The 128648-nt window shown below is 50.6% G+C and overlaps 3 protein-coding genes and 1 long non-coding RNA gene across 13 annotated transcripts; 2 read left to right on the plus strand and 2 right to left on the minus strand.

The window, feature by feature from the left end:
• The first annotated feature begins 19448 nt into the window (after nucleotides 1–19448).
• LOC108403821 (uncharacterized) lies at nucleotides 19449–55202 on the plus strand. 6 transcript variants are annotated; one of them, XR_012133640.1, is made up of 14 exons: nucleotides 19453–19608; nucleotides 23565–23856; nucleotides 25477–26035; nucleotides 26489–26612; nucleotides 27090–27182; nucleotides 28208–28308; nucleotides 28463–28555; nucleotides 28968–29100; nucleotides 30492–30605; nucleotides 31002–31157; nucleotides 31570–31694; nucleotides 32454–32599; nucleotides 33375–33471; nucleotides 37380–38139. XR_012133640.1 is itself a non-coding variant. In XM_073241806.1 (13 exons), exons 2-13 carry the CDS (start codon nucleotides 23649–23651, stop codon nucleotides 55067–55069), a joined length of 1872 nt encoding a protein of 623 aa, XP_073097907.1. In that variant the 5' UTR covers nucleotides 19461–19608; nucleotides 23565–23648; the 3' UTR covers nucleotides 55070–55202. The 6 variants fall into 6 exon arrangements, 2 of the variants coding, with proteins under 2 accessions (XP_073097907.1, XP_017526667.3); XR_012133638.1 differs by having other exon boundaries at nucleotides 19460–19608; nucleotides 32451–32599; XR_012133639.1 differs by having other exon boundaries at nucleotides 19462–19608; nucleotides 26492–26612; nucleotides 32451–32599.
• A 71-nt stretch (nucleotides 55203–55273) lies between these two features.
• Nucleotides 55274–58215, minus strand: LOC108403822 (uncharacterized). Its single transcript, XM_036991747.2, has one exon. The coding sequence runs from the start codon at nucleotides 56957–56959 to the stop codon at nucleotides 55889–55891; it is 1071 nt and encodes a 356-aa protein (XP_036847642.1). The 5' UTR covers nucleotides 56960–58215; the 3' UTR covers nucleotides 55274–55888.
• A 9716-nt stretch (nucleotides 58216–67931) lies between these two features.
• LOC118967112 (uncharacterized) lies at nucleotides 67932–75213 on the plus strand. Of its 3 annotated transcripts, XR_012133643.1 has the most exons (4): nucleotides 67932–68084; nucleotides 71391–71489; nucleotides 73323–73466; nucleotides 73796–75211. It is a non-coding gene; the product is annotated as an uncharacterized lncRNA (long non-coding RNA). The 3 variants fall into 3 exon arrangements; XR_012133641.1 differs by having other exon boundaries at nucleotides 71391–73466; nucleotides 73796–75213; XR_012133642.1 differs by lacking the exon at nucleotides 71391–71489 and having other exon boundaries at nucleotides 73796–75210.
• Nucleotides 75214–110028: 34815 nt separating this feature from the next.
• TNFAIP2 (TNF alpha induced protein 2) lies at nucleotides 110029–123218 on the minus strand. Of its 3 annotated transcripts, none has more exons than XM_036991791.2 (13): nucleotides 123066–123218; nucleotides 120593–120760; nucleotides 119994–120348; nucleotides 119066–119705; nucleotides 116815–116929; nucleotides 116539–116661; nucleotides 116261–116361; nucleotides 115644–115742; nucleotides 115016–115130; nucleotides 113997–114119; nucleotides 113623–113778; nucleotides 113332–113453; nucleotides 110029–111653 (listed from the first exon to the last, which is right to left on the minus strand). In XM_036991791.2, the coding sequence occupies exons 3-13, from the start codon at nucleotides 120331–120333 to the stop codon at nucleotides 111617–111619; spliced, it is 1971 nt and encodes a 656-aa protein (XP_036847686.2). In that variant the 5' UTR covers nucleotides 120334–120348; nucleotides 120593–120760; nucleotides 123066–123218; the 3' UTR covers nucleotides 110029–111616. The 3 variants fall into 3 exon arrangements, with proteins under 3 accessions (XP_036847686.2, XP_036847683.2, XP_017500993.3); XM_036991788.2 differs by having other exon boundaries at nucleotides 110029–111792; XM_017645504.3 differs by lacking the exon at nucleotides 120593–120760 and having other exon boundaries at nucleotides 110029–111792; nucleotides 123066–123212.
• Between the last annotated feature and the right edge of the window lie 5430 nt (nucleotides 123219–128648).

Here is a 128648-nt window from a genome sequence, read left to right on the forward strand (position 1 = left end):
GTAGGGGACAGGCCGGCTTGTGGCAGCATGTGAGAGATTTTGTAAAGGGCCTTGTGTGCATTCTTTCTCTGTGGGCTGCAAAACTCACTATGCACTTTGTCCACCGGTTCCAGATCTAATTCCCTGCTACCTTTTGTCACTATCTGAACAGTCAATATTGGGGATATGTGGCAATCTCCCTCTAACGATGGTGGTCCTGTCAGTTCCTCTCTGCGGTGCTCTCAACATTCACTGCCTACGTTTTCAGGCACTGCCCCAGACGCAGACACATTTAAAAATTGCATTATCCTCTGGGGAATTGAACCTTTTTTCATGATTTAATGGCTACCTCTATCCCTTATAAACTTTTGTCTTCAGTCTGGTTTAGCTGATGTTAACACCTCCCTCTTGTTAACATCTGCCCGGTGTGTGGCTCCATCTCTCATTTTTTATCTTTGTAGGTCCTCAGGTTTTGGGTGTGTCTTTGGCAAACAGCATTTATCTTGGTTCTTTTTAAAACCGGTGTGTCAGTGTCGGTCCTTTTGACCCACAGGTTAAGTCCATTTTCCTTTACCGTAATTATTGATGTATTTGGGTCAGTTTCTACCATTTTAATCCATTAGATCAATTCGTCCCACTTTTTCTGTATTTCTTTTGAATCCTTTCTGTTTTCTGGATTGATGTCTGTGTGCTCCGAGCGATCAACGGGCAGGACGGGCCAGCCGCTCACACTTCGGCCTCCCTGAGCCCGGGCTCCTCGTGTGCTCTCAGGCTGCCCTGACCCTGTGTCGCTCTGCACGTGTGCATACTTTCCATGTTTCCCTGTGTAGTCGTGGCTATTTAGATTTTCTTTTCTTCTTGGCTGGTCTGTGGGTTTGGGTCTTCTCTTTGGAGCTCTGTGAGCCTTTCAATCTCAGGTCTTCTGTTTATTTATTTTTCTAAGTCCGGGACATTTCTCTCCATTATTCTTGCAGATACTTATCTCTGGCTCCTTTTGGGTCTCTTATGTTCTAGCATTAGCTATTCTATACCTACTCACCATTTCTCTCCTATCCCTCTGTCCAATCCATTTTCCTTTTAGGAAATTTCCCCCTTCTGATTTTCCCATTTGCTAATCTGCTTCTCCGTTGTATCAGTCTGTTCATTACTCCACTTATTGTGCTCTTAGTTTCAACTCTTTCTCATGCCTAATATTTCTGCTTGGGTCTTTTAAAAAATGTCTTCCTATTTCTATTTTGTGTTACTATCTTTCCTCTTACCTCATTTGCTATGTTTAGTAGCTAATTTCAAACCCATGATTCATCTTTTCTAATCTCCTGTTTCTAGTCACTACTGGTCTGGTTTCTGTCACTAAAGATTAGTTTGTATTTTCCAGTTTGTCTGGCTTCTTCCACTGAGAATAATTATTTTGAGATTCATTCATGTTACATGTATTTATGGCTCATTCCTTTGATTCTTGACTCATGTTCCATTGCATGGACATATCACAATTTGTTTATCCATTCAGCTATTGATGAATATTTGAATTGTTTACAGTTCTTGGCTATTACATATAAAGAGGCTATGAATGTTAGCATACAAATCTTTGTATGGACACATATTTCCTTTTCTCTTGGGTAATTACCTAGGAGTGGAATGGCTGGATAATATGGTAGGCGTACATTTGACTTTTAAAGAAACACCTAAGCTGGTTTCCGAAGTGGTCTATGAGTGTGTACCATTTTACACACTCACGAGCAATGTGTGAGAGTTCCAGTTACTCCACATGCTGCCAACACTTGCTATGGTCTGTCTTTTTAATTTCAGCCCGTCTAATAAGGGCAGAGCAGCATCTCACTGTGTTTTTAGTTTGCATTTCCTTGATGACTAATGATGTCATGCATTTTTTTATCTGCTTCTTTGTCACTTGTATACCTTCTTGAGTGAAGTGTCTGTTTGAATCTGTTGACTGTATTTAAAATGGTAATGCTTGTTTTCTCAATGAGTTTTAAATGTTCATATATTCTGGATAAAATTTGTTTTGTTTTGTTTTATTTCTCTCAGGATTTGGTGCGCCCTTTCAGGATGAGAAGTTAAGTATCTCTTCTATTCTGGAAAATTTTATTTTATTGTTTTTTTCTCTGTCCTGTATTTTCCTTTTTTGAGATCCTGGTAGATTAAGGTGAAATCTCTCAACTCTTCCTTTATCTGTTCTGGCTCACCCCTGTGCTGAACACAGAGCCCCTTGCTGATGCCCGGGGATGTGCCATGAGCCGAAGCAGCAGGCACCCTGCCCTCACTCCAGGGGGAAGGCAGCAGGGATGACGCAGTCAATAAGTGGGTAGATGTCTTCTGTTACAAGGTGATCATTGTGGTGGAAGAAAATGGACCAGGCTTGTGGGAGGGGAACCTGCATTGGGAGCAGGGGTTCTGGGCCCATCTCTGCAGGGAGAAGAGATAGAGGCCCGAGAGAGGAGGCATCAGTCATGCTCAGGTCTGGGAAGAGCTTGTGTGGAGAAGACAGTAGTGCAGAGTGCGGGGTGCCAGCCTGGCAGGAGCTGAGTGAGAGATGTAGAAGACTTCTGGCCAGAGAGGAGCAGGGCCAGGCCATGGGGTGGGGGTCAGCCTAGTTGCTGTTTGGAGGACAGACTGTGGGGGCAGGGGTGGGAAAGTCAGGCCAGGGTGGAATCTGCTGTGGAGGTGGGGCTGGGCAGCGGTCTCTCTGTAGATCTGGGTTCTCCTAGAAGCCGCAGGATCAAACGTTTCACATAGGAAATGCACAGGGGAGGGAAAGCGGGGAGGCAGGGCTGTGGGGCCAGAAGAGCCGGGCAGCCACGCGGTCGGAGCCCCAGGGATGGTGGGAAGGCGGGCAGCATCCTCCAGGGACACAGCTGGTGGGAGCTTGGGCACAGCTGTGAGAGGAGGCCCTGTCTCCTGGGAAGGGGCCTGCTCGTGTATCCTCACTGTTCTAGGTCATGGCTGGGACCAGCTGTGGGGAGCGTGAATTTCAGAGCTCAGCAGCTGGGACCCTGGGCAGCTATCCTCCCTGGGGCTGTGGTTTGCATCCTTACAGCTGCCTGACCGGCCACGACCTGTCCCCTCACCCTGCTTCTGTGATTACAGTTGCAAAAGTCAAGGGGAACACTGGCTCTAACTGATGCATTTGCCACTGGGTCCTCCCTATTTCCTGATGCTGGTGTCATTTGTTTTGGGGGTCAAGCCCCTATTTGATGGGTGTTGGGGCTAAAATGTAAAGTGACTCTATTGCTGCCTTGTAGGTCCCAGCAGATAGAAGAATGGAAAATCAGGTCATGAAATCTAGGAAAGAATGTAGGTTAATTAAAGTTTAAAACACAGATCTGCAGTGGTTCCATGAGTCAGCATTGAGCTTGGGGAAAGAGGTACAAGGGGCACAAACCATGGTGGGCTCCTGCCTGAGGGCCGTGGCCTCTGGATGGCATCAGCACCATTGTCCCCAGTGGAGAGGGTGGTCCAAGTTTGCTTTCAAGCTTTCATGCTTTTAAGCAACATTTAAATTCACCCCGTACATCCTTGACTGCCTGGGAGGCGTCCTAATTCAAGCTGAGAAACTGGGTCAGCTGTTTATAAGAATAGTATTTGCTGAATGAAGCTGGCAGCTCAGATAGTGGGTGGCTTCTGGGGGGGTAAGAGGAGATGGAAAGGGAAGGGGTTCGGCCATGAGCCTCATACTGCTGACATTCGCTCTGTGCTGCGCTGTTGCTTTTACTCCCTGGGTGGTGTTGAGCTGGGAGCCACAGCCTCTGCCTGCCCCACAGACAGGCAGCAGAGCATGGCTCCTGGAGGCCGCCCTGGGGATACGGGTGGGGTGCCTGCAGCCTAGCTGGTTCAGCTGTCACCTAAGCGCCGGTGGCCACCCTGCGCCCTGTCCACAGCACACGCAGGAACCAGCATAGAGGACTTGTCTGGACCCTGACCAGGGCTCCCAACCATGACTCTAGGTGCGGGAGGCCCTGTGTCTCCTCTGGGCCACAGCCTGGGCTCCTGCCTCGATGGTCCTTTCTGGTTTGAGCTCTGCCCCAGGTGGGCTCTGTTCTCATCTCAGGCTCTCAGACCTCACAGGTCCTGGGACTATGTTGTCTTTGTCTTTTTTAAGCATCAGAATCTATGTTATGGGCTGAATCGTGTCTCCCCCAAATTCACAGGTTGAAATCTCACCTTTCAGTATCTCAGAATGTGGCAGTATTTGGAGACAGGGTCTTGACAGGTATAAATGTGTGTAATCAAGTTAAGAAGAGGTTCCAGGGTGGCCCTGACCCACCATGGCTGGTGTCCCCATAAGAAGAGGAGATGGGGATGCAGACAGGCATGGGGGATGGCCGAGTGAGCACACGGGGCAGGCGGCCGTCTGCACGGAGAGGCTTTGGGACCCCAGCCTGGCGCATGCCTGGACCTCCGATCTGACTCCAGATACTGCAACAATAAACATGTGTATAAGCTGCTCAGCCTGCAGGACTTTATGACAAAACAAAGGCAGCCTGGCTCAGTGTTGGGAGCATGCAGTTACTTAATAAACACTTGTGAGATAAATAAAGGCGGAAGCAACTGCAGAAAAGTTGCAGAACTCCGGGTGCTCTTCTGTAGAGAAGGCCAGTGTGGCCCCGGAGAGGCTGCCTGCCTGGTGTGAGCTCCACGTCCGGGGCAGAGCTCAGCCCCGACCTCCCAGCACGGACAGAGCCCCCGTCCTGAAGTTTTCTCCTAGGCAAGGCAGTGAGGTGGCCAAGACCCTGCTTTCTGCACTTCCCCCAGCCCTGAGGCATAGGGCTCCCCATCCCCCACCCCCTGCAGCCTTCCAGGGGCAGGCTGCACCCGCCCCTGCCTCCCAGGAAGGCAGCGCCTCCAGGAGCCTGCTGGTGAGGGGCTGACAGGGCTGTGCCATGCGCCTGGCATGAGTCTGGTCATTGAGCTCAACTCCTCTCCACTGCTGGGACCTCCAAACACTCAGTAATACCCCTGGGGGCATACTGGGTGGTAATGGATACATTTCTTACAGTGGGTCACAGTCACATGTCTGGGAAACTTTCAGTGGGGCGCTGCCCTGGACTCCATCTGTGTGTGGGTGTGGGGTGCCTGTGAATGCGGTTCCCATCCTTAAGGCAGAGAACTTTCCAGCAGTTACCTAGAATAACAAGGGTAAGGTGGAGGGACACTGGGATGAAACACTTGGGTCATGTCTCCCTAGGTTATTTAAATAAGGGTGACACTGTAGTCTGAATATTTGTGTTCCCCCAAAGTCATATGTTGCAACCTAACCCCCAGGTCATGGCCTTAGGAGGTGGGGCCTGTAGGAGGTGATTAGTTCATGAGGGTGGAGCTCCCACAAATGGGAATAGTGTCCTTATAAAAGAACCCCACAGAACTTGCTCACCCCTCCACCATGTGAAGACACAGAGAAGTCACCACCTAGGAATCAAACAGGCCCTCACCAGACACTGAATCCGCTGGTCCCTGGATCTCAGACTTCCAGATTCCAGAATACTGAGAAATAAATTCCTATTGTTTATAAGCACCCTGTCTGTGTTTTTGCAGCAGCCTAAACTCAGGTCATTAGGCCCTAGAGTGACTGCCTGCCCCTTTTGGGTGGGACACAGGGCTTCCAGTGCTAACACTGGGACAAGCTAGTCCCACGGAGAAGCCCCCACGTGCTGGGGAGAACGTTCAGCCTAGAGAGCTGCTGTACATCTTGGGAACATTCTGGGATTGTCTGTGAAGGAAGCTGGTCCAGATTTGGCCCCCTGGCTTCCATGGGGCCCCAGTGGAAGCTGGGATTCTATGGGCTGACTCCTGGGGTCTGGGTCTCTGCAGGTGAAGTGCTGTCATTGACCCTGACCTTGGGACTTCTCTAGTGGCCTGACAGAGCAGGGGGCTTGGTGCTATCCCTGCCTCTAGGACCCACCAGAGCTGGCTTCCTGGCTCACCAGAAAAGGCCTCCTTGGCAGTCCATGACTTTGCTTTCACAGCAGTTGGGTGCCCACCAGCCTGGGTCCCACACCACCTTCTCTGCAGCCTTCGCCTGGGGAGGCAGGTGCCCTGTGAAAACAGCTGAATGATGGAGCTGGAGGAGCTTTACCCTGCAGAGCCCTGGCCATCTCGCTGGGACCCCACACTTCATTGGCTGCCACCCTGGAGAGTGAACAGCCCCTCCCAGAGGCCCTCACGGCCAGTGCCTCAGCCAGCAGGAGGGCTGGGATCCCTCCTGACATGCTCTCAATTTGCGGAGGCCACTTTACTGAGCAGTGTGGGTAAGACCCACCCCGAGTGCCCCCTAGGCCAGCGCTCCTCTCTTTCCTGACCACCACCGGCTGGGCCGGGACCTTGGGGGCTGCTGCAGGGACCAGAGCAGCCCCGCCTGGCCTCCCACTGCTCCCAGAGAAGAAATGAATGTGCTCTGTGCTGGGGCCCAACACGGGCATGTTATTTGCACTCCAAATTTGAGTGACATTCCCATTGCTGAAGCATTTTCCTGTTCTTTTTTTTAAAGAAAGCTTTTCACTGTGGAAACATCCAGCCTTCACGGGAGCAGAGCACCTGGGACCTTCGTGTTGCACCGTTAGCTTCAACAGCCACCTTCACTTTGCCCCCGCCATGCCCTTGAGTCCCTGACCCGACACCCCTGCGCCTTGCAGTATAAGCCAGTCACGGGCATCCTGTCATTGCACATCTCAGAAATACCACAAAGCTCTACAAAGTGGAAGGTCATTTTCTTAAATAACTGGGGTACAGTCAGTGCGCCACCACCGGGAACCCCTGGTGATATTGCCATGGCTCCTTGACATTTTTTTGCGTTTAGTCATTTCACAAATAACTCACAGAATTCTATAGGAATAAAAGGATGGTGTCGTTTGTGGCCAGTTAGTGACTTGTCTGCTTTCATGCCAGAATCTGGAACACATACACCTTGTAAAGTCTGATTTTGGGTTTCAAACACATCTTGAATAGTTCCTAGCCCATCATTACCTGTCATTCTTCTTTCTGCCCTGGCACCATCAAAGTGCAATATTCAGAAGACACTTTTGAAATTGTTGATACTCATAATTTTATTGAAGAGAGCTCAGCCATTTTCTTTGCTCCATAATTGGAAAATATCTTCATTTTCTGATTTATAAGCATCCATTAGAATGATCAATTTAATTAATCTACAAAATTCTACATAATCTATTTCTTTCCAATATCTTTGTGTATAAGCTTGCCTCTCACATTTATCCACTTATGAACCTCATCAAGTTGTGCTCATAAATGTTACAAAGTATGAAAGACTTCTTTCCTATGTCCATTAGGAATATGCAATGGCCCAAGTTCTTATTACAAAATATTGAGTGAAGTCTTTCCTTTTGACTGACTAGATGTGAATATATTTCCTTTTTGTCCCTGGAAATGTGAATTCGAGAAAGTTTTCATCTAAGATGGGGGTCATCTGGACCTGCTGAGAGTTCTCTCATCTGGTTGACTTCAGCACTATCTAGACAGGACACCCCTCTCGGTCCCTTGCACCCACTTCTGATGGACCAGTCACAGTGAAACGTCTCCCTTGGTCAGTTTTCTTCTCCTTGCTTGAATGGGTGGAAAATGAAAAATTCCAAATTCTCAACTGTGTTCAATAAAGATGGAAGAAAGAAACCCTTTCTCCGGAGTCTGAAGCCTCCTTGAAAGTTGATGCCGTCCCTGGACAGTCTGGTAAGGAGGGGACGGTATGACAGGCACGAGTTGTTTCCTGCTGAGGGTCCTTCTGGGCCATCCCATCATTTCTCCATTTCCTTGTTGTTTTAGTCCTTTCAACATAATTGGGTTCCTTATGAGTAATGTTGAAATAGTTCTTGGGATGATGAAATAGACAACTATTTCAAGATATAGGAAAAATAAGATCCCTAAGATTCTACATAAACCTTAAGATTTATAAAAGGCTTGAATGAACTTCTGCAGAATGGGTTTTGCCTTGTATTTTAGAACAATAAGCAACAATCAAAAATTTTTTCTTTGGGAAGTCTCTAAGATGGAGCAATGGTCATGAAGTAGCAATCCTTATTAATTGTTAGAACTGCCCAAAAAGTAAATAAAAACAGGATCCAGTGGACAATGGTGATATTGTAATATCTAATGTGGAGTCCGTATTTAAACTGCTCTGTCCAAAAAATGTTTTTTAACAGATGATTTATTTAAATCAAGATCTAAATGAAATCCACGGATTGTATGTGCTTGTGTCTCCAAGGTCTCTTAATCTGAAACTGTCCATGTCCCCATTGTCCCCCCCACTTTCCTGCCGCCGACTCATTTAAGAAGCTGGGTCAGTTGTCCACAGGGTGTCTTTTGCCTGGATCTGGATCTGACTGGTTGCTTCCTCCGGGGGCCATGGGCTTGCCCCAGTTTTCCTGGAGACCGGTGTGGACCCAGGTTCAGTTTCTGCCTTTTGGGCTGCTGGTACTTAGGATTCCAACCCAGTGGCCAGGGGCTTGGCCCTCATCCCTCCTTTCCATCGAGCGCGCATGGTTCGAGCGCAGGTGTTTTCTCTGACTGGGTGGAGTTGTGCCTGATCAGCCTGGCCGGGGCCTGACCTCTCCCATCTCCAGCTGTGGGGCTGAGAGTCAGGAGCTCGGGACCCAGCCCTGTTGTTACTTTTCACCAGTTTGGGTTGGTTCCAGTGGCCTTATGCGTAGATGGGGATAATGCAGCTGCCCAGTTTCCCCCTCAGAGTTCTTGTAGGGGTGCAATGAGAAACCTGCCTTGAAAGGGCTTTGGAAGCTGTGAAGTGCCATTTAGGTGATGATTACCTCCCTGCTGCCCATAGTTTAGGCTTCCCCTCCCACCTCCACGCTCTCTGGGGACAGCTCACCCCCGAATCCCACAATCTACCTTGCCCTGCTCACCACTCCCACCTGCAGCAGCCCAACCTGGCCCCACTGGGCACACTGCTCTGGGCTCCAACCAAGGCTGAACTTAGCCTTGCACCCTGTGCACAGTAGGGGACCCACAAGAGGGTCCAAGCCTGGGGCGACGCCTGGCAGAAGGGTTGCAGGATGACCAGAATACCAGAGTGGCCCATTGATGTTGTGGGTGCTTGCTGCTGAGATAGATTCATACTTTGGGGTAAAACTCTTGGAACCTCATTGAATCGAAGTTTACTTGTGCCTGCAGAGAAATGAACTTTTGGCTTATGAGTTTGGTATCTGGAGGAAGAAAGGCTTAACTGACTTCTTAAGCAATATTTTGTAACTTTTTATTGAAGTGCAAAAATGCAGAGAAGTTCACATATCTGAGGATACTGCGTGATGGATGTTCAGTCCCTGCAGGGACCAGCACTCAGAGCAGGAAACAGTCCTTGAAACTGCAGGAGCAAGCCTCCCTCACCCCCCTGCCAGTCACCTTGAACAGGGACCACCATCCCGATAGTCCTGAGGCATTTGAAAGGCTGATTTTCTCCAACTGCGAAGACAGTCGAACTGTGCTCACAACAGATTGGCCCCTCCCGCTTCTTCAGCTGTGAATGTGCCTCTCTGTCCTTCCTGGCCCACCGCTCCCCAAAGCACTCGTCCTCCTCAAAGGAGCAGGGCGTGCTTTATCTAGGAAGACTTAGTTTCCACTGAGAACCAAGAAGTTCAATTGTTTAAGTGGGAGCAGGAGAAACAGGCAGGTGAATGGGATGTGTGATTAGAGAGGGCACCTCCCGCCCCCACATGTGTGCACACCCAGGTGGACCAAGTGCTGGAGGCACGAGCAGTCAGGGACGAGGAGTCTCCACGGTGGGCTCCTGGAGGAGGGAGCTTGTGCCCTTAGCGTTTGGTTTGGCCCACTTGTGTGTTTGTGTGTGTGTGTGTGACTGTGGGCCTGTCTACGTGCTCCATTACCTGCATCTCCATGGTCAGCCAGTGCTTGGAAAGAAAGCACCTCTTCTGTGCTCGGACTGAAGACCCACCATATTCACAGGGCATGTTTTGTTTGTTAGTTATTCAGTTGAAGTATTTAGAGCAACTAAATGCATGGTTTTAAAGGTTTAAGTGTTTTTACTTAAACTAGTTTGTAGATGAGACTGAATAGCAATCAAAGGCTCCTTGTAAAACCTAAGTGTTAACCCTAAGTGTCCATCAATAGGTGAATGCATAAAGAAGATGTGGTATGTGTACTTAATGGAATATTACTCAGCCATAAAAAAGAATGAAATCTTGCCATTTGGGACAACATAGATGGACTTAGAGGGTATTAAGCTAAGTGAAATAAATCAGACAGAGAAAGACAAATACCATGTGATTTCACTTATATGTGGAATCTAAAAAATAAAACAAACAAACCAAGAAAGCAGAAATAGACTAAAAACCACAAGACAGACTGGTGGTTGCCACAGGGAAGAGGGCCTGGGGGATGGGTGAAATGAAGGGGATAAAGAGGAATAAACATCCAATTACAGAATAACTAAGTCACGGGGGTGGAATGTACAGCATAGGGAATACAGTCAATGATGTTAAACCAAGAATTGTTCTCATGGTATTACAATTCTGGGGGGAATAGATAATACATAAATAAAACCACATGGGGGCATGGTATTGCTATAAAGAAAAGTGAAGAGGAATTAGAGGCTGGAGGTGGCAGGGGGGTTATTGCTATAGAAATGATTCAAACATCCCTGTTCTATACCCTGTGGAAATCCATACCTTTTCTATTGTCTTTGTCTGTTGTGAGGGGCCTATGCTGCACCCCTCTGTGGCTGTCGGTGGCTTCCACTGAATGCATTGCATTTAAGGATTATTTTTGTCATTTTGTTTGTCTCTGCTCTATCTTGCATTATCTGAGTTAATTAAATTAGTGTCTCTCACACACAGAAATTGATTGAATTTATAGACAACATTTTTAAGTTGACTGTCAGCACTTAAGGAAAAACTGCGCTTTAAAATGTAGTACTTTAATCAACTGAATATTTATTTAAAAAGCAAAGTAACTGCCACTAGTGATTTATGTGCACTTAAGTGATCTTTAAAAAATCCTAGAACCTTTCACTGCAGCATGCACAGGCCACTGTGCCGGGAGGTGGCCCATCTGGAGCTGAAGATAGGGTGGTTCTCAGCAGGGTGTGTGTGTGTGACTGTCCATTCAAATCCAAATTTCTCCACTGACCTTGGTTTCCCCTGTGGAAGGAAGTGCTCATGGCCTTGTCATCTGAGGCAGTGTCTTCAAACTAGGGCCTGTGACTCATCAGCAGGCTGTAATACTGGGTTGGAGGATTGACACAGCATTTAAAAAGATGGAGAATTAAGGTTGCTAGCTAAAACAGGATATCCAGTTAGATTAGAATTTCAGATACAGAACAAAAATTTTTAGTATAAGTATATTCCAAACATTGTATGGACGTTCACATACTAAAAAAAGCTCCTCATCATTCTTTGTTGTTGTTGTTTGTTTTTTGTTTTTATTAAGGTATTACTGACATACACTCTTATGAAGGTTTCACATCAAAAACTTCTGGTAACTACATTCACCCATATTATCAAGTCTCCACTTCACACCCCATTACAGTTACTGTCCATCAGTGTAGTAAAATGCCACAGAGTCACTACTTGTCTTCTCTGTGCTGTACTGCCTTCCCCGTGACCCCCCTACATTATGTGTGCCAATCATAATATGCATTTCCCTGATATTTAGGGATGTAGAGCATCTTTCCATGTGCCTGTTGGCCATCTGAATTTCTTCTTTGGAGAAGTGTCTGAACAGATCCTCTGCCCATTTGTTAATCTAGTTATTTGCTATTTGGGTGTTAAGGCGTGAGAGTTCTTTATATATTTTGAATGTTAACCCCTTGTCAGATATGTCACTTTTGAATACGTTCTCCCACACTGTAGGATGCCTTTTTGTTCTGCTGATGGTGTCCTTTGCTCTACAGAAGCTTTTTAGTTTGATGTAGCCCCATTTTTTCATTTTAGCTTTTGTTTCCCTTGCCTAAGGAGACGTGTTCAGGAAAAAGTTGCTCATGTTTATATTCAAGAGATTTTTTCCTGTGTTTTGTTCTAAGAGTTTTATGGTTTCATGACTTACATTCAGGTCTTTGATCCATTTCGAGTTTACTCTTGTGTATGGGGTTAGACAGTGATCCAGTTTCATTCTCTTACATGTAGCTGTCCAGTTTTGCCAACACCACTTGTTGAAGAGGCTGTTATTTGCCCATTGTATGTCCATGGCTCCTTTGTCATATATTAATTGACCATATATGCTTGGGTTAATATCTGGACTCTCTAGTCTGTTACATTGGTCTGTGGCTCTGTTTTTGTGTCAGTACCAAGTTGTCTTGATTACTGTGGTTTTGTAGTAGAGCTTAAAGTTGGGGAGCATAATCCCCCCAGCTTTACTCTTCCTTCCAGGATTGCTTTGGCTATTCGGGGTCTTTTGCAGTTCCATGTGAATTTTAGAACTATTTATTCCAGTTCATTGAAGAATGCTGTTAGTATTTTGATAGGAATTGTATTGAATCTGTAGATTGCTTTAGGCAGAATGGCCATTTTGACAATATTAATTCTTCCTATCCATGACTATGGGATTTATTTCCATTTATTGGTGTCTTCTTTAATTTCTCTCATGAGTATCTTGTAGTTTTGAGGGTATAGGTCTTTCACCTCCTTGGTTAGGTTTATTCCTAGGTATTTTATTCTTTTTGATGCAATTGTGCATGGAATTGTTTTCCTGAATTCTCTTTCTGCTCGTTTGTCGTTAGTGTATAGGAATGCAACAGATTTCTGTGTGTTGATTTTGTATCCTGCAACTTTGCTGAATTCTGTTTTAGGTCTAGTAGTTTTGGGGTAGATTCTTTAGGGTTTTCTATGTACAATACCATGTCATCTGCAGATAGTGACAGTTTAACTTCTTCCTTAACAATCTGGATGCCTTTTATTTATTTGTGTTGTCTGATTGCTGTGGCTAGGACCTCCAGAACTATGTTAAATAACAGTGGGGAGAGTGGGCATCCTGTCAGCTTTTCGCTGTTAAGTAAAATGTTGGCTGTGGGTTTATCATATACGGCCTTTATTATGTTGAGGTACTTGCCCTCTATACCCATTTTGTTAAGAGTTTTTATCATGAATGGATGTTGAATTTTGTTGAATGCTTTTTCAGCATCTGTGGAGATAATCATAATTTTTGTCCTTCTTTTTGTTGATGTGGTGTATGATGTTGATGGATTTTCTAATATTGTACTATCCTTGCATCCCTGGAATAAATCCTATTTGATCATGATGGATGCTATTTTTGAATTCAGTTTGCTAGTATTTTGTTAAGTATTTTTGCATGTATGTTCATCAGGGATATTGGTCTGTAATTTTCTTTTTTTGTGGTATCTTTTGCTGGTTTTGGTATTAGAGTGATACTGGCCTCATAGAATGAGTTTGGGGGTATTCCCTCCTCTTCTCCTTTTTGTACAACTTTAAGGAGGATTGGTATTAGGTCTTCACTAAATATTTGATAAAATTCAGCATTGAAGCCATCTGGACCAGAGGTTTTGTTCTTAGGTAGTTTTTTTTATTACCAATTCAATTTCGTTGCTGGTAATTGGTCTGTTCAGATTTTCTGTTTTTTCCTTGGTCAGCCTTGGAAGGTTGTATTTTTCAAGAAAGTTGTCCATTTCCTCTAGGTTATCCAGTTTGTTAACATATAATTTTTCATAGTATTCTCTAATAATTCTTTGTATTTCTGTGGTGTCCATATTGATTTTTCCTTTCTCCTTTCTGATTCCATTTATGTGTGTAGACTCTCTTTTTTTTCTTCATAAGACTGGTTAGGGGTTTATCTATTTTGTTTATTTTCTCAAAGAACCAGCTCTTGCTTTCATTGATACTTTCAATTGTTTTTATTCATCTCGATTTTATTTATTTCTGCTCTGATCTTTATTATATCCCTCCTTCTACTGATTTTGGGCCTCATTTATTCTTCTTTTTCTAGTTTCATTAATTGTGAGTTTAGACTGCTCATATGGGATTGTTTTTCTTTCCTGAGGCAAGCTTGTATTGCAATATACTTTTGTCTTAGCATGGCCTTCGCTGTATCCCACAGATTTTGTAGTATTGAGTTATTGTTTTCTTTCGTCTCCATAAATTGCTTGATCTCTGTTTTTATTTGGTCTTTGATCCATTGATTATTTAGGAGCATTGTGAAGCCTCCAAGTGTTTGTAGGCTTTTTTGTTTTCTTTGCATATTTATTTCTAGTTTCATACCTTTGTGATCTGAGAAGTTGGTTGGTACAATTTCAATCCTTTTGAATTTACTGAGGCTCTTTTTGTGGCCTAGAATATGATCTATTCTTGAAAATGTTCCATGTGCACTTGAGAAGAATGTGTATCCTGCTGCTTTTGGGTGGAGTTTTCTGTAGATGTCAGTTAGGTCCATCTGTTCTAGTGTGTTGTTCAGTGCCCCTGTGTCCTTACTTATTTTCTGTCTGCTTGATCTGTCCTGTGGAGTGACTGGTGTGTTGAAGTCTCCTAAAATGAATGCATTGCATTCTATTTCCCCCTTTAATTCTGTTAGTATTTATTTCACACATGTAGCTGCTCCTGTGTTGGGTGCATATATATTTATAATGGTTATATCCTCTTGTTGGATTGACCCCTTTATCATTATGTAATGTCCTTCTTTGTCTCTTGTTACTTTCTGTGTTTTGAAGTCTATTTTGTCTGATACAAGTACTGTAACTCCTGCTTTTTTCTCCTTATTAGTTGCATGAAATATGTTTTTCTATCCCTTCACTTTTAGTCTGTGTATGTCTTTGGGTTTAAAGTGAGTGTCTTGAAGGCAGCATGTAGATGGGTCTTGTTTTTTTATCCATTCAGTAACTCTATATCTTTTGATTGGTGCATTCAGCCCATTTACATTTAGGGTGATTATCGATAGATATGTGCTTATTGCCATTGCAGGCTTTAGATTTGTGGTTACCAAAGGTTCAAGGATAGGTTCTTTACTATCTAAGAGTCTAACTTAACTCACTTAGTGTGCTATTTCAAACACAATCTAAAAGTTCTTTTTTTTCCTCCCTTCCTTTTCTTTCTCCTCCATTCTTTATATATTAGGTATCATTTTCTGTACTCTTTGTGTATCACTTGATTAACTTTCTGGATAGTTGATTTAATTTTGCATTTGCTTAGAATTAATTGGTCTACTTTCCTTTACTGTGGTTTTATTTTCTCTGGTGACAGCTATTTAGCCTTAGAAGCACTTCCATCTATAGCAGTCCCTCCAAGATACGCTGCAGAGATGGTTTGTGGGAGGTAAATTTTTCCAACTTTTGCTAACTTGGAAATTGTTTACTGCTTCCTTCAAATTTAAATGATAATCTTGCCAGGTAGAGTATTCTTGGTTTGAGGCCCTTCTGTTTCATTGCATTAAATATATCATGCCACTCCCTTATGGCTTGTAAGGTTTCTGCTAAGAACTCTGATAATAGCCTAAATGGGTTTTCCTTTGTATGCGATCTATTTTCTCTCTCTAGCTGTTTTTAATAATCTGTCCTTATCCTTGATTTTTGCCATTTTAATTATTATATGTCTTGGTGTTGTCTTCCTTGGGTCTCTTGTGTTGGGACATGTGTACTTCCATGGCCTGAGAGACTATCTCCTTCCCCAGACTGGGGAATTTTTCAGCAATTACCTCCTCAAAGATGCTTTCTATCCCCTTTACTCTCTTCTTCTCTTCTGGTACCCCTATAATGCAAATATTGTTCCATTTGGATTGCTCACACAGTTCTCTCAATATTCTTTCATTCCTAAAGATCCTTTTTTCTCTGTGTGCCTCAGCTTCTTTGTATTCCTGTTCTCTGATTTCCATTTCATTTACCTTGTCCTCTATTTCTTCTAATCTGCTTTTAAATTTCTCCATTGTATGTTTCATTTTGGATACTGTATTTTTCAAAGTTTCTATCTGTTTCTTGAATTCCTCCCTGAGAGCTTGAATATTTTTCTGTAGCTCCATGAGCATGTTCATGATTTTTATTTTGAAATATCTTTCAGGAATATTGGTGAGTTCAGTTTCACTAGGTCCTTTTTCTGGTGTTTGTGGCATATTGGTTTGAACCAGTTTCCTTAATATTTCATATTTGTAGGTGGCACCCTCTAGTGCCCAGAAGCTCTACTTTCTGGAGCTGCTCAGCCCCTGGAGTGATGGCGGGGGTTGCAGGCGAGTGGTGCTGGTGCTTGCCAGGAGGAAAGAGATCTTTCTTGCTTCCCAGCTGCAGTGCCTGCCTCCACTGCCAGAGCCTGTTGGCTGGGCATGCAGGAAGGAGTGTCTATGCTATGCCCTTGTAGCTGCCATAGGCGGGGCCACTCTCTGGTTGGCCTGGGGAAATGGCAGGGGAAGCAGGTTTGTGAGCCAGTACTGACTGGGAGGAAGGAGCAGCAGGCTGGGTATCATGATGTGAGGCCTTGAAGCTGTGTTGCCAGCCAGGGGGATGGAAAACCTGAAGTTCCTGAAAGTTCCCAACCTGCTGAGCAGAGTGGCCCAGGGCAATTTGTCCACCTATCCTTTCTCCTGAGCAGGAAGCTCTGTGCAATCCTTGCCCCTTTAGCAGCCCTTTCACTGTTGGGAAATTTCTCATAGTGCCTGCCTTTCTTTTGTCCCAGAGCTTCCAGTTGTGGGTGCCTGTTCTGCGTAAGTGGCTGGAATCTCAGTCTCTCCTAGTATTCCACCTGTCTTAGCTTTCCGACTCCACTAATCTCCAGTGCACCATATAATGTAGGTTTGTGCTCCCAGAGCAGATCTCCAGGGCTGGGTATTCAGCAGTTCTAGGCCTCTACCCCCTCCCCACTCCGTTTCTCTTCCTCCCGCAGGTGAGCTGGGGTGGGGCAAGGGCTTAGGTCCCTCTGGGTCCCCGCTTTGGTACTTTACCCTTTTCCATGAGTCTGCTCTGTTCCCCAGATGTAGGCAGTCTGTCACAGCAATCTTTCCTGTTGCTCTTTCAGGATTAGTTGTATTTGCTATATTTTCATAATATATGTGGTTTTGGGAGGAGGTTTTAGTCTCACAGCTCACACCGCCATCTTTAAGCCAATCAGCTCTTTGTCATTTATCTGAAAGTCAGTTGTGACTGGGAGTCTTGTATTTTTATTGCTCAATCTGTCAGCCTAAGTAGAAACTGTCAAAAGTAGCCACGCCTTGCAGGAGTTGTATTTCCTATGTGTCTGGGGGCATACCCTGTGGCATGGGCGAGTGTATTTGCCGAGGATTGGAGTGCCTCTGTCCTAGGTGACTGTGAGCATTACAAGTGAGATACCACAGAGGTGTTTAGCTGTGCCTAATGTGTGGTGAGGGCGCCCTTGGGTGCTGTGATATTCATTGTCATGCCATTCTCTGTTTCACTGTCTGGTTTTGTTTTGTGTCTGTGTTGTGTTTGTTTTGGAGAGGAAGAAATTTGTTTTGAAAAAAATTGGAGCCTTATTGAAATATAACTCAGAAAATTTCCCCTGTTGATCAGACTCTCACCTCTCTTCTGAGGGGAAGACCTTAGTTCCAAGACCTGGGTCTTATCTGGGCAAAGACAGCCACCGGGTGGGCAGAAAGCCTAACATGGACACTTCCACCCATGGCCACTAGGTGGCAACACATAGCTGGGCTCTGCAGAGAGGCCCTCGGAGCTTTCTGGAGCCTGGAGGACCTGCTTTCCATTAACCATCACTTCTGTCGCTCGGAGATACCCCAGGGCATGTTCTCCTGTCACCCCCCTCCCCCATTCTACAGCTGGGTGTAAAGAAGCCCTGAGCGGTTCTGGGGACCCTGCCAGTGAAGCATGGGCGGCAGGCCTGGGAGTCATCTGCTCCGTTTCCTGCTGTTGTCTTCCCCTTGACTGACGCCACCAGGGAGCGAGCAGGAGATAGCTGAGTCTTCCAACAGAAAAGTGACCCTCGCCAGGCTACGAGGAAGTCAAAGCTCCAGTCTAGATGGAAGACCTTGTGATTTGCCGTAACCTTTGTCTACTTCAAACATACCTTGCAGAATATAATTTATACCTTCTCTTTTTTTGATTACTCGGAGGCATAATGATAACTATTGATCATTGAGTTATCTGGTAATAAGTCTGATGTTTAGATTTTCTACTTCTTTGGAGATCACATTGTCATTTCTCCTGCCATTTAGTTGGTTTGAATAAATCCTCCTGGTGTGTGTGTGTATCATTCATTGTTGAGTTTGTATAAGCTTTTTTTTTTTTTTGGTCTTAATTTAAAGTCTGGTGAGTTGAATCTTTTCTGAGTTTCTGTTAAAATCATTTCCTGAGTTGATTTCCTTCTAACTTAGGTGACCAGATAACCAAGCTTGTCAATATGGTGTTTTATTTAAACTCTGTTAAAATAGCTGCCTGCTCTACTCAGTGTTGCTGCAAAGGGATCTTTCTTGAGATATTTGTGTGTGTTTTGCCCCGGGAGGAGGCCATCCCCCCTCCTCACTCCTGAGTCTGGGGTTCCAGCCTCCTCAAGCCACCCCTTCCTTCCTGACTCTCCTGCAGTGGCCATGGGAGTGGAGAGGGGGTGGGGTCTGTGGGCGTGCTCTCAAGCTCTGATGGGGACCGCGTGTGCACATGATAATGTGCTCGTGGAAGGGAGCGAGAGTGAGCATGGTGCCTCCCGTCAGGGCACCCGCACTGCCCAGGTCCTGGGATCAGGCTGACTGTGGAAGGGAGAGGGAACAGGCCCATTGGATAGCGTTTGGGAGGAAGGGTTCGTATGAAGAAGTGGGACGGCAGGCCTGCGGGCTGGCTGGCTGGCTTGTCTCTGTCCAGAGTTCTACAGGAGTGAGGTTCCTACCTTTGACAGCAGCTTGATCTCTGGGATTCCCTGGGCATGTGGTCTTATTTTTGGCCTCTATTAGGGCCCCTTTTTTTTTAATTTTTAATTTTTTAAAAATTAAAGTGTCATTAATATACAGTCTTATGTTGGTTTTCCAACATAAGATGTACACCACATTGGTTTAACAGTCCCTATGATCAACTTACACTGTGATTGTGAATTATTGTGCTCCCTTATGTCCCCCCACCCATCCTGCCGCTCCCCCTTGGTGACCACCAGTCACTTCTTGGTTTCTGTGAGTCTACTGCTGTTTTGCTTTTTTTTCATATTCCACAAATACTTGAAATCATATGGTATTTGTCTTTTTCTGCCTGGCTTATTTCACTGAGCATAAAATTTTTGGGCTCTTCTAACCCTAAAACCCTTACTCCACTGGTCAGGGAGCCATGCAGCATTTGCTAAAAATATCTACTCTAACTATACAATCAGGAACCGGCAAATACCCAAAGATGTGTTTGAAATTCCACTGTGCTTACCTTACAGAGGGCTCAAGACTGATTTCCTCTTATTTTGCAGCAAAGGGGAATGGCCGAGTAACCCATGGTCTGTCCTCACAAGGGGGTGCCATGCGACCGTAAGAGGGAAGGAGGGCCATCTCTATGTCCCACCACGAGCGGTTTGGGGGCACGTTCCCATGGTGGGCAGGCTAACGGCACCCCAGAGATGTTCCCACCCTACTCCCCGGACCCTGGGAATACGTTTCCTGACACAGCAAAGGGACAGTGCCTATGTGACTACAGGTGGCCCTGCTGGATCGCAGGAGTCCTTACAAGAGAGGAACCATTCCCGGATGCGGTCAGAGGGAGAGGTGACGCTGGAGGTAGGGTCAGAGAGTGGGGCACCTGGGCCTTGAAGGCCGTGCAGGTGGGCCGGCTGCGCAGCCAGGGCGGCTTCTGGAAGCCGTGCTTGCCGAGGCGCGTCCCAGGGGCTCGCCTCGTCGGTCCGGGGCTGCGGGCGTCCCTGCGTGCCGGCCACTGTAACAACTGGTCTGGCTGCTTCCTCCTGGTGGTTTCAGCCTGTGTGTGGCTTCGGCTTTTATCAAAGACACTGGGGTCCCCCTGTTTATGCAGCGAACCTGCGTCCCGTCAGAGTGCGGATCAGTAAGTTTTCGTAGTGGCATTGCTGGATCTGGGTCCACTTAAAGTCTCCGCGATCCGGAACGCTGCCCTCCCCCTGGGGTGACCCCGGCCCCCGCCCGCGGGCAGAGGGGGCCATTTCCCGTGGGCTGCGGGCCCTGGATGGGCGCCGGGACCGTCCCAAGCTGTGCCCATCTCACGTGGAAGGAAGGGTGAGCGGGAACTTTGAGACGCCCCGGGGGCGCTGAGGGGGGCTGCGCGGGCAGCGGGGAGGCTGGGGCCCCGCTGCCGGAGGCCGGCAGGCGCCAGAGAAATACGCCCGCGGCGCCGGGGCCCGGAGGCGGGGGTGGGGCGCGCCCTCCCCTGGGCCGCTCGCAAGGCAGGGCCCCTGGGCTCAGTGGGCTGACCCACAAAAATGTGTTTTGACAGAAACGACAAAAGTGAGAACCTCCACATGGTTTCCGAGAAACTCCACAGTTAGAGTAAAAGCGAAACTGAACGCCAAACCTTCCTTTAGGAGGAAACGGGGTTTTCAGGGGGATTTCCTGGGGCTCGGCCCGTCCCCAGCAGGGCAGACCCGCCCCCTCTCCCCCGGAGGCCCTGAGCGGGCATCTGCGCTGTGGTGGGGGCGGGGGTGGGGCAGTGACTTCTTGTGTGACCCCCAAGCCCAGCTGGTGGGTCTGCTGGGTCTCGGGTTCACAGCCCGCACCCGCCGTCCTCTCCTGCTGGCTCAGCAAGGTGCCAGTGCCTGTGGGTCCCCTGGACGTGGGGCTCAGGGGGCTCCGAGGCCGCCGAGGCCGCCTGCCTGTCTGTGCCGCGGGCGGGAAGACCCGGAATGGAGGGGCGCCTGCGTGCCAAAGCAGCCAGACCCAGCAGGACCCCCAGTCCTGCCCCCTCAGCCCGTTAGGGACGCCCGGCAACACTCATTTCCACTCCCAGGGAATTGTTCCCGGGGTGCTGACATCCAGAGCCACCCTGCTGATGGCACCGCAGGCGCCTACTGGATTCCAGCAGCCAGGCCCTGGCAGGACAGGCAGGGGCCGCCCAGGGCCGCCCCTTCCATCTGACCGCGTCCTGAGCACCTGCTTCCAGGCGCTTCACGGGAAAACACATCCACGTAGATGTCCCTTCAGGCCGTCGGAGCGCCTTGTTGGTTTGGGTTCTGGACACAGCATGCTTTATCCCCAAAGTCCCAAAGTCTCTGATCAGGAAAACAAGGGGTCCAGAGCACCCCCAGCCTTCCGCCTAGGAGGCTGCCTGTGGGCTTTGTGTCCCGGCTCTGGTACCTTCTAGCTGTGGGGCCGCGAGGCATCTCCTCATCTTGCTGCATCTGCAAATTGGGGCCTACCTCGCGGGACTGTGAGGAGTGAAGATCACTCGTGAGAACCCTCAGCATGGGGCGGAAACCCTATTCTGCGGCACCCCGGGGACCATCACAGTACGGGGTTGGGAGGGCAATTCCAGACCCTCGGCGAACCCGGTGTGTCCTATAAGCTCTGCGTCCCCGCGGAGCGCACACTGACCCCGTGCGCAGGTGCCTAAGGACCCAGGGAGCCGTGAGGAAGCCAGAGCAGGCCTGGGAAGCCTCGCCACTGTTCTGGAGATGGGAACGGTCCAGAATGCTGCACGGAGCCCCTGACAGTAGGCCTACGGGAATGTGCTGTGCAGCGGGACAGAGAAAGACCTGGACCCTTCAGACCAGGTCGGAGGAAGGCTGGGAAGGGTGGGCTGGCTAGTGTGGAGACGGTGCTTCCGCGGGTCATCCCACGGGGTTGAGTAGAGAGACGAGGCTGCAGCTGAGGGGTGTGCAGTAGACAGAATAATGCCCCCCACAACCCCGTGAGGCGTCACGTGTCCATGCTAGGTCCCCCAGGAAAGGGCAATAGGATGCCGGCAGAATTAACATTGCCGACCAGCCCACCTTGACCTGGAACGGAGCCTGGATTATGCGGGGGGCCCACATCTTCACAGGGTCCTTAACAGTTGGGGAGCGGAGGTTGCCGTGCAGCGCGCCAGGCCTGATAACTGGACGTGCAAACGGGGAAGGGAGCGCAGGCTCACGTAGAAGATGAGAGGGAGGAAACGGGTTCTCTCCCGCAGCCTCCAGGAGCCCCACCTGTGATTTTGGCCCCAAGAGACCCAAGTTGGACTTCTGACCTCCAGAACCATAGGATGATAAAGTTGTGTGGTTTAGGCTGCCGAGTTTGTGGTGATCTATCACAGCAGCGACAGGACCACAGGATACCGGGGGGGTCTGCGAAGGAGACCCCGAGCACGGCCCGGGGGCACTCGCTCATTGCTAAAGACCTGCAGGCTGGGCTGAGGCAGGTCTAAGTGTAAATGCTGGGCACGTTAGGCAGAGGCAGCAGGTGAGGTCAGAGTGGCACAGGAAGACAAGGCTGCCCACGGGAAAGGACGGTGTTGGGGCCCTGCCACGCACACCCAGAGTCTGCTCCAGATCGGGGTGATGCTGAGCCCCCCGGGGAGCTCGCTTCAGTTTCTTCCACATGGGCCAGTAAGAGCTTCCTGGGTGAGCGGGAAATCACAATAGTGCTAATGTTGGCAGTGCCAAAGAAACGCCGCTGAGAAAGCAGGGACTGGCACAGAGATGTGCACACTGCGTTCGGAGCAGCTAAATTAATGATGCTCTGTGAGATAAGCCAGTCACAGGACACAGCCTGTTCGATCCACTTACATGAGGCCCTTAGAGGACTCAAACTCGCAAACAGGAAGTAGCATGGTGGGTGCCAGAGGCTGGGAGGGAGACGGGAAGTTGGTGTTCATGGGGACAGAGCATCATTTTGGGAGGATGAGAACATTCTGGAGATGATGATGGGGATGTCTGCACAACAATGTGAATGTGCTTACTCCCACTAAACGTTCACTTAAAAATGGTTAAGATGGTCAATTTTATGTTACGTGTATTTTATCACAATAAAATGATTTTTAAAAAGTGAATTGGTAATAAAGTCAATTGTTTCATGTTTTTTAAAAAAGGAAGGAAATTCTGTCACATGTTACAACATGAATGAACCTTGAGGACATTATGCCAATTAAATAAACCAGGTGCAGAGGGATGAATATGGCATGATTCCTGTCAAATGGGGTCCACAGAGGAGTCAAATTCATAGACAGAAAGCAGAGTGCTTGGTGCCAGAGGCTGGGGGCAGAGGGGGGAGCTAATTTAATGGGGACAGAGTTGCAGTTTTGCAAGATGAAAAGAGATCTGGAGATGAGTGCACAGCAATGTGTTTTATTTAACAACACTGAACTGTACACTTAAGAATGGTTAAGAAGGTAAATTTTATGTTGTGTATGTATGTTCTACCACAATTTAACAAAAAGAAAGTATAGCTATGAGTAATTTCTTCTTTAATGACAGATTTAAAAAAATCCCAAACAAGAGTTCTTTGTTACTTTTTGACAGCAGCAGCAGGGGGGAGTGTGGGGTGGCGGTGCTGGTGGTCCATTCCCCATGGTCCGGCCTAACTGTGGGGGCTGTGCTCAGCAGCTGACCCAGGGAAGATGTCAGGGAAACATTCCCGGGCTGGTAAACAGTGAACCTGCCTCTCCCATTTTTGCTTGAGGAAATCCTGTGAAAGTTGGCAATTTCTAAGTGTTAACGTCCACATTTTCAGCTGCAAAGGAAATTTCTTTCGCATCACCCAGTCCCCTCCCATTTATTTTTTTTCTTTGGTAGTGACGGGATAAAGAGCCCAGCGGCTCAGAGGCCACTCACAGGAGCCTGTGGGGCCGGGAGCTATAAGGCAGTGGCTGCGTGGTGATGAACCGAATCAAAATGAGTTGCTGGGAAACGAAGAAGAAATCCAGGCTGAAAGAGGAAGTAGCCAGTGAGAGCCTGCAAATGCTGGCTGGGGAGACCCAAGAGCACACGAGAGGAGAGCGCAAAGGCAGAGGCTGGGAGCTGCCGACGCCATTTCACAGGGGAAAAAAACCTGTGAAGCACTTTCAGCTGCAAGAAACCTCCAGAGGTGCGTGCCTCTCCGCTTCTATCCAGGAGTCCTCGTTCCTTCCTCGGTCCCTTTGCTCACTTCTTCACTGCCTCATTTAGTGTTCATTGCATGCTCCCCCGACCATGAGTGTCACGCTGAGGGCCTGGAGGGGACCAGGTGGCATGATAAGACGCAGTAGCCTGTCATGGGGCTGCGGCTGGGGCCTGAGCCTCTGGGGGGCTCAGAGACACAATGCCAGGGAGCGAGTGCAGTACCAGCCAATAGTCGTCACACCGTGAGAGGCACCTCCTGTGGAGTACCATTTGAAGCTTGTTTCAAAGCTGACAAAACAGAGGCTCAGAGAAGTCAAGTCACTTGCCCAGAGATGCTCAGCAAGTTGAGGAGGTCTAAATTCAAATTCAAGTAACCAGAGCTGGGTTGTGCCCAAGGCTCTGGGGCTGCAGGACTGAGAGAAGAGCAGTGGGGTGGGTGTGGGGGTGTCTGTGTCTGATCCATGTTTGTGTCCCTGTGGCCCAACATGCTGGGGTCTGTACCCAGAGAAGCTCACTGAATGGCCTTGAGTCAGGGGCAAGGCTGGGGCTGCTCTTTCATTCGGGCTCTGTCCAGAGCTGGCTTCTGGGAAGGGTGGGTTTTCCGGGAGTGGTTGGTGTGTCTGTAATCTAGGGAATGCTTTTCTGAAGAGAAAACGCTTCAGGTTTTTCATGAGGTCTGTGGGAAGTTGCCAAATTGCAGGGAGCCCAGGATCATGCGCAGATTGGGTGCTGCCTTCTCGGATCTGGATGGTGACTGGCGTGGGGTTGTCAGCTGGTTCACAGGTGACAGCGGGGTGGGTCTGGGAGGTCGCCCCTCCTGGATGGTGTTATGGAAGATTGAGCTCTCTCTCTCTCTCTCTTGTCTCTATCATCTCTATCATTTATTGATCTGTCATTTATCTATCATCCACCTATTATCAATCAACCAATCAATCAATATGTCTATCATCCACCTATCATTTCTCTGTGTCTATCTGGTTGATTCCAAATGTGCAAGGAGGCAGAGCATGGGTGCCCTTTGACTCAGTGGTAGAGCCGCCATTCTGCACATGGGGTCCAGGACCCACACAGGCAGCACCACCCGGGAGCCTATCAGAAATGCAAATTCCTTCCTGGGCTGGAATGAGCCTTGTGGGGGCCCAGGTGTATATTCACGCTGAGCCCCGTTGTGCTGGGACATTTCCCACCAGCTCCTCTGGGCCTCCTCCCCGTGCTCCTCAGGGGGAAGCCTGCTGTCTTGGGGTCCAGGTTAAGGGTGCAGGCACAGATTGTGACTAGCCGCCTGAGCTCCTGGGCTCACCAGCTGCGTGCTGTGCCGTTCTACTCAGAAAGGGAACAGAGGGAAGCCTACCAGGGGTCGCATGGTAAGAAAAGTATGGCCTCCGGAGCCTGACTGGCCACGTAGACCCCTGCTCCCAAAGGCTCTTCTAACTGGCTGCCTTGGCTTCCTGCCGGTTCCCCTGAAGGGTGCATCCCAGACAGCTCGGCTCCCTCCCTCCCTCTTGTGAGCTGGGATTAGTGAAGAATCTGCACGGGCAGGTGCCCCCTCCCAGTCTCCGTCTTTCTAGGCCCCTCTGAGCCCGCCGTTTGGACCCCTTTCTTCCAGGCTTCCAACAGCTGGTCCAGGAGGGGCAGTTCCGGGAAGCCTGCCTGAGCATCTTGGAGTCGGCCCAGCATAAGGAGGACTGCGGCCCGCAGTATGAGCTTGTAGCCCAGAACATGTGGCAGGTTGTCCAGCAGGCCCTGGGGGACATCGGGCACAGTCAGGAGCTGGAGCCGAAGCTCCAGGCAGTGATGGCCGCCGTGGAGTGGGCCAGGGAGGATGAGAGCCAGGAGGCTGCTGTCCTCAGGGACAGTGGAGTCACTTCCTGGGGCAGGCAGCTGGAGGGGCTCCTGAGACGCGACGCTGAAGCCCGAGTGCCCACCCTGGGCCCTCAGGACAAGCTGGGCCCATACTTGGAGAAGTTGGACAAGGCCACGGCACAGGGCCTGGGGTCCCAGAGGGCAGGCCAGCTGGGCACCCACTTCTGGGCCACCTACAGGACGTGCTTCCAGAATGTCCTCCTCAGCCGTCTCTCTCAGCTGGCAAGCTCCCCCAATTGCTGCTGTGAAAGCTGTTGTAAGCTGTACACCTGGGGCAAGGTCACCCTGTTTGGGCAGCTGGGGTGAGTCCTCCTGGGGGTGCCGGGATCCTGGCCGAGGCACTGCCTGGTGGTGAGGGCCCTCAGGCCTAGGGCTGTGGCCAACATTTAGGCCTTTAGAAGGGCCCCCAGGGTGGGAGGAGCGTTTGGGGGAAGGCAGTCTCACTGGCTTTGGGGACAGCACGTGTATGCAGGTGTGGGAGGGGAGGTGGGGTGTGTAAGCGCGTTAGGGTGGGCTTGCACACGTGTATGGGGAGTTCACGGGCAATGCTTGTGTATGACCACTGAGACTTGTCTACACCAGTGGGAACTTGTGCTGCCATTTGTCATCCAGCTGCCCTCTCCAGTCCCCTGGGCCTGTGTGCAGGGGGTGTTGGGGCCCGGCCTGGAGTCTACCACCCTCAGCTCTGAGCTGTCTTCTACACACCAACACCCCCTGCCATCCCTCGCACCCCAGCTTGGCTCCTTCCGGTCCAGCAGGGAGATGCCTCTAAATGGACCATCTACCTCTCAGACACCCAGAGCAGGGAACCTGTTGGACCCAGTGGTCTTTGTTAACTGGATGTCGCAAATTCAGGAGAAGCTGGTGGGGCTCATCCAGGTAAAGGGACTCAGGAGCATCTGGCGCCCAGAAGCCTCCTTGTCTTGCGGTGGGGTGAGGGGTGAGGGGTCAGAGTGGGTCCCAGGCACCCTCTCTGCTCTGACCAGCACAGGGCTCTGCTTCCCAAGGGGTGGTAGCTACTCACTGTCCCCAGTTGAGTGTCTGGGTCATGACAAGACAAGATGCAGTGGCCCGAGAGGAGCCGAGAGGAGCCGAGAGGAGGAAGCATTAGGGAAGTGCTTACGGACACCCCCGGACAGACGGAGGGACAGAGAAAGGGGTTCCCTCAGACCGGGGTCTCCCTGGGGGCAGGGGCTTTCAGGCTGCTGGCCAGCGGGGGCCCCCAGGCTGGCTGCAGTCCTGACCCCTGTCTCCTCCAGGCGGGGTATGCCAGCCTCAGCTGCAGAAGGGCTGGACCTGTATGCACCCCGGAGAAGAGCATAGGGACAGAAACTGCTTTTATTGCCTTCTGAGCAGGAAAAGTTGGAAAGAGGACTAAAAAATATCCTGAGCCATGATCAGAAAAAGGGGGCCCACAGTCCTAGCCCAGTGTTCCTTGACATCTTCCAGGTAAGTGCTGGTCAGCACCTCCCCAGCCCATGCCAGGGTCCCTGGCCCCTTCCTGAGTACGCAGCCTGGTGAGGGAGGGGCCTGGAAAATGAGCGGTGCTGGGGGCAGGGGCTCTGTGACTGATGGGTGGCTGGGGGCATGGCCAGTGAGGAGGGGATGGGCGTGGTGGCGGGGCCTGGGCATTTGAGCAAGGACAGGTTGGGGCACCCTTAGAGGTGGAGAGTGCCAGGCAGAGCCAAGTGGGAGAGCAAACGGCACTCAGCCAGAGGCCTGGCCCCTGGGCGGTGGGACCCCAGTGCCAGGGCGCAGAGCACATCTTCCCAGAAGAGGTGTCTTCCTGGCACCTCTCGGTCATGAGACTGGCTGCCAAGGCCTCAGGGCCTGCGTGGGCACCAGGGACAGGGCATGGGCAGTGGGAGCCAAGCCTCAAGGAGACAGCTGTGTGGCCCATTAGGGTGAAGGGGTGAAGGACATGTGGCCCAGGAGGAGGAGAGGCCCCCGAGTGAGTGCGGGGGCAGTGTTTAAAGGACCTGGGGCCGGGGGTTTCTGCTGCTTGTCTTGGCCACTCAGGGTGGGATAGAGGAAAGGAGGTGGTGGAGACATGAAGCATTCAAGGCCATCGTGCCAGGATGCCCTTTTCAGAGCATCAGGTAGGGAGTTGGCAGCTCTGGAGGGGGTGTGCTGGGGTGGCCTCTGGGCCCATCAGGAGGAGCCCAGCCATTTGTGGTGACAAGGATATTGCTCAGGTTGGTGATTGCAGGGCACAGTGGGGCGTGGGAGGGAAAGAGTCCTGGCCAGGTGGCTGGGACAGGTGGGGTCATGAGGACCTGGGCCGAGGCATCTGTTCCCTGCCGTCTGCAGTGGGCAGGCACGGCAGGACGGTGTGGGGTGGCCTCTCCATGCCTGCCCTTCCCAAAGGACAACTGTGATGGGCACAAAGCTGGGGGGGCCACATTCTCCCTGTGTCTGCTGGCTGGGTGATTGGCCTGGGGTCCCCCTCAGAGCCTGCTTGCTTTGAATGACAGCTGTTGAAAGAAACCATGAATTCAGTCCAACACATTGGATCGCCCATCACTGGCAGGGTTCAAGCCATGGTTCTGGAAACATTTTCAAAGTTTCTGGAAAAGTAAGTGAAAAGGTAGGCCCTGCCCAGATAGGGAGGCCTGTGGGCGGGCCTACCTTACCCAAGTCTGCGTGCTAGGCAAGTGCCTTGGCCACCGGGAAGGGTCCCTTGTGGAACTGCGGCTGGGCGGGGGCCGCATATCTGCCACCACCTGCAGGTACCAGGCTGAGGCTGAGGTCATCCTCCAGCAGAACAAGGACACCAATACCTTCCCCCAGATGCACGTGCTGGGAAACTGCTCCATCCTCAGGTGCGTCCCAGGTGGGGGCCAACTGAGCTGGTGGGCTGGGGCGCCAGGCTCTGGGCTCTGTGCGCCGTGCTGTGTGGGTGGCAGATCTGCGTCCATCGGTGAGAAGAGGGGGGAAGCGCCCTCCGCCCCTCTAGGGCCTACAGAGCCCCACAGTTCTGTGGGGAAAAGGCCAGGTGCCAGTAGTGCTGGCTGCCACCAGGGGAGGTCTTCTCACTGTCCCCCCACATTTTAATCCACATGAATATAACACTTATTCCATAAATAAATACATTTAGAAAAAAGTGTGGGGATGAAACAGACAACAGCAAAAGCAAGGGGCGTGAGCTTGCCTGAGGTGCACAGGGGGGCCCCAGCTTGGGCAGGTCTGGGGCTGCTGGCCGGGCCCCATGGACCCCTCTGGCTGCCCCAACAGGGAAACGTGGGAGCGGCTGAGCAGGGTGCATGACACGCCGGCGGACCCGGGCACACACATGCAAAGCGTCATCAGGGCCATCGAAGAACACAGCCAGGACCACCTCCGGCTTCAAGTCAGAGCCCTGTGCCAGGTGTGACCCCCCAGCCCTCGGGCCCTGGGGTGGGACATGGCGAAGTGCCAGCAACAGAAGCCGGTCAGAGGTGTCCCCAGCCAGGCCTCCTGCCCTCCCCATGCTTAGGCCCTTTATCTTGGTGAGAGGTGGGGACAGAGAGCAGGGTCAGCTTCCTATCTGGCATGGGGGAGGGGACTGGGGTAAGCAGGCCTTGCTGGCCCTGTCCTCACTGAGGGCACCTCCCTGGGCAGGGTCCACACTCCTGTCCCCCTGTCACCTTGGCCAGACCTGCCCCTCCCTCTCTCCACCTGGGAAACTGCCCATCCTGCCAGGCCAGGAAACTGCCCATCCTGCCAGGCCAGCGGCGCCCCATCCCTTCCCTTCCTACATCCACAGGCAGGCAGAGCCCCTCCGCTGTGCCCTGGGGCCTCCATGCTGTCAGCCTTGGCCTCCCCTCAGCCGTGGCTGCCTTCAAGGCAGGTCCTCTCCCAGAGTTCTGGGGTCCCCGCAGGTGCCCAGGGCCAACCCTGGAGCTGAAGCCTTGACAGGGCAAGGTGGCCTCCCAGGAGGTGGACATCGTGGGTGGGGGTTCCAGTTCAAATTCAGGGTTTAGGCACTCTCCTCACAGGCTGCTCCCCATTTCCCACTGTGGGGCCAGCTTCTGAGGCAGCTGCCACTGGATTCCCCACCCAGATCCAAGCACCTGGCTCAGCGTGGCGGAGGGGAAGGCCCAGAAAGGCCATCCCCTTCCCAGGGGCGAAGGCGCCACACCAGCCCTGAGCACGCTGGCACTGCTGATCAGTCCTCTCTGGGTCGGGGTGTGTGTGAGGAGGAGGGGCGGGAGGCAGGGGCCGAGGGCCCCCCCCCACTGCGCTCGGGGGCCACAGCACACCACCACCCTCAGCGTCACGTTTTCCAGGTGGTGCTGGCGAGGCTGTGCGGGGCCCCCGAAGGGGCTCCAGGGGCTGTAGCGGGGGTGTGTCTTGCTTGGGGCCCCCAGCTAAATGCTGAGCAGACTGATTCTGCCTCATATGCCCACCCTCCTCTGGTGCCCACAGAGCGGCAGAAGGGCTGTATGTGGGGGGTCCCCCTGCTTGTGTCTCTGGGGCTTAGACCCCAGGAGAGTGACATCACTGGGGTCTGGAGTGGGGTGCCATGCCACGGTGCTGTGGGGACCAAGGGGAGAGGGGAGGGACCCAGGAAGGCTGGGGAGGGCTCCCAGAGGACCTCCACAGCTGCAGGTTGAATCTGGGGTGCTCCCAGGAGTTGGCAGGAGGCAAGCTTTGGGGAAGACAGAGGCCAAGCCTCTGGCCCCCTTCCTGTGGGCCCTCTGGTCCAAGAAGGGCCGCAGGGCTGGAGAGGAGTGGGCACAGCCAGCCTGCAGTGACGTTTGACCCTTCTGTCCTCAGAATGTGCTGAGGGGTCACTTCGGGGGGAAGGACGAGGATCTGGCCAGAGCTCTGCAGTCCCTGTGGCGGGGCCTTGAGGGCTGCCACCAAATACTCTCCACCTCCACGCACCAGGTAGGGGGAAGCAGAGAGCGGGCCTCTCGGGGGTTAGCTCTGCATGGCCATTTGGACCCTGACCCCACCAAATGTGGCCTAGCTTTCAAAGGGGTATGGAAATCCCCCTGCCAGTGGGGAGTTCCAGGGCCAGAGAAGGGGCCCCGTAACCACCCTGACTGGCCTCAGCCTCGTGAGGGGCTCAAGGACGCTGAGTGACTGGCGTGAGTCGCTGAAGATGCCCCTGAGAAGCTGACGTAGGGCTGCCCTTGAAACCCAGTTCTTAGGGGCTATGTCAGGCAAAGGGCTTTGTGTGACGTCCTGCCATCGCCCTTCCCTGAGGGTGGCCCTTCCCACTAAGGCCAGCTGGACCGTGTCCTTCTGACCTTTCTGTCTTCTTGTCTCTCTGTGGGGCAGAGCCTTGTGAAAAGTCTGCACGCGGCGATCTTTGGGGAGTATGTTCAGGCCCTCTCTGCCCACCTCAGGATGCTGGCACCCAGGATGTGGGGGGACCTCAGAGCTCAGGTGGAGATGGACACCTGCAAGCTGGGCAACATCCTCAGGGAACACGGGGTGAGCCCCCTTGGGTGGGTCCAGGTGTTGGGGACCTCTGTTCTCCCTTTCCGACGCTTGTCTTTCTCCTTGGCTCCTGGGCCTGGGGCTGGCCATCCCCATCCAAGCTCTTAGGCCCGCCAGTGCTGGGCCTCAAGCCCCGTACAGCAGACTGGGCCAGGGAACTGGGGCCACCTGCTTTCATGCATTGCCAGGGCTTCGAAGCTGGGGGAGGCGGGGTTGGGGCCAGGACAGCCTGTGGGGAGCAGAGATGACATCGGCGGGAGCACCAGCTCTGGCAGGCAGGACACCACTCTGGCGGCGCTGGTTGGGGACTGTGTAGTGGCCCCAGGGTGTGGCCTGGGGGTGGGCAGGGTCCTCCTGGGAGGACACAGAGCTCAGGCCTGGCTCACCCACCTGCCGCTCCCTGCAGGGCTCTGACCTGGATGACCTGCGGGAGCCCATCATGGAGATCTTCCAGCTCCAGGAGGACCGTGCTGAAGAGGCGCTGGCTGGCTGGCTGGCCTCCTTCAGTGACCGGTTCCCTGATTATATGAGGTAGGAGGCAGAGTGGGGGATGGGAGAGGGTGAGGGAGGGGCGGCCCTGCAGAGGTGGGGCACTGCCAGGGCCTGGGGCGGGGGCACGGCTGCATGGAAGTCCCATGCATGCAGGGTCTCAGTTGCTCCCAGGGACTGAACCCTTAGAGCTCAGTGTTTCCATTCCCAGATAAGGAAACTGAGGCCAGAGAGGGGCGAGATTTACTCCAGTGCCCCCAACAGGTACACAGATCCAGGGCTCGCAGGTGCACAGACCCAGGGCTCACATGTGCACAGACCCAGGGCTCACAGGTGCACAGACCCAGGGCTCACATGTGCATAGATCCAGGGCTCACAGGTGCATAGACCCAGGGCTCACATGTGCACAGACCCAGGGCTCACAGGTGCACAGACCCAGGGCTCACAGGTACACAGATCCAGGGCTCACAGGTGCACAGACCCAGGGCTCATATGTGCACAGACCCTGGGCTCACAGGTGCACAGACCCAGGGCTCACATGTGCACAGACCAGGTGCTCACAGGTGCACAGACCCAGGGCTCACATGTGCACAGACCAGGTGCTCACAGGTGCACAGACCCAGGGCTCACATGTGCACAGACCAGGTGCACACAGGTACACAGACCCAGGGCTCACAGGTGCACCGACCCAGGGCTCACAGGTACACAACCCAGGGTTCACAGGTGCACAGACCCAGGGCTCACATGTGCACAGACCAGGTGCTCACAGGTGCATGGAAACTCTCTTCCCACTCCCAGCAGCCCTAGCATGCAGGACCAGCCATGCAGCTCCATGGACTTGGAGGACATTGAAGTCAAGAGAAGCTGCTGGTGCTGCTGCTGTTTGCCCTGGCTCTTGACAATGACCAGAGGTTCAAGGCTCCAGGCCACTCCTCCAAGACATGGCGGTAAGGCAGGGTCCAGGCCTTGGTGGGGTGGCTGGGGCAGAGGCTTGGGGGTCTCTGGGGAACCAGGCTGAGAGGTATAGCCGGAACGTGAGTCCAGTTGCTGTAAGTGGACACGGTATCACCTGCCTGGAGACACTGTATCCAGGCCAGCAGTTCTCGAATATTTTGGTCTCAGGACCTCTTTACTCTTGATTATTATTGAGCCAAAAACCTAGCTTTTGTGGTGATATCTATTAATAGTTCTATTGTTGGGCAGCTGCATCTGGGGAGGGCTTTCCCTGAGCCCTAGGTAAAACCTCAACCTGGGCGGGGGAGGGTTCTTGACTTTGATGGAGAAAGAATTCTTGACCAGGTGTGATGAGTGTATCATTAAATCAGGAATGAAATCATTAAAGTGAGAGTAACAGCAAATGGCAGCAACCATGCAAGCCGCCGAAGGCAAGGAAGAGCAGAGGCGGGGGAGGGAAGCTCACTGAGTTCCTGCTCAGCACAGGGCAGGTCCCTTGCCAGTCCCTGAAGCCAGGCTCCCCTGGCATCCAGGGCCCACTTGAATCTGCACAGCATGGGAACTAAGGCCCCACCATCCCAGGATTTGGGGAAGCCACAGAGCACTGGATGTTCTGAGAACTTCCCAAAGCAAAGAAAGGAGATTTTCGGGCAGGCTGCTAAAGAGCATGATCATACAGGTGCCAACCCATCCGGGCCCCCCAGGCAATGGTAACTTGCAAGCCCAAATCAGAGTTCTCAGCAGCCCCTCCCTACTTGTCTGAAGCAGGACACAGAGTGAAGACTCGTGCTTACGTCTAGAAAATAGAATGAAATAGCAAAGTAACAATGACTCTCGCCGCTGAAGAGTGCAGAGACAAAACTCAGTAAGTTGAGCAGTAAGAAGGCTTTATTTGAGGCAAAATGCACTCAAAGAAAGGGGAGCGAGGGCAGCCTCACAGAGGAGGCGCATCTGAGGGTTTAGGATTCTGTCTTGTAAGGCTTTCAAGAATGGGGCAAAAGGCCGAGGGGCTGGGAAGGCTGGACATGTGGTCTCCTGATGTTTATCTCCAGTGAGAGACATCATGTCATTTCACATAGTCAGTCCTCTAAATATTCTGCCAGATAAACTTAACACAAGGAATTCAGTGATCCTGTTCCCCAAGATGGTGGTTACCCTCAAACAGTGGGGACCTATCATTTAGGACTGCTCACCCTGCCTTAGGATACACAGTCAGTTGTTGGCCGATTTCCGTAAAATGTGTCAGGAATCTTACCTCTTACTCCTTGGTTTTTAAAGTAGACTATTAGCCTTAAGATGGAGTCCCTCCGGTTCTTACTATACTATTTATATTTCAGCATTTTTTAATCATAGGCAGGAAAAATTAATCATGATGCTTATCCTATGTCCCTATTCTACGTCAGTTCCATATTAGAAATTAAAACTGAGAAATATTTATTAATCCCTGTGGGTGCAACGGCAATATTTCCAGCACCTCTTGCCTGGCCTTGGTCCGTCTCCTTATCGATACGTGTTTACAAGGGGCGGGGAAGCTGTTCTCCCTTAGTCCGGCCAGGACAGGGACAGACACTGGGGAGCAGGAACAGATGACTTCTTGTAAGCAATAGATGGGTTTCTCCCACTTTATTTCTCCCTTTGACTTATTTCGGCTTCACAGGTTGCCCTGATTTATTTGCCCCGGGCTGGAAACACATTTTCCCCCTGGAGTTATATCCATTTACAATATTAATTTGCTAAAAATAATAGTAATTCACCAAAATAGAAAACTAGTATTCATTAATTATAAGCAAAGTATATGATAACATATTATTAACATATGAATACATTTGTAAATGAATAGTATTTATATACAAATAATATTCATTTAGAAACATTCATTTATTTTTAAATAATGAAAATAAACCCATAACATGTTAACATTAATATTAATTTTTGAGTGAAAAAAAGTGTTTTCTGAAACAATAGACTTAATGATATGGGTGTCATTGTGTTACATGTTTGCAAATATCTTTGACTTACTATGAGAGATTCTCATATCTGCTTCTGTGTTCAGTCTGCCATGATGTATTGTTTCAGGGGAAGTATGTAAGGAATGTCCAGTCTCTCCTAGATTACAGCTGAAAAAGGATGGAGTTTGATGCCTTTTTAGCATAATTGTGGATATTCTTCTTGGATACCACACCAAAACTGGACAGGTGCTAGTTTATTTATTTATTTATGTATTATTCAGGTATCATTGATATACACTCTTATGAAGGTGTCACATGAGCAACACTGTGGTTACTACATTCGCCCATATTATCAAGTCCCCCCCACACCCCACTGCATTCACTGTCCATCAGTGTAGTAATATGCTAGTCACTACTTGTCTTCTCTGTGCTACACTGTCTTCCCCATGAACCCACACACACACCATGTGTGCCAGTCATAATACCCCTCAATCCCCTTCTCCTGCCCCTCCTCACCCATCCTCCCCCATCCCTCCCCTTTGGCAACCGCTAGTTCCTCCTTGGGTTCTGTGAGTCTGCTGCTGTTTTGTTTCTTCAGTTTTGCTTTGTTCTTATACTCCACAAATGAGGGAAATCATTTGGCACTTGTCTTTCTCCGCCTGGCTTATTTCACTGAGCATAATACCCTCTACCTCCATCCATGTTATTGCAAATGGTAGCATTTGTTTTCTTCTTATGGGTGAATAATATTCCATTGTGTATATGTACCACATCTTCTTTATCCATTCATCTACTGATGGACACTTAGGTTGCTTCCTTTCTTGGCTATTGTAAATAGTGCTGCGATAAACATAGGGGTGCATATGTCTTTTTGAATCTGAGAGGTTATTTTATTTGAGTAAATTCCTAGGAGTGGAATTCCTGGGTTAAATGGTATTAGTATTTTTAGTTTTTTGAGGAACCTCCATATTGCTTTCCACAATGGTTGAACTAATTTACATTCCCACCAGCAGTGTAGGAGGGTTCCTCTTTCTCCGCATCCTCGCCAGCATTTGTTGGTGCTTGTCTTTTGGATGTTGTCCATCCTAACTGGTATGAGGTGCTATCTCACTGTGGTTTTAATTTGCATTTCCCTGATAATTAATGATATGGAGCATCTTTTCATGTTCCTGTTGGCCATCTGAATTTCTTCTTTGGAGAAGTGTCTGTTCATATACTCTGCCCATGTTTTAATCGAGTTATTTGCTTTTTGTTTGTTGAGGCGTGTGAGCTCTTTATATATTTTGGATGTCAACCCTTTATCAGATCTGTCATTTATAAATATATTCTCCCATACTGTAGGATGCCTTTTTGTTCTACTGATGGTGTCCTTTGCTGTACAGAAGCTTTTTAGTTTGATGTAGTCCAATTTGTTCATTTTTGCTTTTGTTTCCCTTGTCCGAGGAGATGTATTCAGAAAAAAAGTTGCTCATGTTTATATTTTAGTATAATTGTGGATATTCTTCTTGGATACACACTAAAACTGAACAGGTGGTAGTTTATTAAAGATTAGTTACAGTGTGGATTTTGAAACCATCTTGATGAATTTATGAAACTCATTTGCTCTGTTAAAGTAAAATCCATTGGCCTAACTAGCACTTTGAATGTAAATGATTCTTCCAAAGTGGTTGCTCTGTTTTACATTCCCACTAGTAATGTATGAAGATTCCAGTATCTCCATATCCTCATCAACATTTTGTATTATCTGACTTTGTGATGATAGCCATCCTAGTGGTATGAAGTGATAGTTCATTGTGGTTTTGATTTGCATTTCATTGATGCCTAATGATGTTGAGCATCCTTTCATATGACTAATTAGGGTCCACCTATATATCATTTTTGAGAAATGTCTGCTCAGATCCTTTGCCCATTTTAAATTGGGTTATCTGTCTTTTTATTATTGAGTTGTAGGACTTGTTATACATTCTAGATACAAGTCCCATATTAGATACATGATTTGCAAAAATTTTATCCCATTTTATGGGCTGTCTTCATTTTCATGATAGTGTCCTTTGAAACACAGAAGTTTTAAATTTACTTTTTTCTTTTGTTGCTTGTCCTTTTGGTGTCACATCTAAGAAATCGTTGCCAAACCCATGATCATAGAGATTGACTCGTATGTTTTCTTCTAAGAGTTTTGTGGGTTTAGCTGTTAGGTGTGGGGTGTGATACACTGAGAGCTATGTGTGTGATATTTGGCAGGGCTCCAACCTCATTCTTTTGCACGCGGCTGTCAGTTATCCCAGCCACTCTAGTTGAACAGACTGTTCTTTCCCCATTGAATTGTCTTGATACTCTTGTCAAGGGATGGGCTGGGCAGAAGAGTCGGGTCCAGGAATGCTTCCCAGGGGAAGAACAAGATGTTCCAGCCCCATCAGTGTTAGAAGGTGGTTAGGAATTTGTCAGAGGACAAGGAGAGTGGGAAGGAAATGACCAAGGAGAGGGGTTCATTCCAGTAAATATTGATAAGAACATCTGAGCAATTGTGTACCTTTGGTAGAAGCAATGTCAGGTTGCTGTTCAAACACTAGCCTGACCTGACTTTAAAAAGTTTCTAGGTCTAAAGCACCCATCAGTGGTGATGAATGTGTGTTATGGCATAAACTCCAATGACCTGCAAGTTCACCCAGTGTCCATTCCTGGGACAGTCAGTGCTGAAATGCTCACGTTGAGCATGTTGTCGAGAGACTCCATCCTCTGCTGTGTGACATTAGGGGTTGCGATAGGAATTAATGAACCTGGGTGATGTCATCAACGTGGGGTTTCTTCTCCCTCACACTTACAGGTCAGATATAGAAACTTCTGGAAGGAGATGCCTGACGAGCCACCCATGACTGCAGCAGCCCCTGAGCCACTGAACCTCTAGGGAATGGACTTGGGGCACAGGCTCCCAGGAGCCCCTGCTATGATCTCTGCAGATACAGTGGACTGAGCACAGCTCCCTGCGTCTTCATCCAGAAATAAACTGCTGTACTCAAGGACACTTAATTAGCTGAGACTAAATGACCCAATGGCTTCAGCTGCATTTGTCCTGTTTGTGGTGAGCTTGTGACAAGCCTTTTTCTTAAAGTCTAATATTTGGCTCAACAGGTCCTACTTGAGAAGCTGGCATAAAACACCTCCAAATGGCTTCATGTTCCAAGTGTCACTGTTTGTCCATTTCATCTAGGCTATCCTATTTGTTTGCACATAATTGTTCCTACTTCTCCAAATAATCCTTATTTCTGTAGAATGAAGTGATGTCGCTAACGACATGTGCAAGTAACAAAATGGAGATTCTTTCCCTCAGCCTTCCAAATCGGAGCTCATATCTACCCTGTTGATTGATAGGTTTACCCTGGATTCCAGTTACTATGTGCATTGCATATAAGTTTCCATTCTTTGCTCCAAACCTTTACATTTTAACTTTATGTCTGGTAATGGCAGTAGTCTGACTTTTTAAAAATATAATCTGACAAACTTTATTTTATAAATTGAGAATTTATTCCATTTATATTGATGTAATTAAATTATAGTTGGGTTTAAATATAACATCTTATATCCTGCTTTGTATTTGTCTTGCCTATTTTTTTAAATCTCTCTTATCTTCCTGTAGTTTTTTCATTTAATTTATTCTGTTTTGATAAAATATTCTTTTCTATCTCTTACTACAACTTTAATACACTTAACTCACCAAAGTTTAGAGTTAATCAAAATGTTTCTATCTTCCCAGACATAAGGATTTTTAGAAACATTAACTTCACTTTTTTTCATTATTTTTATACTTTATTTATTTATTTTTATTTTGGTATCATTATTAGATTCCCCCATTATAAAGTCCCCACCAAATACAATATTACAGTTACTGTCCATCAGCGTAGTAAGATGCTATAGAGTAACTAGTTGTCTTCTCCATGTTGTACTGCCTTCCCTGTGCCCCCCCCACATATTATTTGTGTCAATCATAATGCCTCTTCTTCCCCTTCTCCCTCCCTTCCCACCCACCCTCCCCAGTCCCTTTCCCTTTGGTAACTGTTAGTCCATTCTTGGGTTCTGTGATTCTGCTGCTGTTTTGTTCCTTCAGTTTTTGCTTTGTTCTTATACCCCACAGATGAGCGAAATCATTTGGTACTTGTCTTTCTCTGCCTGGCTTATTTCACTGAGCATAATACCCTCTAGCTCCATCCATGTTGTTGCAAATGGTAGGATTTGTTTTCTTCTTGTGGCTGAATAATATTCCATTGTGTATATGTACCACATCTTCTTTATCCATTCATCTACTGATGGACACTTAGGTTGCTTCCATTTCTTGGCTATTGTAAATTGTGCTGCGATAAACATAGGGGTGCATCTGTCTTTTTGAAACTGGGCTGCTGCATTCTTAGGGTAAATTCCTAGGAGTGGGATTCCTGGGTCAAATGGTATTTCTATTTTGAGCTTTTTGAGGAACCTCCGTACTGCTTTCCACAATGGTTGAACTAATTTACATCCCCACCAGCAGTGTAGGAGGGTTCCCCTTTCTCCACAACCTCGCCAACATTTGTTGTTCCTTGTCTTTTGGATGTTGTCCATCCTAACTGGTGTGAGGTGATATCTCATTGTGGTTTTAATTTGCATTTCTCTGATGATTAGCAATGTGGAGCATCTTTTCATGTGTCTGTTGGCCATCTGAATTTCTTCTTTGGAGAACTGTCTGTTCATCTCCTCTGCCCATTTTTTAATTGGCTTATTTAATTTTTGTTTCTTGAGGTGTGTGAGCTCTTTATATATTTTGGATGTCAACCCCTTATCGGATCTGTCATTTATGAATATATTCTCCTATACTGTAGTATGTCTTTTTGTTCTACTGATGATGTCCTTTTCTGTACAGAAGCTTTTTAGTTTGATATAGTCCCATTTGTTCATTTTTGCTTTTGTTTCCCATGCCTGGGGAGATATGTTCATGAAGAAGTTGCTCATGTTTATATTCAAGAGAGTTTTGCCTGTGTTTCCTTCTAAGAGTTAAATAGTTTCATGACTTACACTCATGTCTTTGATCCATTTGGAGTTTACTTTTGTGTATGGGGTTAGACAGTGATCCAGTTTCATTCTCTTGCATGTAGCTGTTCCAGTTTTGCCAACACCAGCTGTTGAAGAGGCTGTCATTTCCCCATCGTATGTCCATGGCTCCTTTATCATATATTAATTGACCATATATGGTTGGGTTTATATCTGGGCTCTCTAGTCTGTTTCATTGGTCTATGGGTCTGTTCTTGTGCCAGTACCAAATTATCTTGATTACTGTGGCTTTGTACTAGAGCTTGAAGTTGAGAGCTTAATCCCCCCTGCTTTAATCTTCCTTCTAATGATTGCTTTGGCTATTCGGGGTCTTTTGTGGTTCACACGAATTTAGTACTATTTGCTCTATTCATTGAAGAATGCTGTTGGTATTTTGATAGGGATTGCATTGAATCTGTGGCCATTTTGACAATATTAATTCTTCCTATCCATGAACATGCAATGTGTTTCCATTTATTGGTATCTTCCTTAATTTCTTTCATGAGTGTCTTGTAGTTTTCAGGGTATAGGTCTTTCACTTCCTTGGTTAGGTTTATTCCTAGGTATTTTATTCTTTTTGATGCAATTGTGAATGGAATTGTTTTCCTGATTTCTCTTTCTGCTAGTTCATCATTAGTGTGTAAGAATGCAACAGATTTCTGTGTGTTAATTTTGTATCCTGCAACTTTGCTGAATTCAGATATTAGATCTAGTAGTTTCGGAGTGGATTCTTTAGTGTTTTTTATGTACAATATCATGTCATTGCAAACAATGACAGTTTAACTTCTTCTTTACCAATCTAGATGTCTTGTATTTTTTTGTGTTGTCTCATTGTTGAGGCTAGGACCTCCAGTACTATGTTGAATAAAAGTGGGGAGAGTGGGCATCCTTGTCTTGTTCCTGATCTTAAAGGAAAAGCTTCCAGCTTCTCGCTGTTAAGTATGATGCTGACTACAGGTTTTACAAATATGGCCTTCATTATGTTGAGGTACCTGCCCTCTATACCCATTAAGTTGAGAGTTTTTATCATGAATAGATGTTGAATTTTGTCAAATGCTTTTTCAGCATCTCTGGAGATGATCATGTCATTTTTATCCTTTTTGATATGGTGGATGATGTTGATGGATTTTCTAATATTGTATCATCCTTGTGTCCCTGGTATAAATCCCACTTGATCATAATGGATGATCTTTTTGATGTATTTTTGAATTCGGTTTGCTAATATTTTGTTAAGTAGTTTTGCATGTGTGTTCATCAGGGATATTGGTCTGTAATTTTCTTTTTTTTGTGGTGTCTTTGGTTTTGGTATTAGAGTGATGCCAGTCTCATAGAATGAGTTTGGAAGTATTCCCTATTCTACTACTTTCTGGAAAACTTTAAGGAGGATGGGTATTAGGTCTTCACTGAATATTTGATAAAATTCAGTGGTGAAGCCATCTAGTCCAGTGGCTTTGTTCTTAGGTAGTTTTTTGATTACCAATTCAATTTTGTTGCTGATAATTGGTCTGTTCAGATTTTCTGTTTCTTCCTGGGTCAGCCTTGGAAGGTTGTATTTTTATAGAAAGTTGTCTGTTTCTTCTAAGTTATCCAGTTTGTAAGCATATAATTTTTCATAGTATTCTCTAGTAATTCTTTGTATTTCTGTGGTGTCCGTAGTGATTTTTCCTTTTTCATTTCTGATTCTGTTTCTGTGTGTAGACTCTTTTTTTCTTGATAAGTCTAGCTAGGGGCTTATCTATTTTGTTATTTTCTCAAAGAACCACCTCTTGCTTTTATTGATTCTTTCTATTGTTTTATTCTTCTCAATTGTTTTTATTTCTGCTCTAATTTTTATTATGTCCCTCCTTCTCTGACTTTGGACCTCATTTATTCTTCTTTCTCTAGTTTTATTAATTGTGAGTTTAGACTGTTCATATGGGATTGTTCTTCTTTCCTGAGGTGGGCCTGTATTGCAATATACTTCCCGCTTAGCATGGCATTTGCTGCATCCCACAGATTTTGCAGTATTGAGTTATTGTTGTCATTTGTCTCCATATATTGCTTGATCTCTGTTTTTATGTGGTCATTGATCCATTGGTTATTTAGGAACATGTTGTGAAGCCTCCATGTGTTTGTGGGCTTTTTCATTTTCTTTGTGTAATTTATTTCTAGTTTCATACCTTTGTGATCTGAGAAGCTGGTTGGTACAATTTCAATCTTTTTGAATTTACTGCAGCTCTTTTTGTGGCCTAGTATATGATCTATTCTTGAAAATGTTCCATGTGTACTTGAGAATAAGGTGTATCCTGCTGCTTTTGAGTGGTGTGTTCTGTAGATGTCTGTTAGGTCCATCTGTTCTAATGTGTTTTTCAGTGCCTCTGTCTCCTTATTTATATTCTGTCTGGTTGATCTGTCCTTTGGAGTGAATGGAGTGTTGTAGTCTCCTAGAATGAATGCATTACATTCTATTTCCCCTTTTAATTGTTAGTATTTGTTTCACATATGTAGGTGTTTCTGTGTTGGGTACATAGAAATTTATAATGGTTATATTCTCTTGTTGGATTGACTGCTTTGTGATTATGTAATGTCCTTCTTTGTCTCTTGTTACTTTCTTTGTTTTGAAGTCTATTTTGTCTGATACAAGTACTGCAACTCCTGTATTTTTATCCCTATTAGCTGCATGAAATATGTTTTTCCGTCCCTTCACTTTTAGTCTGTGTATGTCTTTGGGTTTGAAATGAGTCTCTTGTAGGCAGCATATAGACGGGTCTTGTTTTTTAATCCATTCAGTGACTCTGTGTCTTTTGATTGGTGCATTCAGACCATTTACATTTAGGGTGATTATTGATAGGTATGTACTTATTGCCACTGGAGGCTTTAGATTCGTGGTTACCAAAGGTTCAAGGTTAACTTTCTTACTATCTAAGAGTCTAACAACTCACTTAGTATGTTATTACAAACAGAATATAAAGATTCTTTTTTTTTCTCCTCCTTTTTCTTCCTCCATTCCTTTATGTATTAGGTATCACATTCTGTACTCTATGTCTATCCCTTGACTGACTTTGGGGTAGTTGATTTAATTTTGTTTGTGCTCAGTAATTAATTGTTCTACTTTCTTTACTGTGGTTTTATTACCTCTGGTGACAGCTGTTTAGCTTTAGGAACACTTCCTTCTATAGCAGTCCCTCCAATACATACTGTAGAGACAGTTTGTGGGAGGTAAATTCTCCCAGCTTTTGCTTATCTGGAAATTGTTTAATCCCTCCTTCAAATGAAAATGAAAATCTTGCTGGGTAGAATATTCTTGGTTTGAGGCTCTTCTGTTTCATTGCATTAAATACATCATGCCACTCCCTTCTGACCTGTAAGGTTTCTGCTGCGAAGTCTGATGATAGCTGATGGGCTTTCCTTTGTATGTGATCTTATTTCTCTCTCTAGCTGCTTTTAATAGTCAGTCCTTATCCTTGATCTCTGCCATTTTAATTATTATATGTCTTGGTGTTGTCTTCCTTGGGTCCCTTGTGTTGGGAGATCTGTGCACCTCCATGGCCTGAGAGACTATCTCCTTCCCCAGATTGGGGAAGTTCTCAGCAATTACCTCCTCAAAGACACTTTCTAACCCTTTCTCTCTCTTCTTCTTCTGGCACCCCTATAATGAGAATATTGTTTCATTTGGATTGGTCACAGAGTTCTCTCAATATTCTTTCATTCTTAGAGATCCTTTTTTCTCTCTGTGCCTCATTTTCTTTGTATTCGTCTTCTCTAATTTCTCTCTCATTTTTATCTTTTTCACCATATCTAATCTGCTTTTAGAACCTTCCATTTTATTCCTTAATGATTGGGTCTCTGACTGGAATTCATCCCTGAGTTCTTGAATATTTTTCTGTACCTCCATAAGGATGTTTATGATTTTTATTTTGAAATCTCTTTCAGGAAGATTGATGAGATCCATTTCATTTGACTCTTTTTCTGGTGTTTGTACGATTTTGGTTTAAACCAGGTTTCTTTGACATTTCGTATTTGTATGTGGCGCCCTCTAGTGCCCAGAAGCTTTACTTTCTGGAGCTGCTCAGCCCCTGGAGCATTATCAGGGTTCGCAGTGGAGCGGTGTTAGGGGTCTCAGTGGAGTGGTGTTTGTGCCTAGGGGAAGGAAATCGCTGTTTCCTGCTTCCCAGCTGCTATGCCTGTTTCCACTGCCAGAACCAGTGGGCCTAACACACAGGTGTAAGCCTCTATGCTTTGTGATTGTATTTGCTGTAAGTGGGGCTTCCTTCTGGCTGGCCTGACAGCAGGGCAGGGGCTGCTGGTTTGTGAGCCAGGGGCAGGCTGGCTGGGTAGAAGGTGCAGCAGGCTGTGTGTCATGGTGGGGGGCCTTGGGGCTGTGTATCCAGCCAGAGGAATGGAGCACCTGAAGCTCCTGGAAGTTCCCAACCTGCTGGGCAGAGTGCAGTGGACAATTTTGTCCACCTGTCCTTTCTCCTGAGCTGTAAGCTCTGTGGAATCCTTGCCCCTTTAGCAGTTCTCTCGCTGTTAGGAAGTCTCTCAGACTGCCCACCTTTCTTTTGTCCCAGAGTAGCCAGATATGGATCCCTGTTTTCCACAAGCAGCTGGAATCTCAGTCTCTCCATGTATTCCGCCTGTCTTAGCTTTCCAACCCCACTAATCACCAGAGCAGCATGCAATGTAGGTTTGTGCTCCCAGATCAGATCTCCAGGGCTGGGTGTTCAGCTGTCCCAGGCCTCCACCCACTTCCCACTCCATTTCTCTTCCTTCCACCAGCGGGCTCGGGTGGGGGAAGGGCTTGGGTCCTGCCTGATCACGGCTTTGGTACGTTACCCTGTTCCGTGAGGTCTGCTCTTTTCTCCAGGTGTGTGCAGTCTGGTGCAGCCTTCTTTTGTGTTACTCTTTCAGAATTAGTTGTATTAATTATATTTTCAAATTATATGTGGTTTTAGGAGGAGGCCTCTGTCTCACCTCTCACGCCACCATCTTTAATCCTCTCTCAGTCCGTTATGTTTTTGTTTCCACTTTCCATTTTTGTTTCTCTGAAAATATTTTCATTTTATCTTCATTTTTGAATGATAGCTTAACTGGATTTAAAATGCCGTCTGCTCCTCATTCCTTGGAGCCCACCCAGATCTTGGTGAGCACATCAAGCAGTGGTGGAGGCCTCAGCAGACCTCCAAGGTCTGTGGGGAGAGAACAGGAGCACCCAGGCGAGCTTCCGCCTGCATGAAATGTGGTCCTAAATATTGACTGATAAGCTTTCTAAGATCTTGATGATGGCCTAAGAGCAACAGGTGGTTTTAAAATATATTTATGTTCTTAATTACATTCTGTACTTGTTATTAATTCCTAATTAGTGTCTTCTAAAGAAAGTAAAAATGGAGAAAAATCAAACCACTGGTTACCACTCTGCAAACGCCTCTGGGTTTGGTGCACTCACACTTTGAGAGGGTCTTCAAAAAGCGGTGTAAAAATTAATTAAGGAAACCTCCCTGACATGGCATCAGAAGGCCTGCAAGGGGAGCTCTCATGCCCACCACTTGTAAATCTCAGGCCCACAGGGAGATTGGATACTTTCCTACCTGCAGAAGGTGGAAACCTTCCTTTCTCCTTCCATCCCAGCAACAGTTCAGCCAAAGAGAGGCTACCACAACTCGGCCAATGAGAAGCCACGACGTTTCCTCCAATGGGCTTTTTGCTTAGAACAGCTCTCCTAACTCTTCCCTTTCCTCTGCAAATGAAGAGCCACCTGTTTCCCCGCTCTGGACACACTACCTTATGATCTACCAGAGCTTTCTTGTCCTGAATTGCAATTTTTCATATTCTAGAATAAACACATTTTTGCTGGTAAAATTGCTTTTTTTATTTTTAAGGTTAAAAATAAATCTACCCCAGGGAAGGGGGTATTCAATAGCCTCCAAAGTTCAGGAAGATCAAGCCTTCCTTGATAGATAGGATATCACCTGGAACATATTCTAAGAGTTACAATTTATCTTTTAACTGGACAATTTAGCTGAAGAGTAAGTAATTCTATGAGGTCCCATATTTTAAAATTTATTGCAGCTCTGAACTGCAGCTGTAGCACTTTCTAAATATAGTTATGATCTCTAGGAATGCCTTGAGAAGAAGGGGCCTGCATTCCTGGGATGTTGTGCATCCAGGCCCAGGAATTCAGCTCTGTCTGCTAGTTTTGTAATTTTTAGTTTTAGTAGACATCTGCATTGGTAAATTCAGCACAAATGAAGTGATATTACATTTGTATGAATTTTATTTTAAAGTTGTGCTAATTGTTTTCCTTGTGTTTGCACAATTCTCTGGAACTACTTTCCTAGGAATTCTGTTCAGACTAAGGGCAGAAACAGTAAAAGAACAAAACAACACTGAGTTTTGTAAATGTATTTTAAAAGCAATCTCACAGATCATGCTATTGAGTCTGAACTGAGTATTTTAAAAGTAGTGTCAGCATTAGGATGGAAACATAACCTGTAAAACAGTACTTTTTTATATCCTGTTTTTGATAGTGGCACAGGGGAACTCTTTCCTGAAACTTTTTACCTTTTATAACTTGAGGATGGATTTCTTTTTAGCTCGTTTAAAAAAGTTTCACTTTGTGTTGATTCTACTGCACAAGCCACATGCTCCCAAGTAAAATAAACCCCAACAAACCTCACAACTGTATTTTGATCTGCAACTACTAAACAATTTTGTCAAGAAAAGCTCAATTATTTTATGTAACATCTAAGGAAGGGGACAGCTTTTACCTTTCTACTGTCTCAAAAGCAACAGCAAAATCAGAGATCTCCGTTCTCAAGCTGAGGAAGCACAGCTCTGAGCCCTGGCAGAGAAGCGCTCCCTCCCGCGGGCTGTACAATTTTTGAAGCCCAGGAATTCAAAAGACTCACCCCCTCCTCCCATGCCGGATGGGCTCCGGCTCCCCAGGCGGTGTCACCTTGCACCTGGAGTAGGACCCTCCAAAGCCCGCTGCCCTTAGGGTGGTGCGGGGGCGCCTCCTTCCCTGCCTCCCTAGTGCAACTCGGTCTCAAAGCTGTCCCCTCCCCGCCCAAGCACAAACACGCAAGGGGACATGTCCTGGGCTCCTGCTGGCCCGGCCCTGGCCCTGCCTCTCCGCAGGCCTGTGCCCCCGCATCCCGGCCTCTCCGAATAGCAGACCTCGGTCCCGGAAAATGCACATTTCCAAATAAGCTGTTCCTGCGCGTCGCACGCCTATCCGGCTCGGCTGGGCACGTGTGCGCGAGGGTCAGTCAGGCTGGCTGCGGGACAAGCCGCTCTGTCTGCAGGAGTGCACCTCCCGCCCCGCCAGCACGCCCCGCTCGGCCCTGGCCCTGGCCCCGGCCCTCCCTGAGGGCTCCTTGCATCCCCCAGCTGCCCGCAGCAGCCCCCGGGAAGGGGGACGGGCCTGACTAATTATATAAGTCACTTCACAAGGTACAAAAGTGACAGCATGTTGGAGAGGCCCATTTCAGGTGTCTCCACCCGGGAAGCCCTAGACTTTCTGGGTAGAGTTTCTGGGAAAGTGCCAAAGGCCCCTCTGGGAGGCTGGTCAGGGACCCAGGGGTGCACTCCCTGCAGGGTGGCTCTGCGGAGGGCAATACCCACGGCCTTCCTCAGCACCCCCATTGCTCTGCTCCCCAAGACACCCTCAAACAGCTCGGGGGGCCTTTATGCCTTAGGGACTGAGTATCTGCCCCCATTTCCTGAAGCTGCCCTTTCACTAGCGGCTCCCACACTGCCCACCCCAGGCAGCCCTGGACAGGCCCGCCTTTCCTGGGGGACCCCAGGAGCTCATTTCTGTCTCAGCTGATGGCTGGGCTCATACCTTGGGGCCCCAGTCTGAATCCCAGACCTCTGGCCCCAGTGTGACAGGTGTGATGAGTGTGAGAGAAACCACAGACTTGCTCAGGGCCCCCAGGGAGGAGGAAGGGCCCCCCACTCCCACAGGGCTCCCCGAGACTGCACCCAGGGAGGCCGCTGCCTGGTGGCCTTGGCTGGGGAGAGCCCCTGGGCCCAGGTTTAGGAGAGGGGCTGGAGAAGAAACCCTGGGGAAAGGAAGCCGCCAAGGTCAGGGAGAGGGCAAGCTGAAGCAAGTTCCATGGCCGCCCTTCCCTGCGCCAGTCAATTCAGATCCAGGCTGGTTAAATACAGAAGTTTGTTTTTAAAAAAAGAGAGGGAAAAAGAAGAAAGAAAGAAATCTGCAAGTGTGCAGGGTAGCTGCTCACGGCCGTCTTCTAGGACTTGCTGACATCAGCCTGTCCCCTACTGCCTGCATCTCAGGTCTGGGCAGTGACTTGATTCTGCCAAGTGCTCGGTCTTCCAAAAAGATCTGGAAGTGAGAAAGGGTGGAGGCCATGCCCCTTGCTGCTGTTTGCCCTTTTCTGCTGACAGGCAGGGTCATGCACGTGTGGGGACTTTCTGAGCAGGTTGCAGCGTCTTGTCCCAGCTACCTGGGTACTAGGAGGCAGGGACGGTAGTGACAGTAACAGCAGAACCATCTCTTTGTTGGCTGCCAGAACCTGGGTGGCAACTCAGGCAGTTCTAAATACTCATGACCCCAGAGGCAGGACACCTCCCTGGCCCCCAGGCAGTTTTTATTATCTGGAAGCCATTCTGAGGCCAGCCCAGAGCCTGCTCCTCCCTACTCTTCCAGAAGTTTTGTAAGTACTGGATTATATCTGTTAAATCAACCCCTGCTTAGATTCTCATGAGGCCCTGTGCCTGGCTGCCAGGTGCTTTGCAGCTTGGTCTTTACACCACATATGGCTTGGGCGGTGGTGCTGCCCTCCAGTGAAAGACCCAGGAACACACCTGGTGCTGGACCATCTACCTGTACCAGTCATGGCAGCACGCACTGCAGGAGCCACAGGTGTGTCTCAGTGGGAGGTGTCAGGAAGCAATGGGGTTTGGGCTTGTAGGAGAGGATTTTGGTGAAAGTTCAAGGAAGCAGGGCTTTGCTCTGGATTGGGTGCTGTCAGGAAGTTGGGGAGATTACATGATTTACTATCACCATAATACTGTCTGGGAGGAGGGAAGGCTGTAATCGGTAAAGAAGCAGCTGTCACTCAGAGTAACCAAGAGAGAGGGAGTGTTTCGTCATTTTTTGTGGTTTTGAAATAATTCATATTTTCATCTGAGTTTAGATGTGATTACAGAGTGCTCTGTTTTCATCTTGATTCATTAGTCATAGAGTGGCCCTGTTTGGTGTTGATGTTCTGTGAAATTATTTATGTTCACCAGGAGAATGCCACCTGTGAGGGCCACCAGCTCCCAGAGGTCATGGGCGGCTTGCTTTCTCTCAACAGCAAGTACCCCAATGTAGACTGGGAAGCTGGTGAGTCCTGCAGCACCGCAGCGAAACACTTGACAGAACTGTTCTCTTCAGTGCCCTTGAGGTAGACTGTGAAGTGAATAAGTCTGTCAAAATGTGCTGATGGGCTGTGCCTCTCACCTATTCCTAGTGCACTGTCTCCTCACCCACAGTTCAATCCTGCACTCGCAGGGAGATCTTTATGAGTAGTCCTTTGAGGAAAACCATCACTTCTGGCTTACAGGTGGCCCAGCAGTGGGTGGCGATGGCACTATGGTCCCAATCAGGTTTGCCCTACAGGACAGGGATGAAGGACAATCCTCCCGGTATCATTACTTCAAGCACTACCTTTGATTGTTGGCCGCTTTGCATAGACTGGAAATGGCCAGAATGAGGGTTCTACCTTGATTCACGGACAGATGCTAATGGCCTGGCTGGGTCATCAGAAACTTGGAAAAAACGAGATTGAAAGAGATATGAGGATGGCCCTCTCTGGACAGGCTTAGACTGTGAAGGATACTTTGCCACATACTTTGATGCCCCGTGAGGAGGCATCAAATACAGAGGAGGCCATCAATGGTCAACAGTCAGTTGGACAGGACAGTCCATTTTGTGCATAGCAGTCAGCTGAGTGCTTGCGCAACAGATCCATGTCCAAGTGGCCGAGCAGGCCGAGATGGAGGCTCTGTGTGGACTCAACATCACGGACTTTGCCTCACCCGGTCTGACTGGCCATCATCACTGTCGAGAATCCTACCTGCCCGCAGCAGAGACCAATGTTGAGCTCCTGACGAAGTGCCATTCTTCAGGGGAACAGCTGGTTCCTTGTGGGAGACTGGTTATATTAGAGCTCTTCCATCATGGAAGAGCCAACAATTTGGAATTGTTGCTGAAATAGACATTTTTTCTGGATATGTGTTTGCTTTCCCAGCTGGTAATGCTTCTGCCAGAACCACCATCCACACATGTACAGTATGCCTTATGGATCTTCACGGTAGCCCACAGAACATTTCTTTGATCAACGGATTAACTTTATAATAAACAAGTGAAGCATAAGCTGTGCCCATGAAATTCAAGGGTCCTACTTTTATTCACTCATCCAGAAGTAGCTGGCCTGATAGAAAGGTTGAATGGCCTATTGAAATTCATTTTAGCACCAATTGGAAGACAACAGTCTAAGTGGATAGGGTGCTGCCTATAGGTTGTGACATAATCTTTACTCAGTGAATAATATATGGTGCTGTTTCCCCCATAAACAGAATACAGGAGTTTGGGGGTTGGCGATGGTAGAGAAATTGGTTCCTCTCACTATTATAACCAGGGACCAAAGGGCTCTTGGAGGTGCCTCTTGGTACTTGCATTCCATTAGTAAAATCCATTCCAGTAGTGAAAGCTTATCAGAAAATATCAACCAAGAAATGGCACAAGTCTACTGAGGATTCAGATGCTTTGGGAATGAATACTTGGGTCATACTCCTCGATGAAGAACTCCGACCAGCCAAGGTCCTGGCTGAGGAGCAAGAAAGCAGGAGGCAGGTAGTGAAAGAAGGTTATAAAAATCACACTTGAAAGTTGCTAAGAGAGTACATCTTAAATGTTCTCATCACAACAACAAAAAATGGTAATTACGTTAAGGATATGTCAATTAACTTTATTGTGATAATCATTTTACAATATATACAAGTTTCAAACCATCACATTGAACACCTTATACCATGTTATATGTCAATTATATCTCAATGAAGCTGGGGAGAAAATTATGTCATTAACAAAATACTAGCAAACACAATTCAAGAACATATAAAAAGAATTATACCATGACCAAGAAGGATTTATTCCTGGAATGCAAGGATGGTTCAACATATGAAAATCAATTGATGTAATACACTGAATCAACAGAATGAAGATTAAAAAGCCACATGATAATCTCAATTGATGCAGAAAAAGATTTGACAAAATTCATTACCCTTTCATGATAAAACACTAGAAAAAAAATAGGAATAGAAGGAAACTACCTCAACATAATAAAAGCCATATATAAAAAAACCCACAGTAAACTTCAAACTCAATGGTGAAAGACTGACAGCTTTTCATCTATGACCCAGAACAAAGCAAGGATGCCCACTTTCACGACTTCCCAACGGGATACAGAAGCTCTAGCCAGAAAAATCAGGCAAGCAACACAAATAAAGGGCATACAAAATAGAAAGAGAGCAGCAAAATTATCTGTTCACAGGTAGCATGATTTTATATGTAGAAAACCCTAAAGGTTACACACACACACACACACAATTAGAAAGTAATAAATTCAGCAAAGTCGCAGGATGCAGAATCAACACACAAAAATAAGTTGCATTTCTATACCCTTAAATGAATAATCCAAAAAGGAAATTAAGAAAACAATTCCATTTCCAATAACATCAAAAAGAATAAAATACTAGAAATAAAATTAACTAAGGAGGTGAGAGGCTTGTACAATGGAGACTATAAAACACTGCTGAAAAAAATTAAAGAAGACGCAAATAAATGGAAAAACATCCCATATCCATGGATTGGAAGATTTAATATTTGGTAATGTTAAGACTATCCAAAGTAATCTATAGATTCAATGCAATCCCTATCTGAACCCCAGCGGATTTTTTTTTTGCAGAACTAAAAAACCCACTCTAAAATTCATGTGGAATCTCAAGGAATCCCAAATGGCCAAAGAGATCTTGAAAAAGAACAACAAAACTGGAAGATGTGTTTCCTGATTTCAAACCGACTACAAGTCTTTAATAACCAAAGCAGTGTGGTTCTGACATAAAGACAAAGGCCAGTGGAATAGAATAGATTCTTTTCATAGTCAAAACCTCCACAGCTTCGAATTTGGCATTGATTTCTTGGATATGATGCCAAAGGCACAGATAACAAGAAAAAAACAACATTTGGACTTCATGAAAACTTTAAATTTTTCTGTATGAAAGACATTATCAACAGACTAAAAAGGCAACCATAGAATAGGAAACAATATTACAATTATATATCTGACAAGAGATTAATATCCAGAACATACACAGAAGTCCCCAAATTTAATAACAAAAACCCCACAAAATCAGATTTAAAAATGGGCAAAGATATCAAAACGATGCATTTAAAAGCAATATCTACCAAATGTTGAAACAGGTAATTCCAATCTTACATAAAATTTACCAGACGATATAAAAAGAGGGAATACTGCCCTATCAGATTTTTTTTGTTAGCCTAATATTGATACCAAATGCAAATAATGGCAGTTTAAGAAAATAAAATTATAGGCAAGTCTCATTCGTGAACATAGATGCAAAAATATAAAACAGATCTTGGCAAAATCAATTGGCCAAATGTATAAAAGTTTACATCAAATAACAGCCAATTTGTATTTATCTCAAGAACACAAGGTTGGTTTAATGTTATAAAATGCATTAATCTTCCATGTTTGATCAGTTTAAAGTTCCCAGTCTTGCACCTAAGTCAAGTCTAGGTGAGGATGCGGCTCCTCCAGTGCAGTTCCCTAAGCATACAGCTCCTCAATACAGTTTCTCTCTGTCTGTAGATGCATGAAACTAACAGAGGTTATTTGCCTCTCCTCTGCCACTCCCTTCCCCCCAAACTCAGTGCTGAAACTGGCACCGGGTAATTGCTCTAGACATTCTTGTTCAAAATGCGGGGCAACTGGAAACACAAAGGAGTCACTGGTCTATTGCATTTCTGAAACCCAGCCAAGAAATTCTCTGATCAGATTTTAAACTTGGAAATAATCCTCCATTGCTTCGGGCTTTGTCCTCTGAGCTCTGCAGTCTGGTCTCTCTGTCATTTTTTTCTTTTCTTTTTTTAAATGAAAGCACATGTTTGTAACCAAGTAGTTTTCTCAGCCTGCTTCCTTCTGGTAAAATTGGGGGTGGAGAAAGGGTTGTCCAAAGTCTCTTTTCATTTTAAACTGGCTTTGTCTTTGTAGTTCAAGCTGGTAGTGTTTTTGCTTTCAAAACTAATTCTTTCAAATAAAACATAATAATTCTTTCAAAAACTGTGGATCTCCTGCATCTGGGGCTTGACCGCTAAGAGAAACGATACACCCACAGGGTATCTTCAAGATGAGCCCTGCTCTACCGGGGCTCCCACAGAGATGGCTGAGGGGTGTCTAGGCTTTCCCTGGAATGAGGGTGGAGAGAAGGAGAGGGTGAACAAAATGGAAATGAGTGTTTTGGTAATGTAATCTTGAAAGTGACACCCCATCACTTCGCCATGTTATATTCCTTAGGAAAGAGTCACTAGGTCCTGCCCATTCTCGAGGGGAGTCACACTAGGGCATAAATACCAGGGGAATGGGGCTCCCTGGGGGCATCTCAGAGGCTGCCCATCACAGAGATATAGTAGGAACCACAAACCAAGAACCATGAAGAAATGGATGGATTCCACATGCAAAATCTGCCAAAAGAGCAGGCATTTCATGCAAAAAATCAAATATCATTTCAAACCATCCCCCAATAAGTCTTCAGTATCACCAGCAATCTGAATGATACAAAGGGAAGCCACAACGTGTCGGCAAGAAAAAAATCCACCCACACCCTGAGTTGCTGATCATTTGGAACATCATCAGAAGCACTCGGCCTGCTTGTGGTTTTGTGGATGTTTTGGCCACTTTGAAACCAGTCTCACATTCCTGTGTTCTGCTGAGTACACACCTAGCCCACTGCCCAGGCTCAAACTGCAAGAAGACTTGAGATTTTACCACCACTTGCAAGCTAAGAGTCCGCCTGCCCTGCTTTCATGGGTCCCTCACCAGGCACGGTGCTTCCAGGTACCACAACCCCCAGACAAGTGGTCCTATTCGCTTGCAATTTCACTGGAGTGCTATTTAGGCCTCACTTGATTCCAGAGGGACTCAGGCAACTTGTGTGTAACACACCTAAGTTAGAAATTAGAAATGTTGGAAGAGAAAGAAAATTTGTGCGTAAGTCTTTAATTTCAAGTATATTTGCGTGTGTGTGTGTGTGCGCATACACAATGTAGAAACTGCTTCAAACATTTTCCTGGGCTCACAGTTGCTGCCCATGTGGGTCTGATCACTTATCATGTGTACCAGTCAGCCAGGAGCACCCCCGAGTTCTAAGCCGAAATTTGGGTCTCAGTGGGAGTGTCTGAGGCGGGCCTAGGAATCTAAAGGAAGAAATGGCTATTTCTGAATTTCTTTGTAAGTTGAGCCTGGTATCCAGAGGAACTGGGATCAAGGACATAAAACCTCCCAAGAGACTTCAGCAGAGGTGGTGGAGTCAGAAAGGCAGAGCGTCCCAGCGGGGCTGGTGGGACCAGGGATGTTCCCCCAGCTAGTAGTTTTGAGCCCAAGCTCTCAGGGCTACGATCGCCCAACACAGCCCTGGAACAGTCTGGCTTTTGGCCTCTGCTCCAGGAGGAGGAAGCAGGGGCTTCAGACAAAGAAGGCTGAGGCCAGGAAGGTGCTGTCCCCCCATCCCATGTCTCCTTCCTCTCCACCCTGGGTTTGAAATTCCCCTTAAAAGAAATGATGGTCCTGGAGGGGGTTGTGAGGAGACACTGCCAGCGTGATCCCAGAATACAGAGTCGGAGGAGGGGAGTGAGTAAGCTGGGATTCAAGGCTTCAGAAGTTAAGTGCCCCTACCCACCCACTCCCAGGTCCTCAGATAGGAAGAGACACAGCCAGGCTGTCCCAGCCAACCCACTTCTCTGGCCAGTTGGCTGTCAGTCACTGTTACGTTTTAAAATATAGATATTTTTACTGTTAAGATAAAATCCATCCTTCTATTCTAATATCATATACAATATAAACTGCCAGAGCCTTGTATAACCACCACTTTCTAGATAACTTTCCTTTAACAAAATTAATTATTTCAGATCACAGGCACAGTACTGAGCTTTCTTGTTTTTTTCCGAAGGATGTTTAAATGGTGCAGTTAGGTTCCTAGATTTGAAAAACTTGTAGTGGATGAGGTAAAATCATTAATTTGTGCGAATAAGCCCAGTCAGCTCATACAAAGACAAAATTTCTAAGTTATAAAACAATCAAATTTTTTAACCAGTCTCTTGTATCACTATGTGAAAACCATATGGAAAGATTCTTACGTTTTGCTTCTATTTCAGTACCAGCAGTGATTTAACTACGCCGGTATCAGAGGAAATTTCCCCCTCTGGCGAACAAGACTCCGTGCTGAGAGCACTTTGCAAACCCACACGGAGATGGGGCGCCGTGACCCTCTCCTTGCGAACTTGTGTGCTGCAAACTGACAGAAAGCGAAGAGACCGTGTATGGAAACTTTAGGAATAGTAGCTTTAAGTATTAGAAAGACACATATTAAAAACTATAAACTTATAAAGCCATTTTATTTTCACCCAATTTCCAGATAGAGAAATCGACTAGATGTCCATTACAAAACAAGGCAGGACAAACTGTCTTGATGTGAGTATACAGTTGGTTTTTCCCCTCCCAGAGTATACAATATCCCTTTCAAACCAAGGCTATGTATGTCATAACTATATTTAGAAATACAGAGAGAGGAAAATACTACTGCTGTAATTCAAGGTTGTGAAAAACGCATGAAAACCTCCTGCGATCGAAAGCTTAAACTCTAGTTCACGTTCGTCAATCAATTTCAAATGTGGGATGACATTGGAGGTATTAATTATAAGAAAAAGTCCAGTAACAAATTCCATTTGAAGAGAAGGGTAGTACTCTCTCTATACAGGGCAGAACAAATCGATTTTTGGTTTCTTCTTATATCACTTGTCAGAGGTAAACAGTCGCAAAGTTCAAGAAATATTTGGGAAGATCTGCGGAGAGTCTGAAGCCCTGGTTTGAGTTATTATACAGAAGTAACTGCTGTGTCCGGCTGGATAATTTTCTTTAAAAAGTAGGGACACTGAGCTCCAGGAAGCACGAAAAGCGGTGACCGTACGTACTACAAACCAGCCGCTGCGGATCAGCCGATGAACCTTTCCGAAGGCCACGTGTCCTGGGCGTTCGTGGGGGCGGCCGGGGCCTGTACCTCGGGCGGGGCCAGGGCCTCCATCTCGCGCACCACCTGCGTGAACACCTGGTCCACCATCCGTTTGCTCTTGGCCGTGACCTCCAGGAACGGGCAGCGCCACTCGCGGGCCAGCGCGCGGCCGCGCGCCGTGAGCACCTGGCGCTCGGCGTCCAGGTCGGCCTTGGTGCCCACCAGCACGAGCGGCACGGCCCTGGGCCCCCGCAGCCGGCCCATGCGCTCCCGCAGCGGCCGCACCGCCTCGAACGAGGCCTCGCTGCACACGCTGTACAGCACCACGAAGCCGTCGCTGTTCTTGATGTAGAGGTCCTTGAGGGTGACCAGGTGCTCGGCGCCCACCGTGTCCACGATCTCCAGCAGCGCGGGCGCCGCGTTCACCTCGATCACCTTGCTGAAGAGCTCCTCCACCGACGGCTCGCACTGCTCGGGGAAGCTCCCGCAGGCGAACTGCGTGGCCAGCGCCGTCTTGCCCACCGCCACGCTCCCGAGCAGCACCACCCGATAGCCCTTGGCGGGTCGCGGGACCGCGCCAGCCATGGCCGAGAGCTGCAGGCGGGGACCAGCGGCCGGAGCACAGCGGGGAATGGCGCGCGGGGGCGGGGCGAGGAGCGAAGGAGGGGTGGGGGAGGGGAGGGAGGAGGGGCGAGGCGGGGAGGGGACGGGAGGGGAGGGCCGCGCGCCAGGCTGCCGTGGGCGTCCAGGGTCGCGTGGCTCAGCGGTCACCCGCCCCGCCGCCGAGACTGGGGTCCCGGGAACCCGGCCCGCCCCGCCCCGGCCCCGCTCTGGCGCTGGCCTGACCCACGGACTCCGCGCCCGAGGCCTCCCCACTCCCGGGACCGCGCTCACGGTCCGTCCCGGGGTGCCCGGCCTGCTCGGCCTCGGTCCCATATCCACTGGAAGACCAGCTGGGCCCCTCCGCCCAGGGAACAGTCCCCGCCCCCCGCTCCCCCTTTGCAAGAAGAGCCCCTTTTCTGTCTGCGAGACCAGAAGGTAATCTGATCCCATCCACGTCAACCGGGAAATGCAGGAATTTCTCCACCATTTCGGATCCAGCCTGGTGGCCTGAAGCCAGCCTGGCCTCACTCAAGGTCAGACCCGGCTGGGCTGCGCAGCTGGGGCCCCGCTCTAGGCAGGGAGGACCCCAGGGAAGGGGAACCTGTGAGGGAGCCCCAGACTGGGGGTCCCAAGTGACTCAAGGCCCCCGTTCTGTGCCTGGGGCCCCTCATGCCCCCGCCTTCACTCTGGCTCCATCTTGTCGCTGAGCAGAGCGACATTATAGAATGTAAGTCACATTTTCCTTTCCCACGTAAACCCGCCCTGGCTTTCCTGTCTCCTCCAGACCACATAACTCACCATCCAGACTTGGCCACTTGGACCTCGAGGTGTGCGCCCACCCATTCCCCTGCAGTGGCGGAGCCGTAAAGTTCCTGTCAGCAGGCTGCGGAGTCACTTCTCAAGAGGGTCCTCCAGGTCTGAGTGCCCTGCGGCCTCTCAGGCGTCTACTGCCAGCTGCACAGCCTTCTTGGCTATTCCTTGATTTCCGAGGAGAAAGCCGGGGCGGTGGGACAGTGGGGGCTGGGCACAAAGTCCTGGGATCGTCCACCCGATTGAGCTCTGCCCCCTGTGCCCTAGGACTTCAGGGAACCCGCATGCCTAGCTGGAAGCGGGCATAGCCGCATTTTCTCCCAGTGTTCCCGGTGCCAGTGAACTCCCTCGTTCTGCTGCAGCCCTGGAGGGGGCAGGGCCCCAAGACTGACGGGCTTGAATTCCCTGCCTCCCTGGAAGGCCAGGCTCAGGGACGAAGTGAAGCAGCAACAGGACGCGCCTCGCGCCTCTGTGTTTGTGGCGGCCGCAGAGCGCGCTTTCCGTAAACAGCACAGAGAGATCCTTAAGGTGCACAACGAGCTGCGCGTTGGACACAACAACTCTATTTCTAAGTAGAGAAATCACGTGAGACTTTCTCTGACTGCAAAGTAACAAAACTGACCATGAATTTTAAAAATGGATGACTGCAAATACGCTCTGGAGAAAAGCAAGTTCAATCTAGGTTCCAGCAACTTCCCAGTGGTAACTTGTGAGGGAGGACAGGCACCTCGCTGCCAAAAAAGCCCCAGAACACCCGAGGAAAAGCCACTCCGAGCCGCTGTAAACACCAGGGAACAAAAACACACCCAGAAAATGGTAGATACTGGCATTTGCAAACATAAAGTATATTTTACATATTTAAAGAAAGAAAAAAGAAGCTTAAAAAATGAACAAGGAACAAGAGACTGCAAAGAAAGTAGTTTGAAGGAGATTCTCCCCCACCCCAAAAGAAAAAATCTTCCAGAAATGGAAAGGTTAATAATTTACTATCTTAATTAACATGAAACACTCATTTATAGGTTAAACAATAAACATGACTGAGGAGAGTAAAACCCACATTACTCAGAAACACGAATAATCCTGGGCCTGACTTTCATCACCAAATGCCCTGTGCCTGCAGGAAACGGGTTCTTCCTGTCGCCGTGAGGCTATCAGACTGTCATGGAGCATCTTAAATTGATAGCTGGCTAATTTGAGTCTGTCATTACTATTTTTTGAAACCTTGTATAGCCGTTAATCTAAGTCGGCCAACCCCACCTCTGCCATATAAGCCATGCCTCACTCCATACCCATGCCAATCCTAATCTGCCCCTGCTGTGTCATAGCTGTGCCACAGGCCAAGGCTCACCAGCAATAGGTCCTTACAAGGGGCCCTCACAGGTGTGTGATCTATCTTAGAAGCCCACCCCAAGGTGGTGCTTCTGGGGCTTCTGCTTCTGGTGCTAACTCCCCTGACTCAGGCTCCCTCCAAAAGCAGAATCTGTGACTTGGGACATGGTCTTGTGGGCAAATAGCTTATTTGAACTACTTTGGAAGTGATGTCAGGGATCAGGAATGAGGGCCCTGGAAGACAGAAACAAGGAAGGAGAAGATCCCATGTCAGAGTGCATTCTGGAGTGACCACTGCTGTGGGGGTGCTCTGAGGAACCCTAGAATGCACCTCAGAATTGTCTGCTGATGCGGGGCTAGTGTGTGTCCACTGGCACCCCTTCCTTATGGCTACCCTCCCACTCCCGCCCTCCTCCAGGTGTGCCCATGTGCCCACTAGGGTGAGTGAGCTCCAGAAGCACCCCAAGAGCAGCAGTAGAGAGCAAGGGGGGTGCAGTGCAACTGAAGCAGGAGGCGGCTGGTTGCTGCAGCCAGAACTACAGCAAAAAGATGAGTCCAGTGTAGATGAGGTTAGGGTATAAAGGCGGCTGACTCAGTTTTTATTTTTTGACAAAGGAGACTCAAGATCATGTATACAAAGTTGTTAGCTTGTCACAGATGATTGTCTGGGTTGGAGCAGATGGCTGCACTCGGCTGCCCTACTGACCTTCCTAATCCTTTACCGGGCTTGGTAGGTGGCCCGGTAAAGCCTCAGGCACCCCCCGAAGCCTACCCCGTGGGTGCAGTTCCTTGAAACTCATGGCAGGGAGCCGCAGGCAGCACACGTCACACTGTTTTGCAGGCACCCCTCTCCAGCCTCCTGGCTGGTCTCAGCATCTTGGCCTTGTGAAGCTGAGGAGCCTTTAACTGTCTCTGAGCCCTTGGCCTCCGACCAGAGGGAATCTCTCTGACCGCCAGGTCTTCCCAAGTTGGAGGAACTGGGATCTCAGTGCATCTAGGCACCGAGAAGACCAGATTCTTGGGAGGGAAGCAGCTGCTGCTGGCGTCTGCAGAGAACAACTGCGTGAGCCTCCCGGGAGAAGCGAACAGAGGCGCACCCTGACATGCGGGAAATGCTGCGAACGTCTGGGCGGCCTCTGCCCAGGTGGAAGAGCGTGGGCAAAGGTGGGCACAGCTGTGGCTCAGCAGAAGTCATTACTCCCTTTCTGGCAACAAAGTAGGTTAGATCAGTGGAAAAGATCTTCTGAGACTAGAAATTCTGAACAAACCATTATGAAATTTTTTATTGCATAGATGCAATGGTGGAACAAAGGAAATGCCCCCAAATGCTGAAAACCAAAATGGTAGCCTTCTGGGGAATTTGCCCAATCCTGGTGACCAAGAGCTTTGGGTTTAATGGACACAGGAGACAAGGCTTTGAGCCTTGATGAATTTCCTTGTTAGAACTAGGACTCCCGTGCAAAGTGTGCACCATGGAAGGGCCATATCCTCAGTGAATGAGTGAATTAGAACATTTATTTCTAATTATCAGCAAAACGAGATGAGAAAGAAACTGTCCCATTCAGCCAGGGCTCTTGCTAGGACAAAAAATAAAAAGAGCTGCTCTAAGATTTTAAGGAGAGCAGGTCCTCAGGGGGCTCTGGTTTAAATTGAGTGTCCCTTTGAGGTCCTGCAAACAGCAAGCTGGGGAATTAACATTAAGTGGGCCCAGTTGGTAGCTCCTTAAAGCTCCCAGCATGACCCCCAGCGTCTCCAGGAGGAAGCACCTTCAGCCAGCCTCCAGGAACCCTCTCAGATGAAGCTCCTGGGCCAAAGTTACACAACAGAAGGAGGGAACAAGCCTCCAAGCAAGAGCCGGACAAACAGCCTAACTTCCAGGCAGTAGGATTGCCAGATAAAAGACATCCTGTGTAATTTAGAAAACAAATTAGAGAGATGAGAAGCAAATGGGATGCTAACCAGTAACACTGGCTTTTGCAGAATACTGGAGTTAACAAGATGGGAGGCAACAGGGACTGATGTGAAATTCAGTCTGTCTTTGTGGGGTGCAGCCTGCTCAGGAATTTCCTTCCACAGCTTGCCCTGTGGACATTCCGTTCCAGCACCAGACCTGGAGGCTCCCCACAAGTGTCCCCATTTATAGCATCTGGCAGAGTTCTGCTTCTAAGGGAAGACCTGGGTAAAGCAGCCGCCTCTCGGAGGGAGCCCGGGACCCCGCTGGAGCTCCTCCCAGTGCTGGTTCCTTCTGGCCCTGAGAGCGCCTGCCCCGCGAGCTGGGCATTTCCTGACAGAGTGAGTGAAGAGATGGTCATCCGTCTCGGTTCACACTGCCTCTGTATTCAGAACATCACCACGGGGGTCAGAATCTCCGGTTTCTAACAAAGTTTGCTCTGGAATAGACGTGTAAGAGAACAGACGGCAGCGTGACTTAGAATGGGTCTCTTGCTTAAGGGAAGCATTCTTCATTCTGGGCCAAACTGTGAATTGTCTTTTGTTTGTCTCTCTGGAGGTTTTTACCACCAATTTCTTACCATGGAGCAATGGGCCTTTGCCATGGCGCCAGGTGGACCCTTTGAAGGGAGGAGAGAATGCATGGCTAGAGGACAGGAGAAGAGCAGGCCCCACGTCCCCAGCGGCTTGTTCCTCTGTCGCTTCCTTTATTCTGTCGATCTGTGGGGCAAATGGGAGTTCCTGGGCCAGGATCCTCCCCTGACTCTGAACTGCTTGGTGGTGTAGCTGGCCCACTGCTAGGCTCCCGCTCCCACACCCGTGGGCAATGAGCTGTTCTTGACTGAGTCACTCTATGAAGAGCTCTGCCCAGTGCTCTGGGTGAGGCAGGCAGTGGAGGGTCATGGACGTGCAGACTGCCGGCTGTAGCCATCCTAGTGCTCGACCTGCCGCAGGGAGAATAAAGCCTGGCGTAACCCCTTTTACCACAAGGACCTTCCGTTGTTATTTCTCGGTCTCACTGAATCCATAGTGAACTGTGGGAGGCAGAGGGGGGGCGGGCTGTGACCCTCAGGTAAGACACCATCACTTCCACATTTCAGCGCCTCTCCCCCCCTGCAGGCCCTTTGGAAGCCTGAAGCCAGGAGGCCCACAGCAGCTCTTTGCCCTTCCCACCTGGTCTGGGACAGCCCAGCTGGAGGTGGGGGACAGGGTGGCCGCTTGTTCCAGCTCCTCCAGCATCCGGCCCATGGGTGGGGAAGAGCTACCCAGCACCGTGCTCCCTGGGGCGGCCCCTGCTCCACCAGCCCAGAGGGCGCCTCTGGTCCGCGCTGACGCCAGGATCGCTCCCCGGCCTCCCGCACCCCTGGGACCTGCCAGGTAGCGTGCGGCCCACAGCAGCTCCAGGCCGGGGTCCCCGGGAAGCCAGGGCACTGCAGGCCCTGGGACCAGGAGGGGTCGGGGTGGGGAAGGGTGCAGCTGGGCCGGGGGTGGGGCAGGGTCGTCTCCAAGATCGCCTGTCAGCAGGCTCCAGTGTCCTTGGGACCCCATTCTGCACCGGCCCCTTCCTCGGACCCTGCATTTCCTTCTCCGCCCCCGCAAGGGAGGAGCGGGCCACATTTCTGCTGCCTGCCAAGCCCCAAGCGTCCCCACTGCCTGCCACCTTGGGAGCAGAATCCGCAGGCTCCAGTGGAAGGGGGCCCTGGGAGTCTGGAGTCCTGGGGGGCTGCTGTCAGGAGGAGTCCCTGCCAAGTTACCCCCTCCAGGCCTGCCAAGCAGCTCCCAGTCCAGAGGGGCTCCAGCTCTGGGGTTCATGCTGGGTCCTGGCCCGTCTTTGGAGAATAAAGGCTGGGGCCCTGCGTACCGGCCTGTGTCTCTCTGTCCCCCCAACTGTTCTCCAGTAAGAACTGTGTCTATCCTCCCCACCAGCCCGGCAGGCCCATCTGTACAGCCCTTTGTCCTCACCCACCCTAGCACAGGCGTGCAGGGAGCTGTCCCCACCTCCCCCAGCCTCCCCCACTGGCCTCTACCCACCCCATCCCACCCTGGGCCCTAGGCCAGTCCCTGACCCTGTGCCACCTTCCAAGTAGTACCCTTGTCCTGCACCACGTTCTAAGGAGAGCACCTTCTGTCTGGGGCCCAGAAGGTAGTTTGGTCTCTTCAAAGATAACCCAGGAAATGCAGAGTCTTGGTAATTTCAAATCTGCTCTGGTGTCCAGGAGCCGGGTTGGCCTTGCTCAAGGTCAGGCTTGTCCCACCGGTGTAGGTGGAGCCCCCTCACGCTGGCAGGGAGGACCCTGGGCTTAAGGGCAGATGAAGGGGAGTCTGCCAGGGAACTTCAGATAGAGTCCTAAGTCATCTGTGCCCTCCTTCTGTGCTGGGGTTCCCCCAAAGCCCTCCACTCTGACCCCCTGCAGGCGTTTCCTCAAGGGATCTTTTAAACATGTAAATCATGACACATCACTCCTGTCGTCCTTTGATAAAGTCCTTTCACCAGGATTCTTTGGAAGTCCCTGCTGTGTCTACCCCTTCCCCTCACTGCTTTAGTCTCGTCCCCTGCCAGGAGCCCCCACGCACCCCAGCATCTATCTGTCCATGAGCCCACCTTCTTATGCCTACCCTGGGGCCTTTGCACCAGCTGTCCCTGTGCTGGTGGAGTCCTGCTGTGATCTGCATGGAGTTCTCTCCCAGGTCTTTCAAGGCTCCGATGATCAAGTGTCCCTTCACAGAGAACTCTAGCTCCCGGCCTCCCACCCGAACCCGATCCTCCTCCCCACAGCTGCTCACAAGGCAAATTAGAGATTAGAAGTGAAAAAGAAGACAAACATAGCATTTACGTGGCACGCAGACAAAGCAGTCCTAAGGGGAAAATCGATAGGGTTACAATCTTACGCTAAAAAACAGAGCTCAGGTCAACAACCTAACTTCACAACCTGAACCCAAAGCTAGTAGAAGGAAGGAAATACAGAACAGAGATAAGTGAAATAGAGAATAGAAAAAATAAAAAACAGTAACGGAAAACAATAGTTTGTTCTTTAAGCAGATCATCTACCTAAATGTCAATTTTGTTGGACTAAGAAAGACTCAAATTACTAAATGAGATATGAAAGTGGGGACACTACTTGATTTTTCAGAAATAAGGATTATTTGGAGAAGTAGGAACAATTATGTGCAAACAAATAGGATAGCCAAGATGAAATGGACAAATGGTGACACTTGGAACATGAAGCCATTTGGAGGTAGGTGTTTTATGCCAGCTTCTCAAGTAGGACCTGTTGAGCCAAATATTAGACTTTGAGAAAAAGGCTCGTCACAAGCTCGCCACAAACAGGACAAACGCAGCTGAAGCCATTGGGTCATTTAGTCTCAGCTAATTAAGTGTCCTTGAGTCCAGCAGTTTATTTCTGGATGAAGACGCAGGGAGCTGTGCTCAGTCCACTGTATCCGCAGAGATCATAGCAGGGGCTCCTGGGAGCCTGTGCCCCAAGTCCATTCCCTAGAGGTTCAGTGGCTCAGGGGCTGCTGCAGTCATGGGTGGCTCGTCAGGCATCTCCTTCCAGAAGTTTCTATATCTGACCTGTAAGTGTGAGGGAGAAGAAACCCCACGTTGATGATATCACCCAGCTTCATTAATTGCTATCACAACCCCTAATGTCACTGTCGATAAAATAAGAGTTCCTGTGGCCAGGATTCTCACCTGGCCCTGGTTGACTAGATCACTGCACACCTGTGGGCGATACATGGCTGTCGACTCTATATAAATAGCTCCACCCAGTGCTCTGGGCATGACACGGTGCCAGGGCTACAAGGCTGCAGGAGAGTGGAAAAGAGGCTGGAGTGGTGGCAGCGCCAAGGACAGAGGCCCAGAGGACGGCTGTGTGGGACGGCTGTGAGGACAGAGAGGCCCAGAGGCAGAGACTGGCTTGCTGCCTGCAGACTTGCTCTGAGTGAACAGGATTTTAGTGACTGACCTGCCACCTGGAAATAAAGTTGGGTATAACCCTTTCACCCCAAGAATGTTTTGCTGTCATTTTCTTTGGTCACACTGAATCCATAGCAAACTTGCCTGGGGCTGAAATCCATTGGCAAGACAGTCACACAGCAGAGGATGGAGTCTCTTGACAACATGCTCAACGTGAGCATTTCAGCACTGATTGTCCCAGGAATGGACACTGGGTGAACTTGCAGGTTGTTGGAGTTTATGCCATAACACACATTCGTCACCACTGATGGGTGCTTTAGACCTAGAAACTACTTTTAAAGTCAGGTCAGGCTAGTGTTTGAACAGCAACCTGAGATTGCTTCTACAAAAAATACACATGGTGGCATGTGCTCAGACATCCTCATCAATATTTACTGGAATGGACAGAACCAGGGGATGCCAACCATTTGATTTACCAGATTCTCTTGTTGCTGTATTGATACATGGGGCAGTTCCCAACAGGGCTGAGCTGAGTAAACATCTGGAGAATGCAAAACAAATCATGACTTATCAGCTGACTTTGTTTCCTACAAGGAGAGAATAAATCTTTGATGTAGACCAGTGGCCACCCCGGAAACCCAAGGAGAGGTCATTGTAAAGAAACCTTTTGGATGACTTCTGGCCTCTAATTTGGAACAGGCAAAATCAAGTAGTGAGCGGAATAGAAAGAAGCACAACTCGAGAGCCTAAAGCCAAGAAATAGTTCTTTTTATCTTAGAGACCAAACCCCACAAAGAGCTTGTTCAGAAAGCCAACTAAGGCTGTGTGGCTAGGACAATTCAAGGCCGTAAGAGTCACCAAGAGCCCTCTTTGGTCGTGAGAGACCACTTCCTCTGAGTTTAGTTTGTCCTGTACCAGGCATGAGGGTTGTACCAGCCTGAGGTTTTTGATCATGAAATGTTCTGTTTTGTCCTAAGGGGTTCCCAAGGCTTTAATCGCCAATAAATAACCTATCACCACAGAGCCAACTTGGTTAGTTTTAACACTTTTTTCAACTGCTTGGCAGGAACAGAGGACTCAGGGATGTGATCCTCTGCCCCTGCGTACTGTCACTTTGGGAATTCCTTAGGTGGGTCCCGTCATCTTTCCCATTCGGGCCCAGGCTTGAGGACACTTGAGGGTCTCTCTCTTGCGTTTTGTTTTTTTTAAAGCACACTTGTTAGCTTGGATTGTACACTACTAAGTGTACTGACACCACCAAAGGTGTCTGCACATTCTTTAGAGGCACCCTGGAAAGCCCGGGGCTCCTGACACACGGGGAGAGAGCGGCGCACCTCACCGGGGGCTGTCTTGGTGGCTCGTGTTTGGACTCAGTTTGTCCAGATCTAAAGAAGATTCTTAGACTGAGCTAGCTGGGGATCAGCCCAAAGACTTGAAGATAATGAGATGTCTGCGCATCACGCTGGAGCTCACCTCCCCTTCACCTTTCCCCGTGTCACCCAGGGGAAGCTGGCTCTGTCCTGCCCACACCTCAGACACTGGAGACCCACCTGGGGCTTGGCCTCACCTGCAGGCCTGAGCTCTGTGGGGCCACTGTCACCCCCGCCCATAGAGCCTCCATTGCAAGGGAGGCTGTCGCCCACCCTGAGCTGCCTGTGCCACCAGGCCATATCACTCAGCACAGCTGGGGGCCAGGTGAGACTGCACACATCCCACCTGAGCACACCTGTGTCAGCTGCAATTCAGCCATAGCAGAGAGGAATCAGCCCAGCTTGCCTCCCTTAGGAAGGCCTCCTGATGGCCTGGCCCTGGGCCCTCTGGGCTACAGCCTGGATAAGGCCAGGTGTGGCAGGTCTAGGGCTGCCCCAGGCTGGTTCCCCCAGCCCACCCCCTGCCCACCCCTGTCCACTGCTCCCCAGCAGGCCACTGGGGCCACAAGGTGCTGAAAGAATGCAGGTGATTCTCCTCCTGACACCCTAACACCAGGGGCCAGCCCCCTGCAGGGGTGCCAGATGGGGAACCTCTGAGGCAGAGCATGGCCAACACTGGCAGAGGGAGCTGGAGCCCCTTCCCAGACCCCTGCCCACTGGGGCAGCCTCTGTGGGGAATGCAGGCAGCCAGACAGCAGCTTTCCCAGCTGTGGGTCAGAGAGCTGGACACAGGAGTAACAGCCCCCAGATAGTGGACTCAGGACAGCCTGGCGAGGGAGGAGAATGGGACGAAGAGCATGACCCTGATGGGGAGAGGGGGGTCCTAATTCTCTGGAGAGAGAGAGATACAGCAGAGGACTTCCTGGAGGAGGTGGCATCTGTCACAGCCAGGCCTATGGGGCCACCGGGAGCCAAGGGCACACAGGGTGTCAGGGACAACGAACCATAGCCAGGGCCTGGGACCCCCAAGGGCCAGTTTGCTCTAAGGAAGAGGCCACAGCAGAGGCCACATGGGTGGCAGTCAGACAGAAGGCAGGTAAGGTGGGGGCGGGGGGCTGAACCAGGGCCCGATGCTAGTGGGAGAGGTAGGTGGAGGGAGGCGACAGTGACCGGCTCCCAGGCCGAGGGAGGCCTTCCCTACTCCAGACACAGCACCACAGCTCAGGCCAGGCACCCCCCCCTACACAGACTGAGTGACATCAGTTCTCCAGGGCAGAGCTGCAGCCTGGCAGGGCACAGAGTCAATGGGGAGACCCTGGGCTGGGGCTGCAGTCCTGCCAGGTGCCCAGGTTCATGGGACAGGCCTGACCCTCCTGAGATCTCCTCTGGAGGACACTATCTCAGGACTGGTCTCTGGAAGATGTGGCCAGGGAAGGGGCAGCTGAGAGCGACCAGCACATAGGCCTCTGGGCAGACATCAGAGGTGGGGCATAGTGAGGGGTGCCTCCAGAGCAGGGTCCAGGAGATCAGGGGGCAGGTGTGAGGAGGGCTGGGAAGAGGGGGGGTGGCACTCACAGGCGAGCTGGCAGCCACCAGACAGAGGCTCCGGAGAGAGCCCCTCAGGCTCCAGGACATCGCTGCCTAAATGCCAGAGGAGGGGCTGGAGGAACCCCTCAGCGGCAGGGGAGGACGCCGCTCCAGCCCAGCCGGTGACCAGCCTCGCCCTGGGCCAGGAGCAGACTTGGGCCCTGGCAGGACCAAACCTCCAGAGGATTATGACACAGCTTGTGTCCAGAATACACATTGTCCTGGACACTGTAGTGAACCCCTGAAGCACAGGGGTGTGGGGAAGGCCCCCCCAACTCCCCCACTGTTCTATGAGGACAGCTGCCTGCCGCTTCACCCCAGATATGTCTGGCCTTGAGAAACCTGTTGTACACATGGGAAAGGAGCTAGATAAGGGCCTTGAAGGCCAGATGCCTGGCCATGAAGGCCACACGCATGCGCATCTTAAAACATGTGTGTAACCATGAATCAACACTGTAGCAGTACAAGAAGCACAGCTGTGTGCAGAATAGAGTGGCCTGTCTGGGCGCCCTCCATGGCGACTCCCGCCGCCTTCTTTGCTCTTCGCGTTGCCCCAAAACCTCAAAGGCAACCCCTGGACCCCAACACTTGGCGCTGTGAGCAGGATGAGGTAGGTGGTTGCGAGAGCTGCAGTCCTCTGGCTCCCCTGGACACAGAGGGGCGGCTGGAGGAGATGTGGCCTCCAGCCTCTATTTGGTACCCGGTGGCTGCGCACTTGACCACATGGGTGGTGCCAGAGGATTGGGGTCCGTACAGCCGACCCCAGAGGCTCTGTGGGTGGCGTTGGGAACCCTAGAGTCCCTGGCCCCTCAGGTGCACGGGGATCAGCTGGGCGAGTAGCGTGGATGTCCCTGACGGTCATCCACCGGGCCGCTCGCACACCTGCGCACCCGCAGCAGCACGTGCAGAGTCTCCGAAGGAAGGAGGATCCAGAGCAACGGCTGGCGGCCGCCCAGTGCATGTTATGGGGATCGCTGAGTCCTGCCCGTCATCGCGGGCGGGAAGCCCTTAGAGCAGCACAGCGCCCATGGTTGTGCACGCCCGCCCTGCCGTGCGTCAACGCGTGGAGGGAGGTACAAGAACCCACAGGTGCAGGGGGAGCCGGGTGGCCCCCAGAAAGACATATACGTCCACGAAATTGCGGGATTTGGCCTAGCAGTGTAAGCAACATTTGGGGGAATCTGTGCCGGCCTGGCTGCTGGGGCTGTGGGATGAGGGCACCGAGAATACTGAGCTCTCACCCGCTGAGGTGTCACAACTTGCCGGCATAACAGCTGTGCCCTCTATGCAGTGCCTATTGCGGGCGCTAGGTGCACAGACCCACACACTGGCAATAAGACCCTGATTAACTAACTGGTCAGTGGCTGCAGCAAAGGCAGTGTGGGATACCCCAGGGTACATGCCAGAGCGTGTAACAAAGTGGGGCACGTATCTGGAGCTAGTGCGCGTGCTCCGTGAAGTGGGTACGAGGCAGATGATGTTTGCTCCCCATTATGAAGAACTTTAACGTCTTATATGAAAGATCTTGTTCTAGCCAACGGTCCTGCAGGGACCTTTGAAGTGTTGCCGCGTTGCTAGTGCCATACACCGACTGCCCAATATATGAAGCGGTGTCAGCATTAGCCCGCTTGGGAGACGTAGAAGTAAAGTGACCTCAAGCAACCGAAGTGATAACTACCGCGGTGAAGCAGCACAAAGGGAAAAAAACAGCCAGGGCGAAAACAGCGCCGAGGACGGCCGCGGTAGGATCGCTAGAAGTGAGCCGCAGACAGGTGTGGACCGACCTTTGGCTGCTGGTTTGGCTCGTGAGAGCTTGATGGACAGACAGCCTTCAGAGGTCCTGACGGGACTATGGCCGCAGTTGCGTCCAGACCAACGCTATCGCCCACTGCCCCGAAGCGGGTGCGGGGAGCGCTGTGGCGGGCCAGGAACCCGCGCCCTATGCGCTGACTTCCTCCCCGACTAGGGGTGGGGGGGGGGGGGGGGGGGGGGTGGGGGGGGGGGGGGGGGGGGGGGGGGGGGGGGGGGGGGGGGGGGGGGGGGGGGGGGGTGGGGGCGGGTGTGGGGGGGGGGGTGGGGGTGGGGGGGGGGGGGGGGGGTGGGGGGGGGGGGGGGGGGGGGGGGGGGGGGGGGGAGGGGGTGGGGGGGGGGGGGGGGGGCGGGGGGGGGCTGGGGGGGGCGGGGAGGGGGTGGGGGGGGGGGGGGGGGGGGGGGGGGGGGGGGGGGGGGGGGGGGGGGGGGGGGGGGGGTGGGGGGGGGGGGGGGGGGGGGTGGGGGGGGGGGGGGGGGGGGGGGGGGGGGGGGGGGGGGGGGGGGGGGGGGGGGGGGGGGGGGGGGGGGGGGGGGGGGGGGGGGGTGGGGGGGGGGGGGGGGGGGGGGGGGGGGGGGGGGGGGTGGGGGGGGGGGGGGGGGGGGTGGGGGGGGGGGGAGGGGGGGGGGGGGTGGGGGGGCCGGGGGGGGGGGGGGGGGTGGGGGGGGGGGGGGGGGGTGGGGGGGGGGGGTGGGGGGGGGGGGGGGGGTGGGGGGGGGGGGGGGGGGGGGGGGGGGGGGGGGGGGGGGAGGGGGGGGGGGGGGGGGGGGGGGGGGGGGGGGGGGGGGGGGGGGGGGGGGGGGGGGGGGGGGGGGGGGGCGGGGGGGGGGGGGGGGGGGGGGGGGGGGGGGGGGCGGGGGGGGGCGGGGGGGGGGGGGGGGGGGGAGGGGCCCGGCGGGGGGGGGGGGGGGGCGGGGGGGGGGGGCGGGGGGGGGGGGGGGGGGGGGGGGTGGGGGGGGGGGGGGGGGGGGGGTGGGGGGGGGGGGGGCGGGGGAGGGGGGGCGGGGGGGGGGGTGGGGGGGGGGGGGGGGGGGGGGGGGGGGGGGGGGGGGGGGGGGGGGTGGGGGGGGGGGGGGGGGGGGGGGGGGGGGGGGGGGGGGGTGGGGGGGCGCGGGGGGGGGGGGGGGGTTGGGGGGCGGGGGGGTGGGGGGGGGGGGGGGGGGGGGGGGGGGGGGCCGAGGTACCCGGTACACTGGACACCAGAGGACTGGGGGCCATTTGTTGAACTTGCCATTCACTGGTCCCCACAGAATATACAGAGGGTGCTGGCGTTGGTGGATACAGGTGCTGACTCCACCCTCCTCCATGGCCACCCGGATCGGTTCCGGGGCCCCTCTGCGGTCATAGAGGGGTATGGTGGGCAAACGGTGCGGTTGCGGCGAGTGACTCTGACTCTGAGCATTGGGCACCCGCCCCGACATCAGTATGCAGTTTATGTATCTCGATACCAGAATACATTCTAGGGGTGGATGTGCTGCACGGTCTGACAATGCAAACGACTCTGGGAGAGTTTCGGTTGCGTGTGCGTGTTGTGAAAACAGTGTGGTGAGGTCATCCCCACCGCACACCTTTAGTGTTGCCACAGCCACCCGCATAGTGAACATTAAACAATACCGGCTGCCTGGTGGGCAGGAGGAAACCGGACAAACCATTTTGTGGTTGGAGGAAGTACACATTATCCAGGCAGCACACAGCCCTTTTAATTCCCCTGTATGCCCTGTGAAGAAGCCAGATGGCACTTGGAGAACGACAGTGGACTGTCGGGGACTAAATAAAATGACTGCCCCACTGCACACTGCAGTACCGAACATCACTGACCTGATAGATAAGCTGACTGTGACTTCGGGGACTTCCCACTTTGTGTTGGATCGGCTAATGCCTTCTTTTCCATTGACATTGCACCGGAAAGCCAGGATCAATTCACCTTCACATGGGAGGGCCACCAATGGACGTTTGTGGTCCTCCCACAAGGATACTTGCACAGTCCTACTTTGTGTCATGGCTTGGTGACTACTGGCCTGGCCACCTGGTTCCACCTGCCCTCGGTTCAAGTGTTCCGTTATGTAGATGACAGAATGTTGACTTCTGATTCTCTCCCATATCTAGAAGCTGCTGCTTGCAGTTTGCACCAGGCCCTCCAGGGGTGGGGATGGGCCGTCAATGAAGACAAGGTGCCGGGACCTGGTTACTCTGTCAAGTTCTTGGGTGTGTCTGGTTGGGTGAGACAAAAGTACTACCTGAGGCAGTGATTGATAAAATACAAGACTACGCCCCCTAGAAAATGTTAGGCAGCTACAAACATACGGAGGTCTGTTGGGGTATTGGGGAACGTTTATCCCTCACTTAGCCATGCTGTTGAAGCCACTGCATGGCCTTATAAAGCGAGGGGAAACATGGGACTGGATGCCGGGGATAGAAAAGGCTTTTGCTGAGACAAAAGCAGCAGGGGCTCAGGCCCAGGCACTGTGAGTCACTGACCCCTCCACACCTTCCTGCTGACGGTGTCTGCCAGCATGGACGGGTACGGGTGGGGATCATGGCAGAAACACGGGGCCCACAAAATTCCAATAGGATTTTGGTCTCAGCTGTGGAAGGGGGCTGAGACTCACTATTTGCTGTTGGAAAAACAGCTGGCAGCGTGTATGCTGCCTTACTGGCTCCTGAAGGAGTCACGGAATGCAAGCAGTACAGGTGGTTACTGCCCTCCCGATTGAGGGGTGGGTGCGAGCCTGAGCCACAGCTCCCTGGACTGGGGCTGCGCAGACACCCACCCTGACCAAATGGGGAACCTATTTAGAACAACAGGCTAGATTCTCTAAAAGCCCTTTCACAGGAATTGCAGCAAGTTTGGGACGATTAACTTTTGTGGTTGAACCCGCACCCACCTTACTGAGCATGGAAGTGCCAATGGTAAGCCCCTATGAGGAGGGGACAGGGACACCACCAGCGGAGGCCTGGTACACAGACGGACCTGCAAAGGGCCACCCACCAACATGGGTGGCTGTCACCATTCAGCCCTTACAGGAAGAGTTCTGGTATGAGTCCGGAGTAGGGCGATCCAGCCAATAGGCTGAATTATAGGCGATGTGGCTTGTTTTGACTAGGGGATCAGGTAAAATAACCATTTGCACTGACAGTTGGGCTGCGTTTTAGGGCCTCACTGTCTGGCTGCCTCAGTGGGCAGTGCAGGCCTGGGGAATCGGCCATTGCCCACTGTGGGGACAAACGATGTGGAAGGACATGTGGACCCATGGGTTAAAGGAAGGGGCCCTAATACATTGTGTGTGAGGACACCACCCAACACTAAGTCCTGTAAATGATGTGGCCAACGCCTTGGCCAGGGCTCGTATGCTCCACGAATGCCCCCTATGGACATGGGGCCATGGTTGCATAAGAAACTAGGACATGTAGGCCCTAGAACCATGGGTAAAGTTGCCCAGAGGTGGAACATTCTGCTGATGTTTGCTGATGCAAAACAAGTGGTGCAAGCATGTGCTCAATGCACTTCCTTTTACCCACATTGTCGTCAGGTACCCATGCAAGAGGGACAGCTCCCCTGCCCACCAGAGCCCTTACAGGTGTGGCAAGTAGATTACATAGGGTCCTTGCCCAGTCATCAGGGATGTAAATGTGCATTCACAACAGTGGACATGGCTACAGGAGTGGGTTTTGCCCATCCCATGGCCCAGGCTACCCAGCACACTACTAAACGGGTCTTGGAGCACTTATGTGCCAGTTATGGGTGTCCGTTAATGGTCAACAGTGATGGAAGGAACCACTTTACAGGACAGAAGATACAAGAATGGGCTTGACAACAGGACATTGTATGGTAATTACACGTGCCCTATCGACCCCAAGCCCCCGGAATGGTAGAAAGGGCTATTAAAGGACAAGTTGAAACATTTAGCATGGGCACAGTGGGTGAAGCACTTGCCCGTAGCAGTACAGTTGCTGAGTGAGCAACCAGAGAAAATGGGGGAAAGCCCCATAGGGCTGTTGGTGGTGGCTTGCCCATACATCTTGAAATATTTGAAACAGGGCGCCAGTGAATTGCAGCCACAGTTGCTGGAAGAAACATTGCTCCTTCCTGCCCCACGTACGCTGTCTCCTGGCCGTACCAAGGAGTGGACGTGGCTGTGGACCTCAGTGTTTGAAGGACATCTGTGGGTTGCGTTGTATGAGGTATGGGGGGAGGGCTGACCCCTGGGTCACAAGTTATCCCATGGATAGGAAGGTGGCCTTTTAAATGGACTGCCTCCTTGCCGGAGAGGGCAACAGCCATACTGGCAGGGACTTCAGCCGTGTGAGTGTGGCTAATACCACAATTTCTGTTGAAGGCTGAACCTGATGCTTTGCCAGTGTCCTTGGGCACTGTGGTCTGGTATCACAGACCAGGAAGGCCACCCAGGCAGCCACTGTTTTGTCACAAGATGACAAGGTCACTTGTACCCTCCCAGAGAACTGGGACTTGCTGTTGATGGCGTCTTTGTCTGTCCTGTCTTTCTGCCCAGGCTGACAGAGAGCAATAACATGGTGGCACGGGCCCGTACTTTAGCCCAGGTACATAGGGTCTCCCACTGCTGGGTGTGTATGGAACTGCCCTAGGATATCACTGCTGGACTGCTGTGGAAATCGCTCCCTTCAACCTGTCTGCGTGGGAACGCCCTCGAGCACGGAATCGCAGTGATGCCGAAGGTGAAGCAAAACAGTGTGTGACTGAGCAGTTGATCCGGCAGTCAGCACACACTCTGCCTGGGGGAGGACCGTGTATAATGGGTGGGGACGGATGTCTAGTACACATGTCACCTTGCAAACCATAGCTCCGCTGTGCACTGAACAGCAGGTTTCCATACCCAGTCTCATGGTTGGCTGGTTACCCAGAGAACTGTGTGCCAATGTCAGTGGTAATCGCACCCCTAAGCGCTGGTGGGATGGTTACACCCATGTGGGCACTGTGCCGACCAACCCCCGGCCAGGATAAACCATCTGGATATGTGGGGAATACGGCTGGTCCTATCTCCCTGCACACTGGATGGGCCGTTGTACATGGGACCGCTCCGACATATCAGGACAGATATCACAAACCTTGCAGTGGCCCACACATAACTGGGATGCTGTACATTCCCGCTGGCATCATCCCAAATGGACGGCATGGTGGTTTTACTCCCTGGCTATCTTCCTTCCAGGAGCTGGCACTATAGATGTAGAACTACAAATAGACGCCGTGGCACAGCATGTTGTGCTGTGAATGTAACAAGGTCCTTGCCAGCCCTATTGCTAGATGAAATCACCCAGACGCGGAAGGTGACTTTACAAACCAGAATCGCTCTGGATCAACTCACAGCTGCACAAGGGGGCTCCTGTGCTTTACTGCACGTTGACTGCTGTGTTTATATCCCAGACCACCGGCAGCAAATACAAGCTGTGCTCCAGGAAGTGGATGAGGAAGTGTCTCAGATACAAGCCTCATCCCAGGACCCCTGCCTACGTGGTGGTCACAGCTTGGCCCCACTTGGCGGTGGCTCCTAACCACAGCGGCAGCCGGGGCATGTGGCCTCCTTGTCTGTGGCTGTTCTTGTTTCTGTGGACTCTGGGCACAGGACTCCGCTTTGTGTGCAAGAAAGAAGCAGGCAGCTGCTGTCCTATAGAAAGGGATGGGGTGCAGGGAAGGCCCCCCCACCTTCCCCCACTGTTCTTTGAGGACAGTTGCCACTGCTTCACCCCAGATATATCTGGCCTTGAGAAACCTGTTGTACCCATGGGAAAGGAGCTAGGTAAGGGCCTTGAAGGCCACATGCATGCCCATCTTAAAACACTTATGTAACCATGAATTAGCAGTACAGCAGTATAAGAAATACAGCTTTGTGCAGAATAAAGTGGCCTCTTTGAGCACCCTCCATGATGGCTCCCGCTGCCTTCTCTGCTCTTCATGTTGCCCCAAAATCTCAAAGGCAACCCCCAGGCCCCGACAAGGGGTTGCCCAGGAAATGACCTGGTCAGAGTGCCACATGCTCAGGCTGGGGAACATAAGGGGGTGGCCCATGCAGTCAGGGGGTGAGGGGGCAGAGACCCTCCGTGCCACTGACCTCGGGGAAGGTGATGGAGATGAGCATAAACCATCTAGGAAAACAGCCCCCAGCTCCCCTCCTAGCACGCAGGACAAAGCAGAGCGTCTCAGCCCTCACGCCAATTACAACCATCGGGGAAATGCCGGCGCCCTCAGCTGCAGAGAGCATGAGTTACCTGGCTCAGGGGGCACAGACAGAAGCAGGTGGCTGTGGGGCAGCCGGTGTTCTAATGTGTGGCCTGAATGGAGGACTGCTGTGTCCCAGGGGAGAGAAGGGCCAAGCAGAGGTGTCTCCCAACGCAGGGCTGGGAGACCCCACACAGCAAGGGTGCTTGTGCAAAGAGGGAGGGACTGGTTCCAGGAAGTCACTAAACTTACCTGTTCAGCAGGTGGCAGACCGTGGAGACACAAAATCCACAGTAGGTTCTAGTGAAGACCTACCAGCCCCTTGAAAGCCCCTGAGCAAGGGGAGGGACCTGAGGAGTCAGAGAGTTTGCCCCAACTTGTTGAGAACTGCCCCTCCAGGCAGGACTTCCTGCCCTCCCTGCTGCCCACCTCCCACCCTACCTGTGCTGCTGTGTGTCCTGATGTCCTGGGAGCAGAGGGCCCCCTGAGCTCACTCATCTCTTCTCTGTCCCTGGCTGGGCCCAGTGCGCCCTCTGCTGGCCTTGGGACCCAGAGATGGGAGGGCAGGGGGGGACAGAAGGTACTGCCCCCTTAGGCCACTGTGGATAAAGTGCAGGTTCCTATGGCCAGGATGGCCCTGGTTGGCTAGTTAAACACGTGTGGGCAATACATTGCTATTGACTGTATATAAAGAGCTCCACCCAGTGCTCTGGGCGACATAGTGGCAGGGCCACACAGCTGCTGTGTGGCTACACGGCTGCAGGAGAGCAGAGGCTGGAGTGGTAGCAGTGCCGAGGACAGAGGCCCAGAGGACGGCTGTGTGGGACGGCTGTGCAGAGAGGCCCAGAGGACTGCTGTGCAGACAGAGGGGCCAGGAGGCAGAGACCGGCTTGCTGCCTGCAGACTCGCTCTGAGTGAATGGGATTCTAGTGACTGACCTGCCACCTGGAAATAAAGTTGGGTATAACTCTTTCACCCCAAGAACATTTTGCTGTCAATTTCTTTGGTCATATTGAATCCATAGTGAACTTGCCCGGGGCTGAAACCCATTGGCAAGACAATTGGCAAACGTCTGCAGGGTTCATGTTGACTTGGGAAAAGACAGGCTGCCCTTATGGGAGGGATGCTTAGCGGGCTGCCCCTGTGAATGGGGAGACAGTGGATCATCCCCCAATGGGTATGTGGTCTGAGGTGGCTTGCCTCCCTAGCCCAGGTGACACCTGAGGCAGCAGGGGTGGCCCTTGGTATCGTAAGCAGAGCCTTTGAGAAGCAGAGTGCCCGGGAGGCAGCGGGGACTGTGGGTTGGCTGCTTCTCACAGTCTTAAAAAGGTCTACAGAGGAGACCCAAGAAATGGCGGCACGAGAACGCGAGCTACAAACCTCTGTGGATGCCCCAAGGAAGGAGATGGCCTGGATGCAGGAGGTGGCAGCACGAGAGCGCTGGCATCAAGGTGCCACTGGAGAAGGGACGGCAGCGCTGCCAGGTGCTCTGAAGGAGGAAGAGGCCATCAAGGAAAAAGACGAACTCCTGAGGGAAGCACAGGCGGAGGTGGCTCAAGAACGTCGGCTGGGAAGCACTGAGGTGAAGGTAAGAGAGCTGCTGAAGACTGAGCTGGCATTGCTGCGAGGCATGGTAGAACAGGGAAAGGGTGTAGCAGGGGAGGCAGTCGGGGGAGGGGAGGGAAAGGTGCCATCAGCCCCGGAAATGGAGGAGCTGGGGAAGGACGGAGGGGTGGTGCCGGAGGTACTGAGCCCCCCTGTATTGAAAGCACTCCCAGTGGTTGTAAAGAAAATAAAGACCCAGCAGCTGAAAGTTCCCCAAGGAGAGGAGCAGCCCCCTCCCCAGGTCGTGGAGCACCTATGGTCTGCCCCTATGCTCAGGCTGAGCTGGGGGCTGTGGGACTTAGGGGTGGATGGAATTGTTCTTTCGGGATCAGAGATGGGAAAGCTGTCTTCCCTGACAGTGCAGCCGCCTTGAGGCAGCGATTACAAAATGCGAGGTGACATGTACAGTAGTTGAAGCAATGAGAACCCAGAAAGAAATAAGACCTGTTACTCACAGGAGGAATTTGAGGGGCCCTGTGAGGGTTACGAGGACCCAGATGTGGTTTGATTTGATATGGGCAGGAGTATATGGAAGGAAATCAGATGGGAAGTCAAAGAGGATTTTCCTGGAGCTGTTGCAACAACTGAAACCAGAGCAGCAGTTCTAGCCATTAAGTCCAAAGAGGCAGAGGCCAGAGACAGAGCCACGAGTCCAGCCTGTGTGTCTGCAGGACTTTTTGCTGGAGAGGCTGGAGGACAATGTTGGAGCTTCCTTGCACAGGGGCCAGTGCAGAGGACTCAGGGCACATAGACCGAGAGGAGAGAGTCCTGGAGGGGTGGAGTGTGGATAAAATGAGAGTTCCTGTGGCCAGGATTCTCACCTGGCCCTGGTTGACTAGCTCACTGCACACCTGTGGGCAATACACGGCTGTTGACTCTATATAAAGAGCTCCGCCCAGTGCGCTGGGTGACACGGTGCCAGGGCTACAAGGCTGCAGGGGAGCAGAGCAGAGGCTGGATGGTGGCAGTGCCGAGGACAGAGGCCCAGAGGACAGCTGTGTGGACAGAGAGGCCCAGAGGATGGCTGTGTGGACAGAGGGGCCCAGAGGCAGAGACTGGCTTCCTGCATGCAGACTCACTCTGAGTGGATGAGATTCTAGTGACTGACCTGCCACCTGGAAATAAAGTTGGGTATAACCCTTTCACTCCAAGAATGTTTTGCTGTCATTTTCTTTGGTCATGACTGAATCCATAGCTAACTTGCCTGGGGCTGAAACCCATTGGCAATACAGCATCCAAATATGTTTACAGAATGGAATGATACTGTAAACTCACACTGTCTCTCATTGACAATGTTCTCCCCTCCGAAATGTTCCTCCAGTGCTGGGAGTGGCCTCAGGTGCATCAGGATTCCTGGAAAGCTTGGTAAATGGGAGATGCAAGCCCTATTTTTTGTTCACTGTCTGGGTTATTTGACTTGCCCCAAAGTTGGAGAAGGATTATCTACAACATAGTTTTAAAACTTCTTTCACTATAATAGATAGTTTGATTTTTCTTAAGTCATTTATGAATTGTACATCTAAGTGGTTTCCAACTAACTTTTCACTTTGTTAGCAGTGTACAAGGAACACTTTTTGTTTTACCCAAAGTCCTTGAGCATTCCCGTTACTAACTACTTCTGTAGCCAAATTCCTGATTGTAATTGCTGTGTTTTCCATCATTTGTCAAATTAGCCCCAGAAAGGTGATTCCATGAATCTTTGTAACCAATGATTGCTGTGGATCTGATGGGCTGTCATTGATGAATCTTCTTATTGCTGACATGAAGTCAGCATTTCTTTCTGCTTGTCCTTTTCCTCACTGTCAGTCCACAAAAAGGGATGCATTGATTTGCTATCGTAAACAAAAATGCTATGTGAGAACTTGGAGGGGGAGCAGGCTGAAGGGGGGCTTGTTTTCCAATAATTTAATGAAAAAACAATGCTGAGATGATTGTCAGGGGTTGAGCCAGAAAAGCTGTCCAGGTGAGGGAGGCAGGCTTTCTACCAGCCTCTAGGGAGAGGATCTTGGCTGTTGGGGGCACCTTTGCTTTTGTGTCTCTGTTGGCAGCCCCCAGCCCCCAGTGGCTCCTGCTGTCAGGGTCTCCTTCCCTCTGGCCATGCCCCAGGACACCAAGTCTACTGCAGAGGGCGAGGCCTGTGTCTCAGGAGCCAGACAGCATCCAGGGAGGAGGGATTTCTAAGCAGAGCTGAAGCATAATATCCATGTAGAAATACACACACATCACAACACACAGCTGGGAACATGGACAAAGCACGCACTTCATGTCTCATTCCCCAGAGCCTGTGTCCTACTCTCCGTCTCTTCCCCTCCCCAAGGGTAACCACCATCCCTGGTTCCTTCTGACACCAGAATGAGGTTTACCCGTTCTTGACCTTCACAGATGGGGATGCACACACCATGTACCTTTCATGTCTGGCTTCTCTCTGAATTGTGCAGGTGGATTCTCCCAGGTAGCTGTGTCCTTGCACCTCGCTCATGCTCTGGCTGAGTGCTGCCTGATGTTGGCGGGCACCAGGACTTGATCCTCGCCTGCGGGTGGCCATTTGGGTTGTTCCCAGTGTGGGGCTCTCTGAGATTGCTCTGGGAACGTTCTCTGCCCTGTCTTTGGTGAACATGTGTCCATGTTCTTTTTCCTGTGCCAGGAGGAGATGCTGGTCACAGCTTTCAGAGACACCACCTGAAAAGGGGTCCACAGAGTGTTTGTGCACACGTGCACACTCACCAGCCCCGGGGGCTTCCACGTGCTGGTGCCCTGGCTGACCCTTCACCTTCTGGGTGTCTTATTCTAGCCCTTGGTGGGTATGTGGCTCTATCAAAGTGTGGTTTTAATAGTCATTTCCATGATGGCCATGAAGTAGAGTATTTTATGGCATATTTATTGTCTATTTGCATGTGTACTTCTTTTATCGTGATAAGGTGGATGTACAGGAGTATGTTGTCTTCAGATGTACAATGTAGCTACTTCATAACTGTCTATGTTACTAGATGCTTGCACAAGTGTGACGTTTTGATTGTCTTGCATAAGTCTTTAAATGGTGTTTTTTCCATTGGATTTCCCACCTTTTCCTCACTGATTTGTAGTTCTTTCTGTTTCCTGGATATAATCTTTCTCAGGTACAAGTATTAAGGTATCTTCTGCAATGCAGAGGCTTGCCTCTGTCTTAACAGCGACCTCTGAAAGAATGAATGAGAAGAACGCAGTAACAATTTTCAAAAATAGTGACTTTTGAGGAATGTAAGTTTTTATTATTTATTTATTTACTTATTTTGCTATCATTAATGTACAATTACATGAACATTATAGTTACTAGACTCCCCCATTATCAAGTCCCCCCCCCACATACCCCATTACACTCACTGTCCATCAGCATAGTAAGATGCTAAAGAATCACTACTTGTCTTCTCTGTGTTCTACTGCCTTCCCCATGCCCCCCACCCCTGATATTATGTCTGCTAATGGTAATGCCCCTTTTCCCCCTTATCTCTCCCTTCCCACCCATCCTCCCCAGTCCCTTTCCCTTTGGTAACTGTTAGTTCATTCTTGGGTTCTGTGATTCTGCTGCTGTTTTGTTCCTTCAGTTTTTTTTTCTATTCTTATACTCACTCCGCAGATGAGTGAAATCATTTGGTACTTTCTTTCTCCCCCTGGCTTATTTCACTGAGCATAATACCCTCTAGCTCCATCCATGTTGCTGCAAATGGTAGGATTTGTTTTCTTCTTACAGCTGAATAATACTCCATTGTGTATATGTACCACATATTCTTTATCCATTCATCTACTGATGGACACTTAGGTTGCTTCCATTTCTTGGCTATTGTAAATAGTGCTGCGATAAACATAGGGGTGCGTATCTCTTTTTCAAACTGGGCTGCTGCATTCTTAGGGTAAATTCCTAGGAGTGGAATTCCTGGGTCAAATGGTATTTCTATTTTGAGCTTTTTGAGGAACCTCCATACTGCTTTCCACAATGGTTGAACTAATACATTGCACAGCAGTGTAGGAGGGTTCCCCGTTCTCCACACCCTTGCAACATTTGTTGTTGTTTGTCTTTTGGTTGGTGGCCATCCTAACTGGTATGAGGTGATATCTCATTGTGGTTTTAATTTGCATTTCTCTGATGATTAGTGATGTGGAGCATCTTTACATGTGCCCGTTGGCCATCTGAATTTCTTCTTTGAAGAAGTGTCTGTTCAGATCCTCTGCCCATTTTTAAATTGGCTTATTTGCTTTTTGTTTGTTGGGGTGCGTGAGCTCTTTATATATTTTGGATGTCAGCCCTTTATCGGATCTGTCATTTATGAATATATTCTCCCATACTGTAGGATACCTTTTTGTTCTATTGATGGTATCCTTTGCTGTACAGAAGCTTTTCAGCTTGATATAGTCCCATTTGTTCATTTTTGCTTTTGTTTCCCTTGCCCGGGGAGATATGTTCATGAAGAAGTTGCCCATGTTTATGTCCAAGGGATTTTTGCCTATGTTTTTTTCTAAGAGTTTTATGGTTTCATGACTTACATGAGAAATGTAACCCTACTTACCACTTCTCGCTTCTTGGAAGGGAAAATAACACAAGCCCCCTGCCCTCCAGGAGCTGGCCCCACCTCCCTGCTGGGTGGTGTTATCTTCCTGTGGACGGAAGCCACCTCACGGACACCAAGCCCAGGCAAGGCCCCTCTGAGACAATGACAGAATGAGACCAAGCCAGGCCACTCACAATGTTGTCTAAGCACAGACACAAACAAGGCTACCCTGCCACCCGCAAACACCCTCTCTTGGCTAAAGTGAGTGACAGCTGCTCCTTACCAGTTGCAGCTTCACCTTTGCTTCGGCTGCAGATGGGGTTCACGGAGATGCCTTCCAACAGCATCCTCTCTAGAGTGAGCCCCTCCCCCAAACCCCCCCAGTCCCCTGGGACCAAGCCTGGGTCAGATCACACCCTTGCTGCCCAACACCCTCTGATGGTGATGCCCCGAGGCTCCCCGTGGTGTAGCTCTTCCCTTGATGCCCGTGTGATGAGCCTGACTTGTTCGGCTCCTGGTGGCGTCTTGGCAGCCTTTGGCTGCGGCCTCGACAGTGGTTAGCACGTGTGTGCTAAGAGAACTAAGTCCACATCAGATGCAGGAGTGCCTCCTAGAGGGTGGCCAGCTGCCCCAGTTCGCCTAGACCCGAGTGGGTTCTCAGAATTCAGGACTTAGGCTTTAAACCTAGGAAGGTCCCAGGCAAGCCAGGATGATTGGTCTCCCTCCCTGTCGGCTCTCTTCCTGAGGTTTTCTGCCAACTCTGGAGAGTTTGAGCTTCTGCTTTGAGGTCTGGGGCTGTGAGCCAGGACCTGCCAGAGAGAAGCCTAGAGGATGCCCCTGAAAGTTTGAAAACACTTTATTTGCACTCAGTTGTCAGCTAGATGTCAACTACAAAACTGACGGGCAGAGCTTGGTTCTGATCCTATACAAAATTAAGTCACTGGAGATATAGCATCTCTTTTTTAAAGGGGTTTACTAAGTAAGTCATAACTATATTTAGAACTACATGGAAATTAAGATGTTAATGCTCATGCAATGCATTAAATGAGATTAAAACATGAAAATCTCATGGAATTGTGAACTAAAAATGACTAAATATTCTTTCAAATGGTAAACGTACTTCTCAGAACACAGTAAATGCAAACCATCACAAAGGCCCCTTAGGAAGGGGCACGCTCTCCTGTCCACCCATGTCACCATGGTCTGTGGCCACGGACAGCTCTGCCATGGGCACCCTGGGAGCCTAAAGTCATTTCAGGAGAAAGACTCTGCAAACAGAGTGAAGCCCCCATGCAAAGAGATTCATAGTGACATCAAGGCTCAGCTTATTCTCCATTATAACTGTTTTAAAAGGCTCCATCTCTTGTGACTACACTAAAACCATGGAGTTGGACACTTGGTACAGGTGAATTGCACAGTTGTGAATCATGTCTCAATTAAGCTGTTATGAGAAAGGACATGTGGTTTGATGCTCTGTCCCCTAACAGCTGGCAGGCTGGGGCAGGGTCCAGGATGTACTATTTTTGCAACTTCCTGTGTGTCCAAAATTGTTTCTAAAGTAAATGTTTTTAAAGTTTGTCTTAAGATGTCAGTTAATAAAAAATTTAAATATTTAATAATTCAAGTTGAGAAATTGAGGAAATGAACTAAAATATTTAACAGTGGCCATCACAGTATTTGCACAGAGTCTAAGGCCCTTCACAGTGACCTCTTGATGGGCACAACCTACGCAGTCTACCACCTGGAGTCCAGGGAGACCCGTGCAAAAATGGCTGAGAATTGAGGGCTCAGAAAGCCACCTTGGAGGATGGGGGACAGAGATGTGGGCCCCCACTGCCTTTTCTGGCACGTGGCAGGGTGCCCCAGGTGGCAGGGAGAGCCCTCACCTGGGTACAACTTGTACACCCTTCACACTGAATCTTTCTCATGATGCATTTTAAAAGACATAGATGTGAAAATACTCCACAAATATAAGCAATTCAAATGCAACTATGTATAAAAAGAATTATAATATACACCATGGCCATGTGGGATTTGTCCCATTGTGTGAAGTTGGTCCAACATTTGAAAATCAATTCATGTAATCTGTCACACTGACAGATCAAAGAAGACAAATTACATGATCAGATTCATAGATGCAGAAAAGCATTTATTTGACAGAACCCAACATACATTCCTGATAAAAGCTTTCCACAAGCTAGCATAGAGGCATTTCTTCTATTTTATTTTAAATTTACAAAAATAAAAAATAATTTTTAATAAACAAATTACTATAAAGTTCCAGTAATCAACACAGTGTGGTATTGGCAAAGAAATAGACAAACAGATCAACAGAACCAAAGAGAGAGCCCATATAAGACCCATATAAATATAGTCAGCTGATCGTGGACAAGGAGCAAAGGAAATACATGAGCAAAGATGTTCCTTTCAACACATGGTGCTGGAACCACTGGACATCCATGTGCAAAAAAAAGAAAATCTAGATTCGGACCTTATACTTTTCACAAAAACGCACTCAAAATGAATCATAGACTTAAAGTAGGACATATCACTCTTAGTAGATAACATGGGGGTGTCTCACCTGAGGGTTTCAGCTCCAGGCAAGTTCACTGGGTTAGGTGAGACCAAATAAAGACAATGGAATGTTGTGGGGAGAAGGGGCTCTTACCAAGCTTTATTCTCACGTGGTAGGCTGAGTGCTAGAATGACATCTGCACCTGGCAGTCTACAAGCAGCAAGCCCATCTCCGTCTCTGCCTCTGGCTCAGCCTCCGCTCCAGGTGCTGCCCCCTCTCCAGGCTCTGTTTCAGCTCCCAGCCTCTGCTCTCCTCTTCTCCCTGGGCAAAGCTCTTTATATGAAAATACCAGCAATAATGCCGTATTGCCAAAAGGTATGCGAACATGTGCCTGTGCAGTAGGCTGAGTATTACATCACTGCACATACACAGTGGGTAGATTAGGATCAGGTGAGGCTCCTGGCCATGGAACCTTCATTTTCCCTCCAGGAGAAAACCTACATGACTTGGATATGGTGATGACTTTTGGATATGACTCCAAAATCATGATCCAGGAAAGAAATAATTGATAAGCAGGACTTCATTAAAATTGAAAACTTCTCTGGGAAAGGCAACATTAAGAGAATGAAAACAGACTTGAATAGAATATTTGCAGAAGACACATCTGATAAATGACTATTTTCCAAAATGCACAAAGAACTCTTAAAAATGAACATTTAGAAAATGAACAATTTCATTTGAATGGACAAAAGACCTTAATAGACCCTTCACCAAAGAAGGTACACAATTGGCAAGCAAGCACATGAAAAGATGCACCACATCATGTGTCATTAGGGAAATACAAATCAAAACAATGAGATGCCACTGCACACCTGTCAGAATGGCCAAAACCCAGAACAGTGACTCCATCAAATCTCGGTGAGGCTGTGGAGCAGCGGGGATTCTCATGCAGTGCGGGTGGGAATGCAGATGGCGCAGCCCCTCTGGAAGGCAGGTGGGCGATTTCTTACTGAACTAAGCACACTCACCATGTGATCCAGCAATTGTGCTGCTTGGCATTTGCTTGAAGAAAATGACAATTTAATGGCCACACAAAAACCTGTGCAGGGATGTATATAGCAACTTTATTCACAATTGCCAAAACTTGGAAGCACCCAAGATTCCCTTCAGTAGGTGAAGGGATAAATACACTGTGGTCTATCCAGACAATGGAATGTCATTTAGCACTAAAAAGATCTGGGCTATCAAGTCATCAAAAGACATGGAGGAAACAACTGCATATTGCTAAGGGAAATAAGCCAGTCTGAAATGACTACACACTGTGTTATTCCATCTACGTGACATGTTGGAAAAGGCAAAACCACAGAGACAGCAAAAAGATCAGCAGTTGCCAGGTGCTAGCAGGGAGGAAGCGATGACTAGGCAGAGCGCGGAGGAGTTTTCAATGCTGTGACACTGCTCTGTATGATACCCTAGTGACAGAGACATGTCCAGCATTTGTCCCAACCCATAGATTGTACAACACCAAGAGTGACCCTCGTGCGGACTCTGGGGGATGGGGATGAGTCAGCGTAGGTTCCTCAGTTACAACGGATGCCCCACTCTGGGGGGTTGGCTGTTGATAATGCTGGAGGCTATGTTTGTGTGGGGTCAGGGAGAAAGAGCTCCTGCCATGCCACTGGAACTTGGTAGAGTCTGAGCACCTGACATTACATAACTGCCTGTGTTGGATGGGATACTGTGAGATCCAACAAGTCTTAGAGTTAGGTGAGCCCAGAAATTCATCAACAATTCATCAGACAATGGAAAATGTAAATGAGGATCATAGCCAGAGGGCACAAGCAAGTCATGTGAGCAGGTGGCCCAGGCCCGCGTGTCACCCGGCTCTGACATCTCATGGGATGCCTTCGTGAGAGGCTTCCTAAGACTGGCTGACAGAAGAGGACAAAACTTGGCCTGCTTCTCAGATAGAACCACTTGCTGTTCTGGTGCGTGCTGAAAAGAGATCGCTTCCACACCCCGGACTGTCCCTAAGGGACAGTGGTGCGGAGAAATCCTTCCCGTAGAGAAGTGTGAGAGATACATGTGGTCGTCCTGTTTAGGCGAGGGAGAAAGGCCAGAGGTGGGGATATACGTGATTCCTGTGCAGTGGTGAATGTTTTGCTGTTTGGTTAGGGAGGAGAAAGGAGCAGGACTGAGAGACTGGTGACCCGGAGGTCTGGGGAGGCGGCGTGTGGAGGTGACAGAGCTGGGAAGAAAGTAAGCAGGAAGTGCTCGGCTAGGTGACTTACCCAGGGGAAGTCCACCAGCCTCGGTCCTTGCCACCCTTGCCGTTGCACAGTGGGACCGTGACCAGAGCAGTAATGGTGGCAGTGGTGGCTGCGCATGGCCTTCCGCTCACCAATACTTGTCTCACCTGTCAGCAGAAGACGTGGCGCCTTCTATGGTCGCCTTCAGTGTGGTGCTGTCCCTCAAGAAGGCCACCACTCAGCCAGTTTATTACAATGACCTCTTCCAACCTGGAGGGTGAGGAATTCTTCCTCAACAGAATCAACACCTACTCTGGATAGAGATTTTTCTCTGTGCTCACGGGTCCTCGAGCACCTCTGCTTTCCAGAGGCTTACAGGATGCCTGATAGATCTTGTATTGCATCACCTCAGCGTAAAAGTTTTAGAGCAAAAGTGGTATGACAATGGGTCATGACAACAGGTCCCCTAATCCTAATATAGATCATTTCACCCTGAGGCAGCTGCCAGAGGGAGGACCAGGTTTGCCTTCAGGTAAGACTGAGGACTTCGCTCTGCAGCACTGGGCTCTGTTCACTAGGACACGGAGCAAGCACTCAACCAACGGCCTGCAGATGGCGCTGCATCCCAGGACCCAGAAGACACTGGGAGGAAGGGGACGGCCACTCTCATCATCACACCCAGAAATCCATGTGAATTTGTGTTTCCAGTCCCTGAAAACAGGTTCCAGTACATTATTATCCAGGGGATGGATTCTTCCTCCAGAAACAGTAAGGGTTCCACTGAACCTGAGGCTATGACTACCCTTTGGTCACTTTGAACTCTTTATTCTGATGGACTGACAGGCAGAGAAAGGAGTTTGTTGGTAACCCCAGTTGTCATGAGCAGGTATGGCACTGCTGCACAGTGAAGATAGCGAGGACTATGCCCTGGAACTCGGGGCTTCCCGGGGCATCTCCTGTGCTTACACACTGAGTGAAAGTGGTGACAGGCAGTCGTGGAAAGCACATCTGGACAGAAGCAAGGCAGCTAAAGTCTCAGACTCCTCAAGTCTTGGTCACCCTACCAAGCAAGCAACTTAGACCAATTAAAATTATGTTGAAGGTGAGGAAAACCTAGAATGAGTGGTGGAGGAGGAAGACGAATACCAATCTCAGGGTCAGTTGCACCAGCAACTCTAACTTATTCCTTGAATTTTTGTGTACTAAGCCTTTTGTGGACATTGAAAAGAAATGGAAAATTTGAACTTACAATGTAGCGTAAGAGTATCTGGATGATGCAAGAGGCTGTCTGCAGCTGACACCTCTAGCGCTGCTCGTCACGTGCCATCAGCCCACTCTATCTTTAGCCACAAGTGGAGTGGACAGTTCCACGCAAGCTCAGACTCACTTCAGACTCAGAACATCTCAAGTCAAGTGGGCACATGCAACCTTTCTACTCTTTAGAGTAGTTTTTTTTAAATGACCAAACATTCTTTGATGCTCATCCCCTGAAGAGGTGGAGTCTATTTCTCCACTCTGTGAACTCAAGTTTGGGCACGTGACTTGCTTTGGCTAAGATGACACTGGCAAATATCACCTGCCGGAGCTTGACAAGTGCTTGCTTGTTAAGACTTACCCTTTCAATTATTCCCTAACCCATAGGGTACAGGCCACTATGGTGGGAAAACCAAGTAAAAGTGCCACCTTCAAAAACTTAAAAGATACAAATATGGTGGCCCCTCTAAAATATTCATTCAATTCACCTGTCTGGCATGTACTTGCCCACATGGGCCGGGGCGCACGATGGTAGACTATGTACACTCAGGCGCTGGGACCAATCACAGCTGCTCTGCTGGATGTGGTATTTTTATTGGAGCAGATCAACCACGCCTCTGGAATTTGATATATGGTTATCAATTTAGTGAGTTGTTTTATCTCAATACCTATGAAAACAAAGGAGCAAAAAGTGGGTCGACTCTATGTGGTAAGGATATCAATACACCTTCACGTCTTGCCTCGGTGCTATGTTAGCTCTGACGCTCTGTTCCAGTGTAGTCTGTGTAGATTTGGTCATCTTGATACTTTGCATGACATCATGCTGGTCTGCTGTATTGAAGCCGTCATGCTAATTGGACCTGTTAAACAGGAAGCGGCACGTACTTTGGATACGCTAGTCTCATATGTGCCAACTGATGAGAAGTTAAGCCCTGAAGTATAGTCAGTGGACTGCCACCTCAGTGCAGATTTGAGAAGTTCAATGGCCTGGGCAAGCTGAAACATCCGAAGTTAAATAAAAGTTGCTACTTGCATCTCCCACCACTGAAAAAGAGATACAGCCGTGTAAAGCGTCTTTGTATTTGGAGACAACAAATACTGCACCCATTTATTGAGTGATCCAGAGACTTCCAATTTTGAATAGGGCCCAGAACAAAAGAGGGTTTTGCACTAGGTCCAGGATGCCTCTTGAGCTGCAAAATCCAGTGTATCTATTGGAAATAAATATGGATTGGATCGGAACATTCTTTGGATTCTCTGATGATCACTATAAGAGAACTGCAGCAAAGCCCTCCTAACTATGGAGCAGGTCTATACCCTTCCCAGAACTTGTAAACAGCTCCTGCCAAGCTATTAGGCCCTAAGAAGACATACAGCAGAGGATCATTGGACACAGTGACCATGCAACCAGAGCTCCCCATCACAAGATGTTATCTGTCCCACTGAGTCATAATAGTCACAGGGCAGGCATGCACAGGAGCCATCTGTCACATGGAAGTGGCACTTTCAAATTCAGGCTCAAGCAGTCCAGAGGATATGAATAAATTATATCAATAGCTACACCACTACTTCTCTCTCCTCCTCATGACAAGTTTCTGATAACCAACTGATGGAAAAAAGATGGACTTGAACTAGTGACTCACTTGTGGAATTCGTTCTTCTTGTCCTTAAAACTAGGCTAAGTTGTAGGTCTTGGATCTCTCCCAGGAGAGATCACTTAAACCAGGGACACCACAGGTTTTGCTAATTATCACTTGGCAACTAGTTATCACTGGTTAGCTTTCTACCATGTTTTATGGAGCTCCTCATGCCAATAGGTCAGCAGACAAAAAAGTACTAGACCCTCATTACCATGAGAAGCTCTATTTGCTCCCACACAATGGGGACAGGGAGGAGAGGGTCTGGATTCACTGGGACATCTCATCTTAAGACTTCCAAGAGATACTTACTGGCCATCTCTTTGAAAGGGACTCTGTTGTTGAGGGGAGTGACACCGTCTTTCTCTCATTAAATAAAAAAGGAGGCCCCTATTATAACATGGAGGCTAGATGTAGTCGGGGCCTAATGAGGAGCAAGGGAAGGCCTGGGAGAGACACAAACGTGAGGTGCCTCCCCGGGTGCTCCCCACTCCCTGAGCCTCTCTGCTGCTTCCCCCTCCCCAGCTGTCTCCATTCCCAAAGGATTCAACTAGGGCCTGGATTGTTCTGGCACCTGAGGCAGATTGGCGTGTGCCCTGGCGATGCTGGACTCTCCCCCCTGACTGCCACCACATAGGCAGACCTGCCTGACACACATCTGGAGCCTTGGCCCCGTCTCCTTTCCTCTGGATGCAGCACCAGACCCCCAGGCTGGGGGTCTGCCCCCTCACTGGAAGTGTGAGAAAGTGAACTCTTTGTCGGGCAAACTTTGGCCAGTGGAAAATGAAAGGTGGGAAGGTTCCAGGGAGGTAAGTTCCCTCTCTTCCCCCCGCTCACCAAGCGCTAAGGAAAACTTGTCCTGTGTCCTATCCGGAGAAGTCCCATGGCCAAGCCAACACACCCGCTCGGCAGTCTGCCTGCCCTTTGTGGCTCATGTGACATGCGTGACCTGCACGGCAGGGAGCCCCCTCTCACCGTCTGTGTCCCTTTCCTTCCGCCTGGGTTTGCATCGCCCACGAAAAGCATCAGTACGTTCATCCTCGCCTCAGGCTGCTTTCTAGAAAACCCAGACTGGGCCATACTTCACTTACTTTCATTTTTAAATTTGTATTGGATAAAAGTATTTAAAGCTGTGGTCTTCTATTTCTGTCATTGTTTTCCATAGATTCTGATATATATAGTGTTTCCATTATCATTCATTTTTAGAATTTCTTCAATTTTAGTTATATTTCCCCTAACTGTTTAATGAAGAGGTCATTTTTCCTTTCAAGATGGAAGGACTTATTAAAAAATTAATCTCTAGTTTTTTGCATTGTGTTGAGAACAGTTTATATTATTTCTGCTTTATGGATCTTCTTGAGGCTTTCATACTGACTTTTTAATCTAAGATATGATTAGATACCTGCATAGTCATGAATGTTCAAAAATATGTATTCTCTTCCTCAGTTGCATAGTTTGCATATATATACAATCTACCTTGTTGATTATGTTGTTTAGGTCTCTGCAGCCTTCCTTTTTTTTTTTTGTCAATTTAACTTCTATTGGCCCAGGAGACAAAAGAACTAGAAAAACAGTAATAATCAGGTATAATAAAAATGGACGATGGTGGAGAGCAAAACGCTGTATAACTGACACAACCATTTTGGAAAAGTCCTCGGCAGTGCCTCCTAAAGTTAACCATTTGAATATCCAGGGCCTAGCCATTTCACTCCTGGGTGCCTGTGGGTGTGTGTCCCACAAAATCAGGACTTTTATCCCGCAAAACATGGGCGAGAACGTTCCTAACACCTTTCTTTATAATTGCCCCAAACTGGAAACGAAATGCTTCTCAGTCTTAGCATGAGTAAATACATTGTGGTATAGTCATTAAATGGAACAATCTACAGCAAGGGAAAAACTAGACACACGCAGCAAAAGGGATAAATCTCACAGACATATAGTGTTTGGTGAAAGAAGATATCAAGGAGAACATGATATATGGTTCTACTTACATGAAATTCAAAAAAAAACCAGGCAAAGTTAATCTCTGGTAATAAGTCACAAGAAACACTGCCGTTGAGAGCGACATTGTGTGGGTGGGGACAGGAACGGATCCTGGGATCCGGGAACCGTCTACTTCTTGATCGGGGTCTGCCCGTTACACAGATGTAAAAAAGTACATTCAGCGTTTGTGCATTACACTGAACATACATCTCAGTAAATTTGTTTAAATCGCTGGAGCATTAGACTCAGGTACACTTGGAGTGATGTGACCATTTTATTTTAAAATGTCAATGCTGGCAACATACCAGAAATTACATCTTTAGAAACAATTTAAATGTATTTTTGTTTAAAGTTGTATGTTCACGTAAAGTGAGAGATTTCAAAATTGTTTCGGCAACAACTGAAGGAACAAAACAGCAGCAGACTCACAGATTCCAAGAAGGGACTAGCGGTCACCAGAGGGGAGGGATGGGGAGGGCCAAGGGGGTGGGTGGGAGGGGGGAGGGGAGTTATGATTGGTACACACGGTGTGCGGGGGTAGGGGGTGCGGGGGGTTCACGGGGAAGACAGGGTAGCGCAGAGAAGACAAGTAGTGACTTCATCTTACTACGCTCATGGACAGTGACTGCAACCGAGTATGGGGGGGACTTGATAATATGGGTGAATGTAGTAAGCACATTGTTTTTCATGTGAAACCTTCTTTAGAGTGTATATCAATAATACCTTAATAAAAAAAATTGTTTCGGCAAGTACTTTATCAGAAAGTGTTAAAGGCTGCTCCATGCTTTTCTTTGCACCGATTTTCCGTGTCATCGGGTGCTGACGGGGTGCCCGATCCTCCGTGGTGAGAACGGGGTCGGAAATCTCTAGCTCCGGCGCGGGTGAAGGGCTGGGCAGGGGCGCGCGCAGGACAGGGGCATTCCCAGCTGCCACCACCGGGAGGCAGGACCAGCTCGGTGGAAGGGAAGCTGCCTGCCTGCCCTAGCTTGCGCATCAGGGCGGGGGGCGCGGGCCTGCAGTCCTCGACAGCCTCCGGCAGAGCTCAGATGGCCTGCGTCCTCCCCCAGACGCCGCTGCTCGGCAAAGGCTCCCCTGGAGAGGGGTTCAGGGACCCCCAGATTTCCCTACAGCCTCAGTTCCCGCTGCCCCACGGTGTCCAGGGCACCCATCTGTGACCCTGAGTGTCCCACTTCCGGGCTGTCCCTGGGGCCAAGGCTGGCCACTCCCTCCCCTGGGACCGCCTGCCCCACACTGGAGCCTGGGTGCCATCTGCCCCAGGCAGCACCTGGGCGCACAGCCCCCGGGGGGTCTGGCTCGTGCGCCCTGATCCGCAGGGCCAGGGATCTGACGGGGGAGTCACAGGAACAGGGTGGAACTGGGACATACGTCATCAGGACAGCGGACTCGAGGGAGGACAGCGCTGGTCAGGGGGAGTGTGCTGGTCACCCCTTCTCTCCAAAGCCTCCTGGGGACAGGATCTTACGTAGTCACACACCACATGGGGGCAAACACTTCAAGGGAGGCCTGGCAGGAGCGCCCGCGCAGGCAGGTGGTGACCCCGCCCCAGCCCCGCCCCCTCGGGCGCCTCGGGAAGAGCCCCCCTTCCTCCTGTTCTTCCAGATCCCGCCTGAACACACAGTGTGGCTGCGGGTCTCCGGCGCGGGGTGGAGGCTGGGCCAGGGGGCAGAGGCGCCCACAGAGCTGCTCCTCCCGACCGGGCGGGCTGGCGGGGCGCCGGGCAGAGCCCCCGGTCGGGCCGGGGAAGGATCCAGGCTCCCGTCCCGCACAAGGCCGGCAGCGAGGAGGTCGGGCCGCAGGAGGACACGGCTGGGGTGCTGGGCTGGTCCTGGGAGACGGCTCCCACCCTGGAAGTCCCGGGCTTTGTCCACCGCTGAGAAACAGCCCCCCGGGGGGCCAGCAGCCCGCCGTCCAGCCTGACCCAGCTCTTCTCACTCCGGGGCCCCTACCGAGCCTCCTGGGCAACACCCTGTGGGGACTCGGCGTCCCGCAGGGGCTCCTCCTTCGTGCGGCGCCGCCCGACCAGGCCCAGCTGCTCCGACAGGCCCAGGCCAGGAAGCGAGGGCACCAGGGACTTGCGGCGTATCGGGGCACCGGCTCTGGCCGCTGCGCCCCTCCTGGCTGTGCTCCGGTGGAGGCGCTAGGGGGATGCCCGCCTTCTGGAAGGGTCCATGCCCGCCCTCCATCGCAGCCCAGGCCGAGGCCTCCCAGCCCTGGGTCCTCCACCTGCCGCTAATGGTGCACAGAATAAGGGCAGAAGGACTGACCAATGCCATGGGGAGAAGTCCCAGCCCCGCCCTCATTACACATATGCGAGTTGACAAGTCCCATTTTTAGGACTTTTAGTAAAATCCTAGGCGTACTTTCCTCTGTTACCTAGGCTTTTATTTTAGAAAAACACATTTATTTTCTAGTTTCAAAAGCGCTTCATTGGAGAGAATGTCCAAACTAAATATCAGAATAAGGAATATTAAATTACTCATAATTCACACAGGCTCAGGCACTACGGACATGGTGTTGGTAAAACTGCAGTATTTCTGGAATCTCTCACCTGGCCTTAATGCATCTCCATATCAATAGTTGTTTCCAAGGGTGAAGAGAAATAGTCCATCTCCTTATCAACAGATGATTACAAGGGGGGGGGGGAACTGAGGGGCATATTTGGACTGTGGTGGGGTCCTTTTGCAGTCAGATGACGAGAGACACAATCAAGCAGAAGTAGATGACTGCTTGTAAGCAAAAAATAGTTTCTCCCACTTTAATTCTTCCTTTGACTGCTTTTGGCTTCAAAGGTTATTTGGCCCTGCCAGTGTGGGAACATATTTTCCCCCAAAGTTACACATGCATACATGGTAAACAAACACTTTTCCACTCTTTTTGTACTGTTTTCTTCTAAAAAATCTGAGCAAAGAAGGGTCACTCACCATCCCACAGATTTTAAAAGATTATGTGAAGTACAGACTGAATGCCATCACCCTGCCCTCAGACTGCCCGGGCGTCCAATCCATCCTCCCAGGCAGAAGCTGTGTTAGCATTAAGGTGCAAACACATCTACATTTATGCAGCAGTTCTGCTATAGACTCTGTTCTGCAAATTTCTGTTTTTTGCTTAATGTCATGTCATGGACATTTTCCCCAGTCGGTGGAAATGAACCTGGCTTGTTCTCTGAAAGGCCACACTGTCATGTGTAGTGCGATTGCTTGCCTCCCCCCAACCCCCAGTCCTTGCTGGATATTTGGGGATTTTCCAGTTTTCCCTACAATGAGAATCCTTGTATATATATGACATATATTTGTCCTTTTATTTCTGTTAGCATACATTTCCTAGAATTTGAATTGTTACCTCAAAGATCTTGTTTAAGATGAGCTGAGACTCTCAATCTCTTTCCTAAAATAAGAAATCTAGCAAAGTTGCAAGCTGTCCTCTGTTCGTCTGAGAAATCTCCCAGATTTGCAAACTGTTTAGGAAACTAGAAATGGTTTTACATACCACTACAGAGGCTGTGGTAACAGGCCAAGCAAGCGGAGTCCCAGGTGTCCATCCAAAGTTATCTTCAAAAGCCGTGGCCACAAACTTTAAAGTCTTATGTAGGACCTTTCTGTTTAAATAATAGCTTCACTGTAACTGAGAAGCAAACAAGTTGGTAACAGTTATACATGTTCAGACAAGTCCCAGTTTTGCATAGGAAAATGAGATTTATACTTTTGTAAACAGTCTGATTCAATATTTTATCAAATCAAATTCTTTGAGTTTTGTAATTCAGAATGATATTATTCCCTCCATGATTTCAGAGCAAAGGAGATGTCTCCAGGGAAAAAGAGACATCTTCAACTCTTTCTTAGGTTCCTTTTGTTAATTCTGTAGACTCTAATTTTTAAGGCTCTGGAAATTCACTAGTTGGCCTTGGAAACAAAAAGCAGAATTGTGGAGCACAATTTTACTGAGACAAAAAGAGAAGTAAATTAAAATATTTAATGAGATCTTAATTAATAACATCTTGTAATACTTTTCCTTCTCCAACGAATGGAAACAATTTAATGGATACTGACTGCAAAACTGAATTCCAAAACAATGAAATGACAATTAATTCTTGTATTGATAGGGAAGCCAGTTTCCTCACAACTCTCCCGGGTCTGGAAGCGATTATCTTGTTTATTTTTTTAACAATCTGATAGGATAAAAAAATTAGCATGTCTTCATATTTTTAAAGAAACAGCTTTATTGAGATATACAATTGCCAGGAATAAACTGCACACATTTAAAGTATACAGTTTAATAAATCTTCATATGTGTATGTACTCATGAAACTGTCATGATAAAGATAATGAACAGATCCATCATCACCCAAAGTTTCCTCATGGTGCCTTGTTATTCATCACTCCTGTCCCTCCCTGCTCACCCAGTTAACACTTTCTAATTGCAAGGCTGATGGCCACCAGGGATCTCACTTAATGCTTTGACAGTGTAATTTACGCATCCCCTGTGGAGGGCCATTTGGCAATATCAGTCAAGCTGACAAATGTACAAACCTGGGAACCAGCAATCTCCCTTCAGGGATTTCATCTTATCAGAACTCTAACACCATGCAAAATGACACAGGGACCAGGTTAGTAACTTCAACTGTTGTAGCAAAATACTGGAAACTCCCTAAATGTCCATCAGTAGAAACTGGGAAAATACTTGCAGTATGCACAAACAATGGAGTACCATGCAGCTGTAAAAAAAGGGGATGACCTTGTTCTCTCGGTTCCAGTGCAGAAATTACTCTAAAATACAGTGTAAAGAGGGAAGTGCGTGAACAGAGCATGGGTGGTGTGTGTGCCTCATCCTGATCTGGAGGGCACCCAGGAAAGCCTTACCCTGACCTTGCCTCACCCTCACCCTCCTCCACCCCTAACCCAGGGAGAAGAAGGAGGCACTCCCGAACTGGCGATCGGGTGGAGGTGTTAAGCCTCTTTGTCTTGCTTTTATTCGCTAAGTTTGTTAAGCTGTTCTCCTTAAGTCTCCAAGGGGAGCATCTGCCTGAGGGAAGCACCACTGCCCACATCCAGGGCGGATGTCTGTGGGGCTCAGGATGGGGCAGTGCAGGGCGTGCAGATGAAAGCCACATTCTCCACATCAGCTTTTTCAGTAATAACAATGATACTTGGACTTTCACCTGCCTGCAACTTGCAGATTGTACGAAGGCAGGTCATCTAGTGGACCCCCGATAAAAAATATGATTGTATGACAGCAGTTTATACACATTATACATGCATTGTATGTATGTATATATTTTGTGTGTATGGTAAAATACATATAACATAAAATTTACCATCTTATCCATCTTAAAGATACGGTTTAGTGACATTAACTACATTCACGTTGTGCAACCATCGCCACCATCCATCCCATAATTCCTTTCATCTTATGAAACTGAAATGTATCTATTAAACAATAACTGCCCATTCTCCCCTCTCCCAGCCCAGACAACCACCATTACACTTCCTGTCTGTATGATTTTTGCAACTCTAAGTACTTCATCTAAGAGGAATCATACAGGATTTGTCTTTTGGTGACTGACTTATTTCATTTAACCTAAGTCCTCAAGTTTTATCCATGTTGTAGCATATTACAGAATTTCCCTCCTTTTTTTAAGGCTAAATAATCATGCATTTTAATTCAATGGAATTCCATTTAATTCAACTTTAATTCCATTGTATGTGTATATCACATTTTGCTTATCCATTCCTCCATCAATGGACACTTGGGTGGCCTCTACATTTCAGCTGTTGGGAATAATGCTATTCCCATGCATGCGCAAGTATCTCTTTGAGAACTCCTTTCGCTTCTTTTGAATACACTCAGAAGTGAAATTGCTAGATCATATGGTAATTCTACTTTTAATTTTTGGAGGGACCAGGATACAGTTTTCCTCAGCAGCTGTACTACTTAACATTCCCACCAACAATGCACAAGGGTTCCAGTTTCTCCAAAACCTCACCAACACTTGTTTTCTATTTTTTTGGTAGCAGCCATTCCAAGGGGTGTGACATGATATCTTATTGTAGCGCTGATCGGCATTTCCCTGGTCATTAGTGATATTGAGCATCTTTTCATGTGCTTATTGGTCATTCACATATCTTCTCTGGAGAAATGTGTATTCAAATCTTTCATCCATTTTTAAATCAGGTAGGTTTTTTTTTGTCATTGAGCTCCACAAGTTCTCAACCTATTCTGGGTACTAATCCCTTACCAGGTACAGGTTTGCAAATATTTTCTCTCACTCTGTGGGTTACAGTTTTACTCTGTGGATAGTGTCTTTTGAAGCACAAATTTCTTAGTGTTCATTAAGTCCAATTTATCTATTTTAATTTTCTCTCCTATACCTTCAGTGTCACATTCAAGAAATCACTGCCAAATCCAATATTGTAAAGCTTTTGACCTATGTGTTTTCTAAGAGTTTTATATTGTAGAGTTTTATATCAGTTAGGACCTTTAGGCAATTTGAATTAGTTTTTGTGTATGGCGATAGGTAAGGGTGCAATTTTATTCTTTTGCATGTGGATATCCAGTTTTCCTAGCACCATTTGTTGAAAAGATTGTCTTTTCCCATTGAATGGGCTTGGCATCTTTGTCAAAAATAATTTAACCCTGTATGTGAATAAAACCTCATATTCTGATCTTTCCATTCGATTCCATCGGTCTATGTCTCTCTTTATGCCAAACCACACTGTTTTGATTATTGTAGCTTTGAAATCAGTAAGTGTGGGTCCTCCAGTTTTGTTATTCTTTCTCAGTTGTTTTGGCTATCTAGGGTCCCTTGAGATTCCATGTGAATTTTAAAATGGGTTTTTCTATTTCTCCAAATAATGTAATTAGGATTTTTATAGGGATTGCATTAAAGTTGTAGATTGCTTTGGGTAGTATTGACATTTTAACAATATTAAGTTTCCCAATCCATGAATATGGAATCTGTTTCCATTTATTCATGTCTTCTTTAATTTCTTTCTGCAATGTTTTGTAGTTTACATTGTATATTTACCTCCTTGTTAATTTTATCACCTCCTTGGTTAAGTTAATTATTAAGTATTTTATTCTTGATGCTATTGTACATGGTTTTATTCTTGTAATCCCCTTTACAGATTATTAATTGTTTGTGTATAGAAATGCAACTGATTTTTGTCTGTTGACTTTGCATGCTGCTGATCTGTTGATTTTTTAATTAATTCTAACAGCTTTTTTGTGGATTTGTTAGGGTTTTCTACATATAAGATCATATCATCTGGAAACAGATAATTTTACTTCTTTTTTTCCCAATTTGGATACCTTTTATTTCTTTCTTTTGCCTAATTACTCTGGGTAGGACTACCAGTACTCTGTTGGGATAGAAATGGTGAAAGTGGGCATCCTTACCTTGTTCAAATCTTAGAGGAAAAGCTTTCAATCTTTTTCCATTGAGTATGATGTTTACTGTGGGATTTTTTATATATGGCTTTTATTATGTTAATGTAGTTTCCTTCTATTCCTATTTTTTTAAATGTTTTATCATGAAAGGGTGATGAATTTTGTCAAATGCTTTTTCTGCATTGATTGAGATGATTATGTGGTTTTTAAATGATGTGGTATATTACACTGATTTTCATATGTTGAACTATCCTTGCATTTCAGGAATAAATACCACTTGGTCATAGTGTATTTGCTGCTGAATTTGGTTTGGTTTTTTTTTTTTTTGAAGATTTTGCATCAGTGGTCATAAGGGATATTGATCTGTAGTTTTCTTTGGTGTCTTCATCTGTCTTCGTTATCAGGATATTATGCTTGTCTTGTGGAATGAGTTAGGAACTGTTCCCTTCTCTTCAATGTTTTGGAAACATTTGAGAATTCTTTAAATGTTTGGTAGAATTCACCAGTGAAGCCATCAGGTCCAGGAGTTTTGTTTGTTGGGAGACTTTTGATTACTGATTCAATTTCCCTACTAGTTATAGATCTATTTAGATTTTCTATTTCTTCTTGATTTAATCTTGGTAGGTTTTGTGTTTCTAGGCATTTGCCCATTTAATTTAAGTTATCATTAATATTTCATATTAAGTTAATTTTTTAATATATAATTTTTCATACTGCTCTCTTATAATCCTTTTTATTTCTGTAGAATTAGTAGTAATGTCCCCACTGTAATTTCTGATTTTAGTAACTTGAATCTTCTCTCTTTTTTTCTTAGTCTATATAGGTAAAGGTTTGTCACTCTTGTTGATCTTTTTGAAGAACCAACTTTTGGTTTCATTGAAATTCTCTATTGTCTTTCCATTCCCTGTTCCATTTATGTCTGCTGTAATCTTTATTATTTCCTTTCTTGTAGTAGCTTTGGGTTTAGTTCTTCTTTTTTCTAGTTCCTTTAGTTTTGATTTGAGATCTTTCTTGTTTTGTTTTTTTTATGTGTTTATAGTTATGAATTTCCCCCTTGGCGCTGCGTTCACTGCATCCTCTAGTTTTGGTGTGTTGTATTTCAATTTCATTCATCTCTAAGTATTTTCTAATTTTCTTTTTTATTTCATTTGTTGTTTAAAAGTGTATTATTTAATTTCCACAACTTTGTGAGTTTTCTAGTTTTATTCTTGTTCTTGATTTCTAACTTCATCCCACTGTAGTCAGAGAAGATACTTTTATGATATTTGTATTTTTAAATCTTTTGAGACTTAATTTGTGGCCTAACTTATGGTCCATCCTGGAAAAATGTCCCTTGTGCACTTGAGAAGAATGTGTATACTAGTGTGGGTGGAGTGTTATGAATACTCCTGTTAGATATAGTTGGTTGATTATTATTTAAATCCTCTGTTTACTCACTTATCTTCTCTCTGGTTGTTCTATCCATTATTGTGAGTGGGGTATTGGAGTCTCTATTATTCAAACTGCCTATTTCTCCCTTCATTCTGCCTGTTTTTCCTTCATATATTTTTGGTGGTCTGTCACTAGGTGTGTAAATGTTTATAATTGTTTTATCTTCTTGTTGTATTGGACATTGTATTAATGTGTAATGTCTTTCTTTGTCTCCTGTAAGCTTTATTGATTTAAAGTCTATTTTATCTGATATTTGTATAGCCACCTTGTTCTCTTTGGATACTATTTGTATGGAATGTCTTTTCCCATCCTTTCACTTTCAACCTATTTGTGTTTTTGCATCTCAACTGAGTCTTATAGGCAACATATACTTGGGTCATTTGTTTGATCCATTCTACTAATCTCTGTCTTTTGATTGGAGAGTTTAATCCACTTACTTTTAAAATAATTACTAGTAAGGAGAGACTTATTTCTCTCAATATGCTATTTGCTTTCTATATGCTGTACAGATTTTTTTATCCCTCATTTCTTGCATAACTGTCTTCTTTAACAATTAGTTGTGGGGTTTTTTTTGTAGTGAAATGTTACAATTCCTTTTGTGTATATTCTATTGCTATTTTCTTTGTGTTTACCATGGGGACTTAATTTAACATCCCAAAGCTATAACACCCTAATTTGAATTTATACCAGTTTAAATTCAATAATATAAAAAAACTCTGCTCCTTTACCACTCCATCTCTATGCCTTTTGGTTGTGATATCATAAAATCACAACTTCATACATTGTTGTTGTATCAGTCCTAACTTACTGATGGTTATGCCCTCAGTTAGGAATGTCTAGGGCACCGGCCTAGGGTCAGATTACTTGTAGTGAACCCCACAGACATTCTCCCACCTGGGCCAGTGTTGGGGCTGGGCTGGCCCTTGTGCTTCTTACTGTGACGTAGGACACACTTCAGTAAAAACCATCAGGGAACCTTGAGAAACAAGCTTCATTACTCACAAATTCTTGGCGGTACACAGCATGCCTGAGAGCCACACAGTGAGGTTATGGGGGGAGAATGAGAATGCAAACCTGGGGTTCTGCCCTTATGAGAGCCTAAGGGTGGGGTGTCTGGGTTTTTGCAGTTACTCGTTATTGGCTGATAGAAGCATAAGAGTGGGAATTAGGGTGTAGGAGAGTGAAGGGAGGGTCATCAAGTGGCCAAGTATCTAGGTTGCCAGGGTTTTATGAAAGGGGAACTTCATGGGTATGGGTGGCCTAGTTCCTTAACTGGTTGTTTTGGTGGTAAGCTGTGTTAGACAGCTGGCAATCTGTTTATTCAAAATGGATATCTTTTGAAATGGATCCCTCAGCAATCAAAAGCTTAATGTCAGGCATTTACACTACACTTATATTCCCAAAAAAATAAACTAATAATTCTTTTATATCTATTAGTCTTCTATATTATTTGGCAAATAAAATTTTGAGTTGAAAACTAAAGTTATAGCAATACTAACTTTTACACTAATCATTGTTTGTTTAAGTGACTAGTCTCTTAATCACATAGAAAATAAACAAAAGTAAAGTTATAAACCATTATTACAATAATATTTGCTCATAATAATTGCTCATGTATTTACCCTTATTGAGATCTGTATTTTTCATATGGCTTTGGGTTCTTGTCTAGTGTCTTTTCAATTCATATCTTTTTAAATTGAAGTATAGTTGATATACAATCTTGTATAGGTTAAATTATTAAATTTAACCTATATTATTAAACCATAATAATTTTAACCATAAATTTAACCATATTATTAAATCCTCACCCCCACTAAGCAGTTACTATCTGTCAACATAAGAAGATGTTCCAGAATCACTGGCTATATTCTCCATGCTTTGATACCATCCTTGTGACCAACTTATATTATGATTGAGACTTTTGTGCCCCTTTGTCCCCCCACCCTCCCCACCCACCCTCATTTCATCTTGTAGGACTCCCTTGAGCATTTCTTGCAGGATGGGCTTAGTGGTCACAAAGTCTCTCAATTTTTATTTATCTGGAAATGTGTTCATTTCTCCATAAATTTTGATGGAAATAGTTTTGCTGGATATAGGATTCTTGGTTGGCAGGATTTTTTTCTTTTACACTTTGCATTTATCAGCACACTGTCTTCTGGCCTCCAAAATTTCTGATAAATCTGCTGAGGGTCTGTTGTATGTATTGATTCACTTTTCTCTTGCTGCTTTAGGATTCTTTTTTTGTTTTTGTCTTTTGAAAGTTTGATTAAAATGTGTTTTGATGTTGATCTCTTTGAGTTCATCTTACTTTGAGTGATTGAGTTTCTTGGATGTTTATATTCATGTATTTCATCAAATTGGGAAAGTTGTCAGCCATTATTCCTTCATATATTCTCTTCGGATTATTCTCTTTCTCTTTTCCCTTCGTGACTCCTATGATGTGTATGTCGGTCCACTTGCTGGTGTCCTGCAGGTCCCTTAGGCTCTGTTTGACTTTCAATCTTTTTTCTTTCTGTTCCTCAGCCTCAATAATTTCCATTGTCCTATCTTCAAGTTCACTGTTCTTTCTTCTCCCTGCTCACATTTGCCTTGGAATCCCTCTAGTGAACTTTTTCATTTCAGTTATTGTGCTTTCCAGCTCCAGAATTTCTTTTGGTTTCTTTTTAGATTTTCTATCTCTATTTCCATTGTATTAACATATCATTTTCTTAACTTTCTCCACATCTTCCTTTACTGCCTTGAACATCTTGAAGTTGTTGTTTTAAAGTCTTTGTCTAGTAAATCTTCCATTACATCTTTTTCAGGGACAGTTTCTGTTGATTTCTCTCTTTTTCCTTTGAATGGGCCATATTTTCCTGTTTTCCTGTTTCTTTATATGCGCTGGGATTTTTTGTTGTGCACTGGACATCCAAATCTAATAATGTGCTGGGCATTTGCTGGTTTTGTTGTTTTTATTATTATTATTATTATTATTATTATTATTATTATTATTTTGATTGTTATAGGCTGTCTCTGGGCCAAGGATCAGCCTGAGGTGTAAACATAATGTTTTCTTGGATCTTCTCTGAGCTTTCACCTGGGTATAGACAGTCTCTTACTAATTTTCCCCATATATGCAGTTGTTTTTGAATGACCTAGTCTTTAACGTCTGGCTCTTAAAAGGGAAAAAGCAAAAAATGAAGAGGGGAAAGGCAATGGCCCTTTAAGTTCCATGGACGTCATTTCAGTGAGGGGGGAGGGCTTGCTATAGTGGGGGGAGGTGTGACAACAGTGGCCACTTGCCTTTTGTATGCACCTGCATGACCAGATGTAGCTATCAGTGATCAGAGCCCAGCTCTCAGCATTTGGAAGACAGAGTCCTTTGTGTCCACTCACCCCCACATGCTATGGGCAAGCTGATCCAGGAACTCATGCCTAGCTGCTTGCCCCATAGCTGGGGCTTGGGGATGGATAGCAGCTGAAACTGACAAAATTATTTAAAATTTATTGCCTTTCCCTAAAAGTTTCAAGCCTTCAATAGACTCCAGAGTTCCAAAATAGTAACATCAGACAGATTCTGCCAGTGCAGTTACTGTCCATATGCGGAGACAGATTCCTGGTGCTTCCTACTCTGCCGTCTTTCCAGAATCCTCTCCAAAGTATTTGTATTTTATATGGACATTAAGTAATTCATATGTCAATGCATAATCCCCCCAAATGATAGGATTGCTTATGAGAAAATCAAAGAGACTAAACTAAAAGTATTTTAGAACAAATAACACAATCTGGTAAGGTCACACTTTATAAGTTAAATGTGCAAAACTCACTAGATTAACACTTCTTGACCTTAAAAATAAAGCTGGCGGTTATTTTACCAGCAAAATGGGTTTATTTAGGAACAGCAGAGAGTTGCAACTCAAGACAAACAAGCAATGGCAAAACCACAGCATATCCAGAGAACAAAGGAGAGGATGCTCTTCTATAGAATAAAGGGGGAGAGTTGGGGGACTGTTCTAAGCAAAAAGTCCATTGGAGGAAACTGGGGGCCCCACGTGTTGTGGTTGCTCATTGGCTGAGTTGTAATAGTCTCTCTTTGGCTGGGCTGTTGCTGGGGGAGGCAGAAACTCTTCCCTCCTCCTACTGGGTGGTAAAGTAGCCAAAATAGTATGGGTTGTAAGGTGTCTGTCTCTTCCTTCCTGTGGGGTCTGCCATTAACCAAAAGTAGTGGGTGCGTAAGCTCCCCCTTCAGGCCTCCTAACTTCATGTCCATGAGGCTTCCCTGTATCAACCTTCACACACTTTATGCCAAGGACTTGGTAAGATATTTTATGGGAAAAGGTCTGATTCACAATATTGGCTAAAACTATGAAAAGCCTGGTAATAAGTTTAAAAAGAATTGTTCAAGATGTATATAACAACTCACTAGAGAACATCTACAACTAAAAATCAAAAAGGACCAGAAGTCATAGGTTGAGGTGGAAAGGGCTGCCGAGGGTGGTGGGAGCAGGGGGCAGAGGACTGACTTTTTAATTATAATCCAAGGACTGTTATTGGATATTTACAACTATATTTACATGTTAGTCTGGTTAAAATATAAATTGAAAGTTTAAAAATCCACAAGACAGAACAAATTTGTGAGAAGTTACAAGATAATTTTGAAACCTTGGAATTACATTTTATTTTTTAAAAATTCAAATGCCCTCCATAAATTTTGTGCTAAGTTACAGTTTCACCAATGGTGGGTGAGTGCATTGATTTCCAATACTTCACTGCATAACCCCAGAAGTGAGTGTTTCCTTAAGAGCGAGGTGCCAAGGCACAAACTTTAAGTGCAGGCTCCATATTTGCATGGTCCTGAGAGAGGGCATCTCCTCAAATCTTCTGCCCCAGTGCTTCACCTCATCTTGGTCCTGGACCTGATCGTGTCCCTGAGGAACTGCAGAGATGAATGCCACCACTGAAGACTTGAAGGAAGCAGGAATGGAAACACCTATGACATTCTCGTTCATCTAACTTACCAGCTTAGCTCCTGCAGATGTTGGATGGATCTTGAGAATGACTGTGAACTGTAACACATGTGATCAGGTGGTGACTCCACTTGCATCTTTTGTCCCAGATGTAACAAGGTGCAAGTCAACGACCTGGCACTTGGTATGTAGCTAGAGGCCTAGCTACTGTCTTTTTCTCCATACTAATTTTGTTCATATTAATTTTTCTCCATTCTCCACTGGAAACAGTTTGCTTTTTACCTGGCAGGGCCAACAGTATACCTTCACAGTGTTGCCTTATAACTACATAAACTCATGTGCTCTCTCCCACAAGGAAGTCCACAGAGATCTCTACCATCACTTTTTATTGTTTGTAACTTATGCTTCAAAAAAAAAAAAGCCAAGACAAAAATTAATTTGTATATGAATTACCCGGAGATTGCTCAATGATAGATTCCAATCCAGAAGGTCTGAGACAGACATTCTTCATTTCTAAAACTCTTGCAGGAGATCAATGCTGCTAATCTGTTGACTGCTCTGTGTCAAGGTCCTGATGCACCAATTTTTTAAATTTAGTCAGCTGCATTATTAAAATACAAAACTTTCATTTTAATTGATGCTTAACTTACTTTTCTCTCACTCTTTAAAACCGTGGTAAAATATACATAACGTAAAACTTCTTGTTTTAACCATTATTAAGTATACAAACCGTATGCATTAGGTATATTCACAATGCTGCACAACTATCAACACCAGCCATCTCCAGAACGTTTCTCATCTTGCAAAACCAAAACTCTGTACCTATTAAACAAGAATTCCCCACTCCCTCCTCCCCCCGTCCCTGGCAGCCACCGATCATCTCTATGAATCGACCTTCTGTCTTGATGTTCCACAAAACATCACATTGGTCCCCTACTTGATGACGTTGTACTGAATGGATCTGATAAACAGGAAATGGCAAGTACTTCAGATGTCTTCGTAAGACACATGTGAATTAGAGGGTGGGAGATTAGCACCCCCCCCAAAAAATTTAGGGTTTTGGGGTTTCTAAGTTTCTGGGGGCTATTCGATCTGGAGAATTTTAAAACATCCCCACTAGTTTTTGCACCTCTTATCATCTACCATGAAAAAAAGGAGGTGAATGCTTGGTAGGCATTTTTGGATTTTGGAAGCAACATGCTTCAGTGTGCTACACTGGGACACATCTGCAGAGTCACCATAAGGTAGCCAGTTCTACAAGTAGACCAGAGCAAGCAAAGGCTTTGCATATTCAGGCCACTCTACACACATAAGCTGCTCCACCACCAGGGCCCCGTGATCCGGCAGATCCGAGGCCACTCCGAATATCCACACCCGGCATCGGTGGGAAACCACAGCCAGGTCTCTAGAATACTGGAGCGGCTCTATGCTCTCTTCGGCAGATGATCATTCTCCCTCTGAGAAGCTGCTTCTGGAATTTGGTGGAGACCGAATGCCCCACCAGGGACACCCAGTGACCATTTGGCCTGAGCTTCTATCATGAGCTAAGCGTTGTTAGAACCCCACCTCTAGCCATAAGGTTCGGTGTGTGCCACAGCGTTCCACCATCAGATGGAAAGAGTGTGTGCGTCTGAGCTCAGGCAGGTCCGGGGGCTCATGTGATTTGCACAGAAGGCCTCTCAGCCTCCTTCCATTCCTGCTCTTGTTGCATTGCTTCCCTTTCCTCAGTCATGCCAATGGCCTGTTGGGCTGTTGAGCAAGGAAAACCAAGCCTGGCTGACAGATGGGTTTGCACAAAATGCCGGTCACACCAGAAGGTGGACAGCCGCAGCCCCGCTCAGAGGAAGCCTTGGGGGGCAGTGGTGAAGGGGCATCTCCCCAGGGCAGAACTTTGAGCAATACCTTTGGCTGCCCACCACTTCTAGAGTGAGGGGTGGCCAGAGGTTCAGAGCTGTGCTGATTTAGGCCATTGGGAACAGTCTGGCTGGATGGCCAGGAACTTAAAAAAAAACAGAATTTGGAGTTTGGTGACAAGGAAGTCTGGGGAAGTGTGTCGATGGACCTCTCAAAGTGGGTACAGACTGTGAAGATATTTGTGTGCCTTACGAATACCCACCAAAGGGCACCCCCTTCAGAAAGACACTTCAAAACCAAGTGAAAGGATGAGGCTCTGTGGAGGCACCTGTCGGCCTCTGAGTTAGTCCGCTAGGGCTGCTGTGACAGGGCGCCCCAAACTCGGAGGCCCGGACAACAGAAGTGTCTGCCTCGGAGCTCGGGAGGCTGGGAGTCCGGGCCAGGCCGCCGGAGGGCTGCTTCCTGCTGAGGGCTGTGGGGAGCGGTGGGTTCCCCGCTTCCTGCCAGCTTGTGGCCGAGCTCTGAAAGCCCTTGGTGTTCCTTGGCTCACAGGCACACAGCCTCAATCTCTGCCTTCATCATCACCCCACGTGTGTGCCTGTCTCCAAATTTCCCTTTTCTATAAGGCCACAAACTGGATGGAGACCCACCCTAATAGCCTCATTTTAACTTGATGACCTCTGCAAGATCCTATCTCCCAGTAAGGCCACGGTCTCAGACATCTGGCATTTAACTTACCTTTTTAATTCACAGTGTCTGGATCGGGAGTAGAGCCCCCAAGGAGCTGTGCCTGAGAAGCTCGTGTACATTCGGTCCCACTGAGGATCCCAAGATCACGACAGGCCAGCCCGACAAAACCGTGTTCTAGATACTCTGGACTCCAGCCCGGCCCCTAGGCGCTGAGCTCAGCTGGAGAAAACCTCAGGCTGCTGACAAAGAACCCTCTTCAAGTGGGCGCTGGGCACGGCGGGACAGTCCCACACCGAAGCCAGCAAGCCTCATCGCTCTCCTTGAACCTCTGGTGCTTGCTTCCATCTCTCGATTAAACATCGATCAGGAACTGCTGATGCGGAGCACAGTCACGCAGGCGCTATGACGAAAGGTCAGGAAGGACACACGGGGAATCTTACCGAACTCCGTGTCTTCCTCTTCATCGTCCCCTGGCCATCAGCCCGGCCATATGGTGGTGTTGCTCGCTTCGGCTTTAGACAGTCTGATGAGCCAGGCTCCCCTTCTGCAGACGGGTCAAACTTATCTCCCTGAATGTCTTCCCTGGGCCTCCCTCCAAGGCTCTTCCCGCCGAGGAAGCAGCCCCGAGGACACCGTGGCTGGCTGGGGTCTTCTCGATGGCTCAGGGACGCGCTCTTCCCTCGCAGCCAACCTGCGTCGCTGACCATCGCAGCCCTCACTACCGCACCCTCTCCTGAGCGGCGCTGGGACTCCTCAGCGGGCCTCGGGGCCTCCCTGCAGCACCCTGGGGGGCTGTCCCCGTCCTACAGCCTCGAGCTGCCTCTTGAAGCCTCAGGGCTTTCCTTCTACAGCTGGAGGGACCCCAACGAAGGCCCTCAGGCCCCGGCCCTTGGACCCCTGTCCACTTCTTCGGTGGCATCTGGCTCCACTCCCTACTGTCACCCCCAGTCCTCCAGCTCTTTCTTTCCCTAAAACAGTAACTCTTCCCCTCCCCAGCACCCCGCATGCAGGCCTCTGTCCAGGGTGGCCCCTCCCCTGCACTGCTCTGTCCCTGTCTGTGCAAGTCCAGGTTCCCAACCAGCTGTCCGCTCCTCAGTGAGCCCCCCATGGCCACAGGCAGAGCTTCCCTGCCCACATCTCTCCCAAGCACCCGCACTGTCACCCCTGTACTGGGCCTGAGCTGCTGACTAGCTGTTCCCTGGGGGCCCCCTGGCTGGGGTCCTGGCCAGGGCTCCCCGGCTCCCCTCCCACCAGCAGTGATGCTGGTCCCCTGCAGCCTCCCTGCGGGTTCACAGGACCTGGGGGTGGGAGGGCCCTGTCCCCCGACAAGTGGAGAGTAGGCGGCCGCAGGGGCCTGGGCAGCGCTCCCCCTTCCACCCCACTCCTCTGCTCTGGGGCAAATTCCCTGGGCAGGACTGTCCATGCCCCACCGCAGAGGCACTGCTCAGGAGCGGGCTCCCCAAGCCCCAAGGACCGCTGCCACCTGGGCGAGCAAGGCTGGGCGCTTGGGGCCCCAGCACTTTCAGGGCTAATCTGCCACCTCGGGTCAGTTAATGCCTGGCCCTACAGATTTTAAATCCCCACCCGGTCCTGGGTGCAGTGGGGGAGGGTGTGCAGGTCCCCCCTCCCACGGCTGTGCCGGAGGAGCCAGCTCAGGGCCTCCCCTCCCCGAGCCACAGAGCCGCGCCGATGGATGGGCCCAGTCCAAACCCGGGGGCGCCCAGTGGGGACTCCTAGGGCCACCGTTCCCTCCCTTCTTGCTTCCCACTGCACATCCGGACCCCACTGACCCATGGATGGAACTCAGCAGAAAGTCCCTCCCTTTCCCCTCCCAGCCCAGCCCCCTCTGGCCCTGCTGGGTCCAGGTCCTTCCCTGGGACCCCAGCCCCCCACTCTGCGGAATGGATGCTCACGGCCCCCTCACCTGCCCTCTTCCCCGCTGCCCAGGACCCTGCCTTCCCCCAGGCCCTGGGCCAGGACGAAGCCTGGGGAGCAGAGCCTGGCCCTTCCTGGCTGGGGCCGTCGGAGCCCAGGCCTGGTGCTCCTCTCGTGGGACCTGCAGCTCCCCAAGGCCGATTCTAGAAATGCGAGATTAGGTCCCCATGGGGCCCTGTGCAAGGAGCTGAAATGACTGGAGGCCATCCCACCCCTCCCATCCTCAGAGTGCCCGGCAGAAGGCCACACCAGCTCATGACCCCCTACTTCAGGAGGGGAAACTGAGGCACACGGGGTGAAGTGACTGTCCATGTCCTACAGGCAGACCCTCCCCCAGCTCATGCCCATAGGTGTGTGTGGTGGGCAGGGGCAGGAGGCACTGGCGGAGGGGTGGGAGGTGGCGGTCCTGAATTTACTGGGCATTTGATGCAGAGCCCAGGAGGACAGGGTTTGCCCAGACCCCAAGAGGCTGAGAAAGCCGCTGGTGCCCCATCCCTGCTCGCAAAATAAATCACTCCACAGCCATTCTTGAAATCATCTTTATATCGACCTATAAAAACCCAGATTCCATCCTGAGAAACACAAAAGAAATACTAGCAGAAATAATATTAACAACATCAAACACACTAACTCCTACAAATGCCCAGAGGCTTTTGTACACCATTCACACTGGCCAGCTCCTGGCCACAGTACCTGGAACGAGGGGGACAAACCCAAGACCTGGCTTCGAACTCCATCTGGCCCCCAGATGCATGAGGCCAAGTCAGGCCTGGGTCTGCACCCTGGCGGGTCTCTGTGGAGGCCAATGCCCAGGGAGTGGCTGGCCCCATGTTTTCCTGGCGGGGGGCAAGGTGCCCTGCAGGGAAGAGGATGGACGGGGCTGTGGTGGGCAAAATACTCCCCACCCTCCACCCCAAGATGCCCATGTTCTGACCCCTGGAACCTGTGACTACATCAGGTTCCAGGCAGAGGGGTGTTAGGTTTGTAGGTGGAGTTAAGGTTGCTAATCAGATGACCTTAAAATAGGGAGGGATTATGGGATTATATCCTTAAAATAAGGAGAGGGATTATGTAGATGGGCCAAAGGTAATCAAAAAGGTCCTTAAATGTGGAAGAAGGGGTCGCACCTCAATCTGAGGTCTGTGACGTGAGAGGATTTGACTAGCCACTGCTGGTTTTGAAGGTGGAAGGGGGCCACAGGCCAAAAAATACGGGCAGCCTCAAAAAAATGGACAAGGTAAAGAAATTTGCCTCTAGAGCCTCCAGAAGGGAGCAGCCCTACTGGCCTGGGACTAGAGTCTGACATCTGACCTCCAGAGCTCAGACATAAGTTCTTGTTTTTAGCTACTCTGTAGAAATTTGTTCCAGCAGCAATAGGAAACTAATAGAGAAGCCAAGGAGTCAGAGGCCAGGCGTGCCCTGCCCAGACCTCAGTCCAGCGTCCAGGCAGACGGCTGGTGGAGGCATGGTGGAGGCATGCCGGCGGCTACCTGTGCGGGGGCGGCTGAACTTGAGAAGACCCAGGGGCTCGTGGCCCTCAGGCCCATCCTCAGAGGACGCTGTGGGGAGTGCAGAGAGGGGTCAGCGTCTGAAGTGTGGGGCTCGCGAGGCCACGCGGAGGCGCTCTGATGCTGGCTCTGCTTCCCACCGCCGTGTGGCCCCACATGCGCCTTTCCAGGCCTTTTCTTCTAGTTCTGCCTTTGATTCCACAGATTCGCTGAGCCCGTCTCCTGGCAGCCCTGGGCCCAAGGAGGCGGGGTGGGGTAGGCCTGGGGAGCTGGGAAGGTGCTCTGGCCCAGCCTTAGGGGGTTCTGAGGCTGCAGGGGGCTCCCGGACAGGTGACCTGGGACCCCCGAGCCCACGCTGCCGGCCTCCAGTCCTTCCAGTTTCTCGGGTGTCATGTTGGCAGCTCCCACAGGGGGCGCTCCCTCCGCCGCGGGACTGTGGGCCATCAGGAGCCTGCCCAGTTCGGGTGGTCCCAGGCCCTGCACCTTGGCCAGGGCGGGGCGAAGCAGCAGAAGGCAGGGAGCCTGTGCCTTCTGGGCCATAAAGCCAGTGCTGAACAGCCCCCACACGCGGTGGTCACTTCCAGGTGTCCGATGCTCGTGGGCGCTCATAAGCAGGTCAGGCCCCAGGAAAGGCTAGCCGACCTTTATAAGCGAAAATAAGGACTTGAAGGGCTCACGAGTCCCTGTGTTGACACTGACATCCAGGATGCTTCGGACGCTCCTGACTTCACTGCTTGACAGGTTCCCCTTGATGGCCAAGATGGCATTCAGGTGGCCTTTGCTGCAAGGGGAGGCCCCATCAGTCCAGCCACTCTCGCGCAGCCCCGCTCCCTCCCGCTCCCGGCCTCCCAGGCTCCCAGCCCAGATCACAGGGCCTCCTATGTCTTGCCCAGGAGGGGCACTCTCCGCCCCCCACGCCCCAGCAACACCGGCTGCCTGTCCATCCCTAGAGCACCCCAAGCTCCTGCTCACCTCAGGCCTTTGCACTGGCTGCTTCTGGAATGCTCTTCCCCACACTCTGCTTTAAGTCTGAGTCAAAATCTCACCTCCCCCAAGAGGCTTTCCCATCTGTCAAGTCAGCACCTCCTGTGATTCACAACCTTGGTCACACAATCATGTAACCTGCATGTATTTCCTCGCCTGATATCTCACTTCGAGTCCTCGGTGGGCTGTAAACTACATGAGGGAGTACTGAGACCTGGGCTGTCTTGGACCCATGACATCCTGGGGCCTAGAACAGAGCCTGGCACCTAGACCGCTCAATATGGGATGGGTAGATGGGTGGATGGATGGGTGAGTGGGTGGGTAGATGGATGGGTGGGTGAGTGGATGGGTGGATGGATGGGTGAGTGGGTGGGTAGATGGATGGGTGGGTGAGTGGATGGGTGGATGGATGGGTGAGTGGGTGGGTAGATGGATGGGTGGGTGAGTGGATGGGTGGATGGGTGAGTGGGTGAGTAGATGGGTGGATGGGTGGGTGAGTGGATGGGTAGATGGGTGGATGGGTGGGTGAGTGGATGGGTAGATGGGTGGATGGATGGGTGAGTGGATGGGTAGATAGGTGGATGATGGACGGAAGGATGGGGGTGGGTGGGTGGATACATGTAGATAGGTAAGTGAGCATATGAACAGACAGGCGGGTGGGTAGGTGAGTAGATGCATAGAGAAGTGCTCACATGGGTAGGTGGATGAGCGGGTGAGTGTGCAGGTAAGGGGACAGCTTAGCCAAATTCTGGATGAGGCTAAGCTGGGTCAGTCCAACTCAGCCTGGCTTGTTCATACTATCCCTACCATGCCAGAGGGCTCAGCTCACAGAAACAATTTCCCTGGCTCACCAGATTCCCAGGCAGCCAGGAGACAAGCCTCCTCCACTCCAGAGCAGAGGACCCAGGGCATAGACCCAAGCCCCCCGGTTCCCTAGGCTAAGTGGTGGGCCCAAGCTCCACTGCCGACTTGCTGTGGCCCGTAGCAGGTTCCCGGGCTCTCTGGCCCATGTTCCCTCCAAGGGGCAGCACCACAGAAGGCTAGAGCATGGGCTGCGCAGCCGCCCTTCCTGGCTTCATCACCCTGGCTCTCCCACTGCCTAGCTGTGTCTCCTCGGACACACTCCATAAAGTCTCCAGGCCTCGTGGGCAACATGGGCAAGTAAAGCATCAGCTCATAGGGTCATAGTGAGGATCAGACGAATGAGCCGCTGTAGAGATCTTAGCAGGTGCCCAGCGCACAGTCAGCACTCAGGATAGGTTAGCTGCTGGGACCGGAACTGCACCACCATGGTCAGTATCAGTGCCCTGCATGCCCACTGAGCCCTTGTTCTCACCTGAAGTCGGGGTACCAGGTTGCATAAGTGGCCACCTCGATCTTGATGGCGCTGAGGTCTTGCAAGCGAATGATCTCAGCGAGCTTGGGGAGGGCGTGATGCAGCCAGGTCGCCGGGGAGCCCTGCAGGCACAGGCCTGGTTGGAGGCGGATGCCTCCTCACAGAAGGGCACCCAGGGGCCCACAGAGGTTCAGTGCAGAGCTGATAGGTTTGGAAAGGCTAGAAGGGGCTGTCCAGGCCCCTGAAGGGTGCAGCCATCCCAGGAGGGTGGGGAGGGCTGCCGGGGCTTACATTCTGAGTGCAGAAGTGCTGGATGAGGTCGGCATTGGCCTGGACGTGTGCTGCCAGTTGCTGCTGCTGCTCTGCTGTCTTGAGGACCAGGCTCCGCTTGCTGAGACGGACGATGTACTCCTTCACCAGGTGCAGGTGTACAGCCTCCATGAGCTCCTGGACAGGAGAGCAGGCAGGGTTGCGTGAGCCATCTGCAGACGCAGAGCTCACTGCCTTCCTCAAAGCCAGAGAGCCAGGGATCCAGGGAGAGGCAGATGCCAGAGCCAAGGGGTGCATGTGTGTGTGGCTCTTTGCATGTGCGTGTTAGCATGTGCGTACAGACTGCTCCCCTGACTCCCCTGCCAGGACCAGCCCTCAGCCCAGCCCCTTCTCACCTCCCGGAAGCAGTTGTGCAACTCCAAGGACTCAGGCAGCCTTTCACCCACGGTGGCGATGATTTCCTCCAGGATCTGCGCAGGGGCCGCCCAGCGGGTCTGTGTGAGCCTCTTGAACAGCGGCTGTAACAGGAGACAGGATGTCTGGTCACGCCCTGGAAAGGAAGGGGCACTAGCCCCTGACACATACATGCAGACACATGCACATGCAGACACAATCACACTAACACATGTGGCCCCCTGCAGGGGTGAGGGGGACTCCCCAGAAACCCAGGCGGAGCTCGGTCCCTGTTCAGACAGGAAGTGGAGGTGGGGTTTGCGTACCCTTCTCCAAGGTCAGCCAGCTGCAGCCCTGAAGCCAGGACGTAGTCTGTCTGCCCTGAGGCCTTTACCACTACCCTCTTCTTAAATAAATAAATCCCTGCTTAAACAAGGCCTGGTGCTTGGCTGGGCCTATGAGCCCCGGGGCCAAGTCACCCAGGGTCACCCCCAAAGCCTCACCACCAGGGTCTCCTGCTGTGGGCAGTGGAGACAGGGAGGCCAGGAGGCTCCCGCGGATGGTGGGTAGGAAAGCCTCCCTTTCTTCCTAGGCAGATGTGCCTCACCCTCCGCTAAAGGGTTTCTGCGGCCTTCTCGGCCCACAGCAGAGGGGGCAGTGGCTCTGAGCACCACAGCTGGGAACTGGGCCTGGGGACAGGGCACAGGCAGGAGGGCCTGGGGAAGCTGGGGGACAGGTGTGCAAACCTGGGGACGGGACTGCGTCTAGCTGGGGGAAGCTTTCCCCCCACACCCTCCCAGTCCTGGGGCAGCCCTCTGAGGCCAGGCTGAAGTGCTGGGGGAAGGTCGAGAGCCCTGGATGGCCCCCATCACTGGGGCGGCACTGGCCTCATGGCAGCTGGCCCTGGCACATGCCAGCTCTTGGCTCCTGCCCTGACTCCATCCAATAGCACCCTTTCAGGCCCTCCTGTGCCGCCGGGGCTGGGCTCAGCGGGTCCCACGTGGGAGGAGGTTCCAGCTACCTTGAGGTCCCTGAAGAGGCTGTGGAGCAGGGTGTCAAAGCCGTGGCTCTTGAGCTCACTCAGGGGACCCAGCAGGAGGTCCTGGGGTATCTGCCACTTCTGCTCCATGCATGTCCTAGGACAGGAACAGAGGCCAGAAGGTCACACCAACCCTACCCAGCCTACAGCCCCAAACCCAGAAAGCCAGCTAGCTGAGGCCACGTCTGGACTCAGGAACCCTCAGTGGCTCCCCATCCCTGTGGGGGGCCCACCTGTGCTGCCCAGGCAGGGCCCAGCCTTCCCAGCCCCAGCACACAGCCGCATGGCATCCTCTTCCAACTGAGGACAAGCTGCTCAGCCTCTCCACACCTCAGTTTGTTTATCTGCTTAATGGACATAGTCACTGGACCTACTTCTTAGAGGTGCTGTAAGGATAACATGACAAGCGAGCCATTCGCAGGAGGGCCTGAGCGTCCTGCACTTGACACGTGTGCTGCGCAGAAAGCCCTGGTCACTCCTCACCTGCCTTGCGATTTTGCATCTCAAACCGCACCCCCTGCACCTCCCTCCCACCTGGCAGCTACACTTGCTCCCCAACAGGCAGGTGGCCCAGGGATTCCCGCTCTCACCAGCCCTCCCAGGGCCTCACCGGAAGGTCAGGCAGGTGTTGATGTTGGCGATAACATTGGCCCTGTAATTTCTCAGCTGTTTGCTCTTCTCCAGAAATTCATCAAAGGCGTGCTGGTAGCTGGTGAAACCAGGAGGGGCGCATGCGGGGTGAGCACAGACGCCGGGGCGATGGCAGCCCCCCCGCGTGGAGTGCTCCTCTGGGGGCCAGGCCCACACAGAGCTTCTGGAGAGGGTGCCCCCACCCTGCTGCCCCGGCTCCTTCCCCGACCCCTGCTAAAGCTGGAAGACTGGAGGGGGTGTGGGTGGAGGAGTCCTCAGAGGTGGAACGGAGCAGCCAGAAGAACTGGGGGTGCGACTGGGGGTGTCACCTGAAGGGGAGGTCAGGGTCTCAGTCCCTCAGGGGCATCCTCTGTGAAGCCCCACTGGGAGATCTGCTGAGTGGGGATGGTCAGATCACCTGTGGCTCTCAGTGGGTGCCCAGGTAGGGAGGGAAGGGGACACAGGACTCCTGCTCATGATGACAAGACACCTAGGGACAGGGAGCGGAGGACACAGGATCCCCACCTGGGGTACAAGGGTGGCTCACAGAGGTGGCTACAGGGGTCCTCTCCCTTGTACACGTGGATACACACCCACCTCCTCAGGAACGCAGCCAACTCCACAAGCAGCACGTGCTTTGTCTGCATGCCCAGGTCAAGGGTGATGCTCTCAGCCTTGGCCTGGCCCTGGGAGATGATCTGCAGGGGTGAGGGCTGAGCTGAGCAGGGCCCACCTGGGCCAGGGCTGGGGCAGGGGTGGGGGGAGCATGCTGGAGCAAAGGGGTGGTGCTTCAAGGTGGACGAGCAGGTGTGCACGGGGGTGATAGGCGTGGGCTCTGCACAGTGCACCCGAGCACAAGGGGCAGGTGGCACTACCTGGAAGATGTCAATAGCCAGTTCACTGTGGCAGTGGCCGTCCAACCTCTGGGGGGCCACATCCTGGGCCCAGCGCTGTGACTCCAGCTCCAGGGCACGGGCCATCAGCTCCCTCATGCTGGCCTAGGGGCAAGAGAGGCAGGTTGGGGTAGCACGGAGCCCATGCCCTGCCTGCACGGAAGTCCCTGTGAGGCTCCCTGCCCGAGTCCTGCCTCTGAGCCTCCCCTCTGCTCCTTTCCTGCACCCCCCCTGCCCTGACCCTGGTGCCGGACTCACCGCCTCGTTGGACAGGAACGTGGACTCCAGCAGCCGGACCTGCCTGGGGGGCAGGAGGCTCCCGAGCCCCAGTCTCTGCAGGTCATCTGCCAGCTTGGGGCTGTTGATGATGTCACTGCAGAGGGGGACTGGCATGAGGAAAACCGCACCCTCTGGGCACTATCCCTCAGTCAAGGCTCACCTTCCCAGCCTTGGTCTCTGGCAGGCCCAGAACTCAACTGCCCTCCAATCAAATGCCAGCCACCCTCTACCCCTGCTTCTCCGTCTCCTCCATCTGCCAGCCTGTTTCTGGCCAAAAACCTTAAAATCACCATGCCTCCTCTTAAGCCCACTGCCCCACCCACTACTGTTCCAAAACATCCCCCACAAAAGTGATGGGCCTCAAGCGACCCGGCCCGATGCCCAGCCCCACCATCTCAACTAGCTCAGTACAGGGGCTTTCTCCCTGACTCCCTGCTTCCACCTTGACCCCAACAATCCTGCACCCACCCAGCAGGCAGAACCACCTTTCAGGTTTGACCTCCCGCTCTGAGGCCTCACCTCTCACACAGATTAAACCAACTCCTCATGGCAGCAGCCCTGAGACCAGCTGGCGTAGCAGCCTCCTTCCACCCCACCCCCTCAGGCACTCCATCCCTGCCTGCAGCATCCGGCCAGCCCTGTGCACCCCACCCCCAGGCCCACACTGGGGCCCCTAGAGGGTGGGCGGGTCCAGGCAGGACAGGCTGCCCCCTTCCCACCGACCAGCTCCTTGGAGGCCGAGGCGTCTGGTGCCTATACAGGGTCGTGGAGCCCCAGGACTGCACAGCCCTGGCGCGGCCTCCGGGGCCTTTGTCTGCCTGGAGCCTCAAGAATGACCCTGTCTTACCCTCTGGGTGCAGTGTGTTTTTCTGCTCCCTGCACTCTGGCCACACAGCCTTTACAGTGCCCACCCCCTCCCCTGGACACCCCTCCCCAAGGCTCTGTGCCTCAGTTTCCTGCTGTGCTGACCCAAGCGGGCCCCAGGCCAAAAGCCCCCTGTGTCACTGGACAGGAAGGCTGAGACACAGAGGTGCAAGCGTGTGGCATTTCTTGGTGAGTCAGGACAAGCAAGAAAGAACTGGCTCAGGAGCTGGCCTGTCTGCCCCTCAGCCCCTGCCCTGTGCCAGTTTCCCTGGGCGCTGCTGACCCCTCACCACCCCCGCCACGGGGCCCTTCCTCGGGTCCTCCCCACTGAAGGCTGACCCACCAGCATCAGCTAAGCCCACCGGTCACTCAGATGCCTGCAAGACCCAGACCCTCAGACACCCCTCACTGTCTGCACCTCTGGGCTTCCTGCAGGCTTTGCCCTTGGGGCTGGAGTTGGCCCCTATAGGAACCCCTGGCCACCCACACCCCGGGCATTCCCATGCAGCAGAACAGGTCTCTCCCAGCCAGCTTGTGCAAACAACAGGCATGCCCAGGGACCCGTGGGGTCTGGGTGAATCAGGGGGCGCCTGAGGCTCTACCAGCTGTTCCCACGTACCCTCCCCTGGCAGAGCCGGCCTCCCATCTAAGGATCTCTGGGCCTCAGTGGCCAGAATACAGCTCTGCCCAGGACTCACTTGCTGACCCTGCACAAGGCCGCATGGCCCTGCTCCACTCCTGTTCTCCGTGCTGCGTGGGAGGCCCCCATAGCCTGCCAGATACATCAGAACACAGATGGACTCTGCACAGCCCCCACAAGGCCTCGTGGCCCAGCCTATGGCCCTGGAAGGCGCTGCCTCTGCTGGGACCACTCCCCCGTCGCCCCTCTCCAGGCTGGCCCTCCCGCCTCCTGGCCGACTCCCGTACTTCCGTTAGGCCCTGGGCTGCCCCGGGGGCGCGATGCCTCTGCCTCCTCCCCCCTCCTCCTCTGGGATGGCCGCCTCAGCAGACCCGGGCCCACTCAGGGCCTCTGCCCTGGGACCCCACAGCCCCGGGGCCTCCTCTGACAGCCCTTCCTGCTCTGGAAGGTCGCTGCCTCCTGCCTCCCCAGGCTGGGAACCTATGGATGAGTACGTCTGTGCCGTGTTCTGCACCTCGGTTTCCCCGGCTGTGGACTGCCACTGAGGCCCACGAAATTGAGGATTCTAGGAGCAAGGCCGACCCAGCGCAGGCCCCACGCCTGAGTTCTCCCAGGGGGCTCTGCTCCCAGTGACCTCGCTAAAACCCCTCCGTGCTCAGCCGACACGCCCTCCTGCAGGCCAGCGCGCAGTGCCCTGAGACCACCCAGCCTGGCGTGGCTGCTCACTTGGGGTAGAGGTTCTGCACCCAGACCAGCACCACGTAGGTGTCGCGCTCGCACAGCTCGAACTGCGCCACGGCCGCCAGCTGGGCCGCAAAGTACTCGTGGTAGCTCTCGGCGTAGGCGGCCACCACGTCGAACTCGGCGGGGAACAGCGGTTTCAGCCGCTCCACCACGGCCTCCAGGTCCTCCTTCATCGTGCGACCCATGTGCAGGAAGACACGCTCGGCCTCCGAGCGGCTGTCGTCGTCCGCGGCCGCGGCCGGCCGCCGGCCCAGCCGTTCCTCCGCCGCCTGCTCCACGCCACGTCGCCACAGCTGCAGCCAGCGCCGCGGGCGCGTGGACGCCAGCTCCGAGGCCGCGGGGACCCCGGCCGGCGCCTGGCGGTCCTCGCGCTCCTGCTCGGCCAGCACGGCCAGGGCCTGGTGCAGCCGCTCGGGCGCCGCGTCCAGCGGCCGCCGCAGCAGGCCGAGCACCTGGTCGCGCAGCAGCGCGTACAGCGCCTCCACTTTGCTCTGGCGCCGCACCAGCTCCTCGACGCTCGCGCCGCCCGCCGCCGCCGCCGCCTGCAGCTCCCGCTCCAGCGCCAGCAGCGGCCGCGCTGCCTCCAGCCGCCCGCGCTCCAGGTCGGCCTTGAGCTCCTCCACTGCGGCCAGAACTCCGCGTTAGGCGGACAAGTCACCTCCCACGGCGCCCACGGGAGAGGAGGCTGAGCCCCCCGGGAGGTGCAGGGATGCGCCGAGAGGCCGGTGGGTGTCCCAGGCAGGACCGGAGCCTGCTGGGCCCACTCCCAGCCCCAGGATTAGGGCGCCCGGGTGGAAGTCGGGAGGGCAGACGCCTCCAAGCCGACCTTGCGTGCCCTGTGCCCTGGGTGAGTCCCGGCCCTGCGCAGCTCTGACCCGGGACCCCTGCCCCACCCGGGGCCCCAGCCGACCTGTGGGCAGCTGACCGTCTGGACCCAGCCGGGACTGGGGCTCGCCCTCTGGCTTTGCTGTGCTGGGCTGGCTCTTCTTCTTCCCTTTGGAGAAGACGCTGAACATGCTGGCCAGTCCTTTTGGCTTCTTCCTCTCCTTCTTCTTCGAAGCCCCTTCCTCTTCCCTGTCTGGGGCTACCCTGGCTTCCGGGGGCAGCACCAGGTCCTCAGAGGAGGCCCCCGACATGGAGGCCTCTGAGTCTCCCTCTGACGTGGAGGGCAACTTCTGGGGGCTTCTGGGGAAGTCAAGGGCCCCTGGCTGCTGGCCTGGAAGGCCTTGGAAGAAACTTATCTTCAGCATCACCGTGGCTCAGGCCTGCAGGTTGGCAAAGGGAGGAGAAACGAAAGAGTCAGTGCTCGCAGCAGACAGGCCCCCAGCTCCCGGCTCCCAGGCCCAAGGACAGCACCCTGGAGGCAGCCCTGAGCATGTTTGATCTGTTATCACCCGTATGCCCACCAGGGCCCTAGACATCTGCAGGACCAGAGAGGCACCAGCAACTCATCCCCTCCCTGGTCACCAGTTTTTCAGCAGCCACAGCTCCTCTTCTAACACCACTCACCCCGCCCGGGCTCCTCCCGGAGCAGTCCCAGGCAGAGAGGAAGCTGGGCCTGCCAAGCCTCCTAGACGCAGGAAGACTTCACTCAGTTTTGGAAAATCCTTCCTTGACAGCCCACCTTCTGGGCAGTGAGGACTGCAGGGCATGAGCGCCACCCTGGATCCTGAGGCCCTGGGGGAGGAGGCAGAGTGTGGGCTGCTGTCCCGTGGCACCGAGCACCAGAGCTGGGCAGAGCCAGGGGTCCAGCCCCATCCTCCACCTTGGCCAGTTCCTCTCCTGCCCTGTTAAGCTGTGGGGTCAGAGGGACACTTCAAGCACAAACATGGTTGCTGCTGCTGGGACCTCAAGAGGAGCAGAACCTGACCCCCTACCCTGGCCTTGGGGCTCAGGTCTACAGAAAGCAGTGCCCCCTCAAACTTCAGGGGTGGGAAAAGACCTCAAAGAGACTTTCCATGCCAGCAGGGAGAAGGGGCTCTGTGAGCCACAGGCTGGCTGCGGTCACACAGTAACTCTGACCCAGGAGAACAGGCATCCTACGTCCTGCTTCACCCTGCCTGCTCCCAGACAGGGTGACAGCACTGTCACCAGAGCTTCCACTTTCTGTACCCTTCCTGGGTGCCCATCCCATCTCTTCCTCATTGTCTTCCAGGAGGGTTGTTGTTACCCTCATCTCACAAAACTGACCCAGGGAGGCTTAAAATGTCCCCGTGGTCAACAGCTTGGGCTTGGTATGCACCTGGCTCCAGGTCAGCCTGCCTCAGTATCCCCCACCACCTTGCAAGCTGCATGCAGAGAGGCCAGATGCCGTGTGTAGCTAACAGCACCCTCCCCAGAGCCCTGACCATTGTCAGAGCAAGGCAAGAACCAGTGGAGGGGAACATGGCTGAGCCTAAGGGAGAGGGCAGGGCAGGACTAGGAATGGGGGGCAGACAGGGCTGGCCTTCCCAGTAACTGGGGTGACCGTCCTCCATCCAGCTGGAGTGCCTGCCTCATCACCCAAGTCATGACTCATGCAACACGATGGCTCCCCCTTATGAGGCAGATGGGGTGACCTCTCCTTCAGCAGGAGAAAAGGGGATGGGGTGGGAGGTACTTGCTCAAAGCACGCAGTGACATGGAGGCTAGAAGGAGGCCTGTCAGGCCACAACCCCAGCAGCTCCCCACCAGCTCAGCCCCCTGTCCCATTGCCCCAGGGGCTCATCTTAAACTTGAGCTTGGCCAGGGCCACGTGGCAACCCAGAAGCCTGGACCCCTCCTACTCCCACCGGCCTCACCACGTGCCCATGGCAGAATCCGGTACTGCTGGGCTCAGTTGCCTCCCTTGTGCCACTTGCATTGAGAATCCCTCTCTAGGACCAAGCAGGGGGTGCTCTGGGGAGCCCCAAAGCTAAGGTGCAGGCCACCAGGCCCTTCTGCCCCAACCACTTGCTGTCCAGCTGTGTGTCCCACCCCATTCCATTCTCTTGCCACGCACCCACAGGACCTGGGGTGAAAGACACGGCTGCCCCAACCAGCTGTGCCACCCACCAGCCTCACCCCTGCCCCCACTGCACCACATTCTGCAGTCCCCACACATGCCAGGCTCCATCGACCTCCAGACCTGGCTCCTGCAGGTCCTGGCATGGCATCACTGCCTCCTTGCCTGTTCCTCACCCTCACAGGCCCTGTAGCAGGCCCCTGGGCCCCATCCCAGGCTGTGACTCTCAGAACTGGCTGGTGCAGTGGAAGAGAAACGGCTGTGAGCTCAGCCGCACCACTCACTAGAGTGTGGACCAGACACCCCCCTTTCTTCACAGGCCTCCGTTTCCCCTTTAGTGAAGTGGGGATGAGAATCCCATCTCACAGGACAGGAGAGGCATTCCGTCAAGCCCCAGCTCCAGGGTGGGCACACTGAGACAGAAAGGGGCCTGCTCAGTCATACCCGGTGCCATTGCCAGTGGCCCGACAGCGGCACTCAGCCCCCAGGCCTCCCAGCTCCCCTCAGGCACACACCCTCTACTCTCCTTCCCGGGTCAGGGCTCTGAGGTCCACAGTCTCCCACGGCTTAGCGCCTGGCTCTTCTGTCCTGGGCCGGATAGGGGGTCAGAGTTCTCCCCCAGATGAGGCTGCCCAGGCACAGGCAGGCCAGCCGCTGGTGGCCTAGGTCACACAAGCCAGCCCCGGCTCCCCGACACGGCCTCAGCCCTTCCAGGCGAAAGGAGAGACCCCGCGCCGTTCCTCACGCCCCCCCCACCTCACTGCGGTTCTCGGGGCAGGGCCGTCTGCGCCCTGACGCACAGCAGCCCAGTTTCCAGCAGCCTCGGTTTTCCTAGAAGGGCTGCGGGGCCCTGGGTCTTTCGGAGCCATCCGCGTGGATGGTGCCTCGGCCGCGCCGGCCGTTCCGTCGGGGAACCCGGCCGCAGACTCCGGCTCGGGGCGGACGGGCAGCCGCGCGGCGCGGTGGGGGACGGACGCACGCAGGACGGAGGTCACTTACTGTGTCGGCCCGAGCCGCCGCGGTCCCGGCGGGGAGCCCGGCGCCGCCTGAAATAGTCTCAGGCTCCGCCCCCGCCCCGCCCGCTGCAACCGCGGAAAACCCGCGGGCCGAGGCCAAGGCTGAGCGGCGCGGCGGCCTGGGTCCCTGTGCCCGGTGTGGCGCGCGCTCCCGGGAGGGGCGGGGCCTGCCCAGCAGAGGGTGGGGGGCCGCTGGGTCCCACGCTAACTGCGGAGGGTTGGCCCCCTGGGGAGAGCGTTCTCACCCTGGGTGACGCTGTGGCCGTCGAGAGGCCTGGGGGGCCCCTCCTGGAGGCAGCCCCCCAAGGAAAAAGGGACTTCAGGGGGGCCAGCTACCAACAAAGCACCTGTGTAGGGGGAGTGTCTCCCATGCACACTCATTATCAGGCTTTGCTGGAACTGGGGAAATGACTCAGAAAAGTGATTGCCGGAGGCCGCACAGGCAGCAGTAAACGGCGGAGTCTGAAGTCCCGTAGGTCTCCCCACGAGGCACCCTCCCTTCCCGGGACTGGGGCTGGGCCGGTACGGGCTCCGGACCCCAGCGGCTCAGGCGGGAGAGTCGCTCAGGCCGGCTTCGTCCTCACTCGGTGACGCCCTGGGCAGACCACACCCCTGTCCGGGCCTGTTTCCCCACCTAAGCCCTGTTTCTCGGGGTCTGTCATGGGGCAGGGAGGGGGTGCTGGTGAGGAGCACCCAACAGCGCCTCCCCCTCACCCCACTTCACAGCCTAGGAATCCCTGCCTCTGGAAAGAACCGTGTCGGCCAGGAATTTCCCTGCTGGGCACCAGCTTCCCTTTTCTTCCTAGAGCCTCTGCCCCTCCCTGCCTTTTGTCTGCCCCTTGCCCGTCTCCCCCTCCCGCTGGGGCGCACAGTTCTGGGGCCTTGAGCTCTACAGGCTTGAGCACGGATCTCTGAGGCTTGGGAGGGACGGGCCCTGTGAGAGGGGAGGCGGGATCTGGGGGTGCCCCTTGGGGCCGCGAACTTCCTCTTCCTCCTTGGGAGCGGTGGCCAAGTGCCAGGTTCGGGTCTGGACTCCAACCCTGTTGCTGGGGGGCTTGCGGGGACAGGGAGAGGGGGAGATGGGGAAAGGGGCTTCAGGAGGTGGCAGCAAGATGGACTACACCCCTTCTCTCCCTGAGGCCCTGGGGGTGACATTTCTCAGATGAGTCAGCAGAGCCACAGTACCTTGGGGCTGGAAGGGCTGTTCCATTTGCTCTCCGGTGCCCAGACGGGGTGACTAAAGGCCGGGTCCCCCAAGTTCAGACAGCCAGGCAGGGGCAAAGAGGATGAGAACCAACTGGTTCTGGCTATGTGCTGTGGCCCGTTGTGCAACCCCCACACTCTCCTGCCAGGCCTCCTCTCCTAGCCCCAAACAGAGTAGAAAATCGCTGGAGAATCTGAAGCTCTCTGGGTCGTGAGGGGCAGAGGTTGTCAGGGCCCCCAAGCCCACCACTCCCTCAGAGCCTGGATCTGCAGGGCCAGGAATGTCGCTTTACAGGGCAGGTGCTGCAGGTGCTGGGCTGCCCAGGCACCTGGGCTCCCTCTTCATGGCCATGCCCGGAGCAGCAGCCAGGAATTGGGAAGAGCCGCCTTCCCCTTGCATGGTTGCACCAGTCACCTCCCTTTCTCTCAGTTAAGGCATGAGGGTCAAAGGTCACATTATGAGGCCCCCAACACATGTGAAAATGGGCCAGCCTAGAGGGCCAAGGGATGACAGCCAGTGGGACCAATACAGCAGATGCTATTCTTACCCCCTCTCAACACATGAAAGCATCCCCCCAGATGCCAGCCAAGAATTCCACCCGCAGCAGGAAGTGAGTGTCAGATGCGGTGGAGAGTGTTCCTGGCTGGCTGCCATGCCATTCATTCCCTTCTCCCCAGGGACAGGGGAGGCAGGCTCCACCTGGAAGGGAGGGCAGCGTACTGGCAAGAGACCCGGAAGCCAGCCCAGAAGTCAAGTGTGCCAGTGCCTGGCCAGGAGCTGTGGTCAGCTCCTCACAGGGAAGCCTCAGAGGCCCAGGTCACACGTGGCTCCATCTCCCATGCTTCTGCTTGGAAATGACAGATGACTTTTTTTAATTGTGGTAAAATATACATAACCAAATTTACCATTTTGACCATTTAAAATATACAGTTCAGTGGCATTAAGTACATTTACATTGTTATTAACCACCATCATCTCCAGAACTTTCTCAGCTTCCCAGACTGAAACTCTGTCCCCATTAAACACTAAGTCCCCACCCCTTACCCCAAGCCTTGGCACCCACCATTGTACTTTCTGTCTTTACAACTTTGATTAATTACTTATATAAGCAGAATCACACAGTATTTGTCCTTTTGTGACTAGCTTATCACACTTAGCATAATATCCGCAAGGCTGATCCATATTGTAAGATGTGTTGGACTTTTCTTCCTTTTTAAGATTGAATAATAGTTCATCGTTTATCCGGTCATGTGCCCATGGACACTCGGATGCTGCCACCTGTAGGCTACTATGAGCATGGCACTGCATATATTTCTTCCAGACCCTGCTTCCGGTTCTCCTGGGTAGACAGCTGGCTTTCCGTGACCTCCACAGTTCTAAGAACTTTGCATGCATTAACTTCATCAATCTTATTAAATGTGTACTTCTTAATTATCCGCTTTTCAGAGAAGAGGAAACAGAGGCATAGGCAGGGGCAGCGATGTGCCAGTCAGCAGTGGACCTTGTGCTATATTGCTTCTCCCACAGGGTTGATCAGCATTCCAAATGCAGCTCGGAGTATTTAAATCAGACACAAGGAAGGGCTGCCCGGCCAGAAAACTTGGACGCAGAAGTGGGAGGTTTTACTGCCCTCCACTCCTTTTTCATTTTGAAAAAGAAAAAAGACTTCCCAGTCTCTTTCATGAGCTGTTAGCTCAGTTGAGTCTTCACCCCCACCCTGTGGGGTAGCAGGTGTGGACCCCGTCCTGGCAATCCAGCTGGGTGGGGCCAGAGAATAGCACGGGGCAGTGTTTGTTAGCAGTGCTCCCTTTACTCTGTCTCCAGCTGAAAGCCGCACAGGAGGAAAGCTCCCTGGGAGAGGGGACACTGATGGCACAAGGGCACACATTCTGGTTCAGGGGCAGCAGGTGCAATGGCTGCATGGGGGGATTAGGCAGGAATGAGGGGGCAGGGGGCACTGGGCCTGGCTACACTAGAGGGACCTGGCTAGGAGGTTCAGCTGGTGGCATGGTTGAAGGGCGGTGCTGCCCGTGGGTGGGCTCCCCAGGACTGGGAGACCAGGGCATTCCAGGATGTCACCCAGCCCTGCCCCCATGGGCCCAGGGCCCACTTCCCTCTGTGAGATGACTTGCACTTCCCACTGCCTTAGCCCCAGCTCTCCCCTCCTGCTTCTCCATTCACTTCTCAGCCCATCACCTGACCTGGGGCTCTTCCCTGGCCTCTTGTTTCCAGGGATACCCCATTTACTAACTGCAATGGGCAGAGCCATTGTATTCCCTGTCTTAGAAAACTGAGTCTCAGAGAGATAAGTGGACACAAAGGTTGAAGCCTTGAAGCTCTGGTCTGGGCTACCACCTGGCCTTCCCTGAAAGGGGAAGTCACTTGCTCAGGGTCATTTGCAGCACTGGACCTCGGCTGGACTCTGCTGACTTCCCCGGGGACCACAGGTTGGCCAGGACAGCTGGTTAGGAAGCACCCTCCCAGGGCATTCCCTCTCATGAGGGCACTCACCAGACCAGGTGTACAACAGGCAGTGCCTCCAGGTCATAAAGTTGCTTACTTGTTAACAGCCCTGCCCCTTCTCCCAAGAGGAAGCCAAGCCATGTGCTTCTTTGTGTGTCTGGCAGAAACTGAGGCCTGAGGGAAGATGGCTTCTGCGGGTGCTTGGCAAGTGTGGCCTACTTCTCTTGCCAGAAATGGGGCCTCTTGGGAGAAAGCGGGGCCCACAGGGCAGCAGGACCAGTCCTGGAAGGGTTCCAAGGAGTGCAGTGCAGGAGGGCTTCCTGGAAGAACTGCCCTTCCGGGGCATCAGGGACTCTCCATGCCAGCCCTGGTAGCCTGGCACCTCTCCTAAAAAGCCCTGGCCTTTCACAATGGCTTTCAGTAGTGATGCAAGATGGCCAAGTTCAGGTCCTTTCTCTGCAGGCCTGGGACTTCCTGGGGCCCTTCTCCTAGCAGGCATGATTTCCAGGAAAACAGCTGAAGAGCCATTCTCCCCATACAGCCCCTCCCAATGACAGAGCGAGTCACTTGGTAGGAGCGCTTGTGGGATACCCACTGGCACCAGGCCAGAGCAGGAAGGGGAGCCTGCCCCAAACCAGCACAGATGCTGCCACTTCCTCAAGCAGGGTGCTGCTCTGGGGGCTCAGGGCTTCTGGACTGTGGAGAAGGAAGGCATAGTGGTAGGGACATGGTGAGAGGACCGCCTCTCCCGAGGGGAGCTCCATCACTTACATTTATGTTCTTAAACAGATGGCTTCACCCCTCAGAGCCTCAGTCTTCCTGCCTGAAAATGGGACTGCCATATGCTCTGGAGGTTGCCAGGGAAGGCTTAAAGGAGGTGTGCATAGAAATAACAAGGGATGTTACTCTTACAGGGCTTCACACAGTGAGCCAGGCCCTTATCCAGCATTACATTTGCATTTGCTCATGTAATGCTCCCAATTTTACATGAGAGAGAGAGCTCAGAGAGGTGAAGTAACTTGCCCAAAGTCACACAGCTAGGAAAGTGCAGAGCGGCAGGCCCAGCCCAGAGGTGTCAGAATCCACAAACCAATTTGTAATGCCCGCACCAAATTCATGGGGGAAGAAAGCTCCAATCTCACGGTGGGTGCCCCAGAAATGGCAAGGCTTCCATCAACTTCTTTCCCAGAGACTGTAAAGTTCCGTTATTTGGGGTTCTATCCAGCTAAGAGCCTTGGGCTCTGTATTGTTCACTTTTCCAGGGCTCCAGGCCCCATCGCCCCAACCTGACCCCCTCTGGCCTAAGCAATGCTTCACCAAAGCCTGCAATTTCACTACTTACATATTTCTTGGGGAAGCACTTTGCAAACCAAAGGGTCCTGTCCAGACCCTGACTGCTTGTGGGGAAGGACACAGGGAGATGGGATTAAGGCTTTCCGACATTTTTCTTTTTGTGACTTTTTAACTTGGAACTTTATAGATATGTCACTATCCAAAACATTATTAAAGTTAAAGATGAAAACATAACAAGTACCCTTTAAAGGCCACTAAAAGCCATGGAGCAGCTTCCTGTCCCTATGGTACCCAGACAGGCCCACTGCCCAGCTCCACATGGAATGGCTGGCAAAGGCGTCCTGTGGGCAGCCCAGTCCCCGCCCCTCCCCCCGGGCCTGAGAATGGACAGTGGACAGACCGTGACCCTGGCAAAGGGCCCCTTCGGCCTGCTCGAGTTCTAAGGAGACTTAGTGGTAGCACAAGAGAGAAGTGAGAGTGGGGATGGACAGCGGCCCTGGAGGCCCTGCAGCATCTTCTCCCTCCCAGGCAGGGTGAGGGGCCCTGCAAGGACCACATGCTGACCACTGAGGGTACTGCCCCCATGTACAGGGGCCCCAAGAAGTC

This window comes from Manis javanica, chromosome 8, assembly GCF_040802235.1.
Source record: "Manis javanica isolate MJ-LG chromosome 8, MJ_LKY, whole genome shotgun sequence".
NCBI lineage: Eukaryota > Metazoa > Chordata > Mammalia > Pholidota > Manidae > Manis > Manis javanica.

Excerpts from the sequence above, each read along its gene's own strand:
- LOC108403821 (XM_073241806.1), top strand. The coding sequence starts at position 23,649 with ATGAACCGAATCAAAATGAGTTGCTGGGAAACGAAGAAGAAATCCAGG. Across the intron at positions 27,183-28,207 it reads TGTTCCTTGACATCTTCCAG|CTGTTGAAAGAAACCATGAA; the intron begins GTAAGTGCTGGT and ends TTTGAATGACAG. Across the intron at positions 31,158-31,569 it reads ACATCCTCAGGGAACACGGG|GGCTCTGACCTGGATGACCT; the intron begins GTGAGCCCCCTT and ends CGCTCCCTGCAG.
- LOC108403822 (XM_036991747.2), bottom strand. The coding sequence starts at position 56,959 with ATGGGATCAGATTACCTTCTGGTCTCGCAGACAGAAAAGGGGCTCTTC.
- TNFAIP2 (XM_036991788.2), bottom strand. The coding sequence starts at position 120,333 with ATGCTGAAGATAAGTTTCTTCCAAGGCCTTCCAGGCCAGCAGCCAGGG. Across the intron at positions 114,120-115,015 it reads GCCTCTTCAGGGACCTCAAG|CCGCTGTTCAAGAGGCTCAC; the intron begins GTAGCTGGAACC and ends CTCCTGTTACAG. Across the intron at positions 111,793-113,331 it reads ACCTGGTACCCCGACTTCAG|CAAAGGCCACCTGAATGCCA; the intron begins GTGAGAACAAGG and ends CTCCCCTTGCAG.